The sequence below is a fragment of the Equus quagga genome, chromosome 13 (genome assembly GCF_021613505.1).
Source record: "Equus quagga isolate Etosha38 chromosome 13, UCLA_HA_Equagga_1.0, whole genome shotgun sequence".
NCBI classification, from domain to species: domain Eukaryota; kingdom Metazoa; phylum Chordata; class Mammalia; order Perissodactyla; family Equidae; genus Equus; species Equus quagga.
This window is the reverse complement of record NC_060279.1, coordinates 7598418-7742596: the sequence shown is the minus strand read 5'-3', so window position 1 is coordinate 7742596 and position 144179 is coordinate 7598418. Positions and strand designations below refer to the sequence as shown.

Sequence of the window (144179 nt, the reverse complement as noted above, 5' to 3'; positions counted from 1 at the left end):
TTATTGTTAATACTTACTCTTCTGCTCTGTTGGCTTTTTCCCTTTAGCATATAAACACGTTAGATTTTTTCCATCTTAAAAAAGTAATAGACCTTAGATATTGCCTTTTATTTATTTTGCCTGTTCAGTTTTATTTTTCTCTGTTCCTATCCTCACCTCTGCCCTTGGCTGCATACACATAGACTAGGTCAATGCCTAAGGAGTCAATGCCCACCTGACCCCAGCCCAGGGTCAAGCACCAGGGCAAGGCAAGCATGTGGCACAGAAGAAGAACATGAGGTTAAGAACCAGAGGGTCATCTGTTCAAATCCTGACTCCATAACTTTCTAGGTGTATGACCTCGGGCAAATTTCTTGTCATCTCTCAACCTCTCACTGTTAGGAAAAATGAGATTCAGAGAAGTTAAGTAAAATTATCTAGTCTTCAAGCTCACCAAGTGGCAGAGCTGTGACTTGCACTAAGTCTTCTGACTTCGAATCCAGGTGACTTTCAATGAACTAGGGGGAGGGTTCCATTCTCTAAACAGCCGGGATCTACTGTGGGTTTTTTGAGCAGGGAGTTGACAGGAGGAAAGTAGGAAGTAGGGCAGATAAGCCTGGAAACAGGATACAGGGTGGATGGAAAGAGAGGAACCAGAACTGAGGGGAGGCCCTGAGAAGCTGGTGGAGAGATGCCCTTGAGGTGAACTGAGGGGCAATATGAAGGCAGAAACATCAAAACTTGGCAGCTGATTCTACATGAGAGCAAAGGAGAGACAAGTCAGGGACAGCAGGCACTGGCTCTAGGACTAGGAGGAAGGCGGTACCTTGAAAGGAGGTAGGGGGCCCGAGAGGAGGAGCAGGTTCTGAAAGGCCTGCAATAGAGCTGTTGGGGCTGGAGAGCATCTGAGAAGACAGTGTCTCTGTTTTGGCAGGACATTCAGGCAGTTGTGCCTTTGGGACTGGAGTGCAAGTGAGGAATCCGGGCTGGAAAATCGAATTTGGAGGTTGCAGTCAAAGACGTGAGAATGGAGGATGCGTTTGTTATCTATCACTACATAACAAATTACCCAAAACTTAACAGCTAAACACAACAAAAGTTACTATCTCACGGTTTCTGTGGGTCAGAAATCCTGGAGTGGCTTAGCTGGGTGCTTCTGGCTCAAGGTCTCTCATCAGGTTACAGTCAAGGTGGCACCTGGGCTGCAGCCTCGTGATCCTGCACGGGGGGCCGCAGCATCCACTTCTATGCTCGCTCACATTGCTGTTGGCAGGAGGCCTCAGTTCCTCACCAGGTAGGCCTCTCCATGGGGCTGCTCACAACGGGGCTTCCCCCCATGTGAGCAATCCAAGAGACTAATCTCAGAGTCACATGCCATCACTTCTGCCAATGCTACTGGTCATACAGACCAGCCCTGGGGCAGTGTGGGAGGAGACTACAGAAGGATGTGAATTCAGGAGGCAGGATCTTTAAGAGCCATCTTGGATGCTGGCTACCATGGGTGAGCCCCCCAAGCAGCTGTGTATATCGCGAGAAAGGTAGGGATCTGTAGAAAGAGCACTGGGGCTCCCATGGACATGGGGCAGAAGGAAGGAAAGCATCCAGCAAAGGGGGAGGAGAAACAACCAGAGGGACCCAGGAGACCCAGGGAATGGCAGTGTGGCTGCAACAAAAATGAAGCCAGGTCCCGGAAAGAGAGCAGAATCAACATAAAAGGCTGCAACGATAGAAATGGAAATAAACTGTGAAAAAAAAGCAAGGTTATATTGAACTTGGGGTGAACTCTGTTCTTGGTTTTTGTTTATTTTTAGCAGATTTTCCTTTTCATTCAGTCTTGCTGGTGCTAATACAAAAGCATTCTGACTTCCCTGTCCACAGCTAGCTAGATTTGGGGGGAAGGTGCCTAGGAGAGTGGGAGCTTGTCCGGGAGCTCGCTGGACTAAAACACATCCACAGATAACCTGCAATGCACGCCATTGCCCCCGGGATGCTCAGGGGGCATCGACTAGAACTTGTCTCATTTTCCACATTTGACGTTTTTCCACTTTTGCATAAGGCAAAAAGATACAAAGAAGAGAGCTCTTTCTTTTGAGACAGTTTTCCCCCCAAGGTTTGGCTACAACTTACCAGCACTGGGTTTTTAAAGGACAGACTGTTCTCGCTTAAAGCCAAATTGCCCGCTTTACGTGGATGTGTGTGCTTGCCTCCTGGCATTCTCTCGTCACTTAATTTTGCTGGTGAGAGATCATAGTTCCATCTTTAAAAATAAAATATATTGTAATGCTTTCTTAAATAAAAACCCTTTGAGCCGTGCTTCCTGAAATCTGTTACACGGATTTAACTGGTTGGCGGGGAAGGGATTTTCTGTTCTCTGTGGAATGAAAGAATTCAGAAAGGAAATGAATAGATGAAAATGTCCCAGTAACGAAATCCCTCTCTTTAATAATGCACTTCGCACGGAGTTATTATCTGATGAGGATTTTTAGGCTGCTTAATTTTAAAATGGTTTATGATGAGGATTTTTAGGCTGGTTACTTTTAAAACTGCAGATGAGAAGCAGGCTCCGAGGACTGGAATTTTGCTCAAACGAGAGACATTTGCACTTGTGAAGGAAGGGGGGATGACCTTGTAGGGACCTGAAATTGGCCACCCCAGGATATGTCTCTTTGGCATCGGGACTGTTTGGGGCTGATTGCTTTTGATAAACTGGGACAGGGAAGGAGGCTCTGGGGAATGGAACTTGCCCTTGTTGGGACACATTTACATTTGTAAGGTAAATCTCTATCTGTAAAAGGTGCCTCCCTCTCTGTACCAGGAAGAAGAGGAGAGATGACCTTATCCCTAGAAACTCTTAATGGGGAAGGCAAGAACTTAAGTTGGTTGCTGTCTGGCAATCTCATGTAACTGATTTAAGTTGGTGGCTTCTGACCTTCACTTAATCCGATTTGATTCTTGTCTAAAAGTCATGGGATCACCCAATGACCAGACCCCACCTGCACTGATACCATTTTAACTTTTTTTCATGTTCTTTCCTTTGTCTTCGTAAAGAGATGACTCACATACCTATGCCTTAAATTTAGCCCTAACCCTCAACTCGGGGCAGCAGCAGGAGCTCTGACTGCCCGTGGGTCCTGTCCCCACGCACCAGCTCTGCCTGCCCATGGGTCCTGTCCCCATGCCAGCGGGGGCAGCAGCAGCAGCTCTGCCTGCCCGTGGGCCCTGTCCCCCTGCCAGCGGGGGCAGCAGAAGCAGCGGCAGCAGAAACTCTGACTGACCATGGGTCCTGTCCCCATGCTATTCTACTCTCTAAATAAAAGAGCACTACTGCCAGATCTTAAGAGTCTAAGAAATCTTTCTTTCAACTCCTCGGCTCACCGACCCCGCATCATTATCTACTGGTAAGGTTACTTCACTTCAGTCGAATAAGGAAGAACTGACCAGTCACTCAGGCGCCCAGGCCCCGGGGAAGAGCTGGGTGCACACCCCGGCTCCCATCCCTACCGACGTGTCGTTGAGACTCAGAAACTGAATTTCCTCAGAAGTAATGTGGGGAAAAAATAATGTGGTTGAAAGGATGACAGGATCTGTATGTAAAGCACCTAGTGTACAATCAGGACACGATAAATGGTGGCAATTTTATCAAGAAATGATTCTTTTTTTTTTGAGGAAGATCAGCCCTGAGCTAACATCTGCTGCCAATCCTCCTCTCCTTGCTGAGGAAGCCTGGCCCTGAGCTAACATCCGTGCCCCTCTTCCTCTACTTTATATGTGGGACGCCTACCACAGCATGGTGTGCCAAGTGGTGCCATGTCCTCACCTGGGATCCGAACCAGCGAACCCCAGGCCGCAGAAGCCAATGTGCAAACTTAAATGCTACACCACCAGGCCGGCCCCAAGAAATGATTCTTAAGCCTTGCATCACCCAGCCATGTCTTGTAAAAATGAATTGAGGGGGAACTTTGCCCCTTGTGGGGTCCCCTTGCTCCACTAGGGGTGAGGATGAGTGGAAACAAGCACTAAAGATCCTGCTGTAGTGCTCCAAGGGCTTCCAAGCTCATTCTGTCATCTGATCTTCACGGGGACTTTCAGGGGCATTTTAAATCTGGAGAAACTGAGGCAGGCCAGTTAACCAAGGACACAAGGAGTGAACAGACCGTGTGGAGATGTCTAGGTCCCATCCTCTTTCTGCTATAGTGTACTGACTCCTAAGAGAGGAGAAATATAAGTGAAAAGTAAGATTGGAAGAAGCTGAATACAATTTTAACATAAGTTATTTAATAATCAAGACAGATCAGGTTGACTATAAATCTTTCGCTCTTAGACTAAAAGTGATAAAATGGGACTATTTTAACAATCTTTTATCTCTTTCTATGGAAAATATTCTGCTTTTCTGTGAATTCTTCATGGAGGTCATTCTGAAAGTAAAGATCTGCCAGGAAAAATCATTATGAACTTAATATAGATCAGGACTAAAATTTGTGTATCATTTTGATGAGAAGGAACATAGGAGAGTGTGGGAGCCATGATGGGAGGAATGCTGGACTCAATTTTAACCATTCATGGATTGGCAAGTCACTTAATTTCCAGTTTCCTCCTTTGTGAAAAGGGGTGAATGGTACTTATCTCAGGATGATCATAAGGTTTGAAATGAAAATGAGTTAGTAAATGTGGAAATATGTTTGGGTACTAGGGACTATCCAAAGAGCAACATTTTATCCATTTGTAAACTTTCTCAGAAGCCAGAAGTTTTGGTTTGTATGTTTTTACACACCAAGCTCAGTATGTCCTGGTTCAGGTGTATTTTCCAACGTGCTGCTATTGTGGCGTGGGGCTCTCTGAGACTCTTCCTGTCCCTCTACTGAGTGCTGACCATTTATTTAATTAACGGTAGATCAAGGATAGCCTTGACTCCACACCAAAGATCACAAGCGGATTGTGCTCCACCAGTAATTTATAAACTTCCAGCATATGAGAAGCTATTGTAAATATCAAAACATTTCACGGATCCCCACGTGAACAGCTGTTGGGCTGGTCATATGGACTGATTGAGAAAATACGCTTTGGCGCATGGACTTCTGGGCAAAAAAAGCCCCAGGCTCTAACTCCTCTCTGAGCAGAACCACGGCTCATCTTTATTTCTCCCATTATCCCCCCAACATAGCCTTTGAGTGCATTTAAAAAGAAGTATGCTTTTCTTCTTTGATGCCAGCCGTGAGAAGCATTTTCTCATTGAAAAATGTAAATAATAAATAGGGTCTCAGAAAAACCTATAAAGGTCCATTTTACCTAAGCTATTCCTATATGGCTACTATGTATGAATTTTTCTTTTTTTCCTTTGCGTGGGTGAGAAGGGAAGCCCACATCATCCAGAAGTTGTCTCCATCTTCCCCTTAGCCGTTTCCTCCCCTAAAACCTTTACTAACAAACTGAAACATCTTTCCCATGACTAGCATGGTTCCAGGCACACAGAGGTCCTAGAAAAGTGACTGGATGAATGTCCCACAAGTTTTCCCTCCATGGTGAGAAACATTGCCTGTACCTGGTGAGGACCAGATTACTTTGGGGCACCAATCTAGAGTTACTAATCATCTCTTGCCAATTCATAGCTCCGTATAAGGGAGTCTTCTTTGCTCGTAGGCTTTTCTATTCTAAATAGCCCCCTCATCCTCCTGCATAACACCTAATTGAATGGATTAAGGTTGAGTTTCTCTCCCAAGGGCAGAACTGCAATTGACTACTGGACAACTTCTGATGGGTGTGGTCGATTTCAAAGAAGGAGATCAGGCCATCAACCCTCTCAAGAATGTGCTTTGGGAAACAGAGACTGAGTCAGTAAACAGAGCTGAAAGGCCATATACTGGGAGGTAGGCTTCGGCCTGTGGTGACCATAAGGGACGAAATTAAGCTCAAGTCAGTAGAAGGATTCTAGAAAAGTGAAGAATGGGGCAGATACATGGAGAAGCAGTGCCGCCACGAGTGAGATTTTGCAGCTGCTAAGAAGCAGGGAAAACAGTGTGCTTGGCTGTTTTTCTAAAAGGCCAGTTTCAGTTTAGAAGAATATTTACCATATTCTGCTCCTCTACTCCACTTCCCCACAGCCCTACACACACACTTTTTCCTCCAGGAAACTCAAATGAGATGAGAATCTGTGCCTTGAAAGTAAGATGGCAGAACGTCTGCTCCACCTCAAGAAGATTCACACCAGCCCTGGTGCAGCCTCAGGATGAGTCTTAGATTGCCCTCAGGTTCGTCCCAGACTCCCCAGTAACATCACGGTCACACAGCAGCTGCTCATCCTTTCTGCTCTGGTCCCACACAGGGTGGGACACATAATCCCACCCCACGGGGTGAACCCAAAGCGGACATCCCCACATATGTTTGGGCAAATCTAGTCTTCAGGTTGCTGGTCAACAGACTGGGTGGAGAAGGAACATCTGAGACCCTTTATAAAGTTCATTCCTGAGGACTGCCCGGCAACAGCATTAAGTTTAGAGACTAGATGGAATGGGAAGGCCTAGGAGTCACGCCCCAGTCCCGTAGACCAGCTATCTGACTTGGAATAAATCAGTTAATCGCTCTGCTCTGCAGTTTCTTCACTTGTCAGGGAGGAATTATGAACTTTGCCCGGCCTACCTCAGGGTTATTGTGAGAGGGTTATGAGGTGAGCTATGGGAAAGTGGTCTGTAAACTCTTGGCCGGGGGTCAGATGTGTGTCTTCGGCCGGGTAATACAGAGCTGGGAAGGAGGAGGGTCAGCTCTGGGAAACGGTTTGGGCTGTGTCTGCTCTTGTTTTAGTGACAAGCGTTGCTCCTCACAGAAGCTGTACTTCAGGAGCCTGAGACCCCAGAAGGCAAGTCCATCAGGAGGAGCTAAGAGATGGAAACACGCCTGGCGTTTGCGCTCGTCCATGTGAAAATCCCGGGAGAGCAAACAGCGATGGAAAAGAAGCTTTCCCCTTGTTTCTAATTTCAGGAAAAAATGATGAGAACCAAAGGTCAATGAATAAGAAAAACAGCTCAGAAAAAGACATTTCCAAATTGATAATTAAGTACCTCTTCCTGAGGAAGGGACTTCCACGTGAACTTGAAGGAAAAATGAGAAAAACATAAAAAGCACAATCTGGTCAAATCCCAAAGTGCATCATTATTTTAAAAAACAAAAGCAGACAGCATCGCTGTGCAGAGGTGAGCTCAGGAAAGTCAGGCTAGCAAAAGGCATAAAGATAACAACAAAATTCTCCAAATGCAGGAGCAAATGAGGACGGGGAGGCCTTAGTACGGAGGGTGACTAGGCGGTTGAGTGGGCTCCAGCATCTCTGTGTCTGGATCCAGAGACACACACAAGGGACTGGATTAAGTCTGGCTTTTATTTATTTATTTTTTTTTTTAATTTTTTTTTTTTTAAGGAAGATTAGCCCTGAGCTAACTACTGCCAGTCCTCCTCTTTTTTGCTGAGGAAGCCTGGCCCTAAGCTAACATTGTGCCCATCTTCCTCTACTTTATATGTGGGATGCCTACCACAGCATGGTGTGCCAAGCAGTGCCACGTCTTCACCTGGGATCTGAACCAGCGAACCCCGGGCCGCCGAGAAGCGGAACGTGCAAACTTAACCGCTGCACCACCGGGCCAGCCCCTAAATCTGGCTTTTAAAGGAAAAATGAAAGCACAGAGTAAAACAAAAGACAGTTAAGAGGCACCTAGAACACAGAGTGAGTTCACCTCAGCAGGGCCTGTGGGCAGGGACCCGAAGGCCCTTTAGTAAATCCGGTTTTCTTAAGGAATCTCAAGAAACTCATGAAAGAGAACAAATTTTAATCATTTTAAATATAAAACAAATATGTGGTACATAATCAACTTAGACATGGGTAACAGTTTTGTAACGTCAGGCATACAAGGTTCTGATGGGTTAGGGATCATTCGAAATCCCTGCCCTTGCAACCCTGGCTCTTCAGGCCTCATCTAGGGCGGCCATCTTCACACAGGCCTGAGACTCTCTTTCAAAATGGGCTATTTTTTAGTCTTTTGAAGGGATTTCACTTTTACTTTCCCTGCTTCATTTCATATCTCCATACCTCCCCAATGGCCTGTGGAAGTCCTACTTCTCAATAGCTGGAAGAAAATCAGCTAAATATGCCATATAACAAGGTGTCGTGGGATGTTCATGGGGCTAGTGGTAGAATCTGCAGGCCAAAATTTGCCAACAACATCACTTGATGATTTAAGTGTGGTTGACTTTAATTAGATGCTAGAGGACACCTGGAGCTCTCAGGACCCCACTGAGAGGGCTGTGGCCATACCCATTCAGGCCTCGTGAAAGCCTTCCTCTGGGGCAGGGACACGCTCCTGGCTGTACTACAGGCTGCATCATGGGTCTGCAGCTGCTGGGTCCTGCCCTTGGAAGTCTCTCTCTCAATCCCAGCAGGAAGAGGATGCCCCAGTGCCCACTTCCAGCTCCTATCTGGACAGCACTGGACAACCTCTGGACCAGCGCTGGATGGAAGAGTTTGGACAAGTCTCTCTGGCTTAAGACCCCACCTTCCCTCCTGCTTTGGGCCAAAGTGGGGTGGGAGGCAGCAACAAAGAAAATAGATGTGTTTAACCTGAAAGTGATTCTGCATGCCTTGTCGTTAGGCACAACCTAAACATCAAGAACACAAGGCAGACCTGTAACCAAGTCTACAGCCCAAGTGCCTCAGCCGCTGTTAACATGCCATCTCCTTCAGTCCCATCACAAAGCGCACTTCCCCTCTGAAGCCTTTCCCATTGCCTCGACTTCTCCAGCACTTAGGTTACTCCAACAGCCGCATGCAGTGCTACAGCCTAAGAGGTCCTTGACTGTGAGGTCTTGTCTCACACATCTGTGTATGCTCCACAGCCCTTAGCACATAGTAGGTGCTTAAAAGGAAATCATTTGAATGATGAATCAGCAAAGAAACAGATGAAAGCTGCAGGGTGGAGGACGGTGCCATGAGCTCCCCTGGTCAAGACGGCTCGTTCTCAGCAGTCCCTTCCCTGGACCCCATTTTCATGCTGTTAAATTACCACTTAACGCACCACACTTCGCAGTAAGCCTCCTCATCCGTAGTGAAAACAAGGTCCACACAAAATAATCCCCTTTGGGGCCATCTGCATGTGCCTTTGGGGGAGGGGAGTGTGCCCCCAGCAAAGGTTTCCTCTCCAGCTGGGAGAGGCCTGCAGGCAGCCCCAGGGAGGGGCCCAGGGTGTCCTGAGCAGCCTAGAAGATGGGGCCACTGCTGGCTGGGTTCTCACTCCTTAGGGCCCTTTTGTTTTCTATTTCTGCTTGAATTATGTATGTATACAAGCATCCACTGAAAATTTTTGAGCACATACCTCTGCCAGACACGGGGGACAAAATGGCGAGCAAAGCCGTCACAGCCCTACCTTCGTGGAGGTGGCAGTGTCTCCTGGAAGAAATGCAGAACGTCAGTAGCCAAGCAGCTTAACCCAGCGCTAAAAGAACGGAAATAAACACAACCTCGAACCGAATTGCATAACTGATGTTCCTTCATAACACGGCCTCCCTAGCCCCCTGCTGCCTCCATCTTGCCCGGGAGGCCCCGGCCAGCGCCTGCCCTGCTGGCTCCAATACCAAGCATAACTCTGCGGTGGGCCCAACACACCCATGAGCATCTTCCTGGCTGCCAGGAGCAACTGAGCTGGAGACTCCCTGGCTTCAGGCTCCAGAAAGGAAATGGTGATGGAACACAGTCTAACAGCGAATCTGGAGTGGACATTGTTTCCTCAAAGGGAAAGGGGTCTCTGTCCAGGAGAATTCCAGGAGGGGGGAACCACAGGGGGTGGGGGCGCTGGCGCAGAGCGGGTCCTGAAAGGCAGGAAGGTAAAAAGGGCAGGCAGAAGCTGACCAGATGTTTACTGCTGTTTCCTGGGCTGGGAGTTTCCTGTGTCTTCCAGTGAGCCCTTTTCTCTGTTTTTAGGAGAAAAATTCTATTTTTCTAGGCGGTAGTTTCATAAAATCTCTGTAGAAACTCAAGGGTGTGCATGAGTTTTCCTTCACTGAAGACCTTTATTCAATGGGAATATAGGAAGCTAGCTCATTTCCCGGAGCATCAGTTCCTGGAAGAGGTGACTGGAGTCTTTCGTGTGTCTCGAGCAGCCACTGGGCACCTGGGTAGACTCGGCTTATGCAAGAAGGTGGGAAAACTCAGAATCGGGCAACCTCAGTTTTCTTTCTTGTTCTGCCTCTCGTTTGCTGTGTAACGCTGGGCAAATCCCTCTCCTCTGGGCCTTAGTTTTCTCTTCTGCAAGTGCCCTTGCGGCTCTAGCATTCCACGAAGGCTCTGAGAGGGAGATGCTGAGAGGTGCGCGGCAGCAGGCAGAGTCACGCAGCTGAGGTGCAGCCGGGTGGTGGTGGTCAGTCGGCGAAGGAAGGCAGAACGTGGGAGCTTGATCCGTCGGATCACACTAGGCTCCAGGGGGACGAAATGATGGGGAACCACAGTGACTGAGGAAAGCTCAGTCAACCAAACGGCCACATTTTCTGTCCCTACATATATACAATGGCACTTGCCAGGAACTGTAAAGAACATTGAGAATGACCGGTGGAAGATTTCGCCTGTAGTTCAAAAACTAGGCGGGACTTGGGGCTGCCCAGTGGCATAGCGGTTGAGTTCCCCTTCCACTTCGGCGGCCCGGGGTTCGTGGGTTCGGAGCCTGGGTGCAGACCTACACAGCACTCATCAAGCCATTCTGCGGTGGCATCCCACATACAAAACAGAGGAGGATTGGCACAGATGTTAGCTCAGAGCCAATCTTCTTCACCAAAACAAAACAAAACAAACAACAAAAGCACTGGGCTGGACCAAGAGAACATGGCAGGGATTGTTACACTCTTCACCGCTGACCAGCACCCACGTGGCTCAACAGTGACTGCTCCTGCCATGGACTGGCCTACAGCTTAGGGAGATGAGGAAGAAGTGAGGGGCTGAGAATGAGCGAAAGAGGCAAAGATTCATTAGAGGGCAGTGGGAATGACTGGAGAAGCCATAGGAACTATCGAGCACGTGCTCCTGGATTATATGGGGCCGTGCTGTGCCGTGGAAGGACATCAGTTCAGGGGGAGGCAGAGGACCTGACTTCGGGTCCTGTCTTCTTCCTTTATGAGCTCTGTAATCCTGCAAACTGCAGGCAGGAAGATTACACCCATTTCTCTTCATCTGAAACTCTCTTCCTCCCTGGCGTTGGCAGCCCAGGAACTACCTTAATCCTTTTAACAGAAAGAAAACATTCCTAAGGGTAAAGCCAGACAGACTTAAACGTAGTTCTTGCTGACGATAAGATATTTAAAAAAAAATCAATTCCATAACGTTTATCATCTGATTCAGGAACTGAGAACGGCACCTTTCAGTCAGCTGTAAACAGACACCCATTTGTAAATGTCTCAGGTTCAGGTCTAACTTTAGAACCAATCAAATAAGAACAGACTCTTTAGAGCAAAATGGGTTCTGTTTTCCAGATCTCGATTTGAGACTGTGGGGCCACATCTGAAATATTTACTTCGCAGATATTGGCGATGTTGCTGGTGCCAGATGACGTGCACTTGCTCAGGGGCAAACGTTATTTAGAACTTCCTGATGAGGTCGAGGCACACGCTCTCATTTCCATGGACTTTCCACAGTTCTTCGTATGTTTGGTGAGTTTTTTCAGTTGTTTTTGTTTGTTTGTTTGTTTTTCCCTTTGGGCTGATTAATGTAAAGCAGGGATTATTAACCTAGGGCCCAGAAAGCCTGTGAATTTGGATGGGGGAAAAAGCACATCTTTGTTTTCACCACCCTTTAACTAAAATTGAGGATTAACATTTTATTCCATTATGGATACAGCCAAAAATCCAAAGTTGTATTAGTCACCACCAGCAGAAATCACAGACATCTTACTTTCCATCCCAATTGTTGCAGAGACCATGAGATAGTGTTTACACTCAGAACTACTTTGAAATTATAACCCCCGCTAGACTCTGTAATTTTTGTGTGTGTGTGTGTGTGTGGGCGGGGAGAGATTGTCCCTGAGCTAACCTCTGTGTCAATCTTCCTCTATTTTATGTGGGAAACCGCGACAGCGTGGCTTAACGAGTGGTGCCAGGTCTGCATCCGGGATCCAAACTTGTGAACCCGGGGCCGCCAAAGTGGAGTGCATAAACTTAACCACTACACCACCAAGCCAGCCCCTAAACCTTGTTTTTACGTGTTAGTAAAGGACATATATATTTCAAAATTTTTAATATTTTGATAATTATATTTCAACATATGTGTTTCCTTTGTAATCCTATATATTGTTTACATTTGAAAACATCTTCCTGAGAAGGGTTCCACAGGTTTTGTCAGTGGGGGTCATGGCACGCGCATGGTAAGAACTGATCTTGAGGCTAACGTCGGTGTTGACGCCTGAGATGCTAGACTGGAATTGGGAAGGTCTCCCAAAGACACACCCACACTTGTTTGAAGCTAGGAGCCAGGGAAGAGTTCTGCTTCCAACACTTCCAAGGACTGCTGTTCCCTGAAGCCTGGCGGCATTCTGCCCTTGTGTTCTTGCGGCCCGTTATGTGTCTCTGTCACTGCTACAGCGACAGAGGTTTTGTGTCTTAGGCATGTCTGTATCCTACTTCCTAGCACAGTGCCTGACACAGGGCAGGTCCTCAACCAAGTTTGCAGAGTAGATGGAAAGATAAACTAGAAATAAATCCTTGTTGAAATCGACACACAAGCAGTCGTGCTGGATGAGGTAGACACCTGTTAGTGTGTGTGCCAAATGCAGTGGGGATACAGGGACTATTATGGAGATGTGGGGTGCATAAAGTGGGGACATTCTTTTCTTAAAAGAAATTCAAAACAGACTTCTGGAAGGTTATTTTCTGAGAATCTTATTTGCAGTGTGAAAACAACCCCCCTGTGCATAGCCCCACCCGGCCTCACGTGGCCACGTCTTTCTCCCCCCACGCAGGGCTGGCTCCCCAGTAGATATAAACCTCTGTGGAGCTGGGGCATAAGCCGGCAGGGCCACCCACCCAGACACCTCGCAGCATAGAAGAGCTTTCCAGAAGGAGCCTCGCCCAGCCTCTGCACTGAGGGCTTCCGTGCACGTTGCTGCAGCTGCAGGCCCAAGATGCCGGCTGTCCAGCTGCTGCTTCTGGCCTGTCTGGCGTGGGAGGTGGGGGCCAGGACAGCCCAGCTCCGGAAGGCCAACGACCGGAGTGGCCGATGCCAGTACACCTTCAGTGTGGCCAGCCCCAGTGAGTCCAGCTGCCCCGAGGAGGGCCAGGCTGTGTCAGCCATCCAGGACCTGCAGAGAGACAGCAGCACCCAGCGTGCGGACCTGGAGTCCATCAAAGCCCGGCTCAGCTCCCTGGAGGGCCTCGTCCACCGGTTGACCTCGGACCAGGCTGCTGGGCCCTTGGAGACCCAGGAGGGACTGCAGAGGGAGCTGGACACCCTGAGGAGGGAGCGAGACCAGCTGGAAACCCAGACAAGGGAGCTGGAGACAGCCTACAGCAACCTCCTCCACGACAAGTCAGCCCTGGAGGAAGAGAAGAGGCGTCTGGGGGCAGAGAAGGAGGATCTGGCCAGGAGGCTGGAAAGCAGCAGCCAGGAGGTGGCAAGGCTGAGAAGAGACCAGTGTCCCCAGGCCCACAGCTCCTCTCAGGACATGCTGCCAGGCTCCAGGGAAGGTAAGAATGGGGGGAGGAGGGGCCCCTGAGTCCAGAAGGTGACATGGTTCATGGTGACCTGTTACAGTTGGCCCAGGCCTGGCCTTCCTTTCTCCCAGAGATAGGGCAAGCAGCGGGAGGCCGATGAGCTGAGGAGGGCAAAGCAATCACTTCCATGCATTGCTAGTAACTTCCCTTCTGAGAGTTCTGTTGAGGTTAGTGGTTCTGAGTTCTTGGCCCAGCCAGGACAAAGTTCTCACAGTGCCCTAGCAAAAGAAGGACTATAAGGACCAGGTGAGATGCGTATGTATATGGTCAATATGGGTATGGTAGCAGACAGATGCCAACTGTCCTCTTTAGAAAACTATCCTTTTGTGAAACTTTGTTTGGAGGTTGTGATTTCTACCTTTGGTGCTAAAAATGACTTCTATTTGTGAAATAACAATAGACGAATGAAATGATGATAGGTGGTGGGTTTGTTTGCTTGTTGTTTAAATGCTCTTCTTTGGCAAAATAAAGAGGCGGTAACTCCTTGTCAGTTCCCTCAACATGCTGTTGTGGAAGTTTTCCTGCTCTTTGTCGGATCTGGAACCTCTGCTTTTAGGTTACCAGACAACTCCTTGAGGGGGCTTTGCCCACTGAGGTGCTCTTCCGTTCATCCTGGCCCCCACTGGGGTGAGTCCGTGCGTGTGCGCCCAGGGAGGGTCACACTCTCTTCATTGGTTGGGAAGACAGTATTTGTGTCACTTTTTGTGAATGTTGTACTTCCAAATATTCATTGTTTAATGAGTTTTCTAATTGTGAGGAAACAAGCAAGTAAATCCAGTTGTGGGACAATTACCCAGACTCTTCAAAGATCTCAATGTCAAGAAAGAAAGAAATGGCGGGGGGGAGGTGCTTAATCTAGATAAAAGGACACTAAAGAGACATGGTGACCAAATGTGGCTCGCCCTGGCTTGGCTCCTGCATCCAGGGGACAAAAGCTTGAAGGGGCAGCTTTGCAATCACTGAGGGTGTTTGAATATGGACTGATTAGATTACGTTATTAATTGATGTTCAATTTCTTGGGTGCGATGGGGTATTGTGGTTGTAAAGAATGTCCTTGCTCTAAGGAGATGCATACTCAGGTACTTAGGAGTGAGGTGTCCGAGTGGCTGCAGTTTGTTTTCAAATAGTTCAGCAAAGACTGTAAATATATAGAGAGTGAGAGTAAGAGAGATAAAACCAATGTGGCAGACTATTAACAACTGGGGTATCTAAACGAACAGCACATGGGGTTTATTGTACCATTCTTTCAACTTTTCTAAAGGTTTGAAAATCTTCCAGATAAAGTGATGGGAAACTGCTTTCTACAAAGGTTTTCTATGTGAAAGGCAAGGTCTGCACAGGTGTGAGACTGAAACCCCAGAGTCAGTGCCTGCGTGTGGCCTTGGGCAAGTCATTGAACCCCTGCACCTTGGTTTCTTATCCATAACATGGCAATGAAATTCTTACTGTGAGTAATCATTTTTGCGGGGTTCAAATGAAATAACTCTAAGATGTAAAGGATTTTTAAAAATCCTCTATTGCTAGAGTTGGAAGAGATCCAATTTTAAATTTTACAACAAAGGAAATTAAGGTCCGAAGACGCTGAGCGGCCCAGGTTGCACAGCTGACCAGTAGGAGAGGTGGGACTTGTTGACGCCGAGTCTCTGAGCACAAAGGAAGGCATCGTTATTAATAGAAGCGTTATGAGGCATTACTCATTTCAGACTGCTAACTAAACGAAGTAACATTCTCTACAAAAACCCCTGTGTGTGTGAAAATAGAGGCAATGTTTTATTCTTTTATTGTCATGTGGTCACTTAACAAGTCTTTGGGAATTTATGAGATGTGTTCTCTGATTTTCTATTCCTTTGTGTCCTTTCCAGCTGCTCCACTTTTGAAATAAGGACAACAGGCCGGTATAGTGACCTCCGGAGTTGGAAGCTCTTTCTAGCAGTGGGGTTTTCATGAGCAGGAAATCACATTAGTACAAGAATGTAGAGCTGGAAGAAGGGGCTAGAGGGCATCCGACATCCCTGGCTCATTCATGCAGATGTGGAAACTGAGGCCCAGAGAGGTTACTCAGCTGGTCCGTAGTCACCTCACCAGCTGGTGGCCAAGCCAGGGCCAGAATTCAGGCCCCTCCACCTGAGGTTCAGTGCCCTTCATGGCTCTGGGGTGACCGACCTGCACTTTATAGAACCTAAAGATAAAAGACAGAAGAGTGACATTTAAACAACAGGGAAAGAAATGTTGAAACAAAAGGTCTGCTTTGAAGTCCCAGAGTTGCGGGTAAAGGGGTATTTGGGGTGGCTGGAATCTAAGCGTGGGTGTGCTTCACACAGTAACTGAGGGGCCAGTGAGGGCTTGTGGGGCTGAGGGAACAAAGGAGAGGCCTGGACTTTTCCTTACACCACCTATAATTCAAATTCTCACTGCCACTGTCTTCACCATGTCACTGTTACATAGAAAAAAAATCTTAGAATTACAGAAGTCACTTGTTTGTACGTCTGTGTGTGTATGTATGAGTTGAGATAAGATATATATATAAAGTTTTGTAGTGAAATGCCTGTAAACCTTTTAAATAAGCTCAAAGTAAAAAAATATACAGATTACTAAAAGGTAACCCAAGTTGGTTATTGGTGTCATGAGAGAAGCTGCACGCTCTGCTTCATTGTGCCTCTGCTTGGGACTGGTCCTCCTGGAGAGCAGGGCCTGGGGCGAGGGCCTGTGGCCAGTGGTTTATATGGGCCCGATCCCAGGGGGAGAGGCGGGGACAGGGGACAGTGAGACAGGGAAGGAAGGAGAGCCAACACGGAGGTGGGGGGCTTCTCCAGTGGGTCACCACGGTGAGGAGCGGAGGCTCATGCCCACCAGGACCTTCTGAAGATCTGTGTAGCATGTGGCAGAGGAAGGGGGCATTTATCCACGGAGCCCATACTCTGCTGGCTGAGGGTCACCCCTTCCACGATGCACAGAGATGGGCTCCAGGCTGCTTCTTGCAGAGTCAGAGAAGCTGAGGCAGAGCAGTGGAGGTGAGGTCCCAGCAGGGACACCTGCACGAGGCAGGTCGCCACAGCAATGGCTGGAAAAAGGTGTGCAGGATGCACAGGAGGGCACCAGAGATGTTCAACACAAGCACCGCAGACTTTGCTTCCTCACCTGCAGGATGGGGACAAAAATCCCCCGTGGGGGTGATTACGCCTTGGAAGTGACATAAGGAAGCGTCCAGCAGGGTGCCTGGATTGTAACTAGAAAGGGCTTCCTTTGCTTGAGCGCCACTATCGTTTTAAAATATCGTTCAAGATCAAAACACCGGCACGTACATAACATCTCTACAGCACGCGCTGATGCTAGAGACAGTGCGCGTTGGAGCCGCACCAGAACAACAGTCTGCCGGCTAATCTTCACTTTCCTAGAGGGTTGGCGACAACCTGTAATTACGTCTCCACTCTTCTTTTTCTTCATCCTCTTCATTTGTATAATATTGACCTAACTTTTCGGGCAGTGATGGGAAAGAACCACAAAAATCATGACAATGTCATTTGCCAATATGTGTTTATATATACAAAGGTATGCAAGTGAGTTAATAAGTTCAGCCTGTAGATTAAGCTCTCTAGAATGTGAGTCTATAAATCAGAAGTAAGGGAGATAGGGCAGAGCATGCAGAAAATTTCCCGAATTTTGTCATAGACATGAACCTTTCAACCACAGAAGGGCTGAATTTTAATAGAAACAAACATGTAAAAGCCCTTGAAAATATGTAACTGTCTGATACAATATAGTCCTTCATATGCTCATAACCTCTTTTTGTTTTCCCCCACATACAGAAGGAAATGTGAGTGATTTTGAAACATTCCAGAGAAATTTTAGTTTTGACACTTCTTTATTGAGAATCGTTTCATTTATAGTTTGAGCTAAGAACACTGAGGCTCCGAGAGTTTGAGCAACTTGCCCAAAGTCACACAGCTGGTACACGGCAGGACTGAACCAGGAAGCTACCACGTCTGGCCCAGATCAGTCCCCTTCACACAACTGCTCCCCTGCCTTTGGGTCTCACATCCTTTCCCTCAGGCTTTGGTCCTCATTCCGGACAGCTTTACTCTGGGAGTCCGGCCATTGCCAGATGCTCCTGGCTGACACAACCAAGAAGAGGCCAGCAGGCTTGTAATCCAACCAGCCCACCTGCCAACTGGCCTTCAGTCCTTCTGGAAGCCATTCCTTGACATTAGGTTTTACTGTGGTTCTTGTTTACTCCGAAGAAAGCGCATAAGGCATAGTTCGTGCAAAAAGTGACGGGCGGGGGATGGCGGGGGAGAGAGAGAGAGCGCGCCAGGAGGTGAAGGGCCCCTGCTCAGAGTCCTGGGGCCGGGGGTGGCACCGGGGCCGGTGGGCCTCCTCCTGGGCGGTGCGGGAGGGAGCCTGGCAGGCAGGCCGGGCTCGGGGTGGGGGTAGGGGGGCGCAGCCTGGGAGCTGCGTGCTGAGCAAGCCGCTGGGATGTGAGCTCCGCTCCTGGAGCTGGTCGCTCCCCAGGGGCCGAGCGGCACCTGGTGGCAGTCCGGTGCCATCCGGAGGAGAGAGCACACAGCAGGTTAGGTCCGGGACGTTTCATTTCTCTTTATTCACTAAGATGGACGAGCAACTAGGGCTGAGGTTGGCCCTGCAGCAAGGACAGACGCCAAGGGCGGGGCCCAGCCGCCCCGAGAGCGGGGGTGTGGACGGGGGCTGCTCGCCCGGGGGCCGGGGGCGCGCGCGGCGGGGGCGCGGCGCAGAGGGGCCAGGCAGAGGCTGCCGAAGGGCTGCGGCCGGGCGGAGGCGGCGAGGTCACGGACGGATGGTGCTGGGCCGGGGCGGGGCCGGGGCTCCCCGGGAGGCCCTCACGCAGCCTGTCCAGCCGGCCCGCGGGGACCGCCGCCCTCCCACCCGTCCTCCGGCGCCCCCTCCCGAGAGAGCTTCACCCCGGGCTCCTTTCAGAGGAGCAAAGCCTTGTTTTCCAGAGAGTACGTCTAGAAAGGTGTATTTGGCACTGAGAGGCAATGACTTTGTAACTGACACATCTCCCCACTCACTACAGGGTGGGGAAGGTCCACAACTGCCCTGGCCTTCGGAGACACGGGTTCAAGCCCTAGTCCCACCCCTTACCAGCTGCGTGACCTGGGGCAAGTTACTTACCCTCTCTGAGCCTGTTTCCTCATCCGCAAAACGAAGATAATAGTTCCCTTTCAGGGCTATGTGGAATAGAGGTCACGGTATTAATCGCCTAGCACAGTACCTGGCTCCTAGGAGCACTTAAGTGGTGGCAATAATTAAATTAGGTGCAGACTGCAGTCCTAAAGCCTATTCTATTTCTCTGAAACTTGTGAAGGCACCAGATCACATAAATAGTTTATGTGAAACTGCTTTGAAATGTGGAAAGAGCTCTAATTACCTGTTAATCATCTCTTTTCACAGAGAAGCTGTTTTTCAGTATTTTGGTGCCAGGATTTTAACCTGAAGGGCAGGCAGCTGGGGTGTGGCGAGGGAACTCTCTAGATGCCACTGCAGTATTTCTCTCTCCCTCACGTTGCCTGAAACCAGCTCCTGTATTCTGAGAATTAATTGAAACAATTAAGAAGTTTGGATTATCCTGAGGAATAGTCTGCGATGCTCTAAGGAAAGGAAAACAGCTTCCCTTGGGGAGCTTGCTCGACGACCCGATCTTGAGAAATTGCCCAGCCAGGACCCAGCCTCAGGCGTCACATCGGCCGCCCTCGGCGTTGTCCTGCACACCTGGGAACCCGGGCTGGGAGCCAGGTCATCTCCAGGGGCGGAGAACTGATCGAGCGGGTCAGCAAGAGCAGAGGCCCGTGTAGTAAGCATGCCTTTTTATTCGGCCGCTTTGACCTCTGGGCCTGCAACCATTGGTGGGACCGCCCCTCGCGGCGTCAGCCGGTTCGGCTCCTGGAGGGAGCACAGGACGCCCCTGCAGCACGCCTTTCACGTGCAAACCCATCCATCCAGAGCCCACCCTGCACCCCCCTCACTACTGGGCTTTCACACTCAGGCCACGGTTCCCCTGCCCTGATCATCCCAGGCCAGGTACCAGACAAATGGGGACAGCTCTATGCCCCATAGCCTGCCCAGATTATTCAAAGTAGCCAATGCTAAAGCTGCTTCCGCTGTTTCATGCGTTCCTTCCCACGGAAACCACGATAAAGGCTCTTGCCCACGCTTCCCCTCTCCCTGACCCACCCTGGTGCTTCCCCGTGTGGCCCCCTGTGGGGTGGTGTGCCCCTCCTCTTGGGATCAGTGAGTATAACAAACTGTCTTTTCAGTGGCAATCGTCTCCTGATGTGTTGGCCTCATCACACTTAAATCATCATCAAACCTACATTTTAAAACAACTAAGCCTGTTCCTTGTGGCTCTTCTTTTTCCTTGTATTCCAGGACTGCCATATGACCATAATCCCAAGCCAAAGGAGCCATGTGTGACACACTGTGATGACTTAATCTCACCAATGTGACCCACACCTCTTCCCTTCTCCATGGCTCAACCCCCCCTAAATTCCCATAGGAATCCTGCACACTCTCTTCCTTGTCCAAAACTGGTCAGAAAGGGATCTGACAGGATATTTCAACAGAGCATGTAAAGATTAAGACCTTACCTCTTACAGGAAAATCTGCATTGTGACAAGGAAAGCAAAATCTAAGTCATGTGGGGAATTGTTAATTGTTGAATTTCGGGCATCCCAGAAGATGCTAAGGACCTCTCCAATATCCCTGAATCACAGCTCACCTACTCATAAATCGACCTTCCAGTGGGAATTCTTTCAACTGTGTACAAGCTCACTTTATTGTATTTTGACTACCCTACTCTGTGCTAGGCACATTGCTATGCAATTTATTTGTGAGCTTTTTATTACGGAATTTTTCAAACATTCACAAAAGTAGAGAGAGCAACATGAACCCCAACATACCCATCACCCAGCTCTGACCGTTGTCAGCGTATCCAATCTTATTTCCTCTTCCCCTCCTCCCTGCCCCCGTTTATTATCTTTAAACAAATTTCAAACATCATCATTTCTTTGGAAGCCCATTTAAATGCCATCCTCAACATCGTCCATCATGGGTGGTTTTTCCTACCAGTACAATTTTGTCTCTTTCTTTTAACGCAGTTTCTCGATGGAATTTGGAGAACGTGGAATTCCAGGAGCTAAAGTCAGAGTTAACTGAGGTCCGTGCTTCTGGACGTTTGAAGGAGAGTCCATCAGGCGTGCCCAGGAGTGAAGAGGGAGACGCTGGTATGAAGTTAGCTCTTTTCTCTCTTGTACCCATGTGGTCTTTATCCGTGTCTAGCTCTGTGTCAGAGTCGGTCAGCCCACCCTGGGAGTCGGGGGCAGGACAGGTAACTTCCCTGGGAGCAGAGACAGGGAGGGGGAGAGGAACAGACCCCCTTTCTAGGGCATGCCGGCAGGAAGTTGGCCTGTCCCCAGTAAAGCCTGTATCTTATCAGAGAAGGCTGGGGAAGATGCCTATTTCACCTACTCACTTGTTGTATAGAACTAATTACACCTGAAAAGTTACATTTGTCAGCAGATCCTTCATATCTTTATCTGAGGGCCAGATGGACACCATGCACCATCTCAGCACACAGTTTGTCGCTAAAGCTATCTTTTCTGAATTGGAGGTACTTAGGAAAAGTACAATTGTCCCCCTCCAAAGCGTTCCCTGAAAGCCAGACTTTAGGAGGAAGCCTGTGGTTCTCAGAAATTGTGACCATCCATGGTACTGACAATTATTGCTAGCCCTGAAGGGCAACATGGGGATGGGGAGTTTTGAAATATTCAAAATATGACGCCCTGAGCTGGGAGCAGCAAAGAGGTTCCACCTTCCATAGGGAAATGGAAGGGGCCCATTCAAGTACAGAGATTTGTTGTGATTCACCTAAATCTACATTTTCAACCATCTCTTTATTACATTTTTAAAATTATATTCAGGTTTTGTGGTATTAAAATGATGCTGAAATATGTGGTCCATTGGTTAGGAAAACCTTTATAAATATAAATATAAAACCTTTGTTTTATAGCGATTATTATCATGACTTGGTTTTTGTCTCATTTTTTAAAATAATGAAATAAATCAGACATGACAGTCAGAGAGAGTCATCTAATGAACCCCCACAGGCCCCCTGCAGCTGCAGTCAAATATGACAAATACAGTTTGAAGTTTTCTCTGTGCAGCCCTCACCCTTACAGCTGATATGGCTGGAAGCTCAGTTCATATCACATATTGATCACAAACATTGACTGGGCATTTACTCCCTACCAAGCACTCAACAGGTATCATTACATTTAAAACTTACAACAGCCCTACTACCCGAAACACTATTATTATCCCCTTTTTTGCAAATCAGGAAACCGAGGCTTAGAGAGCTAAGCGTCAGTCACACCCCCAGGGGGTGGCAAAGCCCGGATTTAAACCCAGACGGTCTGTCCCTGGGGTTCTCGCTTCTGCTGCCTCTGCCACGCTTCCACGTCGTGGAAAGATGGTGGACAAGTGTTCTGTGTTTTGTCTATTTTGAATTCACCAGGATGTGGAGAGCTCGTTTGGGTGGGAGAGCCTCTCACTCTAAGAACAGCGGAAACAATCACGGGCAAGTACGGCGTGTGGATGAGAGACCCCCAGCCCGCGCACCCCTCCACCCGGGAGACCACGTGGAGAATCGACACCGTCGGCTCCGACATCCGCCAGGTTTTCGAGTACGAGCTCTTCAGCCAGTTCCTGCGGGGCTACCCTTCCAAGGTGCACGTGCTGCCCCGGCCGCTGGAGAGCACCGGCGCCGTGGTTTACGCCGGGAGCCTCTATTTCCAGGCGGCCGAGTCCAGAACGGTGGTCAGGTATGAGCTGAACACCGAGACAGTGAGGGCGGAGAAGGAACTACCGGGAGCCGGCTACCACGGCCAGTTCCCGTATTCATGGGGCGGCTACACGGACATTGACCTGGCTGTGGATGAGACAGGCCTCTGGGTCATCTACAGCACCGAGGAGGCCAAGGGCGCCATCGTCCTCTCCAAACTGAACCCGGAGAATCTGGAACTTGAACAAACCTGGGAGACTAACATCCGTAAGCAGTCGGTGGCCAACGCCTTCATCATCTGCGGCACCTTGTACACTGTCAGCAGCTACTCATCACCGGATGCTACCGTCAACTTTGCGTATGACACAGGCACGGGGAGCAGCAAGGCCCTGGCCGTCCCGTTCAAGAACCGGTACAAGTACAGCAGCATGATTGACTACAACCCCCTGGAGAAGAAGCTCTTTGCCTGGGACAACTTCAACATGGTCACCTACGACATCAAGCTCTCCAAGATGTGAAGAGCAGCCAGGCTGTGTCAGAAAAGGCAGGAGGAGGTGAGGGTCCGGGCTCCCGAGGGAGAGCCAGCCAGCCAAAGCCATGTTGCTTTTCCCTGCTTTCCAAGCTTTCATTAATCCAGAAGAATGTGCATTGTCATCATGTCTGACCGGCCGGGAACAGCAATCTGGGCATTTAAACAGGTTCACAATAGATATTTTCTTCTGTCAGCTTTTAAAGAGATGTTTAACAAAAACAGCTTATGTTTTCTGGTGATTTGGGGCAAAAGCTATAATACATAGTAGTTTTCTTCATGAAAACCACAAGCCTTTTTATAAATAGCTGTCAGTGGCTGAAGAGGGTAAGTTTGGAGGAGAAAAGTTTGGGACAAACAGGTGGCCATGTGGAATCTAGGGCCACCCCCTGCTCTTGCATGTCGCATGGTTACCATAAGCCACAATAAAACCAATGCTTCTAAAGGACGAGGAAGAGCTCTTGTGGCAGCACCGCACGTGTGTAAGATGGGTTTGCCATGGGTAGCTTCTAATGCTTCAGGGAGAGCCCAGTTGGGTATTTCATAACCTTTGTCCTGTGAAATAAAATTATCTTATACAGCATTCTCTCTGAACTTTGTGGGACACCTTGTTTTTGAGAACAGTACAGATCTCAACGCTCGGATAATTCCTCTGGGTTGGGAGCTGTGATTGCGGGATGCTAAAGTGTGTAGTATGTGTGTGTGTGTGTGTGTGTGTGTGTGTGTCCTAATCTCCTCTTTTATAAGGACAGTCAAATTGGATTAGAGCCCACTCTAATGATCTCATTTTGGTTTAATTACCTCTTTAAAGGCCTTGTCTCCAAAGACAGTCCCATTCTGAGGTCCTGGGTGTTAGGATTTTAACATGTGAGTGGGGGAGGGGCCACAATTCAGCCTACAACTGGGGATTGCCGTTCTAGCCCACTGACAGCAGACTCTTAAAGACTAGAAAACCCGGAAGTCAGAAAGCATGAACTCATTCCCCCTTCTAAGCACCTTTCACTGCCGGGTGCTGAATGAGAAGCGGAAGGTGAGGAGCCGCCTTTGGGGGATGAGATGAGCAGTGAGAGCGCGCTACAGGTGAGGTGAATCTGCTTGCACAGTCCTGCCCTTGGCTCCTTTTCTTTCCTTCCGTCAGCTACTGCTTCTGGCTTTGGGATGGAAGAAGAGGGTGAATGAAGGAGGAACAGAGGGAAGACGAAAACTCTCACTTCACTTAGCTTCCAGGACGTTAGTATCCTCCTACATCATTCACTGCTCCTTCCTGGTTTCTCTTGCTGGTTCTTTCCTTTAGCCTGTATTCGTCAGGGTTCTCCAGAGAAACAGAAGTGATAAAATATATAAAAAGATTTATTATGAACAATTGGCTCATGTGATTATGAATGCTGAGAGGTCCCACGATCTGCGGTCTGCAAGCTGGACGCCCAGGGAAGCTAGTGGTGTAATTCAGTCCAAATCTGAAGACCTGTGCACCAGGGGAGCTGATGGTGTAAAACCCAGGCCAAGAAAAGGAAGCGGGCGGGCAGGACGCGAAAGGCGCAGACTCCTCCTTCCTCCACCTTTTGTGTTCTATTCAGGCCCTAAATGGATTGGATGATGCTCACCCACATGGGAGAGGGCAGTCTGCTTCACTGAGTCCACGCATTCAAATGCAAGTTTCATCTGGAAATACCCTCGAAGGCAACCCAGGATGATGTTTAATCTGGGCTCCCTAGGACCAGTCAAATTGACACATAAGATTAACCATCACATAGCCCAATATCTTAAGATTGAAGTGCCCCTGGGCCCAGTTTAGGGTCTCTTCTCCATCTGCTCATTCCTCTGGTGATCTCCTCTAGCATCATGGCTTTAAATGCCATCTCTATGCTGGTGACTCCCCCAGTTTCTAGCTCCAGCCCAGACAGTGCTCCTGAACTCGAGTCATATATTCATTTGCCCACTTGCCATCTCCATTTAAATGTCTATTAGGCATAACAAACCAGCAAGAATAGAATTTCTGAGTTTCCCTACCCCACCCGCCTCGGACACACCAAATCTGCTCTTCTTGAAGCTGATGGAAACTCCATCCTTCCAGTTGCTCAGGCCAAAAATCTTAGAATCATTCTTTATTCCTCTCTCTCATAACCCCACATCCAGTCCATCAGAGGCTTTTGTTGGTTCCATCTTCAAATACACAGATTCAGAATCTGACCACATATCTCACCACCCTAAACTGCTACTTGTCCAAGTTACCGTCATCTTTTTCCTGGATCACTACAATAGACTCTGAAGCGATCCTGCTCCCTCCCCGGCATGGCCTATTCTCCAGCCAGCAGCCAGAGTGACCCCACTGAAATACAAGCCAGAGCAGGCCTCTCCTTTTCTGAAAACCCTCCATGGCTTCCCATCTCATTCAAAGTCAGACTGCAAAGCCCCACATGACCTACCTCCTTCCCCCATCACTGTGACTTCATCTTCTAGAATGTTCTCTCCTTCCCCCTGCTCCAGCCCAGCTCCACTGGCCTCCTTGCCCTCCTTTGAATACACCAGGCACACTTTTGTCTTCAGGCCTTTGCAAGCTCTTCTCTCTGCCCCAGATGTCCACACACCTGACTCCTTCACTGCCCTCACGTCTTTACTCTAATGTCGCCTAATGAGGCCTACCCAGACCATCCTATTTAAAATTTCAACTGACCTGCTGCTTCCTCTGCCACTTCTAATCTTTCTTACCCTGTCTTATCATTTTAAAATTTCTTTTCCATTACATTTATCATTTCCTGACATATGATATAATTCACTGTTTTTAAATCGTATGTAATACTTTTTGTCAGTCTTCTCCCACTGGAATGTAAATTCTCTCGGGCCAAGGATTGGTTGTTTTGTTCAATGATATGTCCCTAGGACAGAGCCCAGTTCACATAGCAGGTACTCAATAATGCTGTCTGAACAAATGAATGAACAGAGAAAACATCCTGGAACTTGCTCAGAAACAACTGGAAATAAAACTACAAGAGTTAGTCCTCCCTGCTCTTTCTCCTCCTTGATTTTCTATTCTTAACTGGCTGTGTGACCTTAGACATGTCACGTAACCTCTGTTGCAGCGTGTCTGATAGAGCCTTCTGTAATGATGGTTGTGTTCTATATCTGCAACATCCAACATGGCAGCCACCAGCCACATGTAGCTACTGAGCACTTGAAATGTGGCTAGTATAACTGAGGACCTGAATTTTCTATTTTATTTAATTTTAATGAATTTAAATTTAAGTAGCCACATGTGGCCAGGGACTACCCTATTGGACAGTGCAGGTTCATTTCCTCATCTGACGGAGGATGAGGTTGTGTGCATGTTGAGCACCCAGCTGGCAGGGACAGGTGCTCTGTGCATACTCCCCCTGCCCCATGCTGCTGCAGCAGACCCCAAGTCAGGAAGTGGGCTTCCACACCATAGCACAGCCTGCTGGCTGTGTGGGGAGGGGGACCTGAGCGCATTTCAGGGGCAGGTTTGGCAAGAGAACACTCATAAGTGCTCTGTGAAGAAGTGGGTGACAAGATGACACTGAAGGACATTCCCCCTGTGTGGGTTTGAATGATCACATTTTTTATGCTTTCAGACTATCTAGAAGAGCCTGGAAGTCCTTAGAGGCGCTTTGGGGTCCACAAGAGACTTGAGTGTGGGATCTTACAGCACACTTCTCCTCTCCAGCCAGGTCACTCTACACCCGATGCGTCTCAGGTTCGGGTTCTCCTGTTACAGAGTTTGAAGTTCACTTACATCTCCTAGAAGAAAACTTGGAAAATATTGTCCATAAACGTGAAACGCAAGCAGCCTAGCCCCAGCACAGGAGAGATGGGTGCAGCTCAGTCAAACAGGTACAAAGGGCTGCCGTGTCCCAGGCCGAGTTTGGAAAACCCAAATTCCTCCGAGTCCTCTGGAGCTCGAATCTTTAGAGCCACGGAGACCTGGACCTTTCTCTAACCCAGGTTTAGAAACAAACATTGAAGCCTGATAATTTTTTTTCTTTAATTCGAATACAACTGACTACCATGAGCGTTCTACAGCATGGTGTAAATTAAAGTTCAGATATATACACATGTCAGAGACTTGGCCTGAGAACCAAAGATCACTCTAAGTGCCTTAGTGAGGATGAACGATGCTCAACAGTGGTTGTAGGAGAAGAAAAATAGGAAAGAAAGGACAAAGATCTTCCAAACAGTCTTCAAAGACAACCCTAAGGACCTCACAGAAACTGTTTTCTGGAGTTTTATGTAATAGTTCACTTCAAAATGACTGACGTTTTTCCGTGCTAAGAGACCTCAGAGTCCTCGGCTGGAGAAGGGGGTGGGGGTCGGGGTACCGCGGGGCCAGCTGTGCCAGGAGGACCCACTTGCTCCAGATCCGAATCAGAGAGCATCTCCTGGGCTTCGTCACCTTTCTTGGTAAACATCTCTTCTCTGGGAGGAAAGGCACATTGAATGTTATTCAAAGAGAGAGGGGATTCAAAAAAGAAGAAGAAAAAGAAACTCTCCAGACCCCAGCACCTAAAGAGAACCGCTTAACATTTGGGAGGACATCCTTCCTAACTCATCTACCCATGCCTACAGAGCTGTCACCTGGCGAAAATGAGATGCACTCTATTTACACTTAGTTGTAAGTCAGCTCTTCTCAGAGGCCCCACTGTCTCCACTGGTCCCATGGGACCCCTGGAGCTGGGGTCCACCCCGCCAGCCAGCTCTCCATAGTTTCAGCCTAGGGCAGGCTCTCTCTTAAAGTTTCATTTGCAATCCAGTGGTTCTCTGGCCTTAGCCTCACTTCATCTCTCCTTCTGACTAGTTTACCCCCTGCCCTGGCCTGCCGGGTTCTCCTCCCCTTCTGCTGGGGTGTCCCAGGGAGTTCCCATCCTGTTTGGGGCTGGGCAAACCCTGCCTTCAAGGAACTAGGACCTGCCTGTCATGTGATCGAAGATTCAGATTTAACTGTTCTCTGAATACCCACTATGTTCCAGGGACTTCGAAAATGAACTAGAAACTAACCACATGCAAACCCTCAGCCACACCTCACAGTGCGTTTTGCAGCTGAGGAAGCCCAGACAGAAGGTGATTTACGAGGGTCGTGTGGCCAGTGAAAGGCAGAACTGAAATCCGAACTCAGATCTCCTGACCCCAAGTTCACGGCTGCATCACCGGCCGGAGCTGACCCCGAATGTTGCTGAAGGGATGTGGGGTGAGGGGGAACGGCTAATGGGGAGAGGGGCTGGGAGAGGCCCCAGAATTGTGAGGTTTCTTCCTTCTTGGCTGGAGGTAGCACAGTGACCACAGCCCCCTGGGACAATGCCCACTCTCACGGTCTAAACTGGTGGTGTCAAATTTGCCATGTACCCAATCAGTAAAGGTTTTCAACACTCCCATATCTATGTTAACTAAGAAATTGTACATAACTTTTTATCGTTTCACTAATATCTTACATCCCAATAAACTCTAAGGTCAAGAAGCATTGTGAACAATATTGGATGGAAGTCCATATTTCAAATCAATTATTTTTATTTTTTGGCTAACTTTTTTTTTTTTTAAAGATTGGCACCTGAGCTGACAACTGTTGCCAATCTTTTTTTTTTTTTTCCTACTTTATCTCCTCAAACCCCCCCGTATATAGTTGTATATCTTAGTTGCAGGTCCTTCTAGTTGTGGGATGTGGGACGCTGCCTCAATATGGCCTGACGAGCGGTGCCATGTCTGCACCCAGGATCTGAACCCTGGGCCGCCGCAGTGGAGCACGTGAACTTAACCACTCGGCCACGGAGCCGGCCCCTTGGCTAACTTCTTATCAGGTTTAACAAAATCATTATTTTTAAGCTCATATTGTACCTGACAAAGAACTCAAACCAAAAGTGTCAGCTCTGCCGCTATTTGTTATTTACTCATATTTGCATTATTAGAATTATTTCAACCCAGGTTTCCTGGCAGAAATTTTTAGGCCACTGGTCTCTTTTGAGGGTTACACTCGTTAAGATTAGAAAACATAACTTGTAAGTCCACTTAACCAACACGAGGAGACTGCAACGTGTTGGCATTGGCTGCAAGCAAGTGACGAAGCCCCACTGCCTTCCTCTGGTCTGTAGCGCCCGCCCTCCCACCAGAAAGGTCTCCGTCTCCACAGGACCTCCTGACACACAACAGAAGAGCTGCATCTAGCCAGACATCAGTTTCAACAGAGCTCAGTTTTAATATAAACTGGAATCCTACTGTTTTCTTTATACACTGTTATATATGGGATGTCTTGGGTACCCAACTGCATGTGGGGATTTCAGACCAGAGAGAGGACAGGCATCCCACAGTGGCCATCGTAGGCTCGCCAGATTTAGCAAATTAAAATACAGAATGCCCTGTTAAATTTGAATTTTAGATAAACAATTTTTACTACAAGTATATCACAAATTGCACAGACACATAGGCCAAAAAAACTTTGTTTTTCTAAAATTCAGATTTAACTAGGCGTCTTGTATTTTGTCAGCTGACGCTTCCATCAGGGGAAGGTGTCAGGCAGTGGGGGAGTTTTGGAAGTCCCACATGCAGCCCAGGCAGCCTCCTGCTCTGTGACAGGCAAACCCTCTCCTCGGGCCACACAAGCTGCTAAGGTCTCTTCTTCCTAAGATCCTGCTGGAACAGTCCTGGTCACCAGGCATGCAGTGGAGAAGGAGAGAAACAGTGCTTGCCTGCGGGGAGCTCTCAGCCTAGTTGGGGATGAGGACGAGCTTCAGGGAGTCCATGCTGTCCCCAAAGCTTGCAAGGTCATGCACTGCTATGCTGGGAGGGTACATCAGAACTTCCATCCAGTTATCAAGTGATCCCCAGCCCCAGGTAAGAGCCACTGAGCTCATCGCAGCCCCCTCATCACTGCCTGTTGAAGGACCACATGAGAAGGGCCTGTTTCCCACAGTGGGTGACAAAGCGCTTTCTCATCCATAAAATCCGCTTTTACATTTGTAAACCAGTGTCTGCTGCAGTGTCAGGCGCTTGGTGGGGATCGGTGTTCATGCTCCATCCCAACCCCACCAGGGAGCCAGAGGAGAGCTTGGGTACCTTGTGGTCAGGGTGCATCTGCGCCTGGTCACCTCCGAGGCCAGGTCTCTGATGGGGAGGTCAATGCCCTTGCCTGTGGGGCTCTGCTGAGCCATGGCCTTGCACTCAGGTGACTCGAGGAGTCTAGAGGCACTGCACCTGTGAGTCTAAACACAAGCGCCAGCCACATGCTTCAGGTTTCGGAGGAAGGCTCCACCTACGTCCAGCACGGTGTGGTTTGCAGAGTACTTTCACTGCCATGTTCTCAGTCCTCCCTACAGCCCCGCCCCCAGCCCCACACTGCCCCAGCCCCACAACCGTCATGAGGCAGATATTTCCTCAAATACCTGCTGTGGGGGGAGAGTGAGGTCCTCCCCACCCTTGTAGATAGGACAGGCATTATTATTCCAATCCTGTGATGCGGAAATCAAGGGCAGCTGTGGTTACCCCCGCTAACAACTGAAGAAATAGAGACCCAGAGAGGTGAACTGTCTCTCTCCAGGTTGCACAGCTGGCCCCTGTCCCATGCAGTTTTGCCAGTAATGGGTACCACTACCCGTTACACACAGAGCTTTCCTCCCGGAGCACTTTCCTACTAAAGAACAGGAAAGGGACACAAACCAAGCTGGGGTTTGGGGCCAGGCTGCTTGTTCAGATACACACCTACTGTGGACACTGGAGGCTTGATATTGATAATAAAAATAACAGTGGCCACCATTTAGTGCCAGACACTGTGGGATGTCCTTTTATATTTTCTTATTTGACAACCACAGTAACTCTACAAGCTAAGTATGATGATCCCCATTGAATGAATGGAGAAACTGAGCAGTGGAGAAATTAGGTGGCTTCTCCAGGGGGCACAGCGCTAGAATCTGAACCTGGGTCTGTCTCGCTTCAAAGGCTCTACTGCAGAGCCAAGCCATTGCCAAAGCAACAGGAGATGAGTCTCCACTCCTGGACACCGGTCACGCTCTCCAGGTGACACTCCTGTTCTTAGAGCACGAATTGCATTGGCCTGAGCTTGCCCGCCTGATCTTCCAGTTGGAAAGATTTGTTCCCGGGAGGATGCCCAACTGACTTACCTTCTGATTCCAGATCAGCTCAGTATGAGGTCCCTTCCACGCTTCTGCTCAGGGTCTTGTGAAGAAATGCCCTTGTTACAGGCTCTGTACCCACGTATCAGTTACTCCACCTTCCTAGAGAAGGAAAAGGCCAAAAAACCACCACCACCATCAACAGCCTCCCCTTTCATCTTTTATCCTCCTGCATCAATCTCTCTCAGGAGCCTGAGTTAATGGGATTGGTTTGTGCCCTTAGAGGTAGCAGCTGATGTAATTTTTCCCTGAAGAAGTGACCCTGAGAAATCCCCAAAGATGCTGCAGGGAGAAGATGGGTCTGAGTGCAGAGCAGGGGAGGGGCGGCCTGCCACACAGGCAGTGAAGAAGCCCTGACTTAGATGCTGCTAAACATGACATCTGGACTTCTTATCTGTTGACTGCATTTCAAAGAGCGAATTCATGCACACGCCTCCTCCCAGCACCATCACCATCGCTGAGGATTCACGGCCCTGGTGCTGAGGTGGCAGGTGTCTTGGCTTTGAAATGAAAAGAGATGGTTGATTGCATGACTCCCTTTCGAGCCAAGTGGTCTTGGGCAGTGATTTTACTTCGATGAGCCTTGCTTTTTCTGACTGTAAAAGAGAGCAATACTCTCTTTCTCCTGGGGCAGTTGTGAGGGTGGAGAGAATATTTACAAAAGCCTCTAATTTTACCTTCTTATTTTTCTGTTTGCATCTTTAAATGTTTAAATGCATGTTTAAATATATGCATTGAGCCCAGTAGTGTTTTTTCTCAGAAACTCAATTACAGCCGCGTATCGCTTAACAATGTAGATACGTTCTGAGAAATGTGTGGTTAGGCGACTTCGTCGTCATGCGAACATCACAGAGAGCACTTACACACACATAGATGGTGTAGCCCATTATTCACCTGGGCTACATGGTGCTAATCTTGTGGGAGTACCGTCCTACATGCAGTCTGTTGTTGGCTGAAATGCTGTTATGTGGCGCATGGCTGTATATATTTTTCAAAAAATTTTTTTTACTGTGTATTTACTTCTGAAAAGCAGGAGCCCTATTTTTCCCTCCGCCTATCCCAGGGCTTGGCAGAGTGCTGAGTTCACAGCTGGAGCCCAACACTTCCCTAAATGGAAGGAGAATCTGCACTAGCATGTGTTCCCACCTGGTTCCATTAGCTATATGATTACCCAAGTGCCTCGGTTGTGAAGGGTTTTCAAAGTATAAACAAACTCTGCTTCGTGTTGAATATGTCAGAAGCAATTACTGCATGTAAATTTCAGAAAAGACACAGTGATTGTACTGATTTCTTTGTTTCTTTGAGAGAGAGACTTTTTTTTTTTTGCAGAGAAAGATTGTCCCTGAGCTAACATCTGTTGCCAATCTTCCTCTTTATTTTTTTCCCCTCCCAAAGCCCCAGTATGCGGTTGTACTCATGGTTGTAAGTCGTTCTGGTTCTTCTGTGTGAGCCGCCCCCACAGCATGGCACCTGACAGTTGGGTGGTGTGGTTCTGCATCCTGGAAGCGAACCCGGGCCGCCACAGCAAACTCAGTGAGCACCAAACTTTAACCACTAGGTCATCAAGACTGGCTCTGTATTGATTTCTTAAATGGGCTGTTTTGTGTTTGTTGGTTGCTGTTTGGCCCAATGGCTTTGGAGAACAAAGTGTGAGCTTTCGAAAGGAACCCTTGGGGAGTTTGTTGACGTTCAGACGTATCTGGAGTGATTAACAACAGCACAACCCAGGAGAAATCCCTGCCTCCGACACGAGCCGTCCTGTGATGCTCCATCCTTATCCAGAATGTGTTTCTGAATCCCGACAACCAAATACGAAGTTCACTTTTGAGACAGGTGAGATGAGGCCCCGGGAATAAAGTGAATTGGCAGTAAGAGAGTCTGTATCTCTTTACATTGACTGTAACGAAACCACAATAGAAGGAAGCTGTTATTTGTGAGATAACATGTGACAAAGCTGGGATTCCAAACATGGTCTATCCAGCACTAAAGTCCATGAATTTAACCACGTTTTTTAACTTGCAAAATACATATGTGGGTAAAATAAAACAAGAACATATATTCTCTAAAACAACAGGAAAAAGGGCTGGCCTGGTGGTGTAGTGGTTAAGTTCACACGCTCTGCTTCAGCAGCCTGGGGTTCGCAGGTTCAGACCCCAGGTGCACACCTACATACCACTCACCCAGACCTGCTGTGGTGGCGTCCCACATACAAAATAGAGGAAGATTGGCACAGATGTTAGCTCAGGGCCAATCTTCCTCACAAATAAATAAATAGATAAAACAATAGAAAAACATACAACTGCCAACATTATTATGAATTCTAAAATAGAGGCACTGAAACATCTCTGTTAGGCTCTCTCAGTTGCATGGAACATAGATCAAGTGATAAGGGATTGCTTTGAGGATATGCACGGCCAAAGAGGGACAGGGAACTTCTTGGAAGAACAGGGTGGGTGACCCTACTGGGCCTCACAGGAAAACTTGAACTGGAAAGTCAAAGGCACCTCCAGGGACTATCTTATCTTGCCATCACTACGATAAAAGATTATGGCTCTAGCACTTTACCTTGAATGTGATTCAGTTATTCCCAATCTCTGCAAAACTTATAAGCCTGGTGTACTTTTTATAGACATATGTGCACAGCTGAGATAATAGGATAATTAGCACTGACTAACATGGGATTGAGTCCCTCAGATAAACCCTCAGCTCCCTGACCCACTCTCAAGTGGGTCTATCTGCTTGGTTGAGTGCCAGCTGAGTTACTTTCCCCTCTTCCTCTCGACACCTGTACCCATGCAGCTGGATTTGGTTAGAGAAAAACACACAACTGATGACTAGCCTCATTTTGAATCCATGACTGCAACTTCAAGCGGGTGCTTATCCCAGGCCTTGAAACTTTCTCATCTCTCCTCAAAGCTCCAATGCTTCTTCCTAATTCTCATTCTCAGATGACAGAAACTGAAACAATCATCAGAATTTCTAAAAGTACCCACCACCCTTCACATCTACCCACCATCCAGCTTTTGTGCCATATGCTTTGCCTCCCCTCCCGTCATTGTAGATAAACTATTGGCACTCTTTTCAGAGGCCAACCCTTCCACTGGGGCGCCACATCCCATCCTCTCTCATCCACTCATGGTCTTTGCTCCAGCCACCCTCCCCTCTTGAATATCAAATTTCCCCTCTCTGCTGGAGCTTTCCCATCAGTGTACAAACATGTTAATTCTCCCATCTTACAACCCTCTCTTGGACCTGCTTTCCCCACCATAAAACAAGTAAACAAAAATTTCTTGAAAAAGAGTTGTCTATACGCATTGTCTCCAATTCCTTTCCTTTCATTCTCTATCAAATCTACTCCAGTAGTGATTTACCAAAATGCTGCTCATCTCACTCAGCTGTCAGTGGGATTTGAAACCATAGATCACTTCCTTCTCCTTGAAAACTTTTCTTCATTGACTTCCAGGACACTAAACTCCCCCTCTTTTGACCTTGCTGGTTACTCTTTCTCAGTTCCCTTTGCTTCTTCTCATCTTCCTAAACTCTTAACATTAGATCATCCCAGGCTCAGTCCTGGAATCTCTTCTCTTCTCTACACTGATTTCTTTGTTGATCTCATCTCGTTGCATCACTTAAATACCATCTATAGGATGCTGACATCCATCTGTCTATCTCTCCAGTCCAGATCTCTCCCCTGAACCCAGACTAATACATCAACTGCCCACTTGACATCCCCGTTTAGCTAATAAACATTTAAATTCAACATGTCCAAGACTGAGCTCTTGATCAACTCCTTCACACCTGTTCCACCAGCTGACTGCCCCATTTCTGTCAATGGCCATTCCATCCTTTCAGCTGCTTGAGCCTCAAATCTAGAAGTCATCTTTGTCTTCTCTCTGTCTCTCAAACTCACATTCAATCCATCAGCAGATGGATTTTCAGCTCTATTCTTCAATATACCTAGAATCCAGCCACTTCTCTCCTCCTTCACTATTACTCTTCTGGTCCACAGCGCGCCATCATCTTTGGCACGGATAATTTCAAAACTCTCCTAACTGATCTGCCTCTTTTCATCCTTGTCCCTCCTTCAGTCTGTTCTCAACACACAGCCAGAGTGATCCTTTCAAAATATTACTTCTCTGCTCCAAACTCTTCAATGACTTTCCATTTCACTCAAAGCCAAAACCCTTACAATGGCCCTCAAGGCCAATACAATCTCCCTCCTTCCCTCACTCCCAGTTTCTCTGACCTCAACAATTATTTCTCCCCCTGTTTCTCACTCTGCTCCAACCATCTGGTCCTCTTACTGTTCCTCGAACACCCAGGGACACTCCCTCTTTAAGCCAGGCTTTGCACTCGCTGTTGCTGCTGCCTGGAAAACATTTGCCCCAAATATCTGCATAGCTTGTTTCCTCTCTTCCTCCAAGTCTTTGTTCAACGCCAGCTGCACAGTGATGCCTTCCTTGAGCACACCATTTAAATCGTAGAAAAGAACATGGGATTTTGTCTGCTATGTTCACTGCTGTATCTCAACACCAAAGCAATGCCCAGCACATTGTAGCCATGCTGTGGTATGCTATCCAGATCCCCTTTCAGACCAAGGCACTCATTTCCCCAGCTGCTGGGAGAGTTGGTGGCCGATGGATTCCAGCTGAGTCCCTCACCAGGCACAGCTTTCAGCTGAAGACAGTTGTTTCAGCCAAGTTCATGCCCCTACCCTAGAGATAAAGGCTAGCCCTCATCCAATGACTGACCACTGTTGGAGTATGACTGCCCCGCCCCCTTGCCTTAATTTGGGATGACTCTGTAGCTCCATCCCAGCTCCAGAGCTCCTATAGACTCCATTGAGGCCTTGTAATTGCATTGCAGTTCAACTCCTCCCTCTGCCCAGTCCCACATACTTCACTCTCCCGCAGGGATTGACGCAGAGGGCACTACTCCAGTGAACTTCCTGCACGCAGACCTTCACTTCAGGGTCTGTTTCCCAGGAAACTCAACCCAACACTGTGGGTACCAGCAGGGGTTTGAGGAAGCAGACTCTAAAAAGAGATTTTGGTGGTGGATTACCTGGCAATGAGAAGCCCATCACTGATGGCGAGTAGAGCATTGATAGCTCCTGGCCAGTTGTTAACATTTTCATTGGTGCTGAATTGGGATGGAATTCTGTCGGTAGGGAAAGAACCAGCAGGCTCAATATCTCAAGCTTTTGAGAAGTTAAGGTAAGTACTAATTATAAGGACAACGCCTCTTGCTGAGGGCTGTTGATACGTTTGAGAAAGACAATGAAAGACAGGGGTCATTAATCAGCACTTGAAGGCAAAGAGAGAAAGTCAGAGGCTTCCTTGGAGGCATATAAAGAGACTCACTTCCTGAAGCCAAAGGGCAGACAAAGCGGAGGACTTCATGATAAAAGTAGCATCCAGAGAGGGCTGACTTCTCAGTCCTGGCAAGGCTGGGAAAGAGCAGGATCCTGGGACTTGGGATGAAGACTTGTGGGTTGATACCCTTGGAAACCTGGAAACCCTTGAGGTGGGTAGAAATGGTTTAATCCTCCCTGTTGGAGACTAGCACTCCTCTTGATTGAAGATGCTGCAGAGACCTCTGTCTCATAAGGCAACACATGCTCCCCTTCAGGATCTGCCTTCTAGCTACCACACCAAAATCTAGTGTCAAGTCACCACATAGCCCACCAGGAAAGGGCTGGGCCTGCTAAGGGAGGAAAGGGACTAGAGTAGGAAGTAGCCGCAGCACTTGGCTAACACGTATCATTGGGCCCAGTATTTATGGATGTATGAGACTGGATCTCAAGAGTGCTGGTTCAGGGGGTCTATGAGAGCACTCTCCTGCGATACGTTTTAATTCTCTAGCAAGGACCTGGGAGATAGTGCTCATCTGCTGCTGCAATGGCTCTTGAATCTTGGAGTAAGGGATGGCCCACATTAAATGAAATAGAAATTCCAGAACAGATGGTGGAAGAAGGGAACAAAAGGCTCAGAGAAATGGGCATGCTAGACTGGACTTGCTGTGTAAGGGGGGAAAGCCCACCAGTTGGGTATACTCTGTGGGTGAGCCTGGAAGATACTCACTTTACCAAAGGGACAAAGAATGTAGTGCACAAAAGGGCTCCTGCATCACTGGGAAGCTCAGGAGTGGCTGTTCTCTGTTGGCAAGGGCTGGCAGTGGGCGTGCTGTTATTGGAATTGGCTTCACATACAGCAGCGGGCATATTAGATACTTAACAGAGTCAGGTGGCAGTGCTTAGTGACCAGGAACAGGTGGATAAAATTACCGTAACTAGCAGCAAAATCAGAGGGGCAGCTGGGTGGTTTGACACCTCCCCCCCGTCCAACCCCCCCCCCCCCCCCCCCCCGCTGAGGTGGTTAACAGAACACAGCATTCCCAGGAATCATGGTCAGCAAGTGGTGCTCAGTTCCTACAATCAAATCAACAGTGGATGATCAGGAGGCTGAGGACAACCACCTCAATAAAAAGTCACCATCTCTTGCTCAGTTTCTGGACCAGGAACTCACTGGCTATAAGGGAAATCCGGGCCCCAGGAGGAAGGACTACACAATACTATGGCAAGTGTGTATGGTAGTGACTCCCCATAGGGACGTAGGGCCATTTACTCAAGTAACCGTACACTGGGGACAGAGGAATACCCACACATTTGGAAGATATTTGGACACGGGATTCAAGTTGAGACTGATATTCAAAGGGTCAACATGGTCCCTCTGGTAGAGTTGGGGGCACATGGAGGCCAGGAGTAGAGTCCTGGTCCACCTCTCACAGTGAGTCCACTGAGTCTGTGACCTACCCAGTGTCATTTCCACATGCTTTTGAGATGTAGTTGGAATGGACTTACTTAGAAGTTGGCAGTACTCCCACATGGGGTCTTGGCCTGAGGTAAGAGCATTGTAGTGGGAAATGCTGAGTTGCTAACTGAGTCTCTGAGACTACCTCCTTCTAGTCAATACAGTACCTCAAATCTATGTGGTGGGTAGGCATAGCTGTGATTGGTGCCACCCTGAGAAACGGAAAGCGTGCAGGGGTAGTGGTTCCCACAAGACCCCCATGTAATTCGCTCCTCTGGCCTCTACGAAAACCATACTGAAGACCACTGCAACTCAACCTAATTGCAGCTGCTGAGTCAGAAGGAATCTATTTGTTGGGGCAATTGATGTGGGTCCACCCCATCAGTGAAGTTTTTAGGGATCCAGAGGCTGGGCATGCTGTTCCACCACCTCCAAACTAAAGGACAAAAGATTGTACCTCCCACCTCCCACCACTAAGAAGGAAGCACAATGCCTTGCAGGCCTCTTTGGATTCTAAGGCAGCATATTCCGTACTTAGGAATACTGCTCCAACACCCATACTGAGTGACATGAAAGTCGGCCAACTTCAAGCAGGTTACAGAGCAGGAAAGACCCCTGTAGGTGCAGGCAGTGGGGCAAGTGGACACACAGCCCACTTGGTTGAGACAAACTAGAACACCCATGGTATAAAGGTATTGGTGACAGAAACACATGTGTGGCAAGCTCCAACAGGAGAATTGCGATGCATGGCCATCTGCCTTTATGCAAGGTTCCTGGGAGAAACAGAGAACCTGACTTTGGGACGTGAAGTGACCAAATGTCCAGAACTGTTCATCTTGAGTTCTATTAGATCCTCAGATTCTAAGTTTGAGCAAGCCCAGCAACCACTATGTGATGGGTGTGTCACGTCTAGAATTGTGCATAAGTAGGGCCTGAGGGACAAGCAGGTAGCCTAGCCCCATATCTTTCACTAATATTGTCCCAGCACCTCTCCCTAAGCCCATCCCCATGTTTGTGTGAAGGGTCTCTTACAGTCAACTTAGAGAAGGAAAAACTTGTTTGGTTCTGTGAATTCAATATGTGAGTGCAAGCCAAAATTAGACAGCTGCTGCTCTGCAGCTTTTCTCAGAGGTGGCCCTATATGATAGCCACAAGAGAAAAATTGTCCCAATAGGCAGAATTTCAGGCAATTTGGACCTGAAACTCTGGTTATTTACTCTGGGTGGAAAGAGATGTGGCCCAAGGCAAGAATATATACAAACTCATGGGCAATGGTAAAGAGCTTGGCTGGTTGGTCAGGAGCTTGGAAGGAAAATGACTGGCAGACCATCCAACCCTTTGGTGACTGGAATTGACGCATCCTGTAAATGGGTTTGCCTTTTCTGCCTGCAGAACCTCTGCTAGCATCATCAGAGAGCTTACAGAGTGTTTGTTCTACCTTCATGGTATTCCGCATCTCTTTGGACCAAGGAACCCAACTTACATCAAAGGAGATGTGGCAGTGGGTGCATAACCACAGAGTCTACTAGTCGTATCACATACTGTACCAGTAGACGCCGCCAGCCTGATAGTGGAATGGAATAGACTTTTGAGGATACAACTGAGGTGCCAGCTTGGAGATAACACCCTGTGAAGGTGGTGTGGCAGGCAGCCTCTAAGGTCATCCTTAGTGATCTCTGCCGCTTGAGTACGGACTTACTGGATAGAATACGGCAGTGTGATAAGATGTCACTTAAAAGATGAAGTTCTAAAAAGACTGACTTCTGTCTTGGGTGCTTTCTCACTGTCTCTTGGATTCATCGCTTTGAAGCCAGCTGCCATGGAAGGCAGCCCCGTGGAGAGACTGAGGCCCACCAACAACCATGTGACTGGTCTTGGAAGAGGATTTTCCCCATTCGAGCCTTAATATGAGGCTGCAGCCTCTGTCAACAGCTTGACAGAACTTGTGAAAGACCTTGAGCCAGAGGCACTTAGCTCAACTGCACCTGTATTCCTGACCCACAGAAACTGAAATAATGTTTGTCATTTGAGCTACCAAGTCTCGGGGTAATTTGTTACACAGCATTAGACAACCAAAGTAGACAGATAGCCCTTCTAGGAACCAAGGGTGGAATTGAACAGCTTTCCATCACTCCCATGACCCACTTGGGGAATTTTTCTCATCCCTGTAACTCTAGGCTCTGTGAGTTTAGAGGTTCTTGCTCTCAGCAGAGGGATGCAGCCACTAGAGACACAGGAAGGGACCCATTAAACTTTACAGCTTAAAGTTACTTTGGGGTCACCTTGCAAAGAGACCAGCAGGTAAGGAAAGTTATCACAGAGCAGAGGTACTTGACTCCAGTCATCAGGAGAGAAGGCAAGGGAAGATGACTGACACTCAGGTAATCTATGGGGCGTCTCTTGGTACTTGCTTCTCCAGTTTCGACAGGAAACAGACAAATGCAGCTGCGAGTTGTGGAATGGCACGGTGAGCAAGGGCTCGGAACCTCCCAGAGATTAGGGCCTGGGTTGAGCCATCTAGACCAGCAAAGGTGCTAGCTGATAGTGAGGGAAATGTAGAGTGGGTAGGAGAGAAGTGTATCAGTGGTGGCCCAGAGACCAGTTGCAATGGCAAGGTCTATGCTTTACCCACCCGCTTTTCTCCAGGAGGAGACCAATCCAAGTCTGAAGCTGTTCCCAGAGCTGCTTCTCTGAAACAACTCTATCTGGGGCAAAAGGGCGGACTATAGTGGATGCTGTGGTGCACGACCTGGATCCCTCTCCTGGACTGCGGTACTCATTTCCCCAGCTGCTGGCAGTGTGGACTCGGAGTGAAGTCCCTTTCCAGGAATTGCCCTCAGCTGAAGAAAATGCCCCAGCCAAGATCATGCGTTCCCTCCTCCCCCATCCAGGGCAGTAACTGAACAATGTAAGAGTATAAAAGGCTGGCCCCCTTGCCTCCAGGCCATGTAATACTGAAGGGATATTCTATCTCCAGCCACCTTTGTTACAACAGGGTCTCACTTCAATTCCTCCCTCTGCCCAGTCCTACGTTTTATCCCTCACAAGTGTTAACCCCAAGGGCAGACCCCAATAAACTTCCCGTCCATATCTTTTGCGCTTTTCCTGTGGAACTTAAGAAAACTATGGTAGTTGCTGAACAAATGAATGGACAGTTACTAACAGGGTATTGTGGTTTTTTTTTTTTTGAGGAAGATTAGCCCTGAGCTAACATCTGATGCCAATCCTCCTCTTTGCTGAGGAAGACTGGCTCTGAGCTAACATCCGTGGCCATTTTCCTCTATTTTTTATATGTGGGACGCCTACCACAGCATGGCTTGCCAAGTGGTGCCACATCCGCACCTGGGATTTGAACCGGTAAACCCTGGGCCGCCGAAGCTGAATGTGCGAACTTAACGGCTGCGCCACGAGGCCGGCTGTGTATTGTGCTCTTTTTACCCCATATAGAGAGACTACCAGATACTTGCGGGTTTTTGAATGCAGGGGATGATCTGGAGCTGAACTTGGGCACATGCAGCACCTTAGAGTGGGAACAAAGTTAAAACCATAGAATTGGAAAAGATGTCAATGGCCTTAAATTTCTTTCTTCTTGGTAGAGAACCACTTTTTCTGAGGTGAAACCTTATGTGGGACCTCAATACATAAGATGAAAATGGAGAGAGGGTTTAAAGTTACCCAAGTTGGCTTCTTTTACCATTACAGGCCTCTGAGGGACGGACACCTCCTCCGTAAAATGAGATGAGCAAGAAACCCTGGCCTAGTCCCGTGCTTAGGGAAGTTAACTTCAGGAAACTCCAGCTTTGTGAAGAGCACAGACACTAGTTTAGATTATGCTATGTAGATTTAAGAAGGCAATTAATTATTTTATTGCAACCTACCTATATATATTTTTACTTTATTTCATTGAATCATCAAAAGCCTGTGAGGAAGATAAATAATTGCCATTTTGGAGTCGTGATTTTTCTTCGTAACTTCACGCCCAGAGCTTCCACAGCCGTGTAGCTCAGTGGCGAAGAGCTTGTGCTCGCCAGACTGCCCACACCACGTCCTGGCTCCTCCACTTACTGTGTATCCTTGGGCAAGTTCTTGATGCCTCATTCTCCTCATGTGCAGGTGAGAAAAAACCCACTGCCTGTTATACAGGTGTTGGGAGGAGTCAGCTGAGGCATGTTAATTAGAACAGTGCCTGGCACAGAGGCAGTCTCCAAGTGTTTGCTATTTTGATGCAGAAATAGCAGGACTAGGGAAGAAGATGGACATGTGTGGCCAGAGAATATTACCCTTTGCGTTATCACTTTTTTCTTCCTGTGACCTTTGGTCAAAACGCACTTGGGAGAAGCCTTTGCACTAGGGGTGTGATGGGAGGTTACAGAGTATGAGCATGGTCTGGCACTAGAGGCCAGCTCCCGTCCCCTTCAGCAATCTAAACTACCAGGGAAGCACCACTGCTCCGTCTTGGTGGACTCTGACTTACCCGTGAGCTCCTTGGAGATGGAACCAGGCCTTTTTGGGCTTTAAACATTCAGGACCTAGCAAGCATGCTGCCTACCACGTTAAGTGCTGCACAAATGCTTCTGGAATAAGTAGGAGTATCCATGTACTCTTCCCTATGGGTAAGAATGGGATTGCCTCGTGTTCCCGGGAGGCTGACTGGGCCATTCTGTGCTTCCTAACTACATACCTTCAGCAGGAAGGTAAAAATTCAATTCCCTGATTCCGGGCTGCTGACAAAAGAAAAAAATAGGTGGGTAATGTTTATGAGTAATTAATTGTTTTTTCCTGTGAGGCTTTAGGCTGACTATAAAATTCTGGTAACTGAGCCATTTAAGAGGAAACGTAGTAAGATCCACTTCTATTCCCAGGTTATAGAAATCCAGTCCCCACTCACTCGCTCCACAGGCATCACTATCAGCTTCTCTGGGGGGTGTGGCTTCACTCTTGGTGCAATCTTCTCTTCAACTTATACTAACCAGTTTGAGAGGCGGCTCCTCTCTGAGATGATTAACTTATTCATCTATTTATATTTTGTAGCCACTGAATCCCTTAGTCAAACAAAATTTTAAAGAAAAACTGCTTCAGTTCACCAGTGTGTGTATTTCCAGTTGGAAACCACAGGTCGAAGTCAGTAAACCGGGTATTGTTCCACACAAGACAGTGCGAAATTAACCGAAACACTTCCCCTCTTAGCAAATCTAACTCCAGAGGGCCAGAATACGTCTGTCCATCCTCTTTCTGTCCTTGAACCTGAGACTTAGTCATGTGGAACCACAGCCTGCTTAATGAAATTTCCTCGCCGATTCTCCATTGAACATTAACGTATTTTGGAGTTCCCTTTTCATCTCAGATGAGGAAACTGTTGACTTCTGCTTCTTTTGCTCAGAAATCAGTAAGACAGATTTATATACAATTGTACTTATTAGCTAGTTTGTCAAGAAATGGTGAGAAACAACGATAAAGCAGTACTACCTAAATACCTTTAGAAGATTTTAATCATCACATTTAGAAAGGTAAGCGGTGTAGATACACGGAAAGGGAAAGGGAAAGAGCCTCGACTGGAAGATGGCTGCAGGCACCCAGGAAATAGAGGTCAGGTCTCAGCGAAGGGAACCTGAAAGACATCAAGGCACCGCCTGTCTCCAGAGCCCCCCCTAGGCTCCGTTGAGGGAAGAAACGGTCCTCCACGTGCCCAGCCGCTGACACAGTTGACCTGTGACCCCTTGCCTCGGTTTATCAGAGCCCCATCTCTTGCTTAAACTCCCTAGTTCGGGTAAAATCCCCTTCTTCTATGGTACATGAGTTCTCTGGCAAGGGAAATGTGTGTTTTTAAAAACAATTCTTGCATTGGAATATGGAGTAAATTAGTGAGTCTTAACCAAACTTTAACCACTTGCTCTGAGATGATACACACTGACTCATGTCCATAGCGACTAGGCTTTTAAGTCTGTATTATTTGATTTCTACTAATTTTCACCTAAACAATTCTTGTCAAATTAGGTGTCGGGAAAACTGAGGGAAAGTACCGGTAAAAATTCAAAGGAATTCTGTACTCACCACATGTAAGACTCCAGTTTAGCAGACATCTCAAATAAATGGCATTGGCTTCAGCAAAAGACTGGGTGAAAAATGTACACCTAACATCAAGCAATTAAGGTATCTATAATTTTTGATTTCCCACTTTGACCTGCCAGCAGTCCAGAATGGTCTGAGAGCTTCTACTTCAGAATTCAAGTGGCACCGTGTCATGTTCGCCCTACCATAGAAATGAGCTTCTACCCATTGTACCCCAAGAGAGGCTGAAAATTAACGGCAGTCCTGGCCTGAAATCTACTGCATTGTCTTCTGGGTATTTCAGGAAAACCATAGAGAGCCACTGCTTGGAGCGCTGCCAGCAGACTCAGTCCTACACCTGAGGGTGTGAATGGAGACCAGCACAAGGAAAAGGGCCACGAAACATTTCTCTTTGGCCAATGTAAAGGAAGCAACATGCAAATACTAAGATGGCCAGTGTAACATTAAAACATCATCATCCTGTGCTTTTCTATTTCATTTCACAAGAAGAATTTTTATGACTGAAATTTCTTAAAGCACCTGAAATACAACCAAATTAAGATGCCTTTCACAAATAGGTCAAGTGTGGTTAACTGCAGACTACGGGTAGAAGAGACTGAAAAGGGAACGTGAAAATACTAAAAATGCTCAGCGATGAAATACGCCTCAACGGCAGCATGAAAAATTGCTGGTAACCTGTTAGAAAAGACCTCCCTAATACATTTAAATTCTGACAGTCTCCTCTCAACTTTTAAAAATCTATGGCACATCCTGATTCTACCTTCTACGTCTTGCCTCCAGCCAAGAGCACGTTGGAGCTTTCCTTTCTGTAATTTGTATTGTGAAAATAAAATGCCTTTTCAATCTATATCCCCTTCTCATTCTCCAGCCCCCCTCTGCATTCAATCTTCTATCAGAAAGCACAATTTGTTGTTAACTAAGGAAAAACATGTCCTCCTCCTCACCAGAACGGTTCAAGGGGCAGAGAATGCTCAGAGGTTGACGTCACCGAATCTTCAGCTACTCACTGGAACACCTTTTGGGTTATCAAGTCATAAGATTTCTACAACCACACTGTGGAGAAGCACTTACACAAATATCTTACTTTCATTGGATACGCTCTTGCTGCCGTGTTTTTCATTGTAGACCCCAGCTAGCAAAGGGCCTAAGGTATTAGGGGTGTTTCAAATCAATGCAACTGAGCAGCATATACCTGGTGGCTTACCAAAGAGAACGCAAGCTACATAGCTGGTCACTTTCTAAGTCCTACAATTTAGAAGGACTGAACTTAAGGACTAGAAAATGAAAAAGAGTGGCAATAGGAGTGACTTAGTAAGAAGGCAACTATGTCAAGTGGTGACTACAGCTCTTTGGTACATTTTGTGTTCCCAACCTTACCTATCATACCAATTTAGAGCATATTTTGAGAAAACCCTTAGCCTGAAAAGTGTGGACATCAGGGTAGGGCTCATTAGCACTTGAGTGTTTTTGTGTCTAGGAACCACTGTGTGCCCAAGTAAAGAAGGCACCCAGGTCATCAGTTGCGGAGTCACTCGTCTTCCTCAGGCGGGGTCTGGAAGCATGTGTTCTGCACATGGCATTTGGGGAATTACTATCCCTCAGTACCTCACTTCCCAAACTGAGTAAACGGTAACAAATCCCTTACAGTCTGCTTGTGTGATGACAGTGACGATGAACGCTAGCAACAATAAGAAAAATACCAAGTACTGAGATCTATTTTGGGTCCTTCAATTTCTGCCCAGAAGAATGGTGAACCTATTTTCTACATTCAGCACTCTGCATCAACAAGAAAGAATTCTCTCTTCCTCCTCGATAGACGGTTTTCAACATGCATATGGCCACCCCGAGAACAGGGGCCATGACTGTAATCCTCCATGACAACATTTACTTTGACTAAGCTCTATAGTTTTTTTTATAATTTTTTTTTTGAGGAAGATTAGCCCTGAGCTAATTGCTACCAATCCTCCTCTTTTTCCTGAGGAAGACTGGCCCTGAGCTAACATCCACGCACATCTTCCTCTACTTTATACATGCCTACCACAGCATGGCTTGCCAAGTGGTGCCATGTCCACACCTGGGATCCGAACTGATGAACCCCGGGCCACTGAAGCGGAACATGCACACTTAACCACTGTGCCGGCCCTCTATAGTTCCTGAAAGTCAGAAGTCAAGTCTTTGGATGATAATCTTTTTCTAGAGCATACTGTACTCCTGTTCACTATTTTTGACACGACAAACCCTCTTCAGATTTTAGCAATGGATGAGAAGCTCCAAGATTCATTATTTAGAGAATACTTTATTAGTTCTGTAATCAAACCCATGTAGATAAGACCTTACATATTTAATACAGTGCGTTACCCCTGTACAAATGGAAAAAATTATGTTTAACGTTTCTAGACCAATATGGCTGTTAATTTCTGTACAATGCCAACCCAACACGGTACAACTGGGATACTTTTTCCAAAGTTGACAGCACAGCTAAAGTTTTCAAAAATTCAAATTATATATATATGTATATATATATATTTATTTATATAAAAAGATCAATAGCAGTATGTTATGCATCAATAGCAGCAACAGCTTTTCCAGGTTCTGCAGTCATCTGAACAAAATTATAGGACATCCAGCACACTCCATTAAAAAAAAAAAGAAAAAAAAGGTAAAAAACAAAACCCCAGAAAACAGCAAAGTTCTGTTACTGTTGTGGTACCTGGCACCATTTTTTAAATTAGCTTCTCAATCATCATCTGGAAAGAAAACATTCTAGAATAACATCATTAAAAACAGCTCTGATAAAGCACGGTCACTACTACGTATCATGAAGCAGGTACAAGATATTTTACATTCACAGAGGTATGATACAGTACTGCCCTACATCTATAATACTAGAGGATACAATTAAAAAGGCATTATTTGAGACTTGATTCTACTTTTCCAGCAGAGGGCCCAAAGGATGGTATGACACAGCTCTGGTAAAGAAATGCACCTTCTTAAGATAGGATTTCCGTTCATTAGAGGCACAGTTCTAAGTACTCACTGCTTTTCATGAATATCAGCTAAAAACCGTTTTAAAAAAACCCCAAAACCATTGGATTCATACAAAGATGACCAAGTGGAGGCAAGCAAGACTCAACCTAACTTTACCAAATCTGCTGTTTGAATGGTAAGAGCCCCATGAAGAAAGGAGTAGCACTTCAAAGCTTCGGGCCACGACCCAAACGGCATCGTTTCAAACAGAAGCACCTGCCCACTTGGCTATGTTCAAGGATGCTGATATCAATACTCCATCATCTGCTCACTCATCCAGGAAGAAGGGAAGATCAGTTACGGTACTTTGATTGTGTTCAACTCAATCACCATGTTACAAAAATAGCAAGCTGCCATAATAAAAAATAAGGCTCCTCTATCCAGCACCAGTTATCTTCAGTTCTTGACCACCAAGCCTACAAATGCTCTAACTATATCCAAAGAACATAAGGGAGCAAAGAAACCACATCTGATGGATGAGCTGGCATCACCACATTGTTCAGGCCAAGCTATTCCTCTGCAGTGTTATTTTCCTCATACTTCTGGTATTTCACCTAACCATAAGGATTGTAGTTCTAAATTATATGCACTCAAGGAATGTGTGCATATATTTGTATATAAATTCTGACTGAAGATGCCATCAACAGAATGCGTGTTATATAGTAGGTACAAGCTGGCAAAGCCTCATTTTACTGGTGAAGCAGCTGTGTGTCAGTGTAAATTGCTCCTATGTCCCTTGTGCACCTCCAAGCTCTGGACAGGATAATGTCACAGACCGTTTTACCCCTTTGGCTGCTGGCATTATCTGACTTCATTCTCCCTCTTTCCCCTCTCCCCTCCCCCAATCCCTGGCAATAAACCACAGCCTTTAAGATTTTGTTTCTTCAGTTTTGATCGCCTGAGGCTTGATGGGTCCAGTTCTGACAGGTTTGGCGGCTATGGCAGGTGCAGGAGGTGGTTTTTCTTCTCCTTTTTCCTGACAGACACCAGGAGGGTCAGTCAGCGCTTCGGGTTTACTGGAATCACTGTCCACTTTCTGAGCTTTGCCTCCTATCTGTTTGCTCTGTTGCTGTTCAGAGAAGAACCGTTGCGTGGACTGAAGAACCTCTGCTCTCTGCTTTGCCTTAAAAAATGAGAAACGACAACTGAGGATGCTGCAGCGCTACCACCGCCTGTCAATCCATCTCAGGTCACATTCTGTCACCAATCACAAAGCAGTTTTCCCCACGCTGGTTTGGCCCAAACCAAAAGTACCTCATTGATCTTTCAGCTTTTAATGGATAGATTTCTTCCTATCTTTGAAAACATTCCATGTGATTTTTAAAAAACATTTGAAAAGAACAGGACCGCCTCCCACCACCTTTTCAAAGTTTGCCCTCTTATAAAACAATAAAATAGAAATTGCTGTTGGTTTTGTATCGTTTCTGGAACAAAGCTTATTGATATCAAATTGTATTTAGGGAACCTGCTTGCAAATTTGAAAACACATATGTAACACTTAAAACTTCTAGTTATCAATATGTGGTCTATAACAAAAGGAAAAGGAAGCACTTATATTGTGGCATTACCAACACCTAGGACCAAATGTCTTGTGGCTGAGTCCTCTTCCCACAGCTCTCTTCTGCAGGGGAAGAGCATCAGAAATTAGTAACTACAACTTCACTTGATCACTAAGTTCTGATAGCTCCTACCACATTCTGAGCTGGTAAAATAATTTCCTAGTTTTATTGACTATGTGACCCAAAGAATATACTTACGTCCATCTGTAAATTATACCATGTAACACACAATCACAACCTAAGTTCCTATACCTCTTGCATATAATAAAACCCCTCCACGCTCTACAGATAACCTGCACTATCCAAAGATCTTATCCAAAGATCTGAAGCAATTTTCAAGAAATCTGTGCCCTCCCCCACCCCATTATTAAGCTCTAATGTCACTTCCAACATGGGAATGCATCAAAATCAAGTGCCAAGGAGCCAGGAGAGAAAGTGGAAACCAAGGTCTAATGGTTTCCCACGACTTCTATGCACACTAGCATTTTTCACGTTAGGAACAGACGGAAATTCTAGGCTCACAGCCTTAATAAAAGTAGGTAATATTTCATAAGAGTTTCACTGCAGGGTAGTCTTTAAATTTGATTACTCAGGATTAGAAACAACAGATATCAACCCAGAAAGAAACTTTAGTCAGTCAACCGAATTCTCTAATAGGGTTACCATAAACATGTTTCTAATTCAGAGTAAAGCATTACTATGGACATTTCCCTGTTTGAAAGCATTAAGCTTTTCTTTGTTCTAGTCTGGCCTCAGATATATAGTGACAAAATAAGCAAAACTACCGAGACCTCTAAAGTCAAGTCTAAGTACACAAAAAGACTGATTCAGCTGGCTGTACAGGCAGACAGGTAAGGTTTATGCTATGAAAACTGTCCCCACACAGACTCCTGAAGGCACTCCTCTGCATCAGCAAACCTCACGTTTATCAGTGCCTTTTATCACGAAGGATCCCAAAGTGCTTTTCTGAGTTCTTCATCTACAAACACACACTGTACAGCCATCTCTGGTGGCAGGCAAAAAAGGGTGTGAAAACTGTTTGAGGAGAAAACCATACTTGGATGACTCACGAGGGAAGAAAAAGCAAGACAAGTAACGTGTCTTACCCATTCCAGAGTTTTCACATAACCATGATCTACATCTTAAGCTTGGGGAGGGGGGAAGAAAAAAAGAAAAACGAAGAGAAAAAAAAAGAAAACGGGGAAGCCTATAATAATCCATATTACTTTTTTGCTCTTTCAAAAAATATAGCAGCTAAACTCAGATCTCCCTCAAATATTTACTTCATAAGCAATTCATTTGGCCACAGAGTTTAAAATGTTAACTTGTTTGCTGACTACAGTTGCAAAAAAACCCCCAAAAAACAAAACAAAACCAAAAAAAAAAACCATCCCAAACAAATAAAAAAGAGGAAAAAAGTAAGGGGGGAAAAAGAAATTAAAAAAACAAAAGGAATGAATATAAGTAGTTAGCTTGGTTAAATCTGCTAAGACAGTGAATGCCTGGATATATGGTTAGGGGTCCAGAGGCATCTTAGGACATGGTTCAGAGACAGATTCTTGCTCTGTTGGCTGTTAACGCTGTACTAACCTTCATGTCTTGTTCAGCCTTCAGCGCAGCCTGGGCCTGATTACCTCTGACTCCAGATAGTGATCCACAAGGACCCCTGGCTACATGTGGCAAACGAGCATGGCTCATGAGGCCTGTGGTCAGCGGAGGAGGCATCTGACTGGCCAGTGCCATTGGCGGCCTCTGAACAGGCGCTGGGAAGGTGTTAGTATGTGGGGCTCTTACCAATGGAGGGACCAGGTTAGGCTGAGAGAGAATCTGAGTGAAAAAAACAAAACATACAACATTGAACTGTTAAAAAAAAAAAAAATTGCCAACTAGATCGGGTTGGCTTATCTCAGAGTAAATCTGTGCCCATTGTGCCAGTGAAAGGAAGCGTACAGACTAGTGCCATTCTATTATAGGGACCAAAACTAAATAGGCCATGCATAGAGAATCTGACAGGAAAATCAGGCAAAGCATGCCAGGACACTTCCACTGGTTGTAGCATTTCAGCTACAAATTCGGAAGGGGATAAAGAAAGGTTATTAATTAGGATATTTAAAAAAAAAGGTAGAACTGTAGAAAAGGCACACACCTATACCAAACATAATCTGAAGATAAATAAAAATAATACTAATTTGACAAACACGTGTTTTCTCAGCAACCAATTCTAGTTTGTGAGAGTTCTTATCAATTTTAGTTAGTCCTTCCATATGAGCAGCAAAGGGAAGAGAAGCCAACATTTTCACACATATATTAGAACATCTGTTGGAAATTTTACCTCAACTATACACAGTTATCCTAAAAGACAAAAAAACAACTTTAAACCTAAAACCTTTAAGCACTGGGACCCTTCTCTGAAAAGTCAACTTCTTCAAAAAGATAAACGGAACAGGACTGAGATTAATGATCAGAGCTGTGTGGGGAATCTTCCGACTGTTTCTATTGTCTGCTGTAGAACTACACAGTTACTACCTGTGTCTAACTAAAAATCACAAGAATCTAAGAGTCATAAATTTACTGTCAAATAAGAAACTGTTTCTCATTAAAAACTGTGCTTCTAAACTGGTTACAATATGGCAAGATTAAAAAATTAGAGAATTAGCCAGAGTAGCAATCATTTGCAAGTAACTAATACTCATTTCTCACTCATATCTGCCCACCTGGGGAGCAAACTGTGTAGGAAACGGCTGTGTCATCCTCACAGTGGCAGGGGCTGACTGGAACTGCTTCTGATAGACAATGCTGTTCATTTTGCTGGACTGGCTGTTTGGACTTGTGGAAGTAGCCCTTGGAAAGAAGCCATCACTGGTCAGTACAGTAGTGCCACATAAATAATGCCATTAGATCTTTAGACATTGCTCTGGGTAGATTCATCATACTCGGCAGTTGATGAAAATCTGCCAAGCTGAGTTACCAAACATTATGGTAGTGAAGAGACATTGGAGGGGCAGAGGTGGGAAAGGATACTAGCTAGATTAATTTAATAGCTTAACGTTTTAGATAAAACTATCAGAATGTCTTATGCTTACCACAGGACTGGTAACCTATTAAGTATCTAACAAACAAACGGTGCTCAGTTACGTGGACATTCTAGAAGCAAATTTAAACGCCCATTTTACCGGAAGGGACTAGAGGTTGGTGTGGTGCTTCTACCGCTGATTGGAGGCGTGCCGGGTTTTATATCAATGCCACTTCCAAAGGCTTTGAGTTCCATTTCAGACATCTGAGAAAGAGCATAAAATAAACCTAACATTTCTGCAATTCTATAAGCTAAAGTGCTGTGTTCAGTATTCTATATATAAAGACTAAAAATTTAGCAAAGGGCAGAGACCCTTAGTACAAAAATCCTATTACTAGGTTTCAAATACCATCAAATTACCACGGCCAAATTGTGCCTGAAAAGTCTAAGAGACTGTGTAAATCCAACTCTTCCACAAAATTTGTGAATTCTTTGTTATTAGGTAAAAACCATAGGAGGCCAAACACATTAAAAGTAAGTGATAAAAAATAAGCATATGGGGGTTTGAGATGTCCTGAAGGGTGGCAAAAACTGATGCATTTTATTTTTATAGACTACATAAATGCATATATCTAAACTCAAAGGAACTGTGTACATTTCTCTCCACTTACTTTCCCTGTGGTCGCAATCATGCTGTGCTGTGTCCCAGCTGGGATTAATCCTCTGAAAGGCTGGCTCACTTGTGCAGGACGACTGAGGCCTGGGGCCTGTGCCTGCGGGGTGGTATGCTGTAATGGGGGCTGAAGAGTCTGAGGCAGAGCAATCAAAGGCTGCCCCGTAGATCCAAAATTAGGCAAGGAAAGCTGGGATGCTGGCAAAGGTACTGTAACCTAGAAAACAAGCAGGCAGAAACTGCAGCAACTTGCTTGTACCTGTTGTCTGTCTATCCCTGTAACTACACACGCTACTCTTCAAATACTTTTGGGTGAGAATCTAAACAGAATATATCAATATATTAATAGATTTCACAAGAATCTTTTGCTTAGTGACTAAAAGTGCAACAGATTAGTAGTAGAGAAGCTATATAACTGAAATAATTACGACTATCTTTGAATTAATCTACAGTACATGCCAATCATAAAATACAATAAAATCATGGGGATACAATTTAAGAAAGTCAGAACTTCCGAAATACACATTTTTATACTGTTTTCAGGTCCGGTCAAATGAGCTATGCCAAGAAGAAAAATAACCTTTCAGTTTTCGTACAAACAGTATTTAATTTGAACGTCCATAAGGTAATATATTTATGAATTGTCAACCCCTAAAACAGCCACCAAAAATATTTCTGCTAAAATCACTGATGCCTGGCCTTACTCCTCCAGCCCTCCACCAACCGTCAAAGAGTAAGCTGATTAATGACATTGCTAGAGGAGATGGTTTCAAAAAAAATACATTTCTCACTGTAGATTATTATTACATTCATACACAAGAAATTGTCCTGTGCGCTCTGTCATACTCTGCACACGGTCCTATGCGTTCTGTTAACCAGTGTGATGGTCTTCAGAGCCTTCCTCTGCCTCTAGCACAAATGGGTAAAGCTCCTATCACACACGTAACTGTATATCCTAGACAGTGGCTTTCAACCTTTTATAGTCATGGAATCCTTCATTAAAATAAATGATTACATAAAAACCCATGGGAAAAAAAGAGGTAAAAAGTAGAAGCGATTGAAGTGGTGGGGAGAAGGATGTTGTGGGACTGAAGCACATTCCACTACCAGAGAACCCAGGGAATCCCTAGACACCTCAGAGAAAAGTCTGAGAATCACTGCTCCACCCCCCATCTTGCTCCTATTTAAATTCCCAAACAACAACAAAAGCAGTAGTAGTAATAATAATAATAAAGAAAATTGAGGAAATTTACCATGCCATAGTTTACCTGCTGGAGAGCACTCGGTGACTGGGCAGTGTTATAAAAATTTGTCTGACCAGGCTGTTGAACTTGTCCAGAATAAAGATTTGAAGCCTGGGTAAGATTTGCTCTAGCCTAGAAAAAATTTTGTAAGAAAATAGCAATAAGATTGAAATAATTTCCAATTCAGATATCAAGGTTATGCTTCAAACCAATCTCTAAGAATTTTAGTATTAGATAAAAAGGAAGATCTTTGTTTTTTTCACTGTCTTTTAACATTTTTTCTTTATAACCTGTCTGCTGCATAGGAATACAATGACAGTATATGCTATTACCCCAGCCTTACCTGGAGAAGATGTGTATCAATTAGCTGGGAACCTCCCAGGCCTGATGCCTGCCCCAGCTGATGTTCATACAATATAGGAATAGGCTGAGTATTTGACGTTTGTTGAAAGGCAAGACCCGACTGTGCCTTGGCAAGCTCCTGGTGTTGCACTGCTGGAAAGTTGTGGATGGCAGTTCCAGAAAGGACCACAGATGGCTGGGAGAGACTGCTTTGCATAAAGGCTGGCTGAGATCTATATAAGTATTAAAGAGAAAAGGCTTGCATTGGCAGTTAATTCTACTGGGATTTGGAAATCGTAAGAATGAGCATCCCAAATGACCAACTACTCTAATCAGCGCAATTAAGAAAAGCAGCAGAGAACGCAGACTGTGTCTAAGGCGCTTGTTTCAAGATTTAGAGCCCCGAGTAGAACAAAGCTCCACATGTAAAAGTTCTGGAAAAAGCCTGCTCTTTCTGAGAAACTGGTAAGATGTTCTCCTCTTGAACAATGAGAATAATTCTCTTTCCTCATGTTCACTAGGAAGCTCAGCACCAAATCCGCTGTTTTTCTCTTCAGTATTGACATTCTATTCAAATTTATAGCACCAATAGCTCTGACTTTTATTATCTGTATTTCATCACTTCCCCTTTATATATATATCTTATTAGAGGCTTCAAGACCTCTATGGAATGAAGCAGAGTAGTTCACATCAGGATTACTCACAAAGTTGTTTGTTTATCCTGGACATATAACATTCTATTAGTTACACAACATAATGATTCGGTATTTGTACAGACTGCAAAATGATCATCACAATAAATCTAGTTAACACCCACCATCACATGTAGTTAAAAATTTTTTTCTTGTGATGAGAACTTTTAAGACCCACTCTCTTAGCAACTTTCAAATATGCAACACACTATCACTGTCAAAAGGTACAAATTTCCAGTTATAAAATACATAAGTCATGGGGATGTAATATACAGCTTGGTGACAAGAGTTATTAATACTGTGTCGGCATATTTGAAAGGTCTTTTTAAAAAGATAATTACAACACTGGAACCTAATCACAGACTGCTGTCTTATCTCTGGGATGGAGGCTTCCGATCTATACATTTAAAAATGCTGAGATAGGGGGCCAGCCTGGTGGTGTAGTGGTTAAGTTTGCATGTTCTGCTCTGGTGGCCTGGGGTTTGCCAGTTTGGATCCCGGGTGTGGACGTACGCACTTCTTGGCAAGCCATGCTGTGGCAGGCGTCTCACATATAACGTAGAGGAAGATGGGCATGGATGTTAGCTCAGGGCCAGTCTTCCTCAGCAAAAAAAAAAAAAAGAAAGAAAAAAAGAGGAGGATTGGCGGCAGATGTTAGCCCAGGGCTAAACTTTCTCAAAAGAAAAAAAAAATAAGCCAAGATAAAGAATAACTAAATCAAAGTGGTGAATTAAAGATAATATTATCAATAAATAACATGCTTTTAAAAAACTGACATATGTGGTAGGAACAAAAGCCATTAAGCAGGAGCACTAGGCTAGGGTCACAAGTAACCTTCACAATGTCTACTTATAATCTATGTTTCAAATATAAAATGGGAAAACCTAAGTATACTGTTATAAATCACCCCGTGCTGCCAGAAATTAACTCAGGGATTCCCTATTAACCAACACTATGCTAACTGGGCTGAGAGGCAAGGAGCAGCAGAACGATGTGGCAGGGATACAAGTTGCTTTCAATGTCGAAACCTGTGCCTTCCAATAGAGCAGCCATTAGCCACAATTACATATATAGCTTACATTACATTTCTGTTTAAATGGCTGAATGGCTATCATATATAAGGAAAGTTCAATAAATATCAGTTTTCATTACTTCCTTAACTGCAAAGATAATTTTCAGTGAATCCTTCAAAAGACTGGTTTCTTCTACACTATACGGCATACTTGTGACCACTATCACCACTACTTCTATTCTCTGTCTGACACTCTACTACTCCTCTTTTATTACATTCGCCCTGGCCTCCACCCCCTTACATACTATTGTTATCTGTCACACTCCAGCTCTTAAACAGAGCAGGATTGGATTTATAGTTGTTAGCAGGGACATACACGGCACTCAAACTTTTAGGACGTTTAGCAGCTATTTTCTGTGATTTCAAATTATTATCAGATTGTTGTTATCCTCTTCTTCAACAGGCCAAGGCTTGACTTAGTTCAATGAAGTCTGATTGAAATTACCAGAGGCTGAGGTTCACAACATATAATCAACATGCTTAATAATTTAATATAGTTTGTAACAGGGTCATCCTAGCTTTTGGGTGGAAGGAAAAGGAGCAGCAGGGATATGGCAAGAAGGCTCGGCAATTACATTGTTGCCAAGATCATAAATAACTGTACAGCATGTACCTATATGGTTGAAGGGAAGAACTGAATAATTCCTGAGCCTGGGAAACAGCAGGTCCAGCACCCAGACTCAGCTGGGCTTGATGCTGTCCTTGTAGTGGTGCATAAATAGGGATTGGAATCTGCTGAACTGAAGTTGGCTGCAATGCAATGAAAAAATAATATATGAACACCATATACACAAATCACAACACTTGAGAAAAAGAAAAATTTTGAGATACGAAAACAATAAAAGATTAATGCCATGTTCGGCTCCCTTTTAAAGCAAAACCAAATGTAAACATCTAAATTTTCCTTTCAACCCATTACTTATTCTACATTGTTAATCATTAAGCTTTGGCAAACCTGGGAAAGTTTTAAAATTTTGCTAATACATATCAAGGTAATCATGGGTTGTCTGATATTGTTAATATACGATTATAACTTCAAAGAGTCTATTACTTAACAGCCCAAGATAAGTATTACATCATACAAATGCCAAGAAACAAATACAGGATGGAACAAGTCTGTGACACTTACCTGAGAAAGACCTGGCTGGAAGCCTTGCTGCTGAGCCAAGGATGGTGGAGCCAATCGTGCATGTTGGGTGTTGAATAAATGACTTGTGTCCATATAGAAAGCTGGGATTTGAGCTACAGACCATTAGGAAAAACAAGCGTTAATAAGTGTCTACATTTCAGAATTTTCCAACTGGTAATGAAAAACCAAGTTTTGTAGCAGATTTCAAATTAAGTGTGCCCTCTGAAAATACAGTCAAGGAAAAACTAGAAATGTAAAAATATGCAAATACAAAAAGAAGCTAGATTTCTAGCAGACAAGTATATACAAGCTAAAACAACGAAACTCTAGTACTTGTGAAGGTATGAAAAAACAGATACTCTCATATACTGCCAATTTGGTATAAACTAGTAAAATCTTATATAATCTATTAAAACTGAAAATGAACCTACTCGTTTACCAGCAAATCCACTCCAATTTTAAATCTACGTACCAGAATTTTGCAAAACAGTTCAAAAGAATTGACATTTAAAAACTGAAAGAATTTGGTATACATTTCTAACAGATTTCTATGTATTATATATATTATTTTGTGATTTGCTGTTTTTATATAATACTATGTTTTGGACAACTTTCCATGCTGCTTTTAATTTGTTACAATTATAAATAATACTATAACCAATACTGCTGTCACTCCAGAGGATATTTTTTAGCAATAAAATTGTCAAGTACATCTAAAAATATATATATAAATAAAAAATACTACAATGAATGAACACCCTTGTACATACACCTCTGATTAATAACTTTACCTGTATGATGATTCCTAACTATGAAATCGTCACTACAGTGAGTTTGTACACATAAAATATTCTGAGATACTGTTCTAAAACAATTATGCCAATTTATATGCTCAACAGCAATGTACTTTAAGAGCCTATTACTAATACCCAGGATCCTTATAGATACTGGGTATTAAAGATGCTGGGTATCATCAATATTTCTAATATTTCCCTTATGGAAAGACAAAAAATCGCCTCACTGTTCTTTTATTTTGAATTTAAATCATTACTGAGTTTGAATATTTTCACGTTTATTTACTGTTTAACTCAGATGAACATTGTGATGCTTAATAGGACAACTTACCCCACCCCCAATATCTAATTTTTTTCTTTCTTTTTTGCTATTCTTAGGTTTATTCTTCCCCATGAACTTTATTCTCAATTTGTCAAGTTTCAGATAACAAACTTTTCCAATTTGATTGGAATAACATCAAACGCATAAGGTACTTTGCAAATTAGACACTGATTTGTCTAATATATATGTAACATATGTGTAAGAAACAACTGCCAAGAGCCCTACAATGCTTATCAAGGAGAGAGCGCATTCAATTCTACGAGGAAACAACTTTGCAAAGCAGATCGAAAAAATACTTAAACTTCAAAGAGTAACTAAGGAGAGAAAAAATAAGCATTTAAAAGAGTTCATTTTCTAAATTCCTTATATTCCATGCTAAGAACCTTACCTGCTGCAGACTGCGACACGTAGACTTGTGGACTCTGCTGTTGCTGGGCAATAAGGGAAGGCATGCAGCTTAACTGTGAAAAATGACTTGCAGAAGGCAGGCTGCTTGTCTGTAATTGTTGGGGTTTCACTTTACAAATATTAGGAGGGTCTGATGTGGTTGTAGATTTTGTACTCAAAGAAGAGGTAGTATATGTGCCAGCTCCTATATTTGGGAGAGGGACAAAATAGGAGAAGATGTAGCATATTTTAAAGTGTTGCTGTTGTTCACAGTAAGATAATTCAAGCACCAACCACAAACAATGTTTATGCCCACCATGTACTTATCACCTACTCATATACTGCGCCTCAGGCCAAAAGTGGCTACGAGGTGGCTTCTAATTTAGGAAAGAACACATCACCAAATGCAAACAAGAATATAAAACTCGGAGAAATATAAACAATAGAAAATTAAAACAAGGAGGAAATTAAAAAATTAATCTCACAAAATAAGGAGGCTGAGAGCCTACAAGGTTGTTACAGTTTAGCCTCAACTAATATTTAGTTCTTAATTATCACAGAGAAAAGGATAATCAAGAGCTTCATTCATTTATGGCTAGGCATAAATATAAGAACACAGAAGAACAAAATGCTGAACCTCAGGAATAATTATGAATGTAAATGGGTCTTGAGAGATCATAATTGCTCCTAAAAAGTTATGTAAACTTAAGGTTGGATATTCCCCTTTCCAGCAAAATACCTTACAGGTATTCTTAAGAGCTTCATTCATATATTAACAAATATTTGAACATCTATTAAAGGCCAGGCAAAGACATAAGAACATAGACGGATAAAGTCCTACATCTTAAGAATAATTATTAATATAAATTGGCCTTAAGAGACCCCAGTGGCTCCAAAAAAGTCACATAAACTTACAGGTATATTCCTTGTCCCCCCTCCTTGTATATATACCAGTCAAAACCAGTATACAGTAATATCTTAAAAACAAACTATTAACAAAAAAGTGGAATTATAAAACTTTAGATCTTAAAGGAGCAATTAGTTCTATTGATCAGTGAGTTATAATGACTGCAATACTAGAGCAAATGACGAGACTGATATCTGATTAAAAAGTGAGATACAGTTATCATTATTTCCAGATGTTAAATGATGTTCTATCTAAGAGAGGACCAAGATCAAGGTACCTCTGTTCTTCCACTTGAGTCTCTACCACTAGGATAACTGGGCAAGAAGGTCTCTGTTAAAATTTTTTCCTAGTTGAGGGGAGTGTGGGGAAACTAGACCTGGAGGAAAGGAAGTAGTTGGATTCCAAAGAAAGAACTAGGAACCTTCCCAGTCCCTTTATGTCCTAATCTTCCTACCATACTCTCCTGGTTCCCATCTGGCCCCATCCCCTGCCCACCAAAGTAGATTAGGGCGCAAGCTAGCAAGCACGATGAAGATGCCTTGCAATGGGTGATGAGGAATGCTTGAAAAGCTTTAAAGAAAGACGAGAAATAGGTGGGACATTCCTTGAGTTGAATCTCTGCGTTTGTCTTAATACATGTGATCCCACATAATATCAAAATAACTGTAGTACAACCTAAAGACCAGCTCTTTTGGTACTTAAAACCAACAGAGAATGTCAGAATATTAAAAAACAGTATTGTAATCACTAAATGAGAACCAAAGAAAGTAAATTCTGTACTGGATATATTTTATATCTATTGGAAAGGGGCTTCCTACTGCTTTGGAAACATTAGAGAATACTGGGAAAGCTTGGAATATAATTTGTTTTCAATAGAAACATGGTTATACATACGGTAAAGGGTGTACTTTCTTTGAGTCAAGCATTTTACAAACAACCTCTGTGATTATTTAAGAAACATAAAGCCCCCAAATGAGATACATTTCAATGAAAGGATCACACACTGGTGAAAAATAACACACAGGTGGAAGAAAACACCTTCTAACTTGGGGTGTTGATTGGTTCTCCTTAAAAACAAATAAGGAAAGACCAATGGACGTCATTTACTCAAATATCAGACACTAGAAATTCTTTACCCCTAACTCTTCACCAGAAAAATAAATGTCAACCCAATAGATTGAGGCCAATAGCTCCCTCAAATTAGATACAGATCACAAAAATTTTAAAAGCGTCACGATTCTGTGTTATTTCTGATTTGGTTTAATTAGCTGTATAATAGTTAAAAAATAAAAATCAAAAGGCGAATTTTATAGAAAAATTTAGAAGAACAAGATAAAAAGGTTTTCACCAATTACTCATTAGTATCTTAGTGAGGAGGGTGGGGGCGGGAGGAAAGAAGAGAAGGTCCAGCAAAATGTTTTAGTAAGTCATCAAAAAATATTTGCCGACCCAACTAAAATTAGGACGGGGCAAAGAGAGGAGAGAGGGTTGAGAGCGGCAAGAAGTTTACAAAACAGCTGACAGTTATCTCATGTGCAATCTTACGTCTTTAATAAACAATACTTTTTTGAGGGACAATAAACAGAAAAAGATCATAAGGAATTTTAAATAATTTAAGATATTTAAAGGAAAGATACAAAAAACTTGTACCTGATAGCGATGTTGTGGGAGTGACTGAAGCAACAGGAATCTGAGGCATCGATGCACTTGAGAAGGAATTGTAATTAGCAGTGCTTGGTCCACTGGCACTGCTGCTGACTCCACTTGCAATTGGAGGTGCTGTGGAAGTTACAGGAGATCCCTTTTCCCTTACATTTGGAGAATTCTCCCATGCCTTACGCGCAGACTCCATCTGCAATAAAATGGACATTTTTGTAAAGCCAAAAAAAAAAAAAATCACTATGCTAACAGACTAATATACACATACACAAAAATATACATACATGTGTGCATATCTATCTAAATTCCAAACATAATCTTTGAAAAACCACAAAAATAAAAGATTAAGATCCTAGGGCTTTTGAACCTTTCACTTTCCTCTTTATCTTTGCTCCTTTACTCAAATTGGGAGGCAGCAAACACTGTCTCTACAGAGCTTGTTGATGGCTCTGGCAAACAGGTCAGTGAAATATATAAAGTCACAGCTCCTGTATCATGTAAATATGAGGCCCTACCCCACCAGTGAATAAGGGAACAAAAATACCATGTTCCTTTAGGACGGACACTTACGGCTCTGACTCTAGTAGGAAAGGCACTAAAGGCCCTCCACAAATACCCATTCCTTCTGTTTTTTCTTTTTAAGCCAACGGTTCTCAAAGGTCAGATGAGAGGTACCTTTTGTTTGGTAGCCTTATTTTATGCTCACAGTGTTTTAAAAGGCAAATGTAACCAGATAGGTTCTAGGCTTGGGTGCAGGAGAAACACTTCTTGTTTCAGATTAAGACCTCATCAAGCATTTCAGGTACTGACTGTCACCATTTATACTCGTGGCCACTGGTTTTAGCTGTAGTCTCCTAGTTTCTTAAAAGGTAAAAACGGGTCTTATTCCAAATCTGACTAGAGGAGCACTGTTCAAGAGACATATAAATGTAAGCCACATTTATAATTTTAAATTTTTCTAGTAACCACGTTTTAAAAAACAAAAATAAACAGGTAACTCTAATTTTGATAACATATTTAGTCAACCCAATAAATACAGCTACAATATAACTAAAAGCTATAATCAATGTAAAAATTGAGATGTTTTAATTTTTAAAAAAATATTAGCCTTTCAGATGCAATGTCCAGTTTATCTTACACTTACAGCACACACCTCAACTTGGATTAGCCACATTCTCACTAACTACATGTGACTACTGGATACTGAACTAGAGAGCACAGATTTAGACCCTTAACTATCCTGAGAGTACTTGAACAGGAAGAGAACAGATACACAGATTTTGAAGTTTTTAGTTCTACTAGTACACATACTGGGCTGAGAGGAAAACTCAAGATAATCTATAAAATTCAGCTACAAGGTAAGATTTTTTAATACCACTATTACGAAGTTTGTAGGTCCTTAGTACCAACTTAAATCACCTTGCTGGTTTCAAATGTATTTTATTTTAAAACAAAAGTCTTCGGGTAGGGTATGGGGGAGTAAAAGAAAACACACTTAGGAAGTTAGGCATAATACAATTTGCTTGTGCTATCTGAAATTTTATGGTTTAGAGCAATTTTATATAGTACAATGCTTTTTATACCAGTTGTCTTGAGAACACATAAATCACAGCTAATCAAACTTGCATAACATATAGACGATATACATTTGGCTTCATTTCATAAGCAAGAAAATTGAGATTCTATTTTTGAAAAATCAAGGAAAATAAAAAGTACAAATACTTAACTATACTCATTTTTCCCCTTGGCAAATATACTGTCGAGAATATCCATACAGTAGAATTTTTCTATACTTTATATATTACCCAAATAAAGAGAGATGTCAGAACTAGTAAAAATAAAGAAACTAGAGGGGCCAGCCTGGTGGTGCAGCAGTTAAGTTTGCAGGTTCTGCTTCGGAGGCCCAGGGTTCGCTGGTTTGGATCCTGGGTATGGACCTACACACCGCTTATCAAGCCATGCTGTGGCAGGCGTCCCACACATAAAGTAGAGGAAGATGGGCACGGATGTCAGCTCAGGGCCAGTCTTCCTCAGCAAAAAGAGGAGGATTGGCAGCGGATATTAGCTCAGGGCTACTCTTCCTCAAAAAGAAAGATTTAAAAAAAAGAAACTAGAAAAAGTTTTAAGCTAATGCACTTTAATTTAAATTAATTTCCATTTGAAATGTGTATTATTTCTTCTTGGAGTGTTAAAAACATTACGTGAAAGGCCATGCTGAATGTGTTTTCTGAAGAATTAACAACTGGTGTAAAGAATAATGATGATATTATATTTGCTTATGTGAAATTATACTATTGCCTTGAATAGTATAAAGGTAAAAACCACATGTAAGAGAGAGATCGAAACACAAACTGAGACAGTCTGTCAACTGGAAAGACAACAACAAAGGCTGAATAGGAAGTGGCAGTAAACAGTAAGGACCGGGTAAAGACGGGGATGACACAAAGTAGAAGTGGTTGTCTTATAAAATTTTATAGTCTCAAACTTGTAATTTACTAAGCCTCTTACAAAGACATGGAGGGACAAGAGGACAAGTGGTCAGCAGGCTGGAGACTCAAACAAAAATAGTCTCAAAAGGAACACTGGTCACATCATAAAACGACTTAGTTTTCCACTTTCTTGAAGACGATCAAAACATTCACTGTCAATCACTACAGCATTAGGAAGCCCCGCTATAACAGAGGTTAGATACTTGCCCAGATTATAAACTCAACAAACAGCACCAATGAGATAAATAAGTGCACTTAAAAAAAACCTCACTCAATTCCATGTCTGCATTTTTCTTAACCACTGACTAATCTTGAGGTGAACAACTGATTTAAAATACTGTCAACTAATTCAATTATAAAAAAGCATTAGTAACAAAGCCCAAAATTGTAGATTAAAAAAACAAGCCTAAACTTCTTGACATCAAAAAGCATGAGTTGTCTAAAATCTCTTTTGCCCCCTTATTAAAAAACTATCCAACAAAAGTCAAATGAAAATCATTTGCATTAATCAATTACCTCTTCATAAAATATTCTAATTACTACACTGCATTCACTCAATTCACACATCATTTAGAAGAAAGACAGAAAAATTAGCATTCTTACCATTATCAACACTTACGATAAAAAAACATGCAATATCAAGCTAGTTGTTTTTTTTGTACACAAACCAGTATATCCAAAGATTAAGATCTCTAAGAGGAACTCAGTACAAACATGGCATATAAATGCTTTCCTGTATTTTTAAGGCAAAATTCACAAGCATAATAGGTCTCACTTTAAATATGAGTCACTGCTAAGTGCTATTAGAAGCTAATACAATTTTAAGGTATAATTTGACATCACTCCATTTCCTCAGCTTAGTATTGTTGCTTACCACACAAAACTAGTAAAAATACCAAAAGAATATTGTTAACTTATGTCCCCTTGCATGCAATAATCAAGGCCCTTCAGAGATGGATGCTGTACATACCTTAAAGGTGAGGCTGAAAGTAGTGGGAGGAACTGAAGGTAGGCTGGAGCTCTGTTGTATAGTCTCCCTCTTAGGGAGGGGAAGGGTGTTGGGCAGGGGCACCTGAAAAGGCAGGCAACACATATCACAATCTAACTAAGTCTGCTACGAAAGCCCCATTAATGATAATGCTAATGTACTCTAAGGGTGTTTATTTTTCATCAGAGCCAACAGGAATATTTGATTACTTGGAATTACACCGTATTTACAGTAATCGATAATTTGGGACATCTGAGATAAAACTTCTGAAAAGAAATACTATCTGCCTTTTTATGCATAAATTGACAGAAACAGAGTGTCTCAAATACGAGGTATACACTCGAAGGCAGAGCTTCTCATATTTTAAAGTGCATATGAATTCCTGGGGTTGTTGCTAAAATGCAGATTATGATTCAGTTGGTCTGGGGTAAGGCCTGAAATTCTGCATTTCAAAGAAGCTCCCAGGTGATGCTGAGGCCTGGACCATATTCTTGTGTAGCAAAACTCTAAGGAATACAATTTCTACCATTTATGGGATCCAAATATAAAAAATTTAATCTTTTGGGGCTGGCCCCGTGGCCGAGTGGTTAAGTTTGCGCACTCCGCTGCAGGCGGCCCAGGGCTTCGTTGGTTCGAATTCTGGGTGCGGACATGGCACTGCTCATCAAACCACGCTGAGGCAGTGTCCCATGTGCCACAACTAGAAGGACCCACAACGAAGAATATACAACTAGGTACTGGGGGGCTTTGGGGAGAAAAAGGAAAAAAATAAAATCTTAAAAAAAAAAAAGTTTTAAAAAAAAGATTAATCTTTTTCCTGCAACACAGTCAACTTTCTTATAACAAGATTCAAGAACAAAAGTAATAGCAGGAAAGTATGAAATATTGCCCCCACCTCGTTACACTAAACAAACTGCTTTGCCATAGTAATAAAATGATCATGGCAAATATTGTTACAAACTTGAAGATATTAGAAACTCATTATTCATATCTCTTTCTTTCCTCTAAGTCTCTGAAACTTGAGATTTTATCATGTATTACTATATGACTGATTTTTTGATGGTTCACTCAGTTGTTCAGGTAAAATGACCGGCATGCTTGGGGGTTTTAAGATAATCACTTTGCGATACTATAGACTATCTTACAGAGATTTATAAATACCATGGACTACTTAATGAAGATTACTTTACAAATCTTTAAAATAGCTGTGCTATAATTATCAAAAACACCACCTGCACTGAAATCTTCAAGATTCAAAACGATTGTACTATTAGGTAACACTGGCCAATACATATCAGCTCAGATCCTAAAAAAGTGCAGTAAGCCTCAATAAGGGGAATAAGGCTTAAGTATAATTTTTTAAAAAGACAAAAGTTCTATGCAAGAAATGGGACCCCCAAACAAACTGAATGAAAAAGGAACATTTCACAATGTCTCCCAGTCTTTCCCATGTAGCATATTTGTTTTTAACACCACAGTAAGTTCAGATCACACCACACTTGGCACAAATAAGCAACACTGTGAAATCATTCCACATTGAGGACCATTTATAATGTTGCTTGACCCAAACTGATCTTCCTGTTTTCAAACATACTTTGGATACACTGCTAAAAATCAAACGTAGACTGTTTATACACAAGACTGGCTCTCTCCGCCTCAGCAGTCGTCCGTACACAGGTCACTGTGTCAACGAGCCTCACAGATCACACGGAAATCATTAACATGCTCAGGCAGATATTTTCAATGACTTTTAAGGGTTCTGAGAACAACGAGCTTTTGTTCCTTATACATATTTCATAAATTATATTTTTAGAGAGTAGTTTGGCAGAAAGCATCATATACTTTTTCTTGAAAAAGTAACATCTAAGAAATAGTCTATATTTTTTAAAAATGAGAAAAAAACACCACAATTAAAAGTATAATTAAACTTTGGGATGTTACTGATTTGAAAGTTTGATAATCTACATAGTGAAAACAGCACTTAAATGGACAGGAAGTCTTTTTGTCCTTCCCAAGTTTTCCATTACTTCCTATAGGAAATTAAATAAATTTAAACTTTTCTCCAAAAGGTCACAGGAAAAGGATTTGGCACATGAAGTGAAGTTCTTTAACATCTGAAAACTGGACAAATTTACATCAATCAGCTCCTGAAGAACTTTCCCATGGCAAAGAGAAAATGTGTGACTCACTCCTCTCTCTCCCTCTTCCTCAACTACACATGAAGAGTCCTTCAGCTGGATTACAAACACTGGATTAAATGATCCCTAATGCATCTCACCTCTCTAAAATTCTATATACTTGATGCTAGAGGGAAGAAAAGAAAGCATAAGAAAAACACTCTAAGACAATTGAGATTTTTATTCTCAAAATGAAAAGTCCTTTGTAAGAGACCTCTAAATATATCTGTAAAGGATACTTTTGAAAAGAATAAGCCTTTTTGCTTATTATAAAGGGCTATATTTAAAAATGAGAGCAGCTAACCAAATTTCTACCATACCTGTCCTCAAAAACAAGGGCCAAAGATGTAAATTCTAAAATGCTCTTCCACCACAGCAGGTTAACTAACTTTTTGGGCTGATAATTTTTCACTTGTCAGTCAGTGAACTAGGCAAAACGAGGAACTGTACTGAGTTTTACCACAATCTTGAATTATAGTATCGTTGCTCTAGGAAACTGGAGACAAATTTATATCACTTAGTATCACCTTTTAATAGCGCATCTAAGAGTTTCTGAAGTACTTACAAATACATTATAGCTCAATCTTCAAAACATGAATGTTGCCAAGGTCCAGCATTCAAAAAGAAATACCTGCCTCTGTGTTAACACTGTCTTTTTGTTTTCATTGCGAGCTTTCACTGCACTATAAAAAGGTTTTCATTTAAGAACAAAATTACCAACCAAATAAAATGCTGAATCTATACAATATGAAAGCTAAGAACAAAAATTCTTACCAAAACCAGGTTAATAGGATTAGTACTTATGAAACAGAGCCTAAGCACAAGCCTGGATCTTAATGGAAAGCTGTTGACTTTTGGGGAAAGATAAAAACTCACCTTTGACTACTTTAGCTAATTATATTACAGTGGTCCTAAATACAAATTTATTATCAACTTTTTCCCTGAGAAGAGTAAATATTGGTCATACAGTACATATTAGATAACAATAGCCAGGTTCCTATCCAAACTTGCCAAATCTCAGGTTGGTTACCTACATTATTAACCAAAGTATCCTCCATCTTCGCATTACTGGCAGCCACAGTATTAGGCAGAGAAGAAGAAGGTGTGGTATAGTCTGTTACAGACTCCTGTGGAGTAGGAATAGGGAAAAAATACATTTTAGACTGAGTTATTAATGAGTCACTTTCTCAAGACAGACAAACAGTTATGAAATTGATTTGGAAGAAGGCAGGAGAGGAGAGCAGACCTTAAGACTCAACTCACTCAAATCTTAACTTATCACTCCTGAAGCAGTAACACTTCAACGACTGCTGGGGTTCCGTACATTTTTAAGAATGCACTGCATAGTACCAGGAGGTTGTTGTCAGCACCACGTAGCTATTTTTGTGGATTACTAAAAGAATTCTGTGTTGTTCTCATACTCAACCTATAGCTTACTTCAAACTATTGATTTTTTATTCTCTTCAAAATAACACAGAAAAATGAATGTCAAGATCTTACTTGTCACAATTAACTAGGGTTTTAGGATAAACTCGTTTATCATCATGAATCTCTTTAAACATGATAGATTTGGATCAAATGAGCTTTTTATCTACATGCGTTGAGTTGTATGGCAATTAACAAGAAAAATATCCAAATAATATGAAAAATTCCATCAACCTTTCTTTTCAATGAGTTTACGTCCCGGAGTGACCATGAAATGGCAATTATCTATTTGCTTTCCCACAAGTGTTAAGTCCCTATAAGTCACTCAGTGTATCTTGTCTTAATGAGTATTTTTAAACATACGCATCTGTCATTCAGTGTGGCTCCTAAATGCAAGTCCACTACTTCCTCTAGTGCTCAACCAATGAAACAGTGATCCGTTCCAACGCTGCAGGAAAACTGGCTATACTGGAGTTACCAGAAGTTTGCCTTGTTTCCTGACTTCAAAATCTCACTAGCAGGCAAGATAAGGCTCTACAACTCCATTAACAAAATAAAAAGTAATATAGAGCAATTCTTTCAAAGCCTACAAACCCAACGAAAAGCATTCTAATCCTGTGTAGGCATTTTTTACTTTAAACTATTCAATAGTTCAGAATTAAGAGTAAATTTCCACTGAAAGAAAGAATTTACTGTAAGGAATTTTTTTAGATTACATATGCACACCATAAAATAAAATCTTCTCTGTAGAAATAATAACTCATATAGTCTATAGAATTTATAGGCCTCAGGTAAAAAAAAAAAAAAAAAGCAAATAAACCCCTATATCCTTACTGTTTTCCCCACTCATTTTAGACATGGTTTTCATCAAAGGAACTGGTAGTCACTGCATGCTGCTTACCTTCACGTTTGTACCATATTCTGCAGACGATACTGAGATCATTGTTCCTATTTCAGTAGACATTTCTGAAACTGCTTTGGTTTCCTTTGTTGTCACAGGATCTGTACTTCTGACTGTAGCAGGACTTGGTTTCTCCTGTCCTTCTGGCTCCACCTGTTGGGCATCTTTTACTTTTCTATTTTTTAATGAACGTTCCTTTCCAATAGGACCAGGTTTATGTTCTTTGTTTTCGACTGGACTCAAATCTGGAAGCTAAATTCATTGTTTATGAAAAAAGGCATCATGATCAAAGACATTCACGGAAAACTAAATTCAATTTTAAAACTGTTATTTGTTCTCCACACGTATTAGTCGCTTTCACACAATTCTATCTGGAATATGAATTATATTCACCTTCTGGGCTTTGATAGGACCTGCCCGTGGCTGCTTCTGCCGCTGTTCTTTAGGTTCAGGTATTTTGTCTGTAGTTTTTTCTGAAAGCACAGGAACAATTTCATTTTCGTTCCCGTTTGAAGCTGGAGCACCAAACTGAATGGTGTCAATTCCAATGTCAACTCCACTTTCTTGACCATTCTTTGTTCCCTAGTAAAGGAATATTTAACAACTTGCTATCAAAGCAAAATGAGATCAAATTTGACTGAATGATTTATGTACTAGCACAAATTTTAAAGGCACAAGAGAACTTTGAAGCAACCTATGTATTAACTGAGATACACCGACAGTGATTATGTTTTAAGAGAACTTTCCCTTAACCACTATTGATCTATCTTAGAAAATAACTGACAAAATGAAAACTAGCACAAGACTTAAGTTTTCAAAGTCCCCTTTAATGTGTCATGACTGTGATCATGGGCAAGTGACAGCCTTAAGTAAGTAATTTCATCATTTAAAACAAATGTAAAAGCAACAAACAAATGAAGATACCACCAGCAACAAATAAACAGATAAATGAATGAATGAATGTATGACCAGGGGAGAGGAGAAAGATAGTAACACCAGTGTCACCCAATTCTAAGAAGTCTGCTTTAAAAATAAAATGAAGTAATATACATTAAAGTACTTTGTGATTGGTAATGGAGTGCACACACCTTAGGAATCCATTCATCAATTAAACAGCTAATATATGTAGCACTTTGTGCTAGGCACCGATCCAGACAAACACTTGCAATCTAACTTGCAGACCTTGCATTATAGCGATGGAGAAAATAAACAACTACAAAGTCAGATAAAGGATATGCAAAAACTAAGATATGGTTATGCCACTTTGGACTGGCAGACAGAGAAAGGCCCTGAGGAGGTCACACTGAAACTGAATCTAAAAATCAATGAAAATGTCTGGGAGAGGAAACACCTGGTATGAACGTCCAGAATAAAAAAGGCTAGTGAGGCTGGAACACAGTAGGTATTAGGAACAGTGGTAGAAGATGAACAAGCGGAAGGCTGGAGGACAGGTGCTTTGTAAGCCAGAGGACATTTAAAACAATCTTTTCATGGGAGAACAAACAAAAAAAAGCAAAACTAGGGACAAAGTTCAACTTCAGGCCTTGGTCTTATAATCCAATCACCACTTCACATCATTTTTGGCATCTCTAAACTTGGTATGTCAATCAGTTACTGTGTAAGGTTATTGTCATATTTATCAGTATAACAATGTCAAGAGTATGAATAGGCATGTCATTCATATTTATTTTTAATATCTGAATATTCACTTTCAAATACAGGCAAACACTATCGATGTAACTTAGAATAAAAATCTCTATTTGCTTTAGCCAATGTTGAAATTTTATGGTCAGTTCAGTATAAATGTACGAGTAGTATTAGAAGAGCAATATGGTGTAGTAATTAATGACTGAAAGCTATTGATTTTATGTACAAAAACAATTAAGAACTTGTAAATAGTTAAATAAAATGGAAAACAGATTGACAGTTAATAAGACTATCAGAAGACGTTAGGGCCAGCCCTGAAGGCCTAGTGGTTAAAGTTTGGTGCACTCTGCTTCGGCAGCCTGGGTTCAGTTCCCAGGCCTGGAACCACACACTTGTCTGTCAGTAGCCATGCTGCGGCAGCAGCTTACACAGAACTAGAAGGACTGCTAGAATATACAACTATGTACTGGGGCTTTGGGGAGGGGGAAAAAGAGAGAGAGGAAGAAAGGCAACAGATGTTAGCTCAGGGTGATTCTTTCCCAGCAAAAAAGAAAAAAAAGAAAAGAAAATGTTAGACAAACTAGTCTTAGGAAAAATATTACATCTTTTGAAACCAAAAATGTTCATAAAATATACATAATAAAGGGAAGGATAATAAAGCTTAGATTATAATTATCAATCTTTGAGAATCTATTTAATATAACTAACATTCATAGCATTAAACAAAATAATAATTAAGAACTCTATTTCACTAGAATCATTTAGTAAGTCCCATTAAGGAATTCCTTCCATCCTGTGAATTGAATTAAAAGTCAAATGTCAACTTTGTTAATTCAAAATTTCACCATAACGGAATACTCTAAAATCATGTACAATGAACATCCAACCCGCGCCCCCCACAAAAATCACATCCTATCCAAAAAACACAAAGAACATAAAGAGGATGAAGAAAATGAGATACCAAAATATCTTGCTCCTCTAACTGGCTGAAGGTGAATGTAAACATCCTTTTAGTATTGCAAGCTTGTAGTAGAACGCCTGCAAGAAAAATCTTGCAGCTAAGTGCTGAGAAATTATTATTCCTGTACTTTAACGTCAATTTAAAAACCTGGACCAAATATTTTAATAAAATATTAAGTCTAGAGCACCTATCCAAAACAAAGAAGCTTTCCACTTCAGCCTTCATATCAGCATGAAAAATCTTGAACTTTCTGGATAAGAAATACTCTCTATAACTAATCATAATGGCAATACCAACAGGCAGGAAAAAAAATGATTAAACTGAGGACATTAAATATTGAATCCAGTGACTCTTAATTCTTCTTCTACGAAGAGTTCTTTGTAGAACTTCTATTATTTTTCTTAAATTTTTTTTGGTGAGGAAGACTGTTGCTGAGCTAACATCTGTGCCAATTTTCCTCTATTTTGTAGGTGGGATGCCACCAAAGCATAGCCTAATGAGGGGTGTGTAGGTCCATGCCTGGGATCCAAACCTGTGAACCCCGGGCCACCGAAGTGGAGTGTGCAAACCCACCTACTATGCCACTGGGCTGGCCCATGCAGAATTTTTAAAACAGATGATGAGGCCTACTCCAGACCTAAGTCAGAAGGCTGGAGTGGAGACAGGGGCAGCAGGAAGAGGTCTTTACAAAAAAAAAAAAAAAAATTCTCAACTATATCTCCATCTACTGCTATATTTCTCTGCTGCCTCTGCAGCAAAACTACTCCAAGTTTCTCTATACTCATCTTCCCTCTCACTTTCTCTTAAAATCACTTAACCTGGTTTTCATGCCTACTGCTCCACCAAACACTGCTCTTGACAAAGTCACCAGTGACCTCCACATTAATTTCAAGTGTCAATGCTCAGGGCCTCTCTTACTTAACCGTCCAGCAGTATTTGACATACTTGATTTATCACTCTTTAAACTCATCTTTCATTTGGATTCAAAGACACTTTTCCAATCACTTACCTTCTCCATCTCCCACATCTCTGAGTTGGAAAGCTCTAGGACTTAATTTTTGATTCTCTTCTCTTTTCTAACTACTCTCATAACTCATTCTCCCTTGGTCATCACTTTAAGCACCATCCAATGACTTCCAAATTCATGTCTCCAAACTAGATTATCTCCTCTGAACTACAGACTCTTATATACAACTACTTACTTGACATTTCCACTTAGATATGTAATAAACATCTTAAATCTAACAGGTCCAAAACTGAACTTCCTTATCTTCTCCTCCAATGCTGATTCATTTTATTGCTTCTCAATCTCAACTGATAGGACCTCCATCCCTCCTGATGCTCAGAACTCCATCCCTCCTGATGCTCAAGTCAAAAACTGGAGATAACTCACTCTTTTTTCTCACATACCACATTTAATCCACCAGTAAATTTGTCAGCTCTATCTTTGAATACCTGGGAACCAACTATTTCGCATAATCTTTAGTGCTACATCTTTGGTTTAAGTTATCATCTTTTGATTACTGCAATAGCATCCTAACTTCTACTTTTTGCCCCCTACAAACTATTCTTAACAGACCATCCAGAATAACCTTATAAAAGTTAGCTTCTGTCATTCTTTTTTGGGGGGCTAAGAAAGATTGGCCCTGAGCTAACATCTGTTGCCAATCTTCCTTTTTCCCCCCTCTCCCCACAGCCCCAGTACATAGTTGTATATTTCAGTTGTAGGTCTTTCTAGTTCTATGTGAGCCACGGCCATATCACGGCTACTGACAGATGAGTAGTGTGGTTCCGAACCCAGGAACTGAACGCAGGCTGCTGAAGCGGAGTGCGCCAAACTTTAACCACTAGGCCATCAGGGCTGGCTCCAGATTCCATCATTCTTTTGTTTAAAACTATCCATTGCCTTCCTACCTCTAGCAGAGGCCCTGTAGGATCCACCCCCTATTATCTTTCCAACTTCATCTATTCCCTCTCCATCCCTTACTTTACTCCAACCACATGGATCTCCCTGATCTTCCTCAAACACATGCTCCTGTCTCAAGGCTTTTGTACTTGTTATTCTGTGAACCAGGAATTCACTTGGCCTCAGACACTTGAATAGCATGTTCTCTTACTTCCTTCAAGTCTTTAACTCAAACGTCACAAAATGTCTCCACACCCCTCGGGAAATTCCTTATGTACCTTCCTTGCTTTGCTTCTCTCCTCAGTACTGATAGCATACTTTTAAGTTATTTACTGTTGGTCTCCCCTACTCCACCACAACGGAAGCTTTTTGTCTGTTTTTACTGCACCCTCCCCCTGCCCCGCCCACCCCATTCTGTAAGCCCACAGGTTAGAATAGTGCCTGGTACATCACAAGTGCTTAACAAATGTTTGTTCAACGATGAATGAAGAATTGCTGACCTAAAGTCATTTACCAACACTGCACATTTGAGAAATTATGTTAGAAACCTCCTGTCGACTCTGCTTCCAAGTAATTATAATGCCTAATTATTCAAGCAAAAAACATGGTAGAAAAATCCAGAAAATAGTAACTGCACTTATATTCTCTATATCACAAGGACTTTTCTTGAGACTAGAATTTAAAAAAATGTTAACCTTAATATGTCTAGAGGTAAGAAGCAATTTATAAATGTAGAGATCCAGCAGCATTAGCATCTCTTGGGAACTTGTTAGAAATGTATTCAGGTCTCAACCCAGACCTAATGAATCAGAAACTCTGGGCCTGGGTTCCAGCAATCTGTTTTAATAAGCTCTCTTGATGACTCTGATGCGTGCTAAAGTTTGAGAAACTGTTTTGAGGAAACTCTGCTATACTAACCCCATCAAGACCATTATTAAGCCAATCCTACCTCTGATGAAGTAGCTGATCCAAACGATGTTAGGGGCTTATTCCATGCACTGACTGAAGGTGGCTGTGGTGGACTAATGGGACCTACTGAAAAGAAGAAGCCATAGGAAATGTGACCATTAAAATTTAGAGGCTAATAATCCCTATTTAACCCTTTCTTTTAATGGTAGCTAGACAATAAAACAATGACTTTTCACAGCACACTTAAACAGACTCTTGCATACCAAAATAAAGTCCTCTCCAAACACTGTGTATTGTTTTTCCACCAACACAAAATTGTGTCCATAAAATACGTCTGTTAAAAGTATAACACACTTCTTTTAGAAAAGGTTTTAAGAAAGGAATCTAAGATTACTATTACTGCTTCCTACTACGAAAAAAGATGGCTATAAAAAAACATACTGACCATATAAATAAAACTGAAAACAAACCCCAATATTCCCATGCCATTCCCCATCCCTCACTTCTCTGTTGCACTTACATTTCTTAGAGATGTCATTCAACACAGCTGTTGGAGCCACCTTGTTATCCCATAATTCAGTTGTCAGAGTGCCATGTGACTGTGAGGTCTGGATGGATTTTCCCGTGGCTACATAGTCTGTGCTATTAGGTGTCTGAGCTGAAGGTAGTCTAATTGAAGGTGGTGGCTGTTTTGAAGACTGTGTTGTAGTCTGTAGTGGACTCTGGACTGGTTTGTGAGTCTGTCCCTGACTCTGGGCTGGGGCAGTGGGGACTTGGGCTGGGAGTGAAACTGGGACTGGGACTAGAGCTGGGGCTGGAGCTGGGACATTTGGGGCTGAGGTGGGGACAGCTGGGACAGAGATGGCTGGGGCAGTTGGGGCTGAGACAACTGGAGCTGGAGCTGAAGTTGGTGCGAGGGCTGAAGCAAGGATGGGAATGGAGGCTGAAGTGAGGATGGGAACAGAGGCTGGGGTTGAAGCTGAGGCAAGGATGGGGGTTGGAGCTGGAGCTGAAGGAGAAGAGGCTGTAGCTGTAGCTGAGGTGGAGGCTGGGACTGGAGCTGAAGATGAGGTTGGGAGTGGAGCTGAGGTTGAGGTTAGGACTGGAGCTGCAGCTGAGGCAGAAACTGGAGCTGAGGGTGATGCTAGAATTGCAGCTGGGGTTGAAGCTGGAACTGGAGCTGAGGTTGAGGCTGGAACAGGAGCTGAGGTTGAAGCTGGACCCGGAGCTGAGGCCAGAGCCGAGCCTGGAGCTGCAGACTGTGTTTGCTGGGTCCCTGTGGCCTGTTTTTTGGCAAATCTTGGAGGAAGCTTTGAAGTCTGACTTCTTCCTTTTTCATTTGCATTCTTTTTGTTCCAGACCTTAAAAAATTAGCAGGAATCATTTTTGTTAATAAAACAGCTGAAAGCAACAGTTCAGGAACATAAATTCATAACAAAGCTACCTACTGCTAATTCAACACCATTACTTTTCAAAATAGGTACTTGTTAGGGCAAACATGTCAAAGCTGCCAATGAGATTTTAAATGATAAGAAGCCAAGATGCTATAAGGAGAAAAAGATAAAATAGGCATTATACATCCTTGAAATACTGCTCCATAATCTCTTTTCCAAAATTCTGAAATTCAAAAAATAAACTAAGTTTGCAGTAAATTCATTTGGCAGGAAAATCTGACGTGATCTGATAAAAAGCTACTTATTGACTTCACTCAACTCCTGTTTGCCACAGAAACATTAATTCTGGGAATCTTGCTGGGGTGTTATGCTATATAGGATAAACGCACTACTGTTTTTACTTTGCTAAAAATGAATAAACGACTTCTGAAAATATCGAGTCACAAGGGTTACAGTCAAGTGAATTCAATTATTACCATCCACATAAGATTTTTAGTGTTTCCTGTTTTTAAGCCTTCTCATCTACTAGAGCTCTTTATCACTATGATCCACGTGTTCCATCTATTTTTATCCTGAACAAAATTGGGTTGATTTTAGTGTGATAATTTATCTTGATTCATACTGTGTACTTAAGTGAACTAATTCAGATGATAACACAAACTTCATAGGTCAAGAATCTGCAATTTATTAGATCACAGGAGTTGTGTTCACTAGATTTCCAAGATAATTTAAATGGGACACATAAGATAGCCAGTACTAAAACATAAAATATGTTGCTGAATTAAAGTAAAGATAGTCTACTCCAAGCCAAACAGTGAACTACAGTGATTGTATTCTATTTAAAATATATCCCAATTCTGGTTAAAAACAGTCTTAAGTTGTGAAAATTAAGTCATTCTTAACAGCTGAATTAACAAATACAGCCTTGACTTTACAGGTATATAGAAATCTTGAGTATTTGCTAATATCTTTTGGGCAACAATCTGAATAACTAGCAACAAATTGAAACACTAAACCTGTATGATTTGTTCTTCCTTTTTTCGGCGTTCCTCATCCTGCAAACGTTTCTGTTGTTTTTTGGATACCACTTCAGTAAAACCATCATCATTCAAATTTGACTGGGGGTCTTCAACTACTGTTACTTCAGGGTGGTCATCAATTATAACAACACCTACGGGTATGGAAAAAGGTTTAAAATGACGTTTCCTTGTTTTCAATTGAAAAGATAAATAGCAATGTAGTCCAGTAGTGATAAAAAAAAAAAAAAACAGAAAAAAAGACAACCCCCAAAATTTAGTTCTTATACTGCACAGTACAATCCATTTGCCACACTGTAAGATGACCATTTATTTGTAAGATTTGAAAGGAAAAAGAAAATCTGAAAAGATTTCATAGATTTACGAAAAGATTTCATAAACAAGGTTAAAAAATAAGTCCCCCAAATAAAAATTATCCTACTATCTTAGTCAAATCTCTTAACTGTTACCTCTCCCAGCCTCAGATCTGCATTGTGCTGTAAGATTTACAGTCTCTTACTTCATTTGCATATACCGTTTCCCTTTTCCAAAGGATGAAATAAACTCTCAGAGGCTGATCTGCTAAAGGTGAGGTGGTGACTAGAGAAGCTGGTCTTATGACTCAACGCCTCTATTTTATGTAAATCACTGTCTACAATGTGCAGTTTTTGAAAACAAATCAAATATATGTGAAAACTCAACATGAACATAAAGTGGCAGAGATATACATACACAATAACCTAGCAGATGAATAATACAAGATATAGTTTCAACTCACTGTTCAACTAACAATTATTTAGGCAATCTTGTTAAAATTAGCATATATATCAGTGAATATAAGAAGTCTAGATCCATTAAATAATATTTGAAAGAAAAATTAGGGGCAGCCCCCATGGCCGAGTGGTTAAGTTCACATGCTCTGTTTTGGTGGCCCCAGGTTTTGCTGGTTTGGATCCTGGGTGTGGACATGGCACTGCTCATCAGGCCATGCTGAGGCAGCATCCCACATGCCACAACTAGAAGGACCCGCAATTAAAAATATACAACTACGTACTGGGGGGCTTTGGGGAGAAAAAGGAAAAATAAAATATTTAAAAAAAGAAAAAAGAAAAAGAAAGAAAAAATAGTTCAGGCAGTGTGACTGGTGTTGTAGGTATGTTTGTACAATAAATATAAGAAAAGAGTGAAGTAATTCAAATAAATTATTTTAATTTTGCAAACAACATATTTGTTCTCACTGCCATCCAGTGGATTTCACTGCAGTCCAGTCAATTCTGACTCCTAGTGACCCTGTATACAGCAGAGTGGACCCCTGCCTGGTCTTTTTGCAACACCCTCTCACCTTTCAGCACTATTATCAGACCATGCTCCACTGCTCTTCACAGGGTTTTAATAGCCAATTTTTTTTGGAAGTGGGTGGCCAGGTCCTTCACCCTAGTTTGTCTTAGTCTGGAAGCTCCACTGAAACCTGTCTACCATGAGTGACCCTGCTTATATTTGAAATAAGGGTGGCACAGTCTTCAGCATCAGAGCAACACGTGGCCATGGTATGACAACTGACAGGCAGGTGGTGTGGTTCTCTGACTTGGAAATGAACCCTGGCTACGGGTGGTGAGAGCACTGAATCTTAACCACTAGACCGCCAGGGCTGGCTAAATAATATGTTTTAACTGGGGAACATATATAATAAAAATAGATATTTGCTTGGGAATATATGCATACAATTCAGGACGGTGACAACTTGTGTGGGACAGCAAGAGGATATGATCAGGCAGTGCTTTATAGGGAACCTATCTGCAAACAATTTTTTTTTTTTTAAAGATTGGCACCTGAGCTAACATCTGTTGTCAATCTTCTTTTTTTCCTCCTTCTCACCAAAGCCCCCCACTACACAGTTACATGTTCAAGTTATAGGTCCTTCTAGTTCCGCTATGTGGGATGTGGCCTCAGCATGGCTTGATGAGTGGTGCTAGATCCGTGCCCAGGATTCGAACCAGTGAAACCCTGGGCAGCTGAAGCAGAGCATTCGAACTTAACCACTTGGCCACAGGACTGGTCCCCAACTTTTTTGAACTAGCTAAAAATTTGCATTTATGCAAAAACTGACAGGGAAGCAAAAAATAAATACTAACTCTGGCTTTTGCTTTTTACAAACCGATTGTTCTGTTTTTCAAAAAAACCTGACTGATTTTGATTTCTCTATGACACTTCTACTTGTGCTTTAAATCCTTTAAGAAATTAACTGTAAAACAAAGCATATGCTTGTTTCAATGAAAGGTCTTAGACAAACATTTCAAAGGTTGCCATGCACTCCATTACTTCAGACTGGTGAAGAGACCTTTTCATAATTCTAAATTCATCTCAGTTTTTCACTTAGACGAAAAAGTCTGTGTGTAAAGCTTATCTTCATAGCCATATCTTAATCCAATAATCCAATACAATATTTAGGGAAATTTCTACTCCAAAAGTTCTTTGGAAGAAGGAAAACTAGTAAATAAATATCTGGAAAACAAATCTGCCTCATCTCATGGACATTTTGTAATCTTCACTTGTCATTTTCCAAATGTGGTGTTTACATGGATACTAGTCTCCTTTCTCTTTTGTGGACCACCATAAGGTCAGCACCCAAGCTTCCTATGGGTTTACTTTAACTATTCTCTCTAAATCAGGGCTTTCCAACATCAGCACTACGAACATTTTGAGCTGAATGTCCTGTGCGCTGTGTGATGTTTAGCAGCATCCCCGGCCTATACCCATAGTAAGATGTCAGTAGTATCCAGCCCACAGTCGTCTCCAGACAACCAAAATGTCTCCAGAGATTGCCAATTGCCCCCTGGAGTACAAAATCACCCGTTAAGAACCACTGCTCTAAATAATCTAACTAAAACTTCTTAAATATGCAATTAAGGTAAGTTGATTTCTTTCCTATGTGAATCCTAAAATGGTAGTCTAGAACAGCAGTTCTCAAATGTTTGCGTGATCGGAATCACCTGGAGAACCTGTTCAAACAGATTGCTATACACTCCAAGAGCTTCTGATTCAGGAGGTCTGAGGTAGGGCCCAAGATTTTGCTTTTCTCACAAATTTCCAGGTGATGCTGATGGTCTGAGGACCACACTTTGAGAATCAATGGTCTAGAAATAATAATACCAAGGTCCTGGGCCCAACTCAAGTTAATATGTGTAAATAACCATTTACAGTCATGCACTGCATAATGCTTTGGTCAACCACGGTGGTTCCAAAAGATTAGTACCATACAGCCTAGGTTTGGAGTAGGTTGAATCATCTAGGTTTGTGTAAATACACTCTGCGATGTTCAATGACGAAATCACCTACTGGCACAGTTCTCAGAATGAATCCCCATCACTAAGTGAGGCACGACTATACTAGATGGAAGAAAACTCTCACCTACGTCTCTAACACTGAAATCACAGTACCTGACCTAGGTTTCTCATTACTACTATCTGGTCTTAAACCAAGCAAATCTCTCAATTTTATTCAATATTTCCAGCTTAAGTCTCATCTGAGTGAATGTCAAATAGCACATTTTTATACATACAAGTGTTTACTCATAGATAGTCCTTGTTAAATTTCTCATCAAGCATGTTCTTATTGCTTGTGTCATCCTTTGCATGTTATCTTATCCCTTCACAGCTTTCTAAAAGTATTTATCCATAGCAAAACTGCCTCCCATCCTATTATTTATTCTGTTTACCATATCTTAGATATCGTTTTTATCAAGGTCATAACTCACTGAGGTTAACATTTCTTACATTTAAGACACAGCACATATACCGATATAATTAAGCATCTTCACCTGATTTTCAGTGCTTTCCTACACCTGGATCATCTTTAACAAGAATTTGACTAAGCATTCAAGGCTATGCTAAAAGCTGATGTTATTTTAATTCAAGTTACATCAGTTAGTGATTCATAATCAGCCTCCATCCCTACCTTGTAGTCCAACTCTTTCTTTGGTGACTTTTTTATTTACAGCATCTACTTAAAAGTAACAAACAAACAGGGAGATAAACACATAAATAAAAGGAACCTAAGACATACTTGCATAATTGTTGAGATCAAACTGTGATAGTGCATCTACTTTCTCTTTGGGTTTTTTAGGGCCTGGTTTGGGGTCTTCTCTTTTTTTCCCAGTAGACTCTTTGGAGTTCTTTTGTCCTGTACCATTAGGTGCTCCTTCCTGGTGGTGTGCAGAACTGCCATTGATGGGATCAATGCCAGTTGTGCCTGTAGACTGGTCATCAAATGGCCTACAAAATAATAATGTGAGAGATTACCTCCACATACCTGAACAACAACAAAAGCTACTCTTACTGGCAGTTTCTAAAGTTCAATCTAAGAGAAACAGTAGTGGGCTAGAAGACCTAACTCTAAAACCAACAAGCCTCAGGGACTTCTGTTGAGTATAACTTCATTAAAACTGAGCTTCTCAATACAGCAGACAGACTAGCGCCCCAGAATTCTTTCCAGCAATTAAATTCTGGAACTCTAATTATCCCCTGAAAGTCTTACTGTGTCCATTTGCCTGCCAAGTTATAAATGAGCTAATAAACACTGTTTATAGCAGAAAATCTCTGTGATCCAAGTGAGTCCAAAGAATTCACTATTGGATCTTCTCCACAAGAGGGCAGAATATGAAAAAATTTAAAAAGCATTCTGTGTTTACATTATGTCTGTGGTTTTTAAAAAGAGTTCAATCAGATTTATACATTAAACAGACAAAAAACCACTTTTAAATAGAAACAATTCACTTCACAAACCAAATGTATCTTTACAGTTTTTGTTTCCTAACAAATTATATTTTTGGGTTCATTTTATAAAAACAGACCATGGAAAATGGGTTTACTAATTTATTTTCATCTCAGTCTATTGCATCACTCAAGATAAAAGCTTACCAAGTAACTGACAGAAGGCACAACCTCAAATATTTGAAGACTGATTTCATTTCTTCTAAATGGAACTCTTGCAAAACATTCGTTTTAACTACAACCAGTAACTGCTATTTTTGCAGGTTCAAAGTTGTTACCACTTATATGGCACAAAAATCAGATCAAGATTTCCCTTGGGTACTATTACTTGAAATTCAATAGTTCAGTTATAGTAAATAACTATATTGTTATTGTAACTACATCTGTTATCTTCTTTTGGACTTGAAATTAAAGGCAGGTTCAAATTCTGCATTAAGCAGGTACTTGGGAAACACAACAGGTCACTTAATTTCTCTGGAACTTTTTCTAAATTATCAGAAAGAAAAATATTTTTGCAGATGGGTGTAACCTGAAATGCTAAGCATATGTAACTAACCAATGCAGATTAATGTAATATTGTCCGAATAAATTTCTGATCAGCTCAGGCTACAAACCTGGGAATTTGGTCAAAAAACAGGGCACAACGTAATAGTTGCTTACTATTCACCAGGTATTATGTTAAGTGCTTCAAAGATACCATGTCAGTAATCTTCACATATTTTTAAAGTATTATTACTTCCCCTCATTTTACTAGTGAGAAAGCTGAGTTTATACAACTAGTAAATATCTGAGCCTAGATTTAAAACTAGGCATACTGCTACTTCATAATTTTTCCTAATAAAAGAAATTAACAGTAATTTACTATAACATTTTAAAAGAATAGACCAAATTTAGCAAAATTCTTTAAAAGAAAAATCCAACGACATGGTATTTATGTTATTGGTGGTCTTGGTGGTTGGGCAGGACTTTGCTTTCTTGGCTTCTCTCTAATTGATCATTTATCGTAGGTTTGCAACTCGAGAGGTGAACATAATTTACCCTTAAGGTTCAACAATCACTCTCTAGAAACCAGTACAGAGTGATACAATATATGGTTAACACTATTAATTTAGGTCCCAGAGGACACCTGTGACCACCCGAGTTTTGCAAGGAGAAACCAAGAAAGAAAGGAGGGCTACTCCTCATCAATAAGATGACTTACCAAAGTGAGAACATTGTATAGGTCCCTCCCTAGGTGCACAGATTTTCCCAAAGCTGCAAATTCCTAAGAAGACTCTTCTGGAGAATGTAACTTAGCAGGTAAAGACTCCCGAGACACATTAACTGCTCTTCCTCAAGCACCCTTACACTGTGAGAATAGAGAAAAGAATTTGGGAAGAACAATGTTTTGGTCCTCTATCTAGACTGGCTCCTTTGCACAGTTCAACCAAGAAGTCTATACTTTCAGCTTTTTTAAATGTGCAAAAGTAATTACATCTAAAACAAAATACTCACCCTCGCTTCCCACTTTTTGATGGTGGGCCACTTCTCCTTTCATTCCTAGGACCTGAGAAATTCCTTCCAGATTTGGGTGGACCGCTGTTGCCACGCCGATTCTGGCGATCTACGCCAGGCCTCTGACTAGAAAAACTTCTCTTTGCTATTTCCCTTTTTGGAAGTAAAACATTCTCTCCGGCCTTTACAACTGCTTGTGTATTCAAATCAGCATTTTTTTTTTCATCCCTCTCGCGCCGCTCATTGAAATCACTGCTTTCAGAAGCTGTTTCCCATTCTTCATTTGCCTGATCTGAAGAGTTCTGATTAGATAAGTCTGGTGTCTTGTTCCCAGAAATATCCCCGGCAGTGTTACCTGATTCTTGAACCACATTATTAACTGTGCCGTTTGTGGGCACAGCCACCTCACTGGTTTTTGAAGCAGCCTCCCTCTCTCTCAGCCGTCTGAATCGAGGAGGCTTATCTTGCCTTGGTGGTCGAGTAGGACGCTGCCTTCGGGGCCTCTCTCTAGCTGGGTCAAATTTTCTCTCAAATTTTGGAGGTCGTTTATCTGCTGGTATAGGAATAAACTGCTCATGTCTTCTTGGTGGCTCTCCATCATCTGGTTTAGGAGCTTCTGTCTGCCTTGGGTTCCACTGATTGTCCCAATAAGCAGGTCTTCGTAAGGTGGAAGGGCGTGCTGGGCGACCTCCAGGATCCCTTCCACCACGTCTGAATGTTCCCCCTCTGCCTCGCCTTGTAGGCTCTCCTTTAGGAAGGAAACCTGGTTTAGATTTATCATCATCCCTTATATACGATTTTTCTAGAGGTCTATTATCTATTCGGACATGATTTTCAGGCTTGAAAGAAGATTGAGGCTTCACAGGTTTTTTGTTTTCAGATCGTTCCTCTCTTTTGGGAAGTTTACCTTTGCTTAAACTATCCTTGTCACTTGCACTTTCATGAATTTCACTGTCTGTGTCAGTCTCTGAACCTCGTTGTCGTCTTCTTTTGGGAACGACTTCAAAGTCGGAGCTCTCACTTCGTGTTTCACTTTCTTCTCGCTGTCTGAGAGGTCCTGGGGGCACATGCTCTGCTCGTGGCTTACTGTCTCTATACTGAGGATAATCTCGAGTGTGCCCTCTACCACCCCGCCCACGCCCTCCATAAGAGCCTCTATAGCTTCGGCCTCTGGAGTAATATTCACCTCGGCCTCGACCTCTGTATCCTTGATCTGGAAACCAATCTCTGTCTCTAGCTTCTTTCCAATAGGTCCTAGGGGGTAAAGTTGATTCTTTTTTAACTACTGGTCTTGAATCTGGTCGAGGCCTCTCGATAACAAGGTCTTTGCTAATGACTTTCTCAGGCTGTTTTTCCTCTTTGACTGGTGGTGCTGTGACAGTTTGCTGGCTTACAGTTTTAGCTGCAGGCTCTACCTCAACACTACTTACAGGTTCCAAGGGCTTCTCAGTATCTTGAGGTGGCTTTTGCACCAAAGTTGAAGTCTCTGTTGAAGGGCATTTCTCTAGTTCTGGTTGAGGTGGTGGTGGAACCGGCTGTGGCTGAACTGGCGCTGCAGGTGGTGGGGGTGGAGGAAGAGGATCTTTCTTTTCTGTCTTTTCGGGTTTTACAATTTTTTCAGTGACCTTTTCTCCCTTTTCTCCTTCTTTCTCCTTCCTTTGCTCTCGTTCCTCTTTCATGTCTCTAAGTATAGGTTTTTTAATGGGACCTGATCTTCTCACAGGCCTATCATTACCTTCCTCTCTTCTGTTGGAGCTTGGCCTTGGGCCCCACCGAGTTTCTGATTTAGATTTATATAGCTTTTCAGGTTTTGGTCCTTCTGAAGATCGTAGGAAGCTATCCTTTTTTGGTTTTTCCTCTGGCCTTTCTGCTGGTTCTTTTGAATCAATGCATCTGCTGATCACTTTAGGAATGCTTGCAGACGGCTCGTTTCTTTGCTCCTCCGACTTTTGAGTATGGTTAGATCCATGAGAAACACTTCTTTTCCGGGCAGGCTGACTTTCTCCAGGTGAAATCTGCTCTTCTTGAGGAGCGGACACAGTCTTTTGCTCAGTTACATCAAAACAAGCGGACTGATTATTTGTGTCAGTATGGTGAGGCCTAATGTCTTCCACAGATCTGCTTAAAAACTTCTGTACTTCTGTCTCACTTGATTCTCTGACAAAGTCTGCTTTTGGATGAGCCTCTAACTGACTATGTTCTACAGGATAAGCTGCAGGAATCTGTTCCTGATCCAACGGTGCTTCGGGCCTAGGATGATGAGAATTCAAAGGCATAGCCATCAAAGCAAAATCTTTCTCAAAGGTAAGTGTACAGCAAAATAATCCCTCTACTTTTAAAACATAAAACAATGGATCCTAATCATAAAGAGCATCTTTATGTCTCTATAAAAAGTTTAGTGCAGCATTTTTCATAATAGCCAAGAGGTGGAAACAACTTAAATGTCCACTGATGGATGAAGGGTTATGAAAATGTTATCCATCTAATGGAACATCATTTAGCCATTAAAAAAAGGAAAAGAAATCCCATTACGTGCTACAACAAGGATGAGGACATTATGCTAAGTGAAATAACAGAAGGAGAAATGCTGCATGATTCCACTTATAGGAGGTATATAATGTAATCAAACTCATCCAAGCAGAAATTAGAATGGTGATTGCCAGGGACTGGGAAGAAGGGGGAAATAAGGAGTTGCTACTAAATGAGTATAAAGTTTCAGTCGTGCAAGATGAAAAAGTTCTAGAGATGCGTTGTACAATGTTGTGCTTATGGTTAACAATATTGTACTGTACACTTAAAATTTTGTTAAGAGCGTTGATAGCATGTTATGTGTTTTCCCTACAATTTAAGGAAGTTTAGACTATGCCTATGTGAATTTTTAATCCATCAAGCCTAATAATTTCCACTTATAATCAAAGGGTATACTAGAGTAGGTCTTTCTCAATGAATCAGAATCATAAAATATGCTCCTTAAAAGGGCAGAAGTTTTAACTTTATGGTTGTAGATTATTAGAAGTCACTATCTGCTGCTTCGAAATATCTTTGTAAGTTAGTATTTGTCCTTATCTTGGCCATAGAAAACTTTCATAAGATATTGATAATTAAACGTCCATCTCTCACTAGTGGAGGAATTACATCAACACTTTAGTCAGACTACATGTCAAGTACCTAACAGGAGAAACTCGCCAATTTTAACATCTAACACTAAATGCTAGCATTTGATTCAGGGTACAGAACTAGATTACAAAATGCCCTAATCAATACAGAAATGCCAGAAAAAAGAAAATAGGTCCAAAAATGAAATGAAGTACACTAAATGGGAGGAAATCAGATTTGTGGCTCAGTCCTAAATCAGATTGATGTTCATGGACACTACATAGTTTTCATTTCATCACAGTATGATATTTGGGCTATCAATAATTTTAATAATCACCTTACATCCTCAGATTCTTCTGTTGCCTTGGGAGTAGTGGCCTGCTGAGGCTCGGTATGAGGATAGGGATCTGAGCCCCACATCATACGAGGCTCAGAAAGGGAAACTGCATGATCTCTTGCAGTTCGAGCTATATGCTCAAATGACTCAGAACTGTTTGGTGACCCTTCCATCTGGTCTCTTCTCATTAATGGCTTAGGAGTAATCATTCCTATACAAAAGGTCAGAGAAAGATGGGGGGAAAAAGAGAAAAAAACAAAATCATTATAGACATAGAATCTAGGTTACTAATTACCATTTAGAATTCTTTATACGTAAGCTAAGGAAATACTTCTTGCCAAGTAAAACTGTTATCAACAAATGATCAGTGAGATTTATAAGAGTTTTTCTGTGAATGAGATTTTCATTGTTGCTGTTAAATAGATAGATTTAAAAATTGAGGAAGCAAAGCAAAAGAAGCCACAATAGCAGCCTACTTTACTTTAAAGGAAAAAAATATATAACGTCTATAAAAACCAGCTAACAAGCATTGTGACTCTATGCATGTTAATACAAACATAAAAAGAATTATACCAACAGTGATAAATTTTCAGAGAAAATATTTTCTGTGGAAAAGTCCACTAATCTAGTTTAGCTGATCAATATGTTGTAATATATTATGCCTCTTAAATTTTAAAATTTCAGCATCAAGATGTGATTCTTGATCATGTTTTTATCACCCCTAAATTTTCCTCTACACCATTTTGGTAATGGCTTTATTATGATAGATTTCATAAAGGACTGCTATTTCATTTGTTTTTAACTAATCTATTAGGAAATTCAAGTATTAGGCTGGTAAATGGTGGAGAAAATTGAAAAGCTGGAATATGTAACATACGGACAAAATTCAAGTGCTGAAACACAAGAATGAAAACAATATAGGAAATAACAGATACCAATAAGACAGTAATTTTATATCTCAAAAACTTTAAATAATATTTACAAAACAGAAAATCACTAGTGTTTTGGTTTTACCACACTGTTGGTACAGTGCCTAGCATTTAACTACTCTGTGCTGAAGGAAAGTTACATAATTCTGTGATTAAAAATCTATGGTACTATTTAAGTTCTTGTAATAATCTAAGTAATTAAGACTGAAAATACGGGAAGAAAGAAAACTTTGATCTTGCATAACTGCAAGTGAACCATGAGACAATGCCAACTTCAACTTACCAGGATGAATGGGTGGAATATCCATAGCAGGTCTACCTGATATCATTCTAGGATCCATGTATGACTGCATCATGAGCCACCTTGGATCAAAACCCATAGAAGCCAAATGCTGAGGGTGAGGCTGCATGGGCTGGTAAAGAGGTCTGTGTGGTGGAGGAGGGACAGCACCACTAGACGGCTGGGAAGGAACTGTTTGTGGAAGTACACCTTGCTGCTGCTGCTGCTGCCACTGCTGCTGTTTCATCTGTTCCTGAAAAAGCAGGATCCCAGTTTCTGCTTTCAGTTCCATGTAATAAATTAATGTAATCAATCATATCAAAACATAAAAGGCTTTTTTTGAACCCTTCAGGGGAAAAAATGCAAAAGACATTTGACACTGAGAGGTAACGACAAAAGACAAGGGTTAAGTTATGACATTTTGCCTTATACTTGACTTAAGCAATTAATCACTCATTAATTATACTGCAGAAACCTAAAAAGGAAGATGATGTCTATAAATGAGGCAGAGGAAAAAAAGGAATGAAACAGAAGTTCATGGTAAAACTCATATCAACAAACTTCTACTAAAAAGGGAAAAAATTTCAGGGAAAATTTGTGTGCTTTGTGTATTTAAGGTTTATGTCAAATTATTTCGCAGACTACTGAACAATAAAAATTTTCAATCACAGGTACACAATAAAACGTTTTATTGTTACCTGCTGCCGCTGGAATCGTGGAGGCAAAGACTTCTGAAACTGTTTAAAATAGCCAGATAATACAGCAGGCCGAGGCTGAGACCCTGATTCCGGTTCTGTTTCATGTAGCACTTGTGTGGTCTCTTTTTCACTGCGATTGCTGTCTTGTCTAGTGAAAACTGGGTCATCCTCTGCCCAAAGAAAAGATGAAAGGTGATGATATTCATCTATGCCACTTATCAAATACATGATGTCTGTACTGAAGGAATGAGAAGAAAAGCATCCTTAACACTCTAAAATACTGTTTTGTATTCTAATATTGGTAGCCATCAATGAGGGAACATTAAACAAAACCTTAGATTTCCTCAAAGCTGGATTCTTAAGATAGAGATCACAGGTCCAAATGCCTCACCATACAAAAATCTGTACTTGATATTTTGTGATAATAAAACATTTTAAATATTATCTGTTTTTCCACTGTTTCAATAAATATTAATGCCACTGTCAATATTTACTTGTGGTTCACTAGGACTTACATGAAAACACCAATGGTCTATAAATACTTAAAACGGAACACATTTGTTTATTTAAAATTTTTTTTTGATCAAGAGACTATTACCTATACATATATATATATAAAACTAATGAGGGGCCAGCCCAGTGGCATAGTGGTTAAGTGTGTGCACTCCACTTCAGCAGCCCGGGCTTTGCAGGTTCAGATCCCAGGTGCAGACCTATATAGTGCTCATCAAGCCATGCTGTGGCGGCATCCCACACACAAAAAATAGAGCAAGAGTGGCACAGATGTTAGCTCAGGGCCAATCTTCCTCACCAAAAAAGAACCCCTCCCCCAAATACTAATCAATCTAAGTATGACAATAACAGAGTGATTACCAGATATCTCCAAACATCTAAATTGTTATGCTACGTAAAGGTGTCAAGTATGATACATGAAAATGAGAATCATACACATTCCTCCCCGCCAAAGTTTTCATCCCAAAGAAAACCACAGTCATATTCATTCTAGAGAATGTCATTTGTCACAATTACAAAGCCAAGCTCAGTATAAATTCTTTTTTCAGAGAACTAGGGATGAATTTTAAAAGGATGTTTATTTTGCCAATGTGAAATCATGCTGCAAAAAAATGACAAATCACAGTTTCCGGCTTGCATTTCATTCAACATTAAGGATGTTGTAAAAGGGAAAATAAACTATTACAGGGAAAAAGAGAGCCAGATAGGTATAACACATACAAGTCAAATGGGTACATCTCATTGATAAACCTAGCTAAAATTAAATTGCCATCAGAGAATATATAAACTGTGAATGAAAACAAAGGTGCCACTAAATAATAATTATAAAGAAAAGAATAATTAATTTACATAGATTTAGTCACGACTGACCATTAAAGTAATTAATCAGGGTCAATACATGTATTCATTGACAGAACTAGAGCTAAAATATGAATTTCCTTATTTCTAACCCACAGTCCTTTCTTATCAATTATAAATAAGACTCCCTAAGGTTGTTCTCTCAGCATTCATCAATATTAAAAGTATGCCAAAGTTTTTCATTTCTGTAGTGAGAAATTTTACTTTATTTTTCTTAGTGTTATGAGCAATCTTCTTAAGTGTTTATGATATGTAATAAAAGCCCAATATCAATATCAAATTATCTCTAGACTGAATAATATGAAAATCTATGAAATCTGATAACTAAACAAATGATTGACGTGGGCCTTATCTCATTAACAACAAGTTGAGATAAAACACTCTTACTCTTTTTATAGTTATATTAAGAGCCGAGTTTGAAGGTAACCCCAAGTATAAATAAAAATAGTAAATTTTTAAACAGCTTTATAACAATTTCAAGCAGCAGGATCTTGTAGAAAGGCCATGAGTTTTGAGGTAAAAAAAGTTTTGGTATTTCTATATCAGAAACTATACTGTACCCCTGAAACTATAATATTGTATGTCCACTACACTTCAATTAAAAAAAATAATGAAATAAAACTATTTCTATTTTAAGTCACTATTAACTCGAGCTGTTCATTAAAACTGAACAATACTACAAGTTTGAAGCAAGGTTTTATACCATGTTTTAATTCCAATAATTAATAGTTTTAATAAAAGTAGCTGGAAAAGAATTTTTTTAAAAAGGCATACTTACAGTTTGGTAAGCATATCAGCTACCCTATGGAAGCTTTTATTTTTAAACTGGTAGGAAAACAAATCTGAAATTATAAACTGAGTGCAGTCAATTATGACAATCCAAAATTCCCATTACGCTCTATTCAACTTAAGTTTTTAGAGTTATCAAAATGTGAACAAATGAGATTTTATTTGGTTAAACAAAATCAGAGAAAAAGGTAGAAGAATTAGCATGTGTGACTATGAAGCCAATACCATTTTGCAGACAAAATAGAATTGAAGCTCATCTAATAACCTTGAGAAACACTTCAGGGAGGCTTATTTTTTTTCCCCACTCAAGAATAACCCAACTATCATCCTGCCCCAACCAAATGACCTGTTTCTTTCAATATCTTTTACTGTTAATATAAAATAAGAAAAAAATGGCTTGAGCCCAAGTTTTATACTGTGAATGCTATCTTTAAACAATTTTATATAATACAGAGAGGATTCTGGGATGATGGTGGAGTAGAAAGTACCAGGAATCTCCTCCCCAGCCTAGACAGCAATTGGGCTGGCAGAATCTGTCTGGTGTAACTATTTTGGAACTCTAGAGGCTATTGAAGGCTTGTAACTTCCAGGGGAAGGCTTCGACAATAAATTGTGGTTAATTTCAGTCAATTAAAGATCTTAGCAGAGTACCAGCTATGCATCCTCCACCTCTTACTCAAATACATATTTGAGCAAGCAGAACAAAGTATCAGCAAACTAGAAGATAGGACAATGGAAATTATTAAGTCAGAGGAATACGGGGGAGGAAAAAAAAGTTTGAAGAAAAGTAAACCAAGCCTAAGGGACCAGTGGGACAAGATCAAATACACTAACACACACACTGATGGAGTCCAGAAGCAAGAGAGAAAGGGGTAGAGAGAATATTTGAAGAAATAATGGCCTAAAACTTCAAATTTGATGAAAGATATGAATATAAACATCTAAGAAGCTTAAAAAACTCCAAGAAGAGACCCAACTAAGACACACTATAATCAAACTTTCAAAAGACAAAGACAGAGAATCTTGAAAACACCAAGAGAACTCACATACAAGAGCTTCTCAATAACATTATCAGATTTCTCATCAGAAACACTGGAGGTCAGAAGGCAGTGTTCAAAGCATTAAAAGAAAAAAAAATAGCAACTAAGATTCCTACGTCCAGCAAAACTATTCTTCAAAAATAAGGGAGAAATTAAAACATTCACAGATAAACCTGAGGGAGAGTTCATTACTTTCTGCCCTGCCCTGCAAAAATGTTCAAGGGAGTCCTGCAGGGTGAAATGAAGGAGCCTAGATAGTAAATCAAAGGTGTATGACAAAATGAAGATCTCAATAAAGACAAATACATGGACAATTATAAAAGCAAGTAGTATCATAACAATAGTGTGTAATTCTACATAATTTAAGAAACTACTGCATTTAAAAGAATTATTAATTATGTTTCTGGGAATACACTGTATAAAGATGTAATTCTGTGACATCAAAAAGGGAGGGAATGAAGCTGTTAAAGGAAAAGGAACACAGTTTTTGTGTGTTACTGAAGTTAAGCTGGTATAAATTCAAACTAGAGTCTTATAGGATGTTAAATGTAACCCCTGTAGTAAAAACAAAGAAAATAGCAACAGAATATAAACAAAAGGAATTTAAAACATTTCACTACAAAAGTCAGCTAAACACAAAAGAAGACAGTAATGCAAGAAACGAGGGACAAAAAGGCTATAAGGCATATAGAAAACAAATACCCTAAGTCCCTTCTAACCCAAACTTACTTTAAATGTAAATGAATTAAACTGGACTCCAATCAAAAGAGAGAGACAGAATGGATAAAAATGCATAATCCAACTATATGCTAGCTACAAGAAACTCACTTTAGATCCAAAGATACGACCATATTGAAAACGAAAAGGACAAATATACTCCACGTAAATAGTAACCAAAAGAGAGCAGAGTAGCTATACTAGTATCAGACAAAAGTGACTTTAAATAAAAAAAGTTTTACAAGACATTACATATTAATAAAAGGTTCAATACAGCAAGATATAACAATTACAGATATTTACACACCTATTAACAGAACATCAAAATATATAAAGCAAAAAACTGACAAAATTGAAGGGATAAATAGACAGTTCTACATTAATAGTTGGTGACTTCAATACCCTATTCTCAATAATAGATAGAATAACCAGATAGAAGAAAAGTAAGGCAATAGAGGATTTAAGACAAACCAACTAGATCTAACATATAGAGAAACCCTCTACACAACAACATACACATTCTTTTCAAGTGCACACAGGACAATTTCCAGGATAGACTATATGTCAGGTCCAAAATTAACTCTCAAAAAATTTAAAAAGATAAATATCATACAAAGTATTTTTCTCTGACCAGTGAGAGAAGCTACAAGTCAATAACAGAAGTAAAACTGGAAAATTCAAAAACTGTGGAATTAAATAACACGCTCTTTAACAACCAATAGATCAAAAAAGAAATCACAATGGAAATTAGAAAATACTTAAAAGATGAATGAAAACAAAAACACAACATACCCAAACTTACAGGATGCAGCAAAAGCAGTGCAAAGGGGGTAATTTATACCTATAAATGCTTACCTTAAAAAACAAGAAAAGTCTCAAATCAACAACCTAGTATTATAACTTAAGGAACAAGAATAAGAAGAACAAACTAAACCCAGTTAACTAGAAGAAAGGAAATAAAGATCACAGCAGAGATGAATAAATTAGAGAACAGAAAAATAGAGAAAAATCAATGAAACCAAAAGCAGGTTCTTTGAAAAGATTAACAAAATTGACAAACCCTTAACTAGGTAGATAAACTAAGGGAAAAAAGAGAAGACTCAGTCAGATTACTAATATCAGAAATAAGAATTGGGACATTACTACCAATTCTACAGAAATAAAAAGGATTGTTACAGTGTCACAGACAATTGTACATCAACAAATTGGATAACCTAGATGAAATGGACAAATTCCTAAAAACACAAAACCTACCAATACTAAATCAAAGAAACAAAAAATGCAAACTGACTTAACTAATAAAGAGATCGCCTCGAAAATCAAAAATCTCATGACAAAGAGAAGCCTTGGAACTGATGGCTACACTGGCAAATTCTACCATACATTTAAAGAACTAACATCAATTTTTCTCAAACTTTTCCAGAAAATTGAAGAAGAGGAAGACACTACAAGAGTACAGACAATTATCTCTTATGAACGTTGATGCAAAAATTCTCAACAAAATACTAGAAAACAGAAATCATCAGTTTATTGAAAGCATGATACACCATGACGATGTGGGATATAATCCAAGGATGGTTCAACATATGAAAATCAATCAATGTAATACACTACAGTGACAGAATGAAGGGGAAAAAACCACAATCATCACAATTGAAGCAGAAAAGGCACTTGACAAAATTCAACACACCTTTATGATAAAAATACTCAATAAACTAGGAACAGAAGGAAACTACCTTAACATAATAAAAGCAATATATGAAAAACCCACAGTTAACACCATACTCAATGGTGATAGACTGAAAGGTCTTCCTCAAAGAAAAGGAACAGGACAAGAATGCCCACTTTCACCACTTTTATTCAACTTACTACTACAAGTTTGAGCCAGAGTAATTAGGCAAGAAAATAGAAATAAAAGAATATCCAAAATGGAAAGGAAGAAGTAAAATTATGTTCACAAATGATATGATCTTATATATAGAAAACACTAAAGATTCCACAAAAACTATTAGAATTATTAAATGAATTCAGCAAAGTAGCAGGATACAGTCAACACACAAAAATTACCCGCATTTCCATACACTAGCAATGTTTCTATATACTAAGAATGAACAATCTTAAAAGGAAATTACAAAACAGTTTCATTTACAATAGCTTCAAAAAGAATAAAATGCTTAGGGGAAGAAACCAAGAAGGTGAAAGACTTGTACAATAAAATTCACAAAATATTGCAGAAAGAAATTGAAGACATAAATAAACGGAGATACATACCATGTTCATGGATTAAAAGACTTAAGATTGTTAACAAGTCAATACTACCCAAAGCAATCTACAGAAACTTGCAAACCTATCAAAATTTGAATGGAATTCTTTACAGAATAGAAACACTCACCCTAAAATTCATATTCATATGGATTCATAAAATTCATATGGAATCTCAAGGAACCCAGAAACAATCTTGAAAAAAAAAATAAAGATGAAGGACTCACACATCCTGATTTCAAAACCAACTACAGAGCTATAGTAACAAAAACAATGTGATCCTGACATAACGACAGACATATAGACCAATGGAATAGAAGAGAAAGCCATGAAATAAACCGTCACATATATGTTCAAATAATTTTAGACAAGGGTGCCAAGACCATTCAACGGGGAAAAGGACAGTCATTTCAACAAATGGTGTTGGGAACACTGGATATCCACATGCAAAAGAATGAAGTTGGACCTTTACCTAACATGACATACAAAACTTAACTCAAAATAGGTCAAAAACCTAAATCTAAGACATAAAGCTATAAAACTCTTAGAAGAAAACATAGGGCAAAAGCTTCATGACATTGGATTTGGTAATGACGACTTTGATATGACATCAAAGGCAGAGGCAACAAAAGAAAAAATAGTCAAATTATACTGCATGAAAATCAAGAAGTTTTGTGCATTGAAAGAATATCCAGAGTAAAAAGGCAACCTATGAAATGGGAGATAATATCAGCTAATCATATATCTGATAAGGGATTAACATCTACAATGTATAGCTAACTCCTACAACTCAACAACAAACAATCCAATTCAAAAATAGGCAAAGGACTTGAACAGACATTTCTCCAAAGGAGTTATACAAATTGACCAGTAAACACATGAAAAGATACTCAACATCACTAATCATTAGGGAAATGCAAATCAAAACTACAATGAGATATCATTCATAGGCATTAGGATGGCTACGTAAAAAACAGCAACAAAACAAAGTAACAAAGGTTGGTGAGGATACAAAGAAACTGGAACCCTTGCACATTGTTGGTGGGAATGTAAAATGGTACAGTCGCTACGAAAAACAGTATGACGGTTCCTCAAAAAATAAAAAATGGGACTACCGTATGACCCAGCAATTCCATTTCCAGGTATGTACTCAAAAGAAATAGACTTATTCGTACTCTCACATTCACAGCAACATTATTCAAAATGGGTAAAACATAGAATCAACCCAAGTGTCCACCAACAGATGAATGTATAAGCTAAATGTAAGATTCGCCTTAAAAAGAAAGGAAATTATGCAATATGCTACAATATGTCTTGAGCACATTATACTACATGAAATGAGTCAGTCACAAACAGACAAATACTGTATGATCGCACTTATATGAGGTACCTAGAGTAGTCAAAAATCATAGACACAGAAAACAGAATGGTGGTTGCCGGGGCTGGGGAACAACAGACAGTTATTGTTTAATGGGTAGAGAGTTTCAGTTTTACAAACGAAAAAAGTTCTGGAGATGGACAGCGGTGATGGTTGTACAACATTATGAATGTATTTAAAACCACTGAACTGTACACCTAAAAATAGGTACGATGCTAAATTTTGTTACATATACTTTACCATAATAAACCAAATTATGGAAAAAGCAAACTAAAGTATCCAATAAAATTCAACTTCAATAAAAAAAACCCCAATCACTTTTATTTAGATTATATATATTAAAAATACACAAACATCCACACTGTAAGAAATATGAATCCTTTTGTAAAGCTCATATTAAGAGCAAACAAGAATATCATACCTTTATTACAGTTGTTTTCATTTTCTGGTTTTTCTACCATAGGCTCCAAAGTAGGTTCTTGGTGTTCGATCTTTTCCTCCGCTTTCTCTCTCTCTTTCTTTTCCAATTCACATTCCTTTTCCTGTTCTTTGATCTTATGTAGTTCTTTTTCCTTTTCCTGCTGCTGTTCTAGTTCTTTCTCTTTTTCTTGTTTTCTTTCCTTCTCCATTTCTCTCTGTTTTTCCTGCTCTCGCTCCAGTTCTTTCTCCTTCTCCTGTTGCCTTTCTCTTTCTTTCTCCCTTTCCTTCTCTCGTTCCCGTTCATGCTCTTTTTCAAGTTCTTTCTCACGTTCCCGTTCTTTTTCTCGCTCCCTTTCTCTGATTTCCTCTGGAGATGGTTGTTTGTCCACTATGCCAAGCTTTTCATCCAATCGTTTCAGTTTCTCCGCACATGCTGCCTTCCTTTGTTCTTCCATTCTTCGCTCTTCTTCCTCACGCCGCTTACGAGCACGTTCCACTGCTGCAGAAAGTTCTGACTGTTGTCGTCTTCTTTGCTTCCATATTTCATCTTCATCTGGTACTTGCTGCTTGGGGGGAAAAGGGCCTGGTCTTCCAGGTACTGCCTGTCGGTCTGGAGGAGGATGCTGAAACATTATGATAAATTATCAGATGAGTATGACAAATCTATTTTTGACCAACACTGGTTATCGTAGGCATGAGAAAAGGTCAAGAAATTTTCCTGATGATACATGAACATTAAAATGCAAACAAGTTGCACAATCAGAGGCACTCACAACTAGAGTATACAACTATGTACTGGGGGGCTTTGGGGAGAAGAAGGAAAAAAATGCAAACAAGTAACAACATGGAGAAAATATTAAGTCTAGATAATTCCCAAAACTAAGACCAGAATAATTAATCCTGTCATCTAATATTTACTGAGCATGTACCAGTTATTGTGCCAGATATTGCTGCTCACTATTTGTTGAATAAAATCAGAAGCTGTCACAACATGAATTTCAAAAATCTAAATTTATTAGAGACAAAGGAAATTTAGAATATGAGTGCTTTTGCAGCAACTGCCAGAGACAGAATGCCTAGAAGAGGAGAAAGAAGTACATAAAGATGCAAAATGGCACCACATGAGCCCTGAGACGATTAGGTACAGTTAACCAGGGAAAAAAGCACATAATCAAAGAAGCTAGGCGAAGAAAATGGGAGACTGCTGCTGCTGGCACTCCAAAGGAGAAGAAATTCCTAGATATCAAGCCTTGGTTGAGAGAGTTCTATGTTTAAGCTAAAAGATCCAGAAAGGCACATCTAGGAACTACAGTGGAGGGTGAGGGGATCAGCTGAGAGATCAAGTTTTAATGATTCAATTTTCAATTAATGTGTTCTAAAACAATTACTACCAAGTCTAAAATCACTGCCAGCAACTATGCGAAGATCACCAGAATAAAGAGAGTACATGAAGGACTGAAACATTAAGGAACTTAAGAAATTCGTTTCAAAAATACTGATTTTTAATAGCTACTACATGAAGAAACCTTAAAGGCCATATCACCAGTCAGAATGCTTACAAAAGAGAAAACAATGGTATGATACAAACACTGAATTAAATATTAAAAAAACATGAATCCAGACTCTGTCATTTACTAATAGTGCTGTCTCAGGCAAATCACTTAATCTCTGTGGTGCTCAGTTACTTCATCTATAGCTCAGACACAAGTTGTAAAAACAAAATAATTATATAAAAGTATCTAATTTACACAGTAAACTCAGAGTAAGCATTTTTTGAAAAGCGACTTCATCGAAGTATAATTTACATAAAATGTGATGCACATATTTTAACTGTATTGTTTAATGAGTTTGCGTAAATGATACACTTGTGTAACAACCACCCATCAAGATAGAGCCTTTTCATCACTCCTCCGTCCACTCCCCTGACCCCAAGCAACCACTGATCTACTTCTGGCAGTACAGTGTAGTTTTGCCTTTCCTAGAATTTCATACAAATGGATAAATCCAGCTATACTCTCTTTTGCGTCTGGCTTCTTGTGCTCAGGGTTATAATTTTGAGGTCATTGTCTGTATCTGCAGTTTGCTCCATTCTACTGCTGAATAGCATTCTATCATAGGTACATTGTTTCATCCGCAGATTGACACATGGATTGAGTCTAGTTTTTCAACTATGAATAAAATAGCTATGGGCATTCATGCCTAAGTCTTGATGTAAATATGTTTTCATTCAGCTTCTTTTCATTTGGATAAACACCTAGGAGTGGAACTGCAAAGTCATATGGCAAGTATATGTTTCACTTTATAAGAGACTGCCAAAAAGTTTTCCAAAGTGATTACTAGGTTTTACGGCTCCATCAGCATTCTGAGGGTGTGAGCTATTTACATCCTTGCCAACATTTGGTGTCATCAGCCTTTTAAATTTTGGATGTATAACAAAATCTCATTGTGGTTCTGATTTGCATTTTTCTGTAACTAAATATACTGAACATCTTTTTCATGTGCTTATTGGCCATCTGTAGATCTTATTTTGTGAAGTGAATGTTCAAATTATTTTGTTGTGCTATTTGTCTTATTGAGTTGTAAGATTTTTTTTTATAAAACATATATATCCCAATAAAAGTTCTCTGTCAAATGTATTAGTAATGTTTTTTTCTGTGACATATCTTTTCATTGCCTTAGGGATGTTTTCCAAAGCCCAAGTGATCAATTTCTTTTTTCTTTCTAATTCATGCCTTTTGTGTCTTATCCAAGACATCCTTGCTGAAGAAGGTTCATAAAGACTTCCTTCTAGATGTTTTAGTTTTAGCCTGTATGTGTACAGAAATGCTAAAGAGCAGCCAGTGGATAAAAGGAAAATGAGCGGTGGAGATGACGGTGATGGTGTGGTATGTGTACCTATTCTAGTAGGGGGATCAGGGAAGGCCTCTAAAGCAGTAATATCTGAGCAAAGAATCTGATCATAGGAAAGATCTCAGGAAGAGTGTTCCAATTAGAGGAAACAGTAAATAAAATGTCTTGAGGGTGAAATAAAAAACAACTGGAATAAAGCTTGTGTAGCAAGAACAGAGAGAAAAGTAGAAGAAATCAGAAGAGTAGACAGAAACCTTAAAGACCATGAGAAGGACCTGAGCAAGGAACGATCGACCTAAAATATAGTTTAAAAAGATTATATCGGGGCTGGCCCCGTGGCCGAGTGGTTAAGTTCGCGCACTCCGCTGCAGGGGGCCCAGTGTTTCGTTGGTTCGAATCCTGGGCGCGGACATGGCACTGCTCATCAAACCACGCTGAGGCAGCGTCCCACATGCCACAACTAGAAGGACCCACAAGGAAGAATATACAACTATGTACCGGGGGGCTTTGGGGAGAAAAAGGAAAAAAATAAAATCTTTAAAAAAAATAAAAATAAAAAAAATAAAAATAAAAAGATTATATTTACTATAGGGGAATTTGGGATGGAGGTGGGTGGTGAGCAGGTAGCAAGAGAGGAAAGCAAGATGATCTGTTAAGAACCTACTTTGATAGTTCAAATGAAATATAACAGGTGGCAGTAAGTACTCAGTGTAGGAATATATCTTGAAGGTAGAGGTGACATAATTTGCTGATAGATTAGGCTGGATATAAGGTAAAAAAGAAGGAAGAGTTAAGAGTGACTCCTAGGTTTTAACCCGAGCAAACGGGCGAATGATAATGCTGTTACCTAAGACAGGGAAGACATGGGAAGAAGCAGGACTGTATATGCGTGGGAATAGGGGTTTGCTATGAGATATCTATCAGAGATCCAAGTGGAGATGTTGAACTGATTGTTGAATGCATGACTTTTGAAGTCAGGGTGGAGCTTTAAGGGGTCGAGATAAACATTTGAGTGCCATGAGCACATGGATGAGATCTCCTAGGGAAAGGATATAGTTAGAAAACAGAACGAGAACACAGCCCTGAGCCCTCCAACACTTAAAAGCCAATATAGGAGGCCAGAAGGAATACAAATAGAAGAAAGAGAACAAAATAGTGTGACGTCTAAAAAGCAAGTTAAAAAAAATGTTTTAAGAAGGATGGAAAGATTAACTATGCAACTGCTGCTGAGATTTAAGCAAAATGAAGATGAGAACTGGATTTGGCAAGATGGATGGTAACAGTTTCAAAAGTATAATGGGAGATGAAAGCATCACTGGAGAAGATTAATGAGAAAAAGTGAAGACAGCAAGTGTAAACAGCTCACTAAAACAATTATGCCATGAAGAACAGAGAAATAGAGTGGAAACTGCAGGGAGATGGGGGGTAGTGGGAGTTAAAGGAGGGTTGGTTTTTTTAAAAAAATTTTAAGACGGAAGAAAACATTACTGGCAAGTGACAGAAGATGGGATCCTGGGAACAAATAGAAGGGCTGTCCTTAGTAGCAAGGACAACAGGAAGAAGTCAGAATATGAAGTGCACTGAAATGGGAAAAAGAGGTGCCTCTTATTTTCTTACAGAAACGAGGAGGATGTTTATCAGCTGAGAATGAAAAGAGGAAGACATGCAGGAGCTACAAGGTAAAGGCCATAACTATTTCCTAAAAGTTATAAATAAGAAACATACACAGAACGTTTCCATTAAAACAAAGTTAAATAATACATACAGACATAAACCAGAATTTAGTTAAGATGTACCTGCTGTGCAAGCAACTTTGGAGGTGGTGGCAGGTGTGAAGATGGTCCCCGTTCCTATTATAAAGAAAAGGACTGTTACAAAGTAATCAGATGAGATCAAAGACATCTACTGGAAATATTTGCAAATGTACTGATTTTTTTTCAGTGAGACCAAAAGATTGTAAAAAGTAAACCATCTTTATCCTTTTCTCTTTTTTAATAAAACTATACCACTCACTACAAAATAACTTCACGTTCTATAGAATTACTCTGCCATTTCAAGACTTAATAACTGATTCTTATGTAACTGTTAGTCCTCTCCCATATCCAACTACTGAGGACTTGCTTTCCCATACTTGTCTACTCTGAATAGGTTCCCACAGCTTGGAATCATTCACTTCCCTTTGTTTACTGGCTAATTCCTGTTTCAAGTACCAAGTCTCTTGCAAAACCTTTCCCCCAGAATTCTCTATGAAATCACTACGTGCATTCTGTCACAGCACTGACCATGCTGTATTGTAACTGATGCTTGCTGGCTTTCTTTTCCTTTCATAGAGACTGTTAGCTACCTAGTTTTACCTCCCTGAAAGGACTGGTTCTTCATGTGTTTTCTATGAATCCAACAAATACATGCTGAGTATACCATGAGTTAAGTAGATTCTGTGGAAGGTAGCCCTTCTGTATTCCCAGTTTGCACTGTAGCTCCTGACATCTCAGAAGTAAGATCAAGTGTTATCTGTTGCCTACATATTTCTATTCTTTAACAATGTTCTTGGAATTGGCTTAGACTTACCGGATTTCTCTACTCCCCGTGTTTGATTTCCCTACTCAGATCGCACACAATTTCACATATGAATACTGACTAGTATTCACCAAGCACTGAGTAAACCATAAAGCACTTCAGAAATGTTAGTTTGGAAAAAAAAATTTTTCCTTCCACTTTGCTATGACCAAGCTGTTACAAGGAAAAAAAAGCGAAATTTTAATTTCTACTGATAATTTTAGCTACTGTATTGACAGTTCCTGTTAATCTGCAATAAAATTATGGTTTAGATCTAGAGCTATTCAAGAAAAAATATGTAGTTCCCTTTTCTTAAGTCTTCCTCCAACTCTACAAATTATAAAATTAATTCATCCACAGTGTTTGCAGTGACAAGGATCGCCCTGAGGCCAACAAACCTGATTAAATGGAGGTCCTTTCCCATAGGGACCTTTTGCTACTGATGGCTGAGCAGGTATCTGAGAAGACGATTTAGTGCTGCAAACTTCATCTGCTTCTTTTCGGTTTTCAGTGTTTTCTGAGGCTTTTGAACCTTGATCCTCACTAAAGAATCAAAATCCAGATGAAATAATAAAGTAGACGAACTCTACCATAAGTAAATGCATTTTCTCTATGTAAAAAAGACCTTATTTCCATACGGTTTTGGAGGGGAAATCTATCAAGGAATGAGATGCTTTTGTGACCCAGTGGCGCTAATTCACTCACTCAATGAATACATGCTATATAATGTGTTGGGGACTGGGCTTGAACAGGTTATTATTACAAAGTATAAAGTGCAATACAGTAGTCATCAAATATGGACCCTGATTCCTCACAGACAACCTGGCAAAGGAATACAATCCCATCATTTTCTTCACCCCCACCAAAAAATTTCATCTGAATGCAACTAATATTACAGATAATTAATACCTATATTCTAATTTAGTCTGATTTAATGAAAAAGATAAACCCAACTACAGTATTTTCAAAAATCACAACAAAGCACAGGAATCTCACAACTGATCATGAAACAGCTGTGTACTACAATGTCACGACTGAAGAACTATACTAATATGTGCATGCAAGCTCCTGTGTATTTTAAGAGCCTAACTTTTATGCTAATATAACTTACATATTCCTGATGCTGATGCCTCTATATTCCAGAAGAAAGAGAAGATTAAAAGCTCCCATTTTCCAAGACTTTAATGCTGCTTGTTAAGTTTAAAAAGTCAAAGACTCAAAGTAATTTTTCTCCAATTTTGTAAATATGTATCAGGTCAAGCAAGTTACAAGTTTTAAATGATCCCTGACACTGTCTCTCAAAATATCTCCAATTAGATGGAAAGCATCTAAACATCTTCTTTTAAATATCTATTTTCTTTAGAAACATCAAATTTTAATTTCTTGATTAGCTGTACTTAAAAAATTTGGCTCATTAATCACCTTTCCACTCACTACAAGTCCTTGGAGTAGAATGTAGAAATTTCTATAAATAAGGAATAAACACCTATTAATGAAGCCTCTCTGCATAAATGGCTAATGCTATATCAACAAATTCATACTATTATTCGTAAAAGATATCACAACAACTTACCTGTTATTTTCTTTAGGACTACTACTTCCTTGCTCATCGTCATCACTGAAATTCAGCTGTTCCGTATAATCTACTTCCATCTGAGCACCTGTTAAATTAAGAAAGACTCAGATTGACTGTTTAAAACATCTAAAAACTAAAAACGCTTAGTTTGCCTCTTACCTGCCCAACCTTCATCAGCTTCAGCATCTAAATTATCAAATTTATCAAGCTCCTTCAGTTCTGAGGCACTAAGAATGGAGGGGCGTTCAGGCTCAGAGGCCCAAGAAGGAGGCGGGCCTCTTCCTCGAAGGCCTCTAATGAACCAAGTTATAAAGGATACAAAGTTTTAATGATATTAAATTAGGAAAACATTAAAAGATTAGAATTTAGTTCATTTCAATTCAACATTAGTGTTTTCTACATCACAATATATAAAATATTCTGCACCTGACATATGTACAAAGAAATTATAATATCAATACACAAATTTAAGAGGGTACATAATTCCTGTGCAAGTATTTAACAACAGATAAGGTTTTTTTAATTGTCAAATATTTAAAATAAAACGAATATATGTTAAAGGATAATATGGTTAAGACTAATATTAATCTCAAAATAAAGAACTTTAAGAAAAACCATCATTCAGCAGGGTGCTCAAGCAAAAAGAAGAAGGGGGAGTCATTAACACCATGGAAGGAGGAAGGGATAAACAAATGTCATCAATTTTTAGGGCCATGATTTTCAGTTTTCAGAATTTTATGACAACTAATTTAAAGTTTTAGAGGAATGAAATATTTTTGTCCTGTCTTATAAAAGTTAGCCAATCACTTGTTAATGGCAATTATACTCTGAGGACAGAATAGCGAATCAATCACCGCAATCCACTCGCCCTCCTGAAAAACTTAATCAACATATATATGCCTTGCAGACTTTAACCATTTAATAGTCTTACTTGTTCGTTTCAGATAAAGAAGGTGGAAACCTCATTGGACCATGCAGAGGAGGATATGCCATCCTTGGATACTGCTGAAACATCTGAATAAAGGAAACAAAGATTGATATATACAGCAACCCAGTTATTAAAAAAAAGATCATCCTGACTAAGCCTGAAATTATAACTTAAAGAAAGAATGATTAAAATAAACAGTACTGGGGGCCAGCACAGTGGCGCAGCAGTTAAGTGCGCATGTTCTGCTTCGGCGGCCCAGGGTTCACCAGTTCGGATCCCGGGTGCGGACACGGCACCACTGTCAAGCCATGCTGTGGTAGGTGTCCCACATATACAGTGGAGGAATATGGGCATGGATGTTAACTCAGGGCCGGTCTTCCTCAGAAAAAAGAGGAGGATTGGCAGATGTTAGCTCAGAGCTAATCTTCCTCGGAAAAATAATAAAATAAACAGTACTATGAATAATTAATTTTATCTGCTGGTATAGATCATCATTCACCCTCAATAACAAGCCTTTTGTAAGACTACTGCCTCCACCAAGTCTTCACAAATGGAGGTAATACTAGGGCACATCATATACGGAACTTCTGTTAGCCCATTAACAAAATTACATTAAAATGACTGTATTGACATGAAAAACTAAAAAAGACAACATGCACGCACGCCAGAAAACTGCAAAGCCTTAACGAAGTTTGAATACTTGAAACAAATAATATGAGACTTCATCCTAATGCAGGAGTAAATTAATTGAAGGTAGATTTGTTGGTAATAAAGAGGAACTCAGTTCAGGTAAAAGTAAAAGATAGGGAGCCAGCCCCATGGCTGAGTGGTTAAGTTCTCGCACTCCACTTCGGCGGTCCAGCGTTTCGCTGGTTCAAATCCCGGGTGTGGACATGGCACTGCTGGTCAGGCCACGCTGAGGTGGTGTCCCATATGCCACAACTAGAAGGACCCACAACTAAAATATACAACTATGTACTGGGGGGTTTGGGGAGAAAAAGCAGAAGAAAAAAAAAAGTAAAAGTCTATAACGCAAGGGAGTCAGGGAGGAGGTGAGTAGACACCTACTTGGAGATTTTCTATGGGTAGGGAATAGCTGGATTCTGAGTCAAGTTATTATACAGATGTAATTATAAACTGAGGCCTAAAGATAATGCGCTCCATGGGAACTTAGCTTTGGGAAGCTAAGTTTAGGAAAAATTATAAGCTAGATTATGAAGACAAATAATAAACACCAAGGGATCCATCCTATGACCTGGAAGGGAAGAAATGTCAAGGAGTGCTTGGTTATTTACTATTTGTTTGTATCCAGCTCAAATTATACATATATATAAAAGAAATGATATGACCTTAAATACATAATTTATATCCTACAATAGATTACTTTTCCTAAAAAAATAACTGTTACATGAGGAAATTATTTTATACTTGAAGAAAGGCTATGTTTATATGATTATACTGACTAAAGAAATTTTTAAGCAGGGTTAAAGCAAAGTTAATTAAGTTAAACAGCAGCTGAAAATCAACTGGGGAAGCTTTTTGTTGGGGGAATACTCTGGAGAATTTTCGGTTGCATCACACTTCTGTACTCAAATAAGCAAATACACTACTGGGGGCAAATATTCATAGCTAAAGTTGCATTAGATCCTTCTGCTGATTATTCAGGTATAAAGATTAACTTGACGTGGTATCAAATGTTTAAAATTTAGGAATTCGTCACAAAATTAATTGTAGAAACAATCTTTAAATTCTCAATATACAGTAGAGGTGTTTAAAACATTTTTGCTTTTGCTAATTAGCATAATACTGTATTGAAATAAAATCACTGATGGAATTGGGAACAAAGCTCACTTGGTCTCTCCTCTTAGCTTCCCTTATCCCATCCCATCCCTCCACCTGGAAATTCAGAGATCTCTGAAAGCACAACTTGAAAATTACTAGGAGACAAGCAGTTGGGTGTAAATCATTTATCAAGGCCAGGTTAGTATATAAGACTGATTTTTATGCTCCCCGCTTTTTGGGGGAAAATAGTTAATGAGTAATTATATTTAATCTTTTATTTTGCTCTTCTACCCTAGAATAGTTAAATAATAAAGAAAAAATAGAAAATATGGATATATAGAGCTTGAATATTTAGGAGATAAATCATAAGAAAAACAAATATAAGAAGTAGATTCTACTTTCCTTTGAGATTAATGATATCTTGAAAAATGTAAACTTATTAACTTGGGCACATGTAACTTGCCATATAATTTCAAAGTAGGCTGATAGCAAACAAATGAATGAGGGCCCCAAATCTAACTACTAATTTATAGGAAATATACAGGTCAGAAGTATATATTAAATGAAACTACAAAGATGGAATCAGCAAAATCTGGACTATGAGAAACCCTACAGGACAATAAATAAAACACATTGTAACAGATAAACTCCAATGAAAATAAAATGGAGGGAAAGAGGTCCCAGTAGAAAAGAAGATTCCTAAGAGAAAAATCAACCAATCTCAAGGAATGGACATTATCTGGATCCTAATTACAAGACAATCAGGCAAACTGGAATACTGACTTGATATTTTAAAAGAATTTTCTCTTTGGGTGTGATAAGGGCATTGGGGATTTTCCCCCTAGTCTTTACCTTTTAACATATAACCTAAAATAAATACAGATGAAATGATTTATCTAGGATTTGCTTTAGTAATCTGAGGTGGTAGGAAATAGGTGAAACAAGACTGAACACAAATTAGTAACTGCTGAAGATGGATGGTAGACATGGGAGGAGGGAGGTTGATTAAAACTATTATTTCTATTTTTGCAAGTATTTAAAATATTTCACAATGAGGGGCCAGCCTGGTGGCTCAGCGGTTAAGAGTGCATGTTCCGCTTCAGTGGCCTGTGGTTCACGGGTTCAGATCCTGGGTGCAGATATGGCACTGCTTGGCAAGCCATGCTGTGGTAGGTGTCCCACATATAAAGTAGAGGAAGATGGGCACGGATATTAGCTCAGGGCCAGTCTTCCTCAAAAAAAGAGGAGGATTGGCAGCAGATGTTAGCTCAGGGGCTAATCTTCCTCAAAAAAAAAAAAGAAAGAAAGAAAGAAAGAAAAAATTCCACAATGAAAAGTTAAAAAAAATAGAAGTATACTACCAAATGCTTTAGAACTAAAGCAGGTATTAACCTTTTCTGTGCCATGAACAAATCCCTTTGGCAGTCTGGTAAATCCTATGGACCTCTTCTCATAGAAATGTTTTCAAATGTATAATCTAAAATAGTGAGTATTACAAAGGAAAACAATTGTACTAAAATTCTGTAACTACAATATTTAAAAACAAATCTGTGATACGGTAATGTATGTGCTGCTTTATTAGGTCAATAAATAATGAATGGGTCTACCCACGGGTCTAATAACTATTTTGAGGTAATGTTGAGTACAAACAAGATTTTGAAGTATCTAAAACAATGTAATGCAACATGAAAATACCTATGATCCCTATTAATGATAAAAACACAGGTACTACTGATTTGTTCCTTATCAAAGATGATGCAATTTATAGTTAGATGTTAATGAAAATAAAGACCTAAACTTCTTCCCATTCTAATTCTCTCTTGGAACCCAGATCAAAACCCTCTTATTTAACCACTCGCTTATTTAACAAAACTCACATAAGGAGGCATCATAGCTCTGTATTGGGAAGCAAGCGCAGGTTGCTGTCCATTCAGTTTAGCTTGTGGAGGACCACAAGCTATCCTCTTTTCCACCACTTTGAGGATATCACTCTGCTCTGATGTTCCAGCTGTGCTTTCATCCTGGCCAGGGAGCTTTTCATCTTGGTCAGATGTTAAAGGAGAACCAGCAGACTTACCACCATCTCTCCAACAAGCAACATCTGGTATGGGGAGAGATAAGAAAGGAGTAAGAAAAAATCTGAAAATGGAACAGAATGAAAGCAAACGAAGCACATTTCCAAGAAAATTTAAGTAACAAGTAAACACAGTGAAGGAACAGTGAAAGTCTAATATATAGGCCCTACTAATGTTTCAACATGTTTAGGTAGTCAAGAGAAGACACTTCCAAAGCAGAAAGGATGTACCTCAGAGGGTATCAATGGGTTTGGGTTGGGGAAGAAAGTATTAGAACTTTTCTACTAAGCTTTACCAATATTTGGTATAGAGACCAAAATCACTGTTATACCTGAGGTGTCCTGAGGGAAGGTCGGGGGGAGTTCTACAACCTGGAAGAGTTGACAGCGATGCTCTCACTCATTTGTTTTCAGTGTACTATCGCTAGTTACATGTGCCCAAGTAAGCAAATTTAGTGACTATATTATCTGGATCAACTACACTTAACCAAATAAAACAGTAAATGATTTTACAAGGAAACCCTGTTTGGTAGGTAGCCTCCAAGGTGGCCCAAATGGTCTCTATCTCCCTCTCACAGTGTACCAGGATCGGTCTGTGTAGCCTGTAGAATAAGGCAGAAGTGACGGCATGTCTGAGATTAGGTTATAAAGGACTGTGACTTCCATCTTGGGTGGGAGATGTCTGTCTGTCTCGCGTTACTTTTTTGGGGAAGCTTCGCTGTGAGTAGCCCACATACAAAACCACCACCATGACTGAGCTTGGAACAGTAGCCCCAGTCAAGTCAGCAGCAGATGACAGCTTCACTGCAACTTTGCTGTGAGAGTTTCTGAGCCAGAACCTCCAGCTAACTGGCTCCCAGATTCCCGACCCTCAGATACTGTGTGAAATCCTAAGTCCAGTTCAGTTTGTTGTTTTGAGTTGCCAAATTTGTTATGCAGCAATAGATAACTGGTGAAAACCAACTGAACAAGAAAATGGAGCTGACACATTTATTCCTAATACAAAGTCATCAACCACATTATGCCAATTAAAAAATAAGAATAAAAACAGATGATTTACCCAGACTTGACAAGAAACGAGCGAAAGGATATATGAAATGTATAAGGTTATCAGAAACATGGATTTGTAACCATTATTGCGAAGAGGAACCTCCCCATGTATATAGGTCCTTTGAGGCATTTGGTAATAACAATGCAAAGCTAATACAATTAATAAGACATTTTAAAATCTGAGAGATTTTATATTTCTATGTTTAGTTTTTGATTTATAATGTACATAATAAAAGTATCTCTCACTATCCAAATTGATTTGGTTCCTCAGTTTAAGTTCAGAAAGAGATCCTTGAATATTAATAGAGTAGCAAATAAACGGATATAATATATAAACAAATATTTGCATATTGGAGAAGTTTGCTCAAAAAATTTTACTATTGTAAAAATGACCAAATACTAATGTGCAAGTAAGTCATCCAGGCATCTTGTTAAAATGTAGTTTTGGAGTGAGGCCCATGACACACACTTCCAACAAGTTCTCAAGTTATACTGATGCATTCATGGAAAAACCACACCTGAGCGGCAAGCAACTACAGTTGCTGTCTGCCTTTTCAAACTAGGCAAGTCGTATATACAACAGCAGGCAGAAGGTTCTATCACAAGATAAAACACAAATGTAATCTCATTCTGTAATTTTATTACATAGAAAGTACTCTTACTTGGTGGGCGTAAACTGGGTCCAGGTCCATAGTTGTCATCATTTGCTTCTTTTTCTTTTTTTTCCTGATCCCCAGCTGCCTGCAGGCTGGGAAATTCTTGCTGAAAGTGACTATTCACCTGGATTCCTACAGATTTTTTTTAAAAAACATTAACTGTAACTTTTATGCTGAAGGTAATGCAAATACCCTCCCAGGATAGAGCTCTCTGCCTTTTTCTGATAAATTATTCCACATTTCAATGATGACTATTCATATCCATAAAATTTTAAATTTATCTAGAATTAGAATCCCTTGGAAAGTTAATGAACAGCCACGAGGAGATAAAATCCTAAGAAAGGAATCTGCCAGACACTGTCCCAGAGGACTCATTAAAGATGACAAGGCAAGTGAACAGAGTTTCACTTGCTTCTCTTTTATTACGACTGCTTACATTTTCAATACAAGTGAAATTCCTCTGCTAATAACTCTAAGGATCAGTTCAAATGATATTACTGAAATAGAATTTATGAATCAACACTGCAAGTATCACAGTGAGGCTAAAATTCCTGCATTTAACTTACTGCTGAGATGCTGACTGCACTTCACTATTCTCACCCATTCCCCCATCTACCTACCTACCTACCTATTTATTTTTATACTTCCATAAATTAAGAGTTGATTTTAGTAGCTTGAGGTCCTCAATGGGTTTCTCCATACAACGGCTTATAGACATTTCCTGTCTTGCAAGTGGAAAAATCAAATTTTGCGGGGGAGCCCATCATTCCTCAGGGGAAGGAAAATACTACAGCTACTGTGCTTTATGGCTACTCTCTTGCTCTACTCTAACATGGAAATCGTGAGCAGCATGTTTGAAAGAGAAGAGGCTGAGGGGCACAGATGGAGATGAGTATGGTTTCTACCGATCTACCTGCCTGATGCATCCCCACGGGTAAAAGGGTATTTTTATGTCTCAAAGAGCTGAGTATAAGGTTTTGTCTGCTCAAGTAGGGTAAAAGATAAAATAATGAGGGTCAGAGGATATCGTAAAGACTCCTTCTTTAATCTCTATCATTGGCTTAAATTCGGTTCTTGACACCACAACTTAACTAGCCCAAAAATAAAGACCCATTTTTAGGGCCTGAGTACAGTCATACGCCGCATAATGACATTTCGGTCAACAACAGACTGCATCGACAGTGGACCCATAAGATTAGTACCATATAGCCTTGGTGTGTAGTAGGCTACACCATCTAGGTTTGTGTAAGTACACTCTGCGATGTTCACACAACGATGAAACTACCTAATGGCACATTTCTCAGAACGTATCCTCGTTGTTAAGCAATGTGTAATGTTCTCTGCCCTTGCCAAAACACAATAATCTACCCCTTATCTCCTGCATGGCTGTTCAGTAACTGTCAAACCTAACCAGTTTCCCCAGCTAACGTCCACTTACCATCTCCTTGCCCACCTTGCTTGTTACTGGCCCATGATTTGGGAGCAGGTGCTACTTCTGGGGGAGCTGCAACCCCAGGTTTTGGCTGTGCTGGTGGAACTTCTGGTGTTCTTAAAAAAAATATGAATCCATTATTTCAGATATTATATGTTTAAATAAAATAAATATTTTATTTGAGGTAAGTCTGTATACAAATTATTTTGGCTACATGTTTACTCATAGATGCACTCCCCACAAATGTTTTCCTTCTGCAAGATTCCTTTAAACAAAGTACGGCAATTTCTGTCCCCCTTCATGCCTACCTTTGAATAACCCAAGGAGAAGACGGCTTTGATTTCATTTTGTAAACAAAACAAAACAAAACAAAACAAACCCACTCATTATGGAACATAGCTACCAAAAATCTGCTTTGAAGAAGTGAATATTTATAATTAGAGATAACATTATAGGCATACATACAGTCTGGAGTGGTGGAATTAGCCAGGGCCTAAGGCTAACAAGCAAACTCTCCATTTGGTAGTCAACAGGTTCACCACTGTACTTAATACTGTTATTCAAAGAGGCAACAGCAACCTGCCTGATGCATCCCCACAAGTTAAAGGTGTTTTAAAGGGTCTACAGTTTTGTTCAATCCTTGTAATGAGATACTTAAAAATGAAAAAGGTAGTTAAGAGATGCAATACACTTCTGGTACACTCAGACCTGTAACTGGTTCGCTACGACGAAATACTTCGACAACAACTAAGAAGCAGAGAACAGTAAGTCTGTGATAAGCTTTACCCAAGCAGGCAAATTTACTATATAAAGCTCCCCAAAGAGGAGTACAGAAATTTGATAACAGATATAGGCACAAGGCATCAAGTACCCAATTACTTATTTTTTTAAATTACCACTACTTAACTTGGTCATTCAATGAGCCCTGCATAATCCTTGACACATAGAATGCTCAATATTTCTTGAATGAATGATAATTAAGGGGGATATTATTAAGTATATCCCAGCTTTCTTGCTAATTCTTTATTCATTCAAATAATATTACGAGAGCACTCCGTGCATCAGGCAGTTTCAGTGAACCAGGCAGACAGAAATTCTCAGTATCATGCAAATTATTTAACAGAATCAACTCTTAATCCTATTAGAAAGAGAATGCCTGATTTGGTAGGGGTGGGAGAGGAGGGAGCCTGACACAATATATAAGAAAAGTTGTGATTAGCAATTCTGTCATCTGTTCTATCTTGACACAGAAACACTGCTACTAAACCCACTCAGAGGGGAAAATCAATCAAGTTGACTATATAAGACTTCAAAGGCATGAGATGTGTAACATGTGCAGTACAACACCCAGCACATAGAAAGAACTCAAACATAAGTTCCCTAGAAAGAAAGGGGAATGGTTTCATTCTTTAGTAGACTTTGACTTACTTTTCTTCTTCATGCTGCTCTTGCTTTGATGCCCATCCTGTGCCATCTTTAGGTACAATGTTCACATTTGGATCATTGCCTTTGTTTTCCGCTTTGAGACTTGGGAGGTTAGCAGGTGGAGGCATACGCCGTGAGATACCAACTTTTCCAAGACTCTGTAATCCATGTCGAGCTGCAACTAAAGATCAATAACATCAACTTTCTTAGAACATCTATTTTATTCTTAAAACAATAGAGAAAGAAAACAGAAATCAAGGAGATCTTGAAGTATTATATCCCAACATTAGAATTTTTAAACTAAGCCACACATCTGCAACATAAGCCACCGCAGGAATTATATTAAAGTTTCAAACCGCTAAACAGGTGCTTTGAAAATTCTAACAATGCAATCCTATAGACTATGGAAAGGAAAACACTAACAATGCTGGTTTTGTGATTTTTTTCAGGGAATCTATTCAAAACTCAAAACTTACTATATTAGAGATCAAATATGTTGACTTTATGTTCATAATTAACACTGGTAATGTACCATATATGGTCTAGTTTTCACTTTGCACTATAAACACTGGGTTCAAGGTATCAAAAAACAAGACAAAACAAACTACCACAGGACTCTATGCCATAATTAAAAGTGGTAGTGAATACCCACTAATACATATATAGCTCTATGCCTATCAACCTCATTAACTGAGTTTCCCCTTTGGAACTACACAGTTCTAATTATTTTCTGCTGACAACAAACAGGAAAAAATAAACATTTTAAAACGTATTTATTAATTTGCAATTCTAAGATATTTAATTCATATCCCCTGGAAAATATGCGTACATAAAATGTATACAGGGTTGCATTAACATGGGTTTGACCCAGCTCCTAACAGCGAAAGTTCCAGTGTATCACTTACAGTAACAAAACAAAATCATAAAAAATAGACATGCCACTCAATTTTACTCACCTGTGGTTTTTTGAGTTTCTAATGATTTACCCTTGTAAGTATTAAATAAACTGAGTGTCGCATACTTTTTCCCATCCTTTGCTTTTGTGCTCTGGCCTGACTTCTCCGACATTTCGGTGGAAACTCATCGAGTCCAAAACCTCCTGACACACCCCTTAAAACCAGTCTTTAAAACGCACATGAGAAAGAAAAATAAGAAGGCAGATTTTAGAATTTATTAGCTTACTAAAAACTAAAACATTTAGTAAACTCAAATGTTCACAGAACTTCTGAAAAATAAAAACATTGAGAAATAGAATCAATCTTAAGTAACTCATAATAATTTCACAGACCCATTTAATACTGTCAAATTCCAACAACACACAAAACCAATCAAAATAAACCACTATGCACTCAGTGAATATATTAGTTATTTATGGTTTGTAACCACTTAAGAATAAGAGTTTTAATCCATACTGAGATGAACAGTTCTGAATAGATGAGTAGAAATATATTCAATCTATGGAGACTGTCTATTTTATAAATAAATATTACTCAATTTAACGGGCTTGAGGTGACTGGCATCATCAGCCTATACATACAGAATCCAAATATGATAGGAGGATAACATCATTCCCCTATAAATTGCATGCCTGTGTTTTCAGGCAGTATGTGTCTAACAAAGCTCTACTAATTTAACAGTTTAGAACAGAACACTCTTTTCTCTACACTCTGCAAATGGTAAAACATTTCATCATAAACCCAAGGTACATAAAAATACTGTTTTATGGTTATGGATTAAGTGTTCAAAAAATGGTGTGCACTTGTCAAAATAAGTCCCTGTACATATGAGAAGTTATTAGAAGTAAACACTATTTTAATGAACATTCACACACAGAGAATTTTCATCTTTGGAGCTAATGTACCCTAATCTTGGAGGTGTACCCTGAGTAAAAACTAGTCTATTAATAAACAGAGAAGACACAAATTAGCTCTCATACTATTTCCCTTCAATTTAATGAGGTGTACATATATATCAACCTTAGGGTTTTTTTTTCTTTGAGTGGTTAGGGTGGGTGTATGGCAGAAGGTGGCAACTTCTACCAAGAAACCATTAGTAGCTAAAAGCATTGAGAACTAAGTATGGGAGTCAAAGATAGTATAGAATAGGTATATCACACAAAAGGCATTCAAAGTCAAGGAACGCCCGTGTAAATCCATCATTATAAAAATCATTTTATCTACTAGTTTTACATTTGTAAATTGCATAATCAGCAGCACACACAGAGACGTGGTTTCATATGCGTATCAAGTACCACATTCAATATCTGTAGTTTCATACAATTTATCGAGAATTTTCACATCTACTATCTCATTTCAGCCTAATAACCTTATGATACAGTTAGTATCCTGATTTTACAGATGAGGACACTGATGTTCAGAGGTGAGATTGGATTTGAAATCAAGGCTTCTGAGGCAGTCCATTACATCATGCTGTCTCCTCCCCATGGAACTGTACATAACCACTTAGCTCTTTGAGTGTACATTTACAATAAACCACTTTTCCTTGAGATAAATTGGGAAACGAACTCACCTGCAATGACAACTACACTAATATATAGACAGCTTGCTATCATATGTGGAAGAATATATATAATTAAATTTATCCCAAGGGTGCTAATAATGATGATGGCATGAAGAGAATTGTACTCCCAGAATCTATCCTGTTGACATATTTTCATCAATAACATGAAAAAAGACATAAGAAGCATATTCATTTACAGTGACAAAAGAGGACAGTGCATATTCACTAGATGGCAACATTAAGATTCAAGCAGATCTTTCTTCAGGTGAAAAAAAGTAACTGATGTATCAAGAAAAACAGTCAACTTGTTCTTTCACCCTCATTTAACACCTAAGAATCCTCAAACCTCTACATCACAACTACTCAAGCAACACTCTCTAAGTGGAGACCCTCATATGCCTACATCATAGAGACAGCAACATAACAAGAAACAAACTCCTGAAACTTCCTAGGGGCAAACTTACAAGTACATTTGCACTTACATCCATCTTTCCCAAGGGTTTCCTTTCCTCCTTCCACCTATTGTTACAGTGGTTCTCAGCATCATCTAGAAACTCGTTAGAAACGCAAATTTTCAGGCCCCAACCCAGACTATTAAATCAAACTCTTGAGGATGGGCAGCACTCTTAAAGCACTGTTTTAGTAAGTCAGTCATCCAGGTGATTCTGAGACATATAAAACTTTAGACAGTGGTGCTTAATCCTTGCTGCACATGAAAATCACCTGAGGATTTAAAATACACCAGTATCTGAGGTGCTGGGGTGGGGCCTCAGCATTGATCCTTATTTTGAAAAAAGATCCTCAGGTGATTCTAACACCCAAGCAGTCTTCAGAATCACTGCAATAAAGGGAGTGTGTCTTTCCTCCCATTCCGTCTAAGGCCAATCCTTTCTCCTGTGCTACCTACCCATCCTGTCCTCACTTCCTTTCTCATTCTAAACTCTTCTCTGTAGGGAATTTCATCCATTCTTATGGCTTCACCTACCAATTGATCATCCCAAAGTTACATCTCCAGCCCAGAACTCTGTGCTCCTGAAGAATATATCCCACTGCCTACTTACATTTCTTCTTTGTTTTGAATAAAGTTTCAACTTTACCTAGAACACAGGCACCTATTTCACATTAGGGTTTCAGAAACAAGCTTAACAAATATTCTGCACAGCATGAGAAGAAAATGGTAGTTTAAAAAAATTAAGTTGAGAATCAACGGAGGAAATATCTCAACATTGGACAAAATGTGAATCTTAGATAAGAACTCAACAAAACGAAGAAAAAAACTTGAAGAAACCCAAAAATTGATACTATGAACACACAATTCACTAGAGAAATAATACCAGTAAGCAAATGTATTAAAATGTTCAATTTCATAAGTGAACAAAAATTAAAATAAGATGGGCAGTTCAGCTTGTCCCACATGCTTACACAAGGAAAACAATGTAACATTACACACTTTAACCACAGGATGATAGAATATCTAATTCAATTCTAGCCATCACAAAACATTACAGCTTTGGATAGAACTATAAAATGAATCTTAATTTTCCAACTTAAAAAGAAAAACAAAATTTTTCCTATATATTATAAGGAGTTTCCAAACACAAAGAAAGAACAAGCAATTGACCAAAAATTGAAGCCACAAAATACAGGCTCTACATATGGTCAAAGTTTCTGTAAACATATTATAAAATTCATATTTGAGTAGTTCTTTCTAAGGTTCAAAATTCTGTAAAAAGTTTCTTCTTCTACTATTAATAAGCTACTGTCTATTTTATGCCCTTCAGTATATGCTCTTTCCAAACAAGAAGTAAACAAAATACATATTGGGTGTAATCTGAGATGAGAAAGATGGACAAAGAATCAGCTTCTTAGCCCACTAGAACAGAGAATAAACTTATGCTCTCATACGCTTATGAGTCTCTCTTGCTATGTGTTATAGTACCTACTATATCAGAAAAAAAGTAAATCATAAATACGTATAATTGACGTTAGTGTAAATGAAATCAGAAGATAATTCAATAAAAAATAATGGTGAACTATCACTTAATATACCTACTGCTATAAAAGAACATGCATTTCTAAAGACAGAATTTGCAGCCATAAATAACGAGACTGGATAAATTGGAAAGGCTAATTCCACTATAACGGTTTGCCAGTTAAATGTGGGCACTTTTAGTTTAAAGCCAAAGTTTAATTTAGCCTACTTGTTTTTGATGTCTTGCTTCTGAAAGGCTTGGAAGACACCTGAAACTCTTAATTAGGCTGAAACTTCATTCAACATATAATGGACAGAAAAGCCAGTGACTTGTTCAAAAATTAAGATTAGTTTTAAGACAAAACATCAAAGGAATCCAACCAATCAAGAATAAGCACCATCAAGACTTAGCTTCACTTTGCATAATTTATTTAAAAATATTTCTAAAAATGTAATTCCTTTTGGATGCCTAAAATGAATCAAAGAATCATGGCTATATAAGAATTTTCTATGAAACTAATGATCAAGACTAACAGGCTCACACTTTCGGCCAAGATGAAGTAATAGGGACCAGATTTACATTCCCAACAGAAACAACTCAAAAACTGAAAATATATATATATGTATAGTCTAGTGCATGTAGGTATATATATGTGTGTGTATGTGTATATTTTACTTATATATAAATAAAACAAACAGCTTAACACACTGAACATAAGGCAAGGAAGGACAGTGATCCCTAACAGATAGGAAACAAATGAGTGATCCCCACGCTTTCCTGAACTTACTGCCTGGAGAATTCCCAGGTCATGGCACAGAGAAGGGAACTCAAGTGGAGGCTGGCAGACTGCCTAAATTGAAAAAATGGAGGTGAGAGTTCAGGGTGACCAAGATGGTTAGGATATAGTATTGGAAAGAAGAGAGCTACACAGAGAGAAAACGCTACAGAGGATCCCCCTTGAGTATTCAGCAGAGTACCAATCTGCACATGTCTCTGAGGAAACTACCTAAAGCCAGGAAAGAACATCCAAAACAAACAGAGGAGAACAGTGCCTGATACTCACAAAGGGCTGGGAATACTTCCTATTCTCATCAGCTAGACTTTTAAAACCTCACAATTCACTGGGCATTGGGTAGAGTATTCAGGAATACCTTGTCTTAGTAGTGGTATATATTAAATTAAAGTACCAACTGCTCTGGTCTTGCCTAACAAATCTCAAAGCCAACACCAAAAGGATCAAACTTTTCCCCAGTAACTGACTCCCAAATAAACTTAAAGAATACCTATAAAAACTGAAAAAGTATCCAGCTTTCAACAAGGTAAAATCCACATTGTGGCATCTAATTAAAAACTATCATGCGGGGATGGCCTGGTGGTACAGTGGTTAAGTTTGCATCGTTCCACTTCTCTGCGGCCCAGGGTTCGCCAGTTTGGATCCCAGATGCGGACATGGCACCGCTTGGCAAACCATGCTGTGGTAGGCGTCCCACATATAAAGCAGAGGAAGATGGGCATGGATGGTAGCTCAGGGTCAGTCTTCCTCAGCAAAAAGAGGAGGATTGGTAGCAGTTAGCTCAGGGCTAAGCTTCCTCAAAGAAAAAAAACCTCCATCTCACATCCATTTTAAGACTCATTTCTGGGGGCCGGCCCTGTGGCCAAGTGGTTGCATTTGTGTGCTCCACTTCAGTGACCCCGGGTTTCACCGGTTCGGATCCTGGACACGGACATGGCACCACTCATCAAGCCATGTTGAGGCAGCATCCCACATACCACAACTAGAAGGACCCACAACTAAAAATACACAACTATGTGCCAGGTGGCTTTGGGGAGAAAAAGGAGGGGAAAAACCCAAACTGTCATGCAAGCAAAGAAGCAGAAAAATATGAACCACATTAAAGGAAAGAATCAATCAACTGTAATCAATCTAATTGACCCTAGTTGAATTAATGGACAGGGATGTTAAAAGTTATTTTCTTATAAGAGCATTCTATATGTTTAACAAGTAAAAGACTGAATACAAATAGAGACACAAAAGATATTAAAAAATCAAAACTTAGAGAAATGAAAAACACACTGGATGATATTAGCAGTATTTTAGACATTGCTGAAGGAAATAGTAAACTTGAAGTCATTAACAGATGAAAGACAATGAGAAAAAAGAACTTAAAACAGAAGTATTGGGGCCAGTCTGGTGGAATAGCAGTTAAGTTCGCACACTCTACTCTGGTCGCCCAGGCTTCACCGGTTCAGATCCCAGGCATGGACCTATGTACCACTTATTAAGCCATGTTGTGTCAGGTGTCCCACATATAAAGTAGAGGAAGATGGGCACAGACATTAGCTCAGGACCAATCTTCCTCAAAAGAAGCAGTATCAGGGCCAGCCCAGTGGCACAGTGGTTAAGTTCACAGGTTCTGCTTCAGCAGCCCAGGGTTCACAGGTTCGGATCCCGGGCACAGACATCTACACATCACTCATCGAGCCAAGCTGTGGTAGCACCCCACATACAAAATAGAGGAAGACTGGCACAGATGTCAGCTCAGGGCCAATCTTCATCAATCAATAAATAAATAAAAAAAGAAGTTTGAGTAAGCCTTGAGACAACTTCAAGCAGCCTAACCTTTGTGTAATAGGAGTTGCCTAAGGAGGAGGGGTGAGAGACAGAAAAAATAATGGCCAAAATATTACAAATTTGATGGGAACTATAAACCCAGATTCAAAAGACTCAAAAAAGTCGAAGCATAAGAAATATAAAGAAATATACCAAAGCACATCATAATCAAATTGTTCAAAACTAACAATAAAGAGAAAATCTTAAAAATAAGAGAAACAAACATAAGAAGGATAGCATGAATGTTGCCAGAAACCATGCAATTGAGAAAATATTGCAGCCACATCCTTAAAAAGTATTGAAAAAAAAGAAAATTGATAACCTAGAATTCTTTACTTAGCAAAAATAACTTTCAAAAGTGAAGACCAAAACAGAGAGCTTTCTCAGACATAAAAAAGTTGAAAGAGTTCATCACTAGCAGATCTACACTACAAGAAATGTTAAAAGTCCTTCAAACAGAAAAAGTTTTTTTGAGGATACCAGATTGAAATCTGGATCTACAGAAAAGAATGAACAGCACCAGAAATGGAACTGAGTAATACGTGAGTTTTTTATCATCATCTAAATATGTTTATCCCTGGAATGCAAGGTTGGTTTAATATTCAAAAATCAATCAATGCATCTCACCATTAAACTAAAATAGAAATGCACGATTATCTCAATAGATGCAGAAAAAACATCTGACAAAAGCTAGCAGCCATTCCTGATAAAAACTCTCAGCAAACTAGGACTCCAGCTGATAAAGGGCATCTATGAAAACCTATTTTAAAAAGTCTATTAGTAAAAAACAAAAACCTATAGCAACACCATACTTAATGGTAAAAGACTGAATACTTACCCACTGTCCTCCCAAAGATCAAGAATAAGGTGAGGATATTTACTATCACCATTTCCGTTCAACACTATTATAGAAGTTCTAGCCAGTGCAATAAGATAAGAAAAAGAAAAGGAGAATTCAGATTGGGAAGGATGAAATAAAACTGTCTTTACTTGCTGACATGATCAAATATGTAGAAAAATCTGGTGGAGTCTAGAAAAAGCTACTAGAACTAAGGAGAGTTTAGCAAGGTGGCATACAAAGTCAATACACAAAAATCAATTGTATCACTGAATAGTAGCAATGAACAACCAGAAATTGAAATGAATGTACAACTTATAATAGCAATTAAAATATAAAACACTTAGAGATATATCTGACAAAAATTGTACAAGATTTGCATACTGAAAACTACAAAACATTAAAAAAGACCTAGATAAATGGAGATATGCCATATTATGGGTCAAAAGATCCAATATAAAGATGTCAGTTCCTGCCAAAGTGATCTATACAAGAGTCAAAGCAGTCTCACATAAAATTTTAGAAGAAAAAATTCTGGAGGGAGGTGGTCAGAATTTGTCAAGCTGATTCTAAAATTCATAAAGAAATGGACAGGACCTAGCAAAAGAACTTTGAAAAAAAGAATCAAGTTGAAGGGCCAATGTCATCCAATTTCAAGACTTGTAAAGAAGCAATGAAGAAAGTGTGGTATTGGTGTAAATTAAACAGATCAATGGGAACACAATAGTCCAGAAATGTAAATATATAAAGGAGTTTGATTTTTGGCAAATGCAAAGAAAATCCAGTATATAAAGGATAGTCTTCTGAACAAATGGTGCTGGAGCAACCAGGTATACATAATACAAAAACAACAACAACAACAACAAAAACTCTGATCCACACCTCACAACATACACAAAACTCAACTCAAAATGGACCACAGCAAAGCAAACTTGTAGTCAGAAGATGAGTAAGTTCTGGAGATCTAATGCACAGCATTATGATTACAGTTAACAATACTGTATTAGATACTTCAAAGTTGCTAAGAGACAAGATCTTAAATGTTTGTTTTTTTTTTTAAAGATTTTATTTTTTTCCTTTTTCTCCCCAAAGCCCCCCGGTACGTAGTTGTATATTCTTTGTTGTGGGTCCTTCTAGTTGCGGTATGTGGGACGCTGCCTCAGCGTGGTTTGATGAGCAGTGCCATGTCCGCGCCCAGGATTCGAACCAACGAAACACTGGGCCGCCTGCAGTGGAGCGTGCGAACTTAACCACTCGGCCACGGGGACAGTCCCGATCTTAAATGTTTTAACAAAAAAAGTATGTCACAAGATGGAGGTGTGAGCTAATGCTACCGTGGTAATCATATCACAATATATAAATGCATCAAATCAATGTGTTGTACACCTCAAACTTACAGAATGTTATATGTTAATTCTATCTCAATTTTTAAAAAATGACCATAGACAAAATGTAAAACCTAAAACGCTAAAACTTCTAGAGAAAAATAGGAGAAAATCTTTGCAAACGGGGGTTAAAGAGTTCTTACAACACTAAAAGCACAATCCATGAAAGATTAAACTTATGAATTGAACTTTTGCTTTCTGAAAGACATTACTGAGAACGAAAAGACAAGCTACTGTCTGGGAAAAAAAATCTGCAAATCATATATTTATGATAAAGGACTTTTATCCAGAAATATATAGAAAACTCTCAGAACTTAATAATGAGAAAACAACCCAATTTTTAAAAAGGGGCACAGAATTTGACACTTCACCAGAGACAGATAATTGGCAAATAAACACATGAAAAGATGTCAGCATTTCAGCATCATTAGTATTTGGGAAATGCTATTTTAAATCACAGTAGGATACCTCCATACATCTACTGCATCTAAGCTAAAATTACAAAATGATTATACCAAGTGTTGATTAGGATGTGGAAGAAGTGGAACTCTCATAGCCTACTTGTGGGAATGTAAAATGTTACAACACTTGGGAAGATAGTTTGGTGGTTTCTTAAAAAGGAAAACATCCACCAACCATATGATCTCCCCCTTCCACTCCTAGGGTTTGTACAAGAGGAATGAAAACATAAGTCCATACAAAGACTTGTACTGTGGTTCAGTTTTATTTGTAATAGGGAAAAACTGGAAACAAACCAAGTGTCCACCAGCAGGTGGCTGGATAAACTAATTGTGGTATATCCATAAACAGACCATCCAAGCAATAAAAAGGAATAAACTACTGACACATGAAACAACATGGATGGATCTCAAAGTGATTAGCTGAATGAGAGAAGATAGGCTCCCTACATACATACTGTATTTTATATGAAATTCTATAGTGTAGGATTCAGATAGTAATTGCCTAGGGATGAGAATGATGAGGGGCAGAAGGAAATTCTTTTTGATGATAGATACATTATCTTGATTGTGGTAAGGTTTTCAGAATGTGTACAAGCAAAACTTAGCAACTAATACACTTTAAGTATGTGCGGTTTATTATATGTCAATAAAAATTATTTGATCTTTGTCCCCAGCCCTGGCACAGGGCTCTTAAAACTCCTTGAATTTCCCAAATGATAAGAGAGAGAAAGGTGTCTTTTATTATTCATAACAAGTCCCTTTCAACACACCAAGAGTTTATGTTAATGTAGTGACTCCTGGAAAGTCCCTAAGGATGAAGGCTGGTTCCCAGGGAAGCAATCATGTGATTAAAGGGCTGGAACTTGGGGCTGGCTGGGTGGCGCAGCGGTTAAGTGCGCCTGTTCCACTCCGACAGCCTGGGGTTCACAGGTTCGGATCCTGGGTGCAGACATGGCACTGCTTGGCAAGCCATGTTGTGGTTAAGTGTCCCACATATAAAGTAGAGGAAGATGGGCATGGATGGTAGCTCAGGGCCAGTCTTCCTCAGCAAAAAGAGGAGGATTGGCGGCAGATGTTAGCTCAGGGCTAATCTTCCTTCAAAAAAAGGGCTGGAATCTTCAGCCTCATCCACCTCTCCTCTGAGGAGAGGAGCTGGAGGTTGAACTCATCGCCTAGGGCCAATAATTTAATCATTTGTACATCCATAAAAATCCCTGAAATACTGGCTGGAAGAGCTTCCTCGAGGATGGAACACCACCAACTCCATGGAGACAGAAGCTTGGGACCCTTCTGGACCTCACCCAGTGTATCTCTTCATCTGGCTGTTCATTCATATCCTTTAATATCTTTGTAATAAACTGGTAATCTAGTAAGTTGTTTTCCTGAGTTCTGTGAACCGCTCTACCAATTAATCAAACCTCTGGTTTACAGCAAGCCAGTCAGAAGCACAGGTAACAACCCGTACTTTCAATTGGCATCTGAACCAGTGAGGGGACAGTCTTGCAGGACTGAGCCCTTATTAACCTGTGGAATCTGATGCTATCTCCAGGTAGACAGCGTCAGAATTGAGCTAAATTAGAGGACACCCAGCTGGTGGCCAGAGAATCCAAGAATTACTTAGGGTGGGGAAACCCCTCCCCCCCCACCTTACAGTGACCAGAAATGTCAGAAGTAGAGGTTAAAGAGTATAGGAGACAGACAGGAGTGTTTTTTCTTTATACAAGGGAAGGGGGGATGGGAGGGAAAGAAACACACTGGCAAAGATATTAAATTGGAGAAATCAGCAGTCCTGATAAGGAATAATAAAGAATAATGTAATAATAGAGCTAACAGTGAATCAGGAAAAAAAGTCAGAACACAATAAGCAAAGAATCAACAAATAGTGTTTCTGTTTCTGAAGTTGGTAAGAAAGCACTTTAAGATTCTTGTAACTAAAAATTAACAAATAGATAAAACTAAGAAATAGGGAAAGAACCAACTGGAAATGAAAAACAAACCTATCTTGGATAAAGTAGGAACTCAAAATCCAAACTGCAAAACAGCTCACATGAAAAACATGCAATACACAGTCATATAATTCAGAGGACTGCTCTTAAGGATTTTCATTACCAGACAAAACAATAAGCTAAAAAGTTACCCCAAAAAAGCAGGAAGGAAAAATCAAATTAAAATAAAAAACAATAAAAATTGATAATTCAAGAGCTGGCTCTTTTGGAGAAAAATATAAGTTAGCTGAAAAACTCTAATTTTCAGTTAAAACTAAGAATGAGAAAGTTGATATAAAAGACACACATGAAGAGAAGGCTTGAGAAGTAACGGTCTTCTAGGAACACAGAAATTACCAAATTTGGCTCAAAATAAAAAGGTAAAAACAACAGAAAAAAATAAAACTTGTCCAAAAGCTGTCCACCCCCAGCAAGTATCTGGCCCAGGCAGTTTCACAGGGGAATTCTGGCATCCTTTAACTGAGACAATTCCCATGCTATTGACAACGAACTAAACAGGGCTTGGCAAATGAAAGGCTACGGCCAAATCTGGCCTGTGCCTGTTTTCTATGGCCTGGGAGCTAAGAATGAGTTAGAATTCAGCAGCGTAACTTAAAACAAAGTCTAAGAATCTATCCTAAAGAAATACTAACATATGTGTGCAAAATACACATACAAGGATTCACTGCAATATAGTATGCGATAAAATTTACTTATACGTCAGTCACTGCTGACTGACATAAGTGATCCATGTTCTGAAACATATTTATTGAACACCCATTATGTACACTCCTTTGTGGACTAGATAGAGATGTAAGAGACAAGAAGCTGCTCTGACAGGTCTTACTTTCCAGTGTGGTGACTGAAATAACAGGTAAATAAGATCACTTCAGATGTGACAAATGCTGTGAATAAAACCAAACAGGACAATATGACAAAGTAACAAAGGGTCAAACTACTTTAGACTAGTTGATCACTGAAGGCCTCTCTGCGGAAAAGGCTTCTGATTTGGATTTAATGGGGAAGGAAGCAGCTTCGAGGCTGAAGAAAAGCAAATGCAAAGGCCCCAAGGCCCTGATATGCTAATCATGCTCAAAAAACATAAAAGCTGGTGAAGTAGAAGCTTTAAAAAAGGGAAAGTTGAAAGAGAAAAGAGAAGGTCAGATGAGGTAGGCCTACAGGATTTTAAATTTTATCCTTGAAGCAGTGGGAAACCACTGGATTCTGAGCAGAGGCATGTCTTTTGTTTCAAAACTATCATTCTGGCTACAATGTGAAGCATGAATTGTAGGGGGCCAAGGGTGGAACGGAGAGACATCATAGACCGCAACAGCCTAGGTGCAAGATGATGTGGCTATGGCTGAAAAAGAGACTAGATACAGGATGCTAGGAAAGACAGGACTCAAAGACAATCTGGGTCTTGAATTTGAAAAGTTGGGCATTAAGTGAGGTGAGGAAGATTAGATTTAGGGAAGATGGGGGAGAAGGGGAAGCAAGAGTTCTGTCTTAGCCATGTTAGTTTGAGATATTTATAAAGACAACCAGAGATCTGTACAGAAAAATGCTCAAAAAAAGCACAGTACGTGATTTTTTAAAACAAACAATATATGCTAAATACAAAAAAATATAATCTACATGTCAAGTATGAAAAACTTTACAAAATCATACCACAAATTATCAGCAGTAGACACTGTTGATCATAAGTGACTCTGACTTTGTTATACATACTGCAAGATCTAAATCTAAAAACTAAGTGTAACAGAAAATTAGGAAAAAATAAACGTTTTAAGAAGCAATAACTTGAAATGAAAAATTAATTTCAAGATCAGAAAATGAAAAAAAGTGTATGATATATGCTTAAGACAAACAAAAGAATTTAAAAATCTATCCTCACTGGCATTGCGAACATCTAAAATATGTAAAAATATTAATGACTACAGGTAAACAAAAAGTAGTTGACGAACGTGGATTCACTTGACTTCTCCTCAACTGCTTTGTGGTTTATGCAACAAATAAAAATTAGAAAAATCTACAAACACATGCACATAACTACTTTGCTAAGTGAACATTCATTGAGTATAACACCATTGTCATGAATCCTCTTTTCACCATCAATGGTGCTTGCGAGTAGGGTAATGCCTCTTTCTTTTGAACACTAGCATGGGAACCTAACCCACATCTATGACACTGTTTCCAAGGGATAACATATCTTCTCTCTTGTGTGCACTTGCCCTTGGATACTAAAACCCTAATGAGACCAATGTCCTCTTAAAGCCTGCTGGAGTAATTAGTACATTCTCTGAAATACAATTTAGCAAAGCAATTCTCTACAGGTTAAACAGAAACAAGCCTTCTAAAAGTACCTCCCTACTGCCACAGTGACAATATTCATTCAACATTTATATAACAAATGTATTGAGAACTAATAAACTGTCAAATGTTGTTTTAGATGTTGGGATATATCATGAAAAGGCAGATGATGCCCTTGCCTTCGTGAAACCTTTAACAAACAACAAACAATAAAAATATGGGAATGAAAAACTCAACCAGGTAAAGGGATAGAGCAAAGAGGGGAAAGAAACTTAGGAGAGGATGGCAAAGGTCTGGAAAACCTCTCTGAAGAGGTGACAGGAACTAAGAAAATCAATCAACAGTTCTCAACACAGGCTGCAGAGACTTATCCAGAAAGGTTTTGAAAGACACTATCTGTCCAGGCCCCTTGCTAGGCCAACTAAATCAGAGTGGCTGGAGCTGGGGCTGGCAAAGGCATTCTTTGAAAAGCCACCCAAGTGTCTCTAAAGTATAGCCACAGTTGAGAACCACTGAAAAAACAAACCAATTTTGATCTGGGAGAAGGTTCAACTCTAAATGTCAGGACAGGAAGCCAGGGTAGGCAGAAGTCAGGCTGTGCAGAGCTAGGAGAAGGAATACTGCCCTTGAGTTTATTCCAAATGCCATGAAGAGTCATGGAGGGAAAAATTAACCAAAAATCTCAACTGCTGAATAAATGCATGGCTGCATTCAGCAGACCCACATCTTAAGTAACAAAATGGTACAATTTAGATAATTAGTAATTCAAAAACCCCTGAAACAGTAAGCTCAGTAAGAGCATTTCTCTTCACCTTGACAGTTTCTGATTCCAAAAAACATATTGGCATAGTTATAGGAGATAAAAGAACTATATCCTCTACTTGCAACATTTTTAATTTTGAAAAGCTTTTTATTATGTATACGCTATTAAGAATACATCACCGTCCTGCTTACTATATACCGAAAAATCTAAATCATTAAGGGCTGAGGGTCAGTCTACAAAAATAAAGCCTTATGAATAACACACCCCTATTCTGCTTAAGGGAAGAGAACGTAATCACATTTCTAAATTCAAGGTTCTATGACTCTAAGCATTGCTGATAAGAAACTACCATGTTCTATTGAAATTGATGTACCAAAACACGTGCATCTGCATTTTCCCAATTCTGAACAATGAACATATATTAACTTGTAAACAGGTATTTTTTTTTTGGAAAAAACTTTACGATGAAAGAAGGAAAAAATGAAGGAAAAAAAGCAGCCAGTGTTTTTAAAGCTAAAAGACTGTTTCCCAAAGGTCTACAGGAAATTTGGAAGGCAGCAGTTTATCCTAATATAATGAAAGGATGACAGTGAACAGTGCTAACAAAACGATGGTGTTCATGAGAGGACAGCTATTGTAGGTTGAAAATTTGTGGGGAAAAAATTTGTAAAGGGTTCCTACATCAAGAGATTAGCTGTGATCTTGACAATTCCTTCAGTGCCAAAAACTGTAAGATCCTAAAGTTACTCATTTACAATCACAAAAGGATTTTAAAATATTCAATACGGAAAACATTATTTTAAGTGATAGTTAAAATCTAGTAAATCTGAAAAAATATGTATACTTTTGCAAATTGCCAATTTGTTAAACTCAAATGACAATCATAATCTTTCTGGCCACAATGGGCTTCTAAGTATCCAAGCTCTGTTTACCTCTCCTTCCTCATTATTCTTATAGTGACTGTTTAGTTTCTCTGGAAAATACAGTACAATGTCCCACTCATTTAAATAGTTAACATTAAAAAGAAACCTCAACTATTTCCAGATGAGCATATTGCACACACTCAAGAAATGTTTTATTGAGCAAATAAAGAATGTCTACTAAATAATAAATAACAGTCAAGTATCACAAGTATACAACGCAAACAGCTTCTGTGTAAACCATTTTCTTTGGTTTCTGCGACCCTCTGACAGCTTTCAGTCTGCGACTGAGACTTTTCCCCTATCTCTCTACATAAATGTTAACATGCTTTTTCCATCTCTCTTGCCTGCTCTCTTCTCTGTATGCTTTCTCCTTTGGCCATCTCATCTACTGTTCACTTCTTCAGTAAGGATAATTCCCAAAGCTTTCCTTCCAGCTACAATCTTAGACATACATTTGTAATTATCTAAAGAACAAAACATCTTCACTTAAACTTCTCGACGGAACTACAAACTCAAAATGTTTAATTCCCTCATTCACTCAATATTTACTGAGTGCTTACTGTTATCAGGCACTACCAGAAACAAATAAAAAGGAGACATGCTGTCCTCATGGACTGAATGGAGATAGTTTGTAAATGTGAGAAGGTTGGAAAAGGTCTGCAAAGAACTGGGAGGAAAGACAGCCAACCAGGAAAATGAGGCATGGTGACAAGCAGCACTGAAACCTCCACAGGAGCTGGAGATCAGGAATATACAGTACTCCCATGTCTGTGCAGTTTGAAGACACTCATCAATGTCCAGCAGCACATCCAGGAGTGGGGAGTGGTGGGAAGCACACAGCAGCTGGATCGAATAAGAAATTATAGTTGTACCAGACAGGTGTTAATGAAAAGCAAGGGAGTTGAGGATACTACCAGGAGAATGGTTAGAGTAACATTCACGGAAGTCTAAGCCAGAGTGAAGAAAGACAAGCTGGAAGACAACAAGGAGGAGGGCAGAAGAGACTGGCAATTTCAATAAGGTTGAATAAAAGCTCTAACAATAGTAATTACTGAATGCTTACTGAGTCAACATTACTATGGACTGCTTTGTTCATTTAGTAAAAACAACAAGAGGAAATGTACTGAGTGACAAAACTGGAGGCACAGAAGCTTGTGATTTGAATTTAAGGTTTCAGGTTATTTTCTAAACCTGAGCTCTAGAGATGCAGTATAATGTAAAAATATCGGATTGGGAATAAGAAGAGCTCAAAGCCCAAGTCACCAAAACTTACCATTGAAGAAACAACCTTCTATCAGTAAAACAACTTGCCCAAAACTCATACGGCTAGGAAGTGATGGGGCCAAGATGAAATCTGGGGTTGACACCAAAGCCAGTGTCCAAGATAACCTTACTGTATGAAAATCAGAATTCAATTTTCATTATAGAAGAGATAAACATCAAACCTTTAATATATAAATAACATGCCATTTGAGGCGAAGACATTCTAAAAGATTCAAATTTTTATTATCAAAACTTATTCTATTACAATACAGAGTAAAATATCGAGGATAAAAAAATTGTATAAACAAAACATAGTAACATCTCTACTAACAAATGTATTCCATCTGTTGCAGAAATGTCATTTTAAAGTATAATCATGTAAAAAGTGTAAGAAGCAACGTACTATAGATTATAAAAAAAGGGGAGGGTGCTATGTACTGAACTGTGTCCCCTCGAAATTCCTATGTTGAAGCCTGAATTCCTGGTGTGATGGTATTTGGACCTAGGGCCTTTGGGAGATAATTAGGTTTAGGTGAGGCATTGAGGGTGGGGCCTCATAATGGGATTAGTGCTCTTATAAAAGGAAGAGACCCCAGAGCTCTCTCCCTCTGCCCTGTGAAGACAAAGCTAGAAGGCAACCATGGGCAAGCTGGGAAGGAAAACCTCACCAGAACTCAACTATGCTGACACCCAAATCCTGGAATCCCAGCCTCCATAACAGTGATAAATTTCTGTTGTTTAAGCCACCCAGTCTATGGCATTTTCTTATGGTACTTGGAGATAACAAAGACAGAGAGATGGATGAATTAACTTCAGAAAACAGCATTTTGTCTGTCACTCAAAATTTTTTTTTTTTTAAGATTTTATTTTTCCTTTTTTTCCCCAAAGCCCCCCGGTACATAGTTGCATATTTTTAGTTGTGGATCCTTCTAGTTGTGGCATGTGGGACACCGCCTCAACATGCTCGAGGAGTGGTGCCATGCCTGCACCCAGGATCTGAACTGGTGAAACGCTGGGCCACTGAAGCAGAGCGCACGAACTTAACCACTCAGCCACGGGGCCGGCCCTATGTCACTCAAATTTTAACTAAATTTTCCTTTTAAAATAAAAAAGTCAAGACATTCACCATACTCCTCTGAGTTGCAGGCCAATCAGCATTCACAAAATACACGCTTTCTGAAAAGTTTACTTTCAGCTTAACTCCCCCCTCTTGATTTTAAACACATTAATTAATCAAAGTACTAGTCCTTACACACTCCTCCTTAAACAAATACAACACAAATGAGAATCACAGAATATCTGAAGTTGAAAATTATTTTATAAAGAATGTGGTCAATATGAAGTAATGTGACCTGAATAACGAACACATTGAACCCTGTCCTTCTCAAAGTCTTTTGTCAAAAACCTGGATAAAATCCTGGAAGGTAGTCATCACATATGATACATACATCTGAAAGAATGCATTCAATGACTTTCTTAATATTTAAAAAGATCTCGAAATGCTAGGCAGAATAAAATTGGATGTAAGAATAGTTATATAGTCATAATTCAAAAATGGAATTTCACAAATACAGAATACAGACCAAGCCTGTTCATATAAACAGGACAGCCAGTGACAGCGAGCAGCATGGCAGCACTGCTTTTACAAAAATGGCTAGTTTATGGGGCTGATCCCATGGCCGAGTGGTTAAGTTCACTGCGGCGGCCCAGGGTTTCACCAGTTCGGATCCTGAGCATGGACACGGCACCGTTCGTCAGGCCACGCTGAGGGGGCATGCCACATAGCACAAACGGAGGCACTCACAACTAGAATATACAACTGTGCACTGGGGGCTTTGGGGAGAAGAAGAAGAAGAAGAAAAAGAAGAAAAAAAAGAAGACTGGCAACAGATGTTAGCTCAGGTGCCAATCTTTAAAAAAAAAAAGGAATTAAAATAAGAAAAAAATCGGCTACTTTAATAGAAATCTAATGCACAGATCTCGAACTGTAAAATGGTTCCACTGATTTTGTGTTTATCACACTTACAGAGTACTGTGCTCAATTCTGGGCTTCATTAAGACAAATATTAAAAAACAAACTAAACTGGATACAAAGGAAAAACTCTGTTTAGTTTATCCATAGGTGGAAACAAGTTATCTTAGAATAAAAAACTCACAGCATACTCTACTTTCACAATCTGCCAAGCAGCCCAAAGAGCTGAGAGAGGAAGTGATTTGTAATTTTGCTGAGGCACAAAATTCGATGCCATGAGGTATGTAACAGAAGGGTGCTTCTAGGAAACCAACTTAGAAATTCCTTCCTTGCCATACCCCCATTTCCAGGGTTTTTCTTTTTTAGAGATACAGTAACTCTTGTGAAGAGAGACATACCTGTTTCTTTGTGGGAAAAAGAGCTCTGAAAAGAAAGCCAAAACCTAGTGCAGATGAGGGAAGTAAAGAGAAAGTGAACAGCTTTGAATGCTATTATGGTGTTCAAATATTCGGAAATTTGGAAGATCTTAAGATACATGTTCTGCGAATGTTCCAAAGATTGATTACAGTGTCCTCCTGGTCACCAGACGCATTCAAACAAAAACAAAATAAGCCTTTGTCAGAGACGTTTTAAACCTAATTCTTGCTTTGGGTAAGAGGTTGAACTAGTCACCTTCTAAGGTCACTTCCATTGCTAACTGTTACAATCATTTAGTTATCCTCAAATTAGAGTGACATTAAATATTTTCAAAGATCCATTTGCTTCTATAATAGTAAAGCTAAGAATATCACCATATGCTGAACACTTCTACTACAAATAACACTACAGCAAAAGCATTAAAAATTGTCATTTTAAAAAACAAAGTGTAATATAAATAAATCCGTTGGCGTTCTAATCAGAATGAGAGAAGGGCTCAGGCTGTTCTTAGAAACTGAAACATGAAAATTAAGTTTCTGGGGCAGAAGAAAGCTTTAACAATCAGAAAAGAAATGTAGCTATTAAATTTTCTGTACTATAAATTACTGTTCTAGCAAAGTAAAGCCGTGTGTCTACCATTTACTTGAAGAGGTGACTGCCAGAGCACTCTTTCTGACAACTTACAATATTTTAAAACTGTTCACATTATACAATTACTTCTCTTAAAACTGATTTCGTTTCAATCCCAGCTCTACCATTTAGGAGCTGGGTGGTTTTATAGCATAATTGTGGCATATGCATATTATGGCATAAGCATTTCCCTAGTCATTAAATAGAATTCTGAATTTTTATTGTCTCATCTGTGGGCTGTATCTTCCAGTCTGCTGTGAGACTTACTTCATAAAGTGTTTGTATAAAGCTCTAAGAATAGTGTCTGGCACGCAATAAGAACTTAATAAATGGTAATAATATTTTCAACACTTACACATTACAAATAAAAACCAAAGCTTAGTTTCTTAGTCAACTTTATTTTTTGCAAGGCAAGTAGGTTCGATGTTATGGGAGAAAAAAAGCAGCATTCTCTTCAAGATGCTCATCTGACATGAATTATTCTAAACCTTTCATATAACTAAAAACTGCCTTTCAGGGTTGGAATCTTAAGTTTAAAGTTTGTTAGCATCTCTCCCCGCCAAGTACTGGCTCTCTTATTCTACCACTAAAATATCTGACTTGAGACATGTAAAGCCACCCATTTCTTCCTTTCTCCTACTTTCTACTTTCATTTTTTCCATGTTTTCAAACGTGTCATAAATATAACTACGCAATCAAAATATTTTTTTCTTTCTGGTCAGAAAAACCAAGCGATCAGCAAAGGTGGGCTAGACTTGACTTTTTAGTCCTTATTCAACAGTTCTTTCTCAGCAGAAGAGAGACTTTCTCCGCCTCCAAAATGTCCGAAGACTCTGGTTCCACAGTTGGGAGATATTTCATCTTTCTACATTCTGTATCCTAACTGTGGCATGTGCTATACAAATCCACACATATTAAAACTCATAGAAATGTACATCAAAAATATCCAATTTTTCTTATCTAAATTTCAAAAACTCATACAGCAATATAACCCACCTCCGCCTCTCTGTCAAAAGCCTCATTTCAATAATACCCTTTTTGTGCTTTTAAAATAAAATTCCTGTCTCCTTTTCCTAACCTGGAGAAGTAATTCTATACCTCCATATTGTGCTTCTTAAAAAGTTACTTAAAATACAGGCCAAACTACAATGGTCATATTGCCAAAAATCTAAACTTTAATTGGATCTGAAAATTTATAGTGTTTTTCTGAAGATTAAATTGCATTAAGTATAATTCTACTCAAGTATAAATTCTCTCTCTCCTTTGAAATCTGATAATCTATGTTTGATATTTAATATAGTCTGTTCCCCAGTTACTAGAAATATTTAATAAGCTACAATACTCATCTTTAAAATACACTGGATATACTGGAATTCTGTACTTGCCTAACTACTTAACCTTAGTAAAAGTTCTAAGCTTTTTGTTCCTTAGTAACCACTTCTCCAGTCTCCCAATTGTTTTTGATGTTGTTCTAAATGTACCTTTAGTAGGTCTCTTGAAGGAACCTCTCAAAGCATCCACTGGCCTCCACAGGGCCTTTGGGCGAACAGAAAAAACGTATGGTTCCAGGAAGATACAGATACTCCTCTTGGTGAGGGACTGATGCCTTGGGAGAAGTGGAGGCACAATTTCCCCTGGGAGCCTAGCCAGTGCACAGGACTCTGTAAGCAGAACATGGGCTGGATTTCAGTCCTTGTTGCCTCCTTCAGCCCGACATAATTGTGCAGTGCACAAACTGCACAACCACATACAGCAGCCCTGCACTTTCAGATTATACATTAGGAAAAAGGGAGGAAGGAAGATCAATTATTAACTTCTCTAGACACCCATTCTCCAGCCATCACGTGCATTCATCTCTTATACTGCAGACTCGAGATTTATTTAGAGGGGCTCTTCCAACCTCACAGGGAATCTACCCTCCCTTTACCTTTGTTTTCCATGGTTCTCTTTTCTGTTTTAAACATGGTCAAGACTCATGTGATATCAAAGAATATTAAATTCAAAAGATCTATACAGACATTTAATGTGATCTTTGCACCAGTCCTGTGAGACGGGGGAAGAGGCATTATCCTTATTTCAAAGGTTATATCTAAAACTTGAAGAAGCCAAGTCACTTGCCCCCAAAGTTAAGCTGGCGCAAAGTGACAAAAGAACTAAACCTCGGTTTTTAAACTCAAGAGTCCAGACCTCATTTTGAGTATTCAACGCACCTAAAAATCAAGAGGTCTTACCACTTATTCTTCCTGCTGAAACATTCACCCTTATTACTTGACAGAAATTCTTTTAGGGTCACCAAGGATCTCTCAGTGAAATCCAAAGGCTACTTCTCACATATTTTTCTGAACTCTGCTGCTTTTGGCTATAATAATCCTAATTTTTAGATTTTTCTCTTCCACCCTGATTTCTGTCATGACTTCCTTCTTCACTTATTCATTCTTGTTCTCCTTCTCTTGCCATAGATTGTTTTAGACATCCTGCTTACATTTCTCGGTCTAAATAAACCCACCCCACTTTGCAGTTTTTCATGGAAATAGTTGTCCCAGGTATGTAGTTAAGGCTGTTATTTATATCTCTGTTCCTGTAATGATGCTGTTTCCTGTTTGATGACTATTCCACTCTAGGCTTTCATCACTTCTGGGCTTTAATTCCAACTGTTGCCTGATCCTACCCAGCATTCATTTCTTATAACAGTTATGTCCCAAAGGGTGGAATATAGAAGACTACTGATGGCATATTTGATGATTTTAAGTGGTCCACAGAGGAATATTTAAAATTATATATTTTAAAACATTTTGGGGAGGCAAATGGTAAAATCAAATAATCATGTGAACTTTTCTTTTAAATTCACCTAATGAAAAGACAGTAAGTTGAATTAAAGAAAAACTAACACACAGATGGTTTGAAGACAAAGCAAAAATCATGACTGACTTAAGTTTACAAAAAACCGGCCACTGGGAGATCCATGTAGCATGGAGGCTACACACAAGCTCTGGTCAAGGATTCAAATCCCACTGGGAGACCCATGTAGCATGGAGGCTACACACAAGCTCTGGGCCAAGGATTCAAATCCCACTGAACTAGCAAAGTAATTTTAAACAAATTACTTAAACCTCTTTAAATCCTAGTTTTCTAGTTGTGTACTGGGAATAAAAAAATCCACCTCATGTTCTTAGCTCAGTGCCTGGCATGGTAAGTGCTCAACGAATATTAATAATTACAATTATTCTTGATCTCTCCTGGCCATCATGCCTTCACTTGTAATCAACTGGGCACTCAATTTATACTACAATTTTTCATTATGGATTTTCTTCCCCGAATTTCCCTTACCTGCTTATATATCTTTAGTTTTATCTTGTGGTATGAATCCAAATCTTTTTTTCCCCCAAGGAAAATCAGCCATGAGCTAACATCCACCACCAATCCTCCTCTTTTTGCTGAGGAAGATTGGCCCTGAGCGAACATCTGTGCCCATCTTCCTCTATTTTATATGTGGGACACCTGCCACAGCATGGCTTGCCAAGAGGTGTATAAATCTGCACCCGGCATCCGAACTGGCGAACCCTGGGCTGCCAAGGCATAGTGTGCGAACTTAACTGCTGTGCCAGCAGGCAGGCCCCAAAATTTCAATAACTTTGAATATTAGTCCTTAAGATTGTGAAAATCCTGGTAGTGGGAACCAAAAGTCAAATTCCTCTGAGTCACTGGGCCTTACAAAATTAAAAGAATCTTTAATGTTTGTTGAATACATCCAATAATTAGGAAGGAAAATCTGATGCAAATAAATCTCATAATGCACAGTACATAAACACAAACTATTTGAAAGCATCTGATACTATTCTAATGGGTAAATAAACAGGAAAAAAAAAAAAAAAGACAAGAGTATTCTTTGCTCCACTACGATATCTGTCAGTTGAACCTTAGTTGTGGGACTGTTCTATTGTTTCTTAATCTCATTGATTCAACAATAGATAATAAACTCTAGGTGTATGCCAAACATCATAGGGTGATGAGGACCTGGAAACAGTCTAGTAAAGGAAAACAGATTAATATTAGAACACATACAAGTAAACAGAAAATTACCTGACAATATGCTATGTAAATAATACTCAACAGTGTTTTTTCAATACTAGATGTGCTCCACAAATGCTGATTATATCCCATTCTCTTTAATGTAGAGCACCTAGCAGCACCACATGGGGGTGAGTACATTACACTGACAGTAATAATTTTATTGCTCTCTCGTGTTCAGACTCTAGGTATATGCTAACCTATAGAAAATATATGTAATATAGAAAAGTTTTTGCCTGCCAATTAACAACCATTGAAACTCAGTAATAGCCTTTGTTTGATCTGATTTGCCAGCAAATAAGTGCACACAAAGGCCCCAAAACATGACTGGCCTTCTGTTAATCTAAAGCAAAATGACGACTAGAAATATAACTGGGAAAAAGATGAGTTTATATTTAGCCTTTCTCGGGGTTGGGAAAAAACATACAACAGAAAACTTACTGAAGCTACCCTCTCTAGAGAATGCTTTTACCCACAAAGATGTCCTGACTGATAGATCAATGGATTATTGAGAAATTTAAAATGTTATGACTCAGAAAACTAACTTAATTCTCAAGATTTCTAGGCAACAGCTAACGTGGACTGAGATAAGCTTTCGCTGTGTTACCCTATTCATAAGGTGACAAGTCTAGCGTTACTGAAAGAACATTAGTCGTAGTTTAGTCAGACACAACTTTTAGATCTCCTTCACTGCGAGAATAGGGTTCTGCACCAATTTGTGTGACATTTTATCAATGATCAATCCTTGCCTTACACAAATATGGCATAAATAGCATCTGAAACCCAAGTTACTCAACTGACTTACAAACGGAAGCAGTGTCTGGGGAGCAGGAGAAAGGAGGAGACGTAACATAATCTTCAAAGACATTTTACAGTAGGGATAGAGGGGCACGGGAGACGGGGGCAGGAAGGAATGAGCCAGAATTTCTCTATTTTCAGCTACATGCAATACACTGATCCCAGGGTTACTGAATGGAGAGCATGAAGAAGAAATCTATAAGAAGCAAATCCAGTATGTTAAGTGCAAAAAAAAAAAAAAAAAAAAAAAAAAATATTTTAAGAAAAAAAAAAAAAAAAAAAAAAAGGAAAGATATTCGTGTCCAAAAAGTCCTTAGAAAAAGAGGGAAGAAAAACTATTCCTTAAATTGCGAAAGACTACATACCCGATTCTGAGAATATACAGATTACTTACAGCTCCAAAGAGAGTATTTTCTTCTCCCAATATTCTGCCATTCTCCCTCCGCTAGATGACCTGTTACTATGTACTGAGCACAGTAATAAGCCCTTTATACACATTATCTTCGTTAATCCTACAGCAAGCCTTGGAGGGAGGTACTATTATCATCATCATCTCCACTTTACGGATAAGGAAATACTGTATCAATAATATATAGGCCAGATTTCGAAATTTTAAAATTATATCTTTCATCCTATAGAGTTAGAGGATTACTCAACTGGCCTTTAAATAGGTAAGGGTACAAAAATTAGCTTCTACCCCATCCCCAAAGCAGCTATAACCCATTTTTTACACCTTGCAACACTTTAACCTTTACATGCAACAATGTTTCTATACTGAAGTCAAAGGGGAAAAAGACTAGGTTAATAATGCTGTATCTTATTTAGTTACCACAGTACCTAAAATTACAAGAAACAGGGAGGCAGCTCTATGGTTTAGAGCATCCCCTTTGGGTTTACACAGTGTGGGTTTGAATCTATACAGCACCACCAGTATCACCTGTGTGACCTTGGGTGGGTTACTTTAATCTCTCAGATTTCATTTCCTCATCTGTAAAATGGGGATGATGATAACAGCATCTCCCTCGTAGGCCTGCTGTAAGATTTAAAAAGATAACGTGTGTAAAGGGCTTATTACTGTGCTCAGTACATAAAAATCAACTAACGGTGGAGAGAGACAGTCACATATACAAGCTCCCAGACCAAAATATAAAAATAAAAGTAAAAAGCCTATATTCGGAAAATTTCACTACAGAAAAGAATTACTATTTGACTACATGCTAAAGATAAAGCTAAAATTCAATCTATTCTTCATTTCTTTCTAGGGGATCAATGCATTTGAGGTGGGCCAGAAAAGATGCTGCAGTGCATCTGTGACACACACCTAAAGATGGCTCCAGTCAGAGAAGCATCTTAATCACCAATAGAGGAGGTTAAATCTACTTTTAACAAACGCTGGAGTTAGGCTTGGTGGGCGCTTTTTAAAGCGTCACCCTATCATTTTTACTTGCAGGAGTAAGCTATCAAGCAGTTAAGAATCTTGATTCCTCTAGTGCATTCCAAACGAAAACCTTACAGCACAGCACAGTCGCCTACTCCTCAATTCCAAGTACCCTAGCGAAGTATGAATCTATGAACTAGGCTGAAGATCGGCCAATGCGGAAATCCGGGAAGCTTTTGGAAGCCAGCAAACATCTGGCATGTCGGAAATCTCAAAAAAATCTCAAATCAAGTCAAAAGAAATATACCTCCCTTGAAAGGAATCAGACGCACTCCTCTCGGGTAAAGGAAGAATTTATCAGTGTTCCCACTGGCCCCCACGCCCTTTTCTTCAGGTCCTGAAACGCTGCCTGGACCGTAACACCAAGAATACCATCTCAAAGAGAAGCAGCTGCAGAGCGGGATTCCCCGCGCGGGTCGGGGGACGGAGAGGCCTAGGGTGGGAAAGACTCGCCAAATCCGCCTCTGGAGTTGGGGGAGCACGTCCCCAGCGGAAGCAGAGTTGGTCCAGATGCCCCGAAGAGCTTCTCACCGAGTCAGGTCCTCACCCCGGTCTCTCCCACACACGGCCCACTGCAGACTGCACCCTCTCTCCACGCGGAGAGGCAGGCAGGGGCGGCCCCAGACAAGCCGGGAGCAGTCTGGGGAACGCAGCCCCCCGCTGGAAGGAGAGGCCGCGCGCCCGCCCATCCCGCCGGACGGAAACTCCCTCGGCTCGCCCGACAACGCGCGTAATCCCCCCGCAGGGCCTGCGCGGCGGCGCGGCGGGGAGGCCGGCAGGTCCGGAACTGCCGCCGCGGACCACATGGGCCGGGTGTGACTCCGGTTTCCCGCTCCCCGAGCAGGAGGCCGAGACTTCCCCAGACACAGAGACGGCGGGAACCAACGAGTAAGAAGGGGATGCCGCCCCAAGGCCCTCTCGGCGCTGCTCGCGGCCTCCGGGGCCGGGCAGCGCGCCCCCGGCCCAGGCCGCCCTCCCCAGCGGGGCCCGCTCTGAGCGCAGATCCTACGCCCTCACCTCCTTACCGGCCAGGGCGAGCGTCAAGCTGAGTGCGTGCGCACTTCGAGGGCCTCCGCCGAGCTCTGATCGGGGGACGGGGGAGGGGAGACGCGGGGGAGGGGGAGGCTGAAGGACCGCCGGACTGGGAAAGCCGAAGCTGCGGATGGACAAACCGCCAAAGCACTTTCGCTGCTTCCCGGGAGGGAGACAGCGAGCGAGAAAAAGAAGCAAGATGGCGGCTAGCCAGCCCCTACGTACTACGTAATGCCGCGGCGTACGTAAGGCAAATCTCCGCAAGACCGCCCTCCAGCGCAGGGACCGCCGGATCACGTGAAGCCTCCGTGGCGGCCCGACCCCGGCGGGAGGCGACAGCGCCTCCTGCCTGAGGGAGGGAGTTTTTGCAACCCGAGTTCCTGCTGCAGGGTGACGATTTAGCCTGGGCTCTCTCCAGGAACTCTTGAATAGACCACGATTGCGGGTTGGTATGTCCCGGGAAGTGAGCACTCTTGTATGGGTGGCTAGGTGTGTGAATTGGTTAAACCAACGGTTTGGCAGTATGTATCAAAATTAAACTATTCATACTCTTTAACCTTGATATTTGACAATATCTTGATATTTTCCAGAAATGTACATACACGTTATTTATAATACCAAAACCTGTCCATGGATAAAGATGTAGGTAAATAGGTTGACACATCCATATTATGGAATATTTTGACGCCATTAAATTCAGAATAATATTTAATGACCAGGGAAATGCTTATGCCGTAATATGCTTATGCCATAAAAACACACATGTATATGCATATTTATACAAAAAAAGACTTAAAAATGTACTCTGAAATGTTGATAGTGGTAAACATGTTAACAGCAGTTTTCTTAGCGCAATCAGATTTTTAAAAATATTTTATGTATACCTTTCTATAATTTTCAGATTTTATAATCAGAAAAAGTTTTAATGTGTAATGAAAAAAGTCATAAAATTATGAGAAACAAATGATAAATGTATGCATACACGTATATAGTGTGTATTTATATAGTGTGCATGTGTGTAAATATATATGGCGTTGTATTTAAGATTCAAAAAGCATTACATGTTTTCTTAGGCTTTAGAATAAAACAAGAACAGATATGAATACTAGTTCTGCTACTTAATTGCTATGTAGTGTGGATAAGTTACTTAACATCTCTTAGATTCAGTTTTCTCATTTGTAAAATGGAGATAATACCTACTTCTCCAAGTTTGTGTTAGTCGCTCACCAATATTTTTTGAGCACCTATGCTATGCACTAGGTACTGGAATGCAAAGAAAAGAACAATTAAGGTTCTGGTCCTAATGAAGCAGTCTAGTGATGCGGATTAAATAATAGATTTGGAAATGTGCAATGAAGGAAACAAACAGGATATCAAGATAAAAAATAACCAGGAAGAAGGGCAGGAGGAATTTGCCTTAGAAAGGATGGTAAGTACCTCTCTGAGATGGTGCCATTTAAACAGGGACCTAAATGATAACAAGCAGCAGCAATGCGAAGAGTAGGTAGAAAAGTGCTCTGGACCAAGTGAACTGCAACTGCAAATGCCTGGCTTGGGAAAGAGCTTGGAATGTTCTAGAAACTAGGAGAGGAAGATGTGTGGAGCTTAGTTGAGAGAGAGTGGCATAAGATGAGACTAGAAGGAGAGACAAGGGCTAGGTTCAGAGGGGCCTTGGTGGCCAGGGTGAGGAGTTCAGAGTGTCTTCTACGTGCAGTGAAAAGCCATCAGAAGGTTTTAAGAAGGAGAGCCACGTGATCTGATGTTATGTTTTAAGGAGATCACCATTACTGCTGAGTGAAGAGTGTGAAGAATGGATTGGAGGGAGGTAAGAATGGGAGCAAGGAGCCTCACTAGGCAGTAATGAAGTAACTGCAGTAGTGAAGAATGATAGTAGCCTGGACTAGGATAGAGGCAGTGGAGGTGGAGCAGAAGTAGACAAGTTTGGTATACATTTAGGGGCTAGAATATAATTGCTTGAGGGAGTTGATCACTTCTAAATGAGCAGAGTGTGTGAAGAAAAGAGAAGAACCAATGGCAACTTATAGATTTATGGCTTGAACAACTGGGTGGCTGAGAGTGACATTTATAGAGACTATGGAGATGGGAGAAGGAAGGAAAACTGGCTGGTGGAGGAATAACAATTAAATGGTAAAAAGAAAAGTGGGAGAATCAAATTTTTGACATGTTAATTTTGAGATGTTCATGTAATGTCAAACTGTAGATCAAGTATGCAGTTGACATGCATGTCTAGAGTTAAGAGGGGAGGTCATGGTTGGAGATATATTTGGGCTCCATAGACATGTATTTCATATGTATTTCATGCGTATTTCGTAGACATGTGTTTAAAGTGGTGGGAAGAGAGAAGATCACTCAGAGAGAGGGAGTAGAGAAAGAAGAAAGGGCCAGCCCTCAGGAACAACAATATTTAGGGATTAGGTGGAGGAGGACTTAGCGAAAAAGACCGAGGAGAAGGCAGAAAACTGGAAAACCCAAAGTGGATAATGTCACAGAAGCCAAAAGAGGAGAGTATCACAAGGAGGTGTGAGCAATCAACTATGTTAATGCTTCTGAGAGGTCAAGTGATGAAGAAGGAGCCAAAAGTGTCCACTGTATTTGTCAGCATAGAGATTACTGGTGTCTTTTACAAGAAGTTTTGGTGGAGCAGGGAGATCAGAAAGCCGTGTGGTAGTGAGCTAAAAAGGAGGTAGATGTTGAGAAAGTGGAGACTATAGATGAACATTCTTTCCAGAACGTGAACTCTGCCATGCCAGAGAAACAAAGTAGTAACTGGAGAGAATGTGGAGTAAAGAGAGACATTTAAAAATATTGAAGACAGTAGATCATGTTTGTATGATGATGGGAATAATCCAGAAAAAGGAGATGGGAAGCAATGATGTAGTAAAGAGAGGGAAAACCAAAGGAGAGAAGTCCCTGAGAAGGTGTGGAGGGGTAGTCCAGAGCAGTGATCAAGAAGTCCTCTCTGAAGGAGAAAATAGATGCCGCTCTAGAAACAGTTGACGATTCGATAGCAGGAACATAAGGAGAATCCTGTTGATGGCTTCTATTTTCTCAGTGAAGTGGGGAGCAAGGTAATCTGCTGAGAGGGCTTGGTGTGTAGGAGTTTTGGAAGACTCAGAAGTTATCTCAGAGAGTTAAAAAGTAAACCTAGTGTGAGGAACAGAATAGGGCTCTGCTGAGAGCACTTTTGAAGTTTGTGATTATGAATGTAAAATATGCCATTTGATTTATTTATGTGATTTCTCAAGCAGTGTTCACCTCTTTGGTACAGCTACAGAGAAGATAGATAGTAAGATTCTCCCATGCTGGGTTTTACCAGGTAAGTGTAATGTAGGGAAGTGAGGGTATCTGTAAAGGAGTGACTACAATGATGATAACATTGTGTTTGAACATATGGTGGATGTGTAGCAAATGGTAACTTGTGTCCACTTTATGAGTTATCTATGGTGTATTTTAAATCCAAGGATTCGCTGCCACTTCTCCTGGTCTGAGCTGTCTTCCTCACCAATATGTTCATGGAATTGTAGTGTAGAAATGTTAAAATAAATAAAATAATAAAAAGAGGTAAATCATAGGCACTTGCTGCACCCCCCCCCCGGCCCCCCCCCCCCCCCGACATCAATAGTCTTTTGGAGTGGAAAGGCTTGGCTGATATAGGGTCATTGCTAATGGAAGGCCTGCTGACTGTCCCCAAGAGGACAGGGAAGCATTACTCTGGTGAATTTTCCACAACCCTCTAGGATCTGGTCTAGAGTGTCTTAGTCTCAGAAATATCTTTCTTTAGCAATGTAGAACAGCTCTAGCAATCAGATGAGCTTACATTAACCAAGGACATGAGACTGACATATACAACGAGAATGTTAATGTACTAATTTCCAAGAGCTGTAATTTATATGCCTGAATACTCAAGACGACAAAGCCAGCTCGTTTTCTATGTAGACAACCCTACTCAGGAAACCAAAGGCATCATCAGAAGGTTGCTTGGTGAGCACTGATTCAGAACAAGTGGAGCTATGTGTCTAGGCTGTTCTTGATTCTTCTTTCTCCACACAGGATGATTTTGTCCCAAAGATGGAAACACTCAATTTATAAATACTCAGTTTCCAATGGTTGCAACTTTCTACCTTGATCTCCAGTATAGTGCAGACATCCTGCCGCATGCTTGATTTGGGCTCCT

General features: G+C 40.8%; 2 protein-coding genes across 14 annotated transcripts; one reads left to right on the top strand and one right to left on the bottom strand.

Moving 5' to 3' along the window:
• Window positions 1-12979: 12979 nt before the first annotated feature.
• Window positions 12980-23631, top strand: MYOC (myocilin). Its single transcript, XM_046682549.1, has 3 exons — window positions 12980-13677; window positions 20835-20960; window positions 22250-23631. Exons 1-3 carry the CDS (start codon window positions 13116-13118, stop codon window positions 23032-23034), a joined length of 1473 nt encoding a protein of 490 aa, XP_046538505.1. The 5' UTR covers window positions 12980-13115; the 3' UTR covers window positions 23035-23631.
• A 22700-nt stretch (window positions 23632-46331) lies between these two features.
• PRRC2C (proline rich coiled-coil 2C) lies at window positions 46332-140271 on the bottom strand. Of its 13 annotated transcripts, XM_046682889.1 has the most exons (36): window positions 139978-140270; window positions 113554-113719; window positions 112601-112778; window positions 111179-111288; window positions 109747-109872; window positions 107838-108061; window positions 104182-104264; window positions 103410-103543; window positions 103248-103335; window positions 102073-102217; window positions 100915-100968; window positions 96270-96891; window positions 88292-88461; window positions 87597-87846; window positions 86385-86595; window positions 82952-85201; window positions 80751-80959; window positions 76689-76843; window positions 74799-75639; window positions 74319-74404; window positions 69249-69437; window positions 68856-69107; window positions 67564-67656; window positions 64335-64436; window positions 60867-61068; window positions 58311-58514; window positions 56807-56919; window positions 56291-56427; window positions 53915-54146; window positions 53581-53703; window positions 52326-52544; window positions 51815-51918; window positions 51356-51482; window positions 50232-50468; window positions 48651-48703; window positions 47988-48205 (listed from the first exon to the last, which is right to left on the bottom strand). In XM_046682889.1, exons 2-36 carry the CDS (start codon window positions 113663-113665, stop codon window positions 48133-48135), a joined length of 8508 nt encoding a protein of 2835 aa, XP_046538845.1. In that variant the 5' UTR covers window positions 113666-113719; window positions 139978-140270; the 3' UTR covers window positions 47988-48132. The 13 variants fall into 13 exon arrangements, with proteins under 13 accessions (XP_046538842.1, XP_046538840.1, XP_046538839.1 ...); XM_046682886.1 differs by lacking the exon at window positions 48651-48703 and having other exon boundaries at window positions 46332-48205; window positions 111194-111288; XM_046682884.1 differs by lacking the exon at window positions 48651-48703 and having other exon boundaries at window positions 46332-48205; window positions 112601-112772.
• Window positions 140272-144179: the final 3908 nt, after the last annotated feature.

What these genes read in the sequence shown, in the direction of transcription:
- MYOC (XM_046682549.1), top strand. Translation starts at nt 13,116, where the DNA reads ATGCCGGCTGTCCAGCTGCTGCTTCTGGCCTGTCTGGCGTGGGAGGTG. An exon ending in GCTGCCAGGCTCCAGGGAAG is followed by an intron (nt 13,678 to 20,834) that starts GTAAGAATGGGG and finishes CTTTTAACGCAG; the next exon opens with TTTCTCGATGGAATTTGGAG. An exon ending in GAGTGAAGAGGGAGACGCTG is followed by an intron (nt 20,961 to 22,249) that starts GTATGAAGTTAG and finishes TGAATTCACCAG; the next exon opens with GATGTGGAGAGCTCGTTTGG.
- PRRC2C (XM_046682883.1), bottom strand. Translation starts at nt 113,665, where the DNA reads ATGTCGGAGAAGTCAGGCCAGAGCACAAAAGCAAAGGATGGGAAAAAG. An exon ending in TCTTCCCTTCAACCATATAG is followed by an intron (nt 54,147 to 56,290) that starts GTACATGCTGTA and finishes ATACTTATATAG; the next exon opens with ATCTCAGCCAGCCTTTATGC. An exon ending in TGATTGCGACCACAGGGAAA is followed by an intron (nt 51,919 to 52,325) that starts GTAAGTGGAGAG and finishes GCTCTTTCTCAG; the next exon opens with ATGTCTGAAATGGAACTCAA.